We start from the raw sequence: 144,179 nt of genomic DNA, 5'->3' as shown, positions 1-144,179 counted from the left end.
CACAGGGCCTGCCCTTCCCTTCCTGTGTTTGTCAACCACCAAACACAATCCCCTCGCACTTGTATCCTCCTTGCAAGGGAAGCAATGCTTGGCCACAATTACTATTGTGACACTCCAGATACCCCAGAGCTATTAGCACCATGTTGCCCTTACAGCCAACGAGAGAAGAGCAAAATTCAGAAAGTCGGTGACAGATCAGTTATTCTTTCCTACTTAATGTGTTTAAGGCCTACCACTGAACAACAGGCAGTTTCAATTTCCTCAGGTTTTGAAAACTGGTGTCCCCATAATCAATGTGAATTTCTTTAAAAATACAATAATCTAGCATGTATTCTCCCATTACAAAACTATTGGAGACAGAAAAAAGAGAAGTGAGGAGAGAATCAGAGACAATATAAATGAATTCCCTAGTATCCAAAATCATTTCCTAGGTTTGTGTTTTTATTTAAATCACTTCTATACCCCAGGGAGAGGATGGCATTTTCTCATCCAAATAACACTGTCACCAAATAAATAAAGTCATCAAATTACCATTTTGCTGGCAGCATCCTCCCCATTTGACCCAATGCCACTTGGTACTATAACCCTAACCTCAAACTCCAGCTATAAATCATCTGTATTTGTGCCTTCCTGAAAGCCAGTGATAGGCGCACACCCATGTGCATTAGCACGAAAGGGAAAGGAGTTTTAAAAGGGGCTATTCTATAAGCTGAAGCAAGTTCTAGAGTTTATTTTGCATTTAAGTTACTTCCCCCCTTTTATAGTCCCTGGATATTGAATGAATTCTGTTTTCCAAAGTTGTGGATCTTTTATTCTGGACAACTGACACTAAATAGTAGGAGTCTACAAACAAAACAAAACAAAACATTCCCTCACTGCACACTGCTGAGCCCTAAGCTTCTTTTATGCAACTTTAAAGAGGCCACATCAACAAGGTCTGATAACCTTGTCACTCTCTAATCTAGACCCTTATCACCTTACACATGTATGAGTGGATTTCTTCCTTCCTCCAAAACAGCCTTCAGAGTGCCTGGAGATTAATTTATCTTAAACCCCTGCTTCGCTCAAAAACCTTGATAGCTCATAAAGCGCCAGATCCTTAAATTGGCCTTTAAGCCACCTCTCCACCCTCCCGGTAGGTAGTAACTGGCTATCTCTGGTTTGTTTTCCACTACCAGCCTACACTAGGCAAGACAGCTCTTCAGGAAGACAGCTCCCCCACTGTCCTCTGAAAACACATGAATTATCTTCATTTTACTGAACACCTGTGAGGTGCCAGGCACCATGTTTTGCATTTACAAACATTACAAACATCTCATTTAATTCCTTCAGTTTAATGAGGAATGATTTTACCTGCATCTCATTAAACTTCAGAAACTGAAACTAAAGAAATTAAGGTACTTAAGGTCCAACCAAGATCTCACAGCAGAGACAGGATCCTCACGATTATTTACCTGGCCTAAAAACTGGTTTACTTTCCACTCGGCGCACGCCTCCCCCTGCTGCACTGTGCGTTCTGATCACTCCGTGTCCGTGCCGTCTGGGAACGCCTTCTTCACTCCACTAAACATACCTGAATCCCACCCAGCCTGCAGATCCCAGAGAGAAATTCCCACCTCCGTCCTGAGCTCTTTCACCGTCACCCTAGTCCTGGGCAGACTGCTGAACTTCCCACTATCTGCAGCACTCACTTGGCACACTTATTCTCTGCCTTGAACTGTGACATCAGTTTTCATTTATTCAGTCCCTCCCAACCGCACTGTAAGAGGGGAATTTGCCTTATATTTCTTTATATTCCTTTTTCACTCTCCAGGGCCTAATAATACAGCTTTCATTTGCTGAGCACAGACCTCATGCACAACAATCCTAAAAAGCAGATACTGTTATTATTGTCATTTTGCGGATAAAGAAACTAGGGCTCAGAGAGATTAAGAAACTTGCCCAAGCCGCTCAGCAAGTAAGTAGCAGATCTGATATTCAAACAGACTGTCTGAATCAGATGTCCTCTTTCTAAGGCCAATACATTGTACCAGCCGAAATACACTGTGCCTCACACAGTGTGAATTTATGAAGTGTCACTGTATGGAGGACACTCAACAAACCTCTAGAAAATACCTTCTAACCATGACTTCAAACAAGGGCACTGTTTTTCCTCTTTAGTAGGGTGAAAGTAAGATTATGAAACTTAACAGAAGAAAGGATGAGTGTATAACATCCCAAACCACCCATTCCATTTGCCCCTCCTCTCTAGGAGCCATGCCCGCTATTGGAGGGAGCCAATGACATCACTGTCTGTGTCTGTATCAGTGTTTCTGAGAGAGGCAAACTGCCCTGCCCCAAGCTGTCTCTGTACCTTTTAAATACACAGTGGAAAGCAAGAGAAAGTGAAAGCTACATGTTAATTTTTTCACGGGTCTGCTAGGGCGGGAGGTATTCTTGTCTCTGCAGCAAAAGTGGGTTGCTGCTGTGGGAGGAGTAACAATTGCAAAAAAATGTTTACAGCTGACCAATTAAACCAATATGTGGAACTCCATCTAGCTTCCTGCTCTCTTCTAAGACATGTAGGTGGCAATGGGATTAATCAAATCTCTAAGATAAGAACTTCTGAGAGGACAAGAATCAAGGCCAGGAAGTCTGGCTACTTTCCCCCACATGGAGATTATGCCTTCAGTACAGTGCTGAAGATCTGGACTTGACAGTATTAAGCAAGCTAACAAGTTTATTTCCAACAGGTCTTTAGAAAAGATTTTTAAAAAATCTCTTGCAATGGCAACAGGGTACTTCCTATGAACCTATAAATAACTCTATTATTGACTTCTAGTATCCAAGTGGACACTAGTCTATTCTCCTAAATTCCCAGAGATTAGTGTCCATCTTCATTCATATTTTGGTTTAAATATCTGGGCAGCTCAAGGGCTGCAACCCTTACCTTCACCTACAAAGCCCATGTCGTGGCTCATAAAAACTTGCACATGCACACTTAATAGACCGAATTCTTCCATTTACTTCATCTCAGACAAGGCTCCAAACTACCCCTTGATGTATTACTATTATATACGTTTTGCCTACAAGGAAACTAAAATTTGCTTCAAGTAACACAATTGGTGCATGATAAACATAGTCCCCACCTCTGGTCCAGGACATTTTCCCAATTCTCAGGGCAATTTCCTGCCTCTTCTAGACTCTGGGTCCACATGTGAATTCTGTAAATCTAGAACCAGGAACCTCTCTATCTGAAAGAGATGGGCCTCAAGATACACCGATCAGACTTCCATTATAACCACCCGGGCATACTAAGGGTCCTCCACCCCAGTTCTGAAGCTATTAACACTACATACAAAATTTAATATTTAGACTCATAATTAAGAGACATTTGGATGGCTCTTAAGTCTATGGAAGATGAGCAGATGTGATGATTAGCCTACACATTTCAAAAGAAAGGCTAATATGACTGTTACTTGTTTTTCCACAATTGTCATTATTGAGGGTCTGCTGAGTACTTGATACTCCCCTGTACTCGTAACATAAAATTTAGGACCTGTTCTGTTTACCTAATAGACAAAGTCTTTTCCCCAGAAAAGAGCTGAAACTGGATCTGTCCACCTTGTTCACTGACGTTTTAGTTGGGTATATAACTCTAGTATGCAGGGCCCAGCAGGTCCCCTTCCCTGATTTCTGAGCAATAACCAAACTCATCAAAGCAGACAAAACTCAAAGTTCCAGGTCTTACAAATGGCTGAAATAAGGACATTCTTTTTGTCTCAGCTCAAACTTGGCTAATCTCCATACCAAATCTAACTCTGGGGTGAAAGAGAGGAACATATTTGATGATTTGGGGAAGTTGCCCCATTTCTTTGCCTGCTGGCCGACCTTCCTTCTGTATGTGCATCAGCATTTGCAACACTCAGTTTAAGCAGGAAGGCTCTTTCAGCTCTGTGCTACGGCCTTGACCTCTCCTGATCAGAACAGTCTGGATCCCAGCTAGTCACTAATGATCCCGTGGTCCTCCATAATGACCCCGTGGTCCTCCATACAGTACTAAAGGTGTCAGACCTCAACTCCAAGAACAATTCCTACTCAGCTAATTACATTCTTTCTGCTTTTCTTGGTTCTCCACATAGTCTCAGCTGGAGTTGAATTTGAATTATTTCCTCAGATTTTAAGTTATTTGCTGGTGGTTTCTGGAAAGCACTTCTAAACTCTTCCAGTAAATGAATCAACTAATTATGAATTCAAAAGCCCCATGACCTACCTCTTTCTATCTCCCACTATCTCTTTTCCTTGAGTGTCTTTCTACCCGCTCTCCCATTTTCTGGTCTTGAATATTATAAGAGTTTAAATTCACCAAGTAAGGAGTTTCATGATTCTGCATTTTGCACAGCACACAGAATATTGTTAGCTTATAGCAGTACACAGTGGTTCTACTACATACCAACTGTAGGGTCTCTATTCACAAACAACTACTAAAAATGACAAATGTTTCCATCCACAAGTTAGATTTCACCTACAGCTGTAGGATCACTGAGTTTTTTTTTTTATAAAAATACAGGCTGTTTGATTCCTTAAGTGGTTACGATTCCTTTGTATTTCAAAGAATGTGGAGCACCAAATCTATAGAACCACACAGGGCAATCCTAATGCTAGCCCATGACATCTGGACTTTTTCTACCTAATCCCAGATTCTAGAACTTAAGAGCTTTTGTAATCATAGCAGCAAAACTGAACTTTCACAGAATCCAGATCAACCAAATTCTTGATAATAGACTTTCCTAAAGTAATACATCCTAATGCTGCATACCAATGTACTATAGATGTATATGATTGTTAAATTAATAATTCATTGATAATCAAAGAGACTCTGTGAACTCCAAATGCACACTTTTCTTAGAACGATCTCTCGGCAGCTACTTTTATTCCAATGGTGTTGCCATTTTTCAAACTATGTTTGTGCAATGACATCAAAACTAATTCAAAAGCTACTCAAGAAAGCCATCAAACAATCATTCCAGTTGTTTTGACCTCAAATTATATTACCTGACTTGATCACCCATCTTACTCTTCAGGGCACAGGTCTTTCAAGGAAGATGACTTACCACTTCCAAGACTTTAACAAGATGTGCTATGGGTTCTGAAAACAGTGTCCAAATGCAGAACTTCAAAACAGGTTTGAGCAATGGCAGCAATGGAAGTATCATTGTAACAAGGGACACAGTTCCAAGATGACTTACTGGATAAGGACACACTAAAATGTAAGTTCTGATAGAGAGGACTGTATTAGTTTATAGTCATACCTTGGGTATTTAGTTTCAGCCCTACAGCACAATATTATAAAATCATTCTTTAAAAAAATTTTTTTTGGTTCATTTTGGGGGGGCAGAGGTAATTAGGTTTTTATTTATTTATTTATTTTAATGGAGGAACTGAGGGTTGAACCCAGGACCTCGTGTATGCTATGCACATGCTCTACCACTGAGCCATACCCCCCAAAATCATTCTTAACATCTTCTATTATTGCACTTCACAAAATTTTACATTCTTTAGGTGCATCTTACAGATGTCACACAAAAATGTCTTGACATTCAAGCATCTAGGCATTGTTCAGAATGATTTCAAGTATTATCCAAGAAAAAATTAAAACTAAAATACAATTGAGATATATATATTGGATATGTTTTTCTATTTTTATCAAGCCAATGAAAGTGAATTGTAAACAGGTGACTTGTGACTACTTGGGGGTGTGTGTGTTTGCTTGACTTAACTGTAGGCAATTCTTACTTACTTGTAGGTTGGGGGAGAAAACGGTATGCAGTTTTGATTTTAACTAGAAATATAGTGCTTCACTCACATAAAACCACCCAGTACAGCACACCATATAAGAAGTAAGACCTTTTAAGGAAAACCTTATATTCTAAAGTTATTAAAAGAACATCATTCAATCATAAACCCATTCAATCATGCAAGTCCTTTAAACTTTGTTTTGGAAGTCTAAAGGAAAAAAAATCATGGTACTGTGAATAAGTCACAGGCTGGAGAAAACTTTCTGATTTCTCATTTTTCTTCCCTTAACTTTCTCCTTGAGAGTAGTCAATACAATTTTCCATTTGTATAAATGAAAGGGCCACAGGTTTTAACTTTCATAACTCCTTGCAACAGAAGAAGATGTAATATTTTCCATATTTTAGTTAATTTCAACAATTATGTGTTAAATGCCTACAGGGATCTTGTTCAATGGCAAAGTGAAGTGGAGGACCTATAACAGATAATGAATAGTTACTGAATGAATGGAGGAAAAGAAAAACATCTTGAGTGACCAATGCAGAGTCCATTGTAAAACTAACTCCCACAGGATTTGGTCCCTGTAAACACAGCTCCTGACTATGACATAATATCAAGCCTAAAGCATCTGCTTAGATTTGGATCACCTTAGATTTCACAATTCATTCATTAGGATCCTAGCTATACATTCGAATCTAACCACTTGTTTCATGTGACTCCTGACATAATCAAAGCCTGTAATACCCGGGAGTAAGTATTAATCTTTAAGACTGGATTTTCACAGAAATTTTACCTGACTTCCATACCTGAGATAAATGGGCCATTTCACACACCTAGCACTTGCGCTAGAAGCCTAAGGTCTCTCAGTTAAGTCAGCAGACGGTTATCTTTCACAACAGAGGTATAAACATAACCACTGTCCTCACTTTTCCACTTGTTCCAGTTTTAGAAAATGTTTAGCCTCCTAAGCTCTATCCCTGGTTTATAAGGACTATTTATTTGGTAGGACACATAACGTCTCTTCCTTGGTTTATGTGATAGAACAGGACCAAGACAAAACCCTCCTCCTTCCTACGGGGACTTCTGCGAGTACATTGATAAATACCTACAAAATGATAAATGCTACTACCTCTTTCAGCATTTTGAAAGATGTCAACCAAACACAAAATATTTTTGGTGTGTGAATTAAAATGCCTCTTACTGATGGTCTCAGGTGTTTCCTTGTAAGATAGCGTGTCAAGAACTGGCTTATGTATTATCCGTCCTCCAGACTGACATCGCACTTCATAATAGCTTGGTATGATGACTGCTGTCAAAGTCGCCTGCCGGGAAGCACCCGTGCCCCAGACTGACATAATTTATGAGCGTGACAGAAGACCGCAGACCCGGGAGCGCCGCGCGGAGCCCGCTCGAGCACACGGCACAGGGGGCCCCGGCGCGTCCGCCCGCCCGCCCGCCCTCCGGCTCGGGGCAGCGAAAGTCGCCCGAGGTCTCGCGGGCGGGGGACGGAAGGCCGGCCCGGCAAGAGCCCGCGACGGGAAATAACGTTTTTTCGAAGCCGAATCCCAGCCAGGGAGAGGTCTCGCTTCTCCGCGACCGCGACACGACGGCACACGCTTTGCGGGAAGTGAAATGGAAGCGAGGCGGGCGGGGGCGGCGCCCCGACGGGGCGCGGCCGGGCCGGGCCGCTCGGCGGGGCGCCCGCGCCCCCGCAAGGCCCTCGCGCCGCCGCCCGCGCCGCCTCCCACGGCGCGCCCCCGGCTTCACCCGGCGGTGCCGCCCGGCCGCCGTCTCCCCGCCCTCCCCCGGGCCGGCGGCGGCGCAGCTCCCGCGAGGCTGCGGCGTGGGGGCCGGAGCTGCCCGAGCCGCACGCAGAGCCCTCGAGGGGCCGCGGCCCCTCCCGCCTCGCTGCCGCCGCTCGCGGGGCTCAGAGCGCCGCGGCCCGCGTTACCGCGCCCGCCCCCGCGGGGAAGCCACGCCGAGAGGAAGGCGCCAGCGCAGGTGAGACCCCGCGCACGCGAGCACCCCGGCCGCAAGCTGGCCCGCCGCCCGACGGAACGCTCACCTCAGACGAGCAGGCGCCGCCGCCTGCGGGAGGAGGGGGCGCGCGGGGCGTACGCACCCTGGGCTGGGCCGCGCCGCGCCGCCCCGCGCCGCCCCGCGCCGCGCAGGGACTTGGCGGGGAAGAGCGCGCGAGCTCGCGCCGGAGAGCGGAGCCCCAACGGCTGGCGCCCGCGCCGCCACCTCAGAAGGGAGGCCTCTACCGTCCGGCCGTGGACCTGCAGCCGCCGCGCGCGCGCCGCCGCCGGCCCCGCCCCGGCCCCGCCCCGGCCCCGCCCCGGCCCGCCGGCCCCGCCCCGGCCCGCCGGCCCCGCCCCGGCCCGCCGGCCCCGCCCCGGCCCGCCGGCCCCGCCCCGGCCCGCCGGCCCCGCCCCGGCCCGCCGGCCCCGCCCCGGCCCGCCGGCCCCGCCCGTCCCTTTGACCTCCTTTCCCCGCCCGCTCCCTCCCCTCCCTCCTCTGGCCGCCGCGGGCAGTCAGCTCTCTGCTTAGACGAACGCGATGCGACGTGGAAACCCTTCCACCAAAGTGAGCTGTGATATCTTTTTGATGGCTATAATTTATTCCAAATCGTCCCTGGACTGAAACGATCAATTAGCAGCCCGAAACGCACTGTGAAGTAAATTGTCACACTCTCTATTACAGGATGGTTATCATATATTTATAAGGTGTGCTTTCTGCAATCAGCACCAACAAGGTGTTGAGCGATCAGTCATAAACGCACGTCTTCAAAAAGAGCGGGAGAGAAGCTCCAGCATTGTGTGGCGGGGAGGGGGGGAACAAACATCCTTCTGACAGTCTCTACTCTCCCCACCTCGGCACGGTGATGCTCCCTCCTGGCATCTGGGGAGAGCGCGGCGGGCGCCGACTCGCGGCCGTTCGGCCCGTCGTGTGACCCGGGAGCAGCACCCCTGTGAGCCCCCACGGGAGAGATTTCCTCACTGAGTGAGTGCAGATCAGGCACAAGGATCACTCGCTCTGTCTTCCTCTGTCTTCACGCCCATCCCGGAGAATAATGTCTTACTCTTTGCGCCTAAGCTTCTAGCAGAATGTTTGCATTCTATACTCGTCTCGTCTCTTCCTCAAGACTCAGGGTGTTGCCCTCCTCCCCCTGCTATTCAGACGTTATATGCTCTAGAGATTACGCCAGGATGATACAAAGTTTACCCACGGAGACAACTCTGCATTCTGAATTGCAGTCTGCCCGAATGCGTCCATCATTTGTAGGTGAGACAGCACAAAGTTCTGAGGTCATGGGAAATTCTCATTCAGTCTGGGAGGCTCCTGACTGGGCCAAGCCACGGAGACATGGGGATCTTCCTTACGGTCACGCTCCGTGGCTATAGAGGAGCATACATCCACAACTTCCCAGTTTCCCCTAACAAACTATCATCACACTGTCATCCACCAACCACCTATCAGTCATTTTTAAGAAGGGTTCTGGTTTGTATCTAGTTAATAGTCCTTTAGTCTGAGCCCAGCCTACTGATTGTTGTCAGAAAATTTTATCAGCCAGAAGTATGCCTCTGTATATAAAGTGACATTTGTGGAGAGGGAGTCACGGGGCGGGGGAGGAGATGCAGAGTTTATACTGCATTCTTCTTAAGTTAACTGGCCCCACGGTTTCTGCACTGGTGTCGGGGGGTGGGGGGCTTGTCTGCAGTGCCAGCCTCTGAAGGCCAGAGAGAAAGGAAACCTGGTCAGGCATTCCAGTTGTAGAGGCAGCTGTTGCCACTGGGGCTCTCCCGGCATAAATGGGGCACTGTGTTCTTCTCTTAGAAAGAAAAGGGGCTGGGGACCCCTGCATCATTTGAGTACTGGCATAGCAAGGAACCAGACCTAGAACCTTCACCTTGTACCTTCCAAAGTCATTGATTTAGTCTGCATTTAATAGCCAAATTTATTAAGCACTTACTTCCTGCCAGTAGTTATATGCATTATCTTATTTAATCCTATCAACAAATTTACAGGGAAGGTTCTTCATTTCACCAATAAGAAAACTGAGATTTGGCAAGATTAAGTAATTTATCTAAGGTCATACTTCTAGTAAGTGATGATCTCAAAACCAGGTCAGTCTCCAAAGCCCATGTTCTTCACCCCAATAATGTAATTTAAGATTTTGATTTAAGACTTTCCACTAAAAAGATTTTAATGGAGCTGATGCTACAATGAGAGTGGGGAATTCTGGGAGAAGAAGGAAGGAACAGCTCTTTGCCAAGAAAAGACACTGTAGGTACTTAGACCGTAGCCTGGGTACATTGCCCTTTCTGTTCTGCCTTTTCTACATTCCATGATTTCTTTTTCAGAGTCATCACCTGCCATCTGGTGTCTAGTCAAACAGACTTTACCCAGGGTCAGTGATGACTGCTAAGTTTGGGGTGGGGGTAGTGGGGAGGATGGCAGGCCTCGGAGAAAGCAGAGGTCCCTGGGGAGAAGCCTTAAGTGGGAGCCTTAGGAGTCGGCCAGAGGACCTTGTCCCAGACCCCTGCTCTGAGAATGAAATGTTGCTTCCTAATGGATGTTAAATTACCAACGTGGCTAAACTCTCCCTTAATAGACTTGTAAAGATCTGCTTGCTACCTTTTTCCCCCTTCATGTAGAATTTGTAATCAAGAGCCCAATTTTGTCATTTGGAAATACTAATTATCTAATCACGCCATGCTGCATAACGTACTTGTCTGCCCAATTAGCTAGGACAATTATTAAAATTCAGAGGCCTAATTATGTCTCAATTTAATGCTGGCAAACTTGCATACAGAGCAGTAATTAAAATCCTCTCTTTCGCTGTGCCTTTAGGGCAGGGCACGATGAGGCCCTGTCAGGGGGTGTGCTGAGCTAAACCAGTGAAGCGTACTGTGCAACATGACCCTGCATTGTTAAGTGTGTCAACATATTAACCTGAATTCCCTTCAGCCCCCACATAATCACATTTGGTGGAGGAATAAAGGAGCTAAAACGTGAAGCATTTTATTAAAAAAACATAAATTCTTTTTAATTAATGCTATGAGAGTTCTGATGAATTTCATGCTTCCAAGTGCTGGAAGACATAGACTGCTTCATCTAATTACTAGCAAATTTGCTCTTGTTAAAACTACTTTTTTAAAAAACTCATTTAAAGAAAATTATTTTTTTGGTAGTGTAATAAAAAAAAAAAAACCCTAGCTAGTTGGCTTCCAGTAATACAGCTGATTATCAGTTTTGTTTGATGATGGCACACACGTGAATGTTGGCTTCCAAAAGAATCAAGCCCAAGACTGGAGGCGTTTTTCACTAGGCTAGAATTTAATGCTTGAAAGATGTTAATAAAAATGAAACATTAAAAATCATAATATTGAAACAAATTCAAAATATTTATCTTGTAAGCTCATAAGTTTGATGTCTGAAACAAAACCAGCATGAGGAGACCAGCGCACTGCACAAACTGACGTTCCTTTGGAAGTCCCCCAGCACGCGGGAACCCAGTGTGTCTCCTCTGCTGGCATCTCAGCCCTCTTCTCTACAAACTGAGGAGAGTCGCAAAACCCATTAAGACTTCAGAGCTGTCCTCTGAATCTGGGCTTTCTCTCATGATGAAATACATGACAGATTATTCATGTACTCATTGAAAGAAGGAAAGCGTTTGATCTAGAGCAAAACTGAATTATTCTGGAGAAGGAAGGATTTCTTTCAGTTGCTTCTAAACCTTCTGCATGGATAGCTTCCAGACAGCAGGACACACACCACACACACACACACACACACACAAAGTCACTTAGAGCTTACTCTCAATTGATCTCATTTTGAAATCTCATGGCAACCTCACGACATAGCAGGTAAGGCAAGCATGTCTCCATTTTATTGAGGCAGGGCAGTTAAGATGCTTGTCCAGGCTGCTTCCTAACTATGGGCAGGTCAGGACTAGAGCTCAGTCCGCCCTGCTGACCGCTGCATCGGCGCGGCTGTGGGTGAGACACCAATGAGAGAGACGCTTGGTCTAGTAAAGTATCTCGAGTCGTGATCAAAGTATAGATAATGTTATAAACAACGAGGCACCACGGGAATAGTCCATATACCAACACCAGAGGAGCTTCTGTCCTTCAGTCAATACTTATTTGCAACATGTTTAGTCATTATTTGTTCATATTTTTTTGGTGACTTTGGCCATTTACTTCCTCTTTAAATTTTTATATTCTCCAAGATCTATGTAGTTACATCTGAATCAGTGGTAGTAAAAGTAGAGTTCCTTGCTCCTACTCTGGCTCTGGGTACAATGGGGGATAGAAGATGGTGTTTAAGGACAATTCTGGCTGGTCCTTGACTTCTTACTAACAAAGGCAGTGACTACAGACAGTCTCTACCAGAGACGACTGGCTGGGGCCAGGACAGGCCCTTGGGCACTTGTGCTATAAAACCAGAGGGGGCAGCCCCCCCAGGCCTCCCACGCCTTGAAAATGGCCTTGCTCTGAGTCTCTTTGGATGGCAAACTGAAGTGCAAATCTGTGTTCTGACTTGTTCCCGTGGCTGTCAGCATGTTTTCCTCTTGTCAGCAGCAATTGACTGGTCGGGCTCACCCCTGTACAGCAATTGTAACAGCTCATTGACAGACTAGTGACCCAGCTGGACTTGATAATGGAAAACTATTGATTTTTGTGGGCTCCACGAATCTAAAATGAACGACCGATGTAATGTCATCAATCGTCTCGGACTCTGATAACCCAGGGGAAGAAGTTTCAGGGATTGGTTGTATTTCCTGATAGTGGAGTTTCAAAATCTCACTGAGTGTATGTAAGGAGAAGCCCATTTCTTGGGTGTTTTCCTTAAATGACCCCAGTTAGTCCACCAGGGCTCATGTGAAGGTGGGAGTTAGCGCTGCCAGGTAGCCTCTGGGATCCAATACGCCACTCAGAAAAGATACTTGAGGAGACGCACTTTGGGAAGGAAGTGTTTTTAACGTGTATTTATTCCAAAACAAGCTCACAGAAAAGGAACAAGTTGAGATTAAACCAAAATATATTGGCTCTCTAAGAGTCTTGATGTATGAAATTGTGACAGAACCATTAGATCGTTTCGCTTCCCTGTGTTGATTTGCCTTGTAGTAGAAAGAAAAGCTTGAAAATAATGTAGCGGTACCTTGGGTGTGTGTAGGGGGAATCACTATTTAGTTTTGTTTTTCCCTCTTCCCCTTAGCTGGTTGTCTAAAACTCTCAAATACTATTTCGCGTATTCTTCAGAAACAAGAGGCATTCCTTCTCGAGCCCAATTAGCGACAAGTTGGAGCTAATTTTGCCCACTAGCCAAGTCCAGAGAATGCTGTAAAGGACTCTGCTGAGATATGGAGAGAGTGTCTGCTAATGGCCTCTGCTGAAGGGAACTTGGTCTTAAAAAAAGAAAAAAAGAGGGAAGGCTATTGATCTTGGCTGCCAACCTGATACATTTAGTTCACAGTCCACTTGTAGTGAGAACATAATCATCTCATGATCCTGGTCAAATTCAGATGCTCTTAGAAGAGAGTTCTAAGGGTCAGACGAAGCAGAGCGCGCAGACGTACGGGGCTGCTCCCCCAGCCCTTTGCGGAAAGAGGGCCAGAGAAGAGCGTCTGCGAGGAGCTGGGGAGGACGGACCCCAGCGGTGACGAGTCCAGGTGCGGCTGGGCTCCCATGCACGGGACAGGCAGGCTTCATACTCTCCTGTAACGGTCCCTCTGTGGCCTCTGATTAGCTCTCCCCTGACAGCACTGCATCTCTGGTTTCCTAGCGCGATCAAAACCCACCTGGCTAACTGTGCCGCTGCCCGTTAGTAAAGACACACAAGGCTGACGCTTGAAAGAAATTCAGCTAGAACTAAAACAATAGCAAAAAAACAAAACAAAACTACTAGCATTTGGACTTCAGTACGTATGAAACACTTGGTGCAGAAAACACAAGACTGGCCTGATTCTGTGACACGCCGGGTGGCCCAGCCCAGGCAGCAGCAGCTGGAGGTCAGCCGCTAGGCCTTCCACGTTTCGGGGTTCTCTCCCCACAGGGGCCGCCACGAGGCCTCACGTGTCACAGACACCATGAACAGTCACCGAAGGAAGAAGCACAAAAGCTACTTTTAAGAGCAGCAGGATGAGGGAAACATTTTCCCGTCTGTAATAGATCTGGGAGAAAATCACTGAAATCAGTGGTTTCTGCGTGCCTGTCTGTAGCCCTGTGCCAGTCCGTGACGAAGTTTCAGCTGCCCGTGATAAATATATGAGCAAAAGTAAGTTAATGTGATTTTATAAAGCAAAATTCAATCTTTTAGAAATTCCAAGATTCTATACTTTTGGGGCGTTAAATGTCATTTCTTTCTATAAATAATGATGACAGTCGGTGAAAGACTCTTTTAGTCAATATCCTCCCTTGACAAGGCAAGATAAAAAGTGGGCAAAATCATGCGTTGGTCCCAATATCTTAAAAGTTACTCCTCTGTACAATCCAAAAAAAAAAAAAGAGGGAATCTAAACAACATTTGTGAGTCTTATTACTTACGGTCATATGACTGTCAATAAATAGGAACATTCGTGCTTAAGACACACAGCACTAGTCGTCATAAGCGTGACCGCACTGGACTAAAATCTAGTCATTTGGAGCTTCTTTTAGGTTTTTCCTCTATGCTCTATCTTTACAAACCAGTTACGGATTTTTAAACCCATATCTTTGATTTGATTGAAATGCTGAGAGATGTGATCTTAGTCATCATGATTATAACTTCAAGATAATCTTTTCTGACAACATGCTTTTTACCTCCAGCTCTGTGCACCGTTGTTCTGTTGCCAGCAGCAGTACCACTGTAATGATGCTGTTTGGAGGAAAAAAGTTAGCTTCTTTGGTTTTTAAATTTGATTTATAAAGTACAAATTTAAATTCACACTATGTGTTCTGCTGTGCTTTATTTTATAACTTGTTCTATGGATTTAAATGTATTAAACATCTTCCCTCCAATAACCAACCATAAAATTACAGTATTTCCTAGTAGAGGATTAATAACTCTGGACTCAATATCACCTCTGTTTTAAGCTCTTCTCTTATATCTTTCAGAATGCTTTAGGCTGCAAATTAAAGTTATTTTACAAAACTGAAGGGCAAAAACCAAAAAAAATTCATGGTTCCTTCATTTGTGACACCATGGATGGACCCTGAGGGCATTGTGATAAATGGCATAAGTCAGACAGAGAAAGACAAACGCTGTATGATAATTTCACTTATAAATGGAATCTAAAAAACTGAACTCATAGAAACAGAGAACAGATTGGTGTTTGCCAAAGATGGAGGGGAGGGAGTGGGAGAAATAGGTGCAGGTGGTCAAAAAGATTAAAACTTCCAGTTAGAAGATAAGTAAGTTCAGGGGATGCAATGTGCAACTCGGTGGCCATGGCTAGCAATATTGTATTATATATTTGAAAAGTGTTATGAGAATAAATCCTAAAAGTTCTTACCAGAAGGAAAAAAATGTAACTACGTGAGGTAAGGTATGTTGACCTTTCAGTTTCACAACATGCAGTTCTGCTCCTTGTGTTGGCTTATTCAGTGGGCATCTGTTTGAACTGAGCTGGAAGGGCCAAGAAGGTCTCACCCAAAATAGGAAGAAAAAGGGACATAGGAACTTAGAATAACTATTTTGATGACATTCCCTCTTAGAAGCCAGCCAGATGACTGAAAAATTGTGCTGAACACTGGAATTTGACACAACATTGTAAAATGATTATAAATCAATAAAAAATGTTAAAAAAAAAAAAAAGAAGCCAGCCAGCATGTAAGAAGTTCAAATACCCTGAGGTCACCAAACTATGGGGAAGCCTGAGGTAGCCACTTGGAGAAATACTGAGGCACCAGTCAAGTGAGTGAGACCTTCTCGGCCCTTCCAGCTCAGTTCAAATAGATGCCCACTGAATAAGCCAACACAAGGAGTGGAACTGCACAGCCCAGCCCCGCCCAAACAACCTTGGGAGATAAAATGGTCATTATGTTAAGCATCTAAGATTTGGAGTAGTTTGCCTCACAGCAATCGATAACTAGAACATACTACAATATAGTGTCTAGAACAGAGATGTCATTCAAACATAAAGACTCTGATAGGTTGAAATTAAAAGATGGAAAAAGATACATGATAAAAACAGTAAGCATATGAAACCGGAATTACTGCACTAATATGGAACCAAAATAGATTCAAGACAGGGAATGTTGCCAGAAGTAGCAAGTCATATTTCATTATGATAAAAGGGTCAATTCATCAGAAAGGCATTACAATTTTAAGTGTATATGTTTCTGAACCAGAGTTTCAAAATACATTAAACAAAAACTGACAGAACTAAAGAGGGAAATAGATAATCCAGAATGATAATTAAAGTTTTTAATGCCCACCAACAACTAGACCCTCCCCCCCAAATCATTAAGACTACAGAAGAGCCGAACAACACAGTCAACTGCTGTGACACCACTGACATTTATGGAACATTATAGCCGACTGCAGACTGCGTATTATTTTCGAGGGCACAGAAAGTGTTATCCAGGATGGACCATATGCTAGCCCATAATATATGTCTCAATAAAGTTTGAATAAACTGAAATCATACAAAATATGTTTTCTGACCACAAAAGAATGAAATTAGAAGTCAATAACGGTAAGATATTCAAAAAAGCCCCAGATATTTGGAAAGTATACTAAGGAAATACCACGAAAACCTTTAAGTCTTTGTTTTTGACAACATGAATGAAATAGACACATTTCTTAAGAAAAACTTACCAAAACTGATGTGTAAGAAGATAGAAAATCTGAATAATCCCATATCTATCCAAGAAATTGAATTCGTGATTAAAATAATAAAACTCCAGTCTCTGCTGGTGTCACCGGTGAGTTTCATCACATCTTAAAAGTAGCATTGATATCAGTCATAAAACAGAAGAGAAACCATTTCAAACTCCTTTTATGAGACCAGCATAATTCTGATACCAAACCTTAAAACATCACTAGAAAGAAGGAAAATTGCAAATTAGATATCCCCTAGAAACACAGATATAAAACTCATTGACAAAAGACTAATAGATCCAGCAATATGTACGAAGGATGCATGTCATAATCAAGTGAAGTTTATCCCAGGAATTCGAGGTTAGTCTGTCACTTGAAAATCAACGTAATTTAGTACATTAATAAAATAAATAAGAAAAACCATTTGAACACCTCGATAAACAGAAAAAGCATTTGATGAAATTCAACACCCATTCATAATAAAAATTTTCAGCAAACTAAACTATGGCAACTGTGATATTGTGATATACTAAGAACTACATATTTTGGTTTTGTCCATGATTCCTGGCACAGAACACTTGTAGTTTCCCAAGTGATAAGAGCTATAAGGCCATTTTTTGTTACACTATTTATTTTTGTTCCCAGTTTCTGAAATAGCTCCAGAGCATAAAGGTGAAATGAGTATATTTTGCTATTCACAACAAGTCCTTTTCAACCACATCTGAGTTTATGTTAATGAGGTGATTTTGGAAGGTCCTTAGCTCACCACAGGGTGGAGACTGATTGCCAGGGGAACCAACTGTGTAATTAGAGGGTTGGAAATTTCCCCTGTTTCCCATACCTCTCCCCTAAACCCCTCCAGGGAAGGAAAAGAGATTGGAGAGTCAATTAATCGTCAACGACCAATGATTTAGTCAACCATGCCATGTAAGGACAACTCCATAAAAATTCTGAAGTACAGGTGGCGACAGTTTTGGGGGGGTGGGGGTTCAGAGCACTTCATGACGTTCTCTGGGTTGGTGAGCACTTGGAGGCGCTGGGAGGAAGTGTGCAGGCAGGGCATGGAAGCTCTGCACTCCTCTCCCCATCACGTTCCCTGTGTGTCTCTACATCTGGCTGCTTCTGAGCTGTATTCTTTTGTGATAAACTGGTAGTCTAGTAAGTCAAGTATTTTTTCTGAAGCTCTGATTTATGGCTGGTCGATCAGATGATAACCTGGACTTGCAATTGGCATCTGACGTCAGGGCAGCCTTGTGGAACTGAGTCCTTTGCCAGTGGGAACTGATTCTGTCTCCACGTAGATAGTGTGAGAATTGAGTTAAATTATAGGACACCCTGCTGGTGCCTGGAGAATCAGAAAATTGTTTAGTGTGAAGAAAAACCTTCAGAGATTTGGTGACTAGCAGTGTCAGAAGTGAAGTGCTGAGAGTAGAGTATTCTGTGAGGAGACAGAAGACAAGTTTCTCCTGCACAGCATCTATGAAAAAGTAAACACCTAGTATCATGCATAATGGCAATATGTTGAATAACTTCTTCCTAAGGTTGGGAATAAGGCAATTATAATAATATAATTTTATATTTAATAATAATAATATAAATAATAAGTTTTACTACATAGCACTGGAGTTCCTAGCTAGGACAATAAAGTGAGGAAGAAAAGAGCATAAAGAATTGAAAGGAAGGAATATAATATCTTTATCATCTACTTATAGATGAATTTAATTAGTTAATAAGTTAATTTAACAAGTAGGATGGTTAAATTACGTGTGTTAACTTGACTGCACCATAGTGCTTAGATAGACTCTTGGTCAAACATTATTCTGGATGTTTCTGCAAGGGTGTTTGGGGGTAAGATTAACACTTCAATCAGTAGACTTTGAGATTAACCTCCATGATGTGGGTGGGCCTAATCCAGTCAGTTGAAGACCTAAATAGAACAAACGACTGACCTCCGCAGAGCAAGAAGGAATTCTGCCAGTAGACGGCCTTCAGGCTTGAGCTACAGCTTTGCCTCTTCCTGGGTCTGTGGCCTGCAGGCCCACCTTGCAGATTTTGGACTTGGCAGCCTCCATGACCGTGCGGGCCTGTTTCTTAAAATAAATGTCTCTCTCTGTGGACACCCTGTTGATTCTAGTACCAGTGGTTTATTTTTGCTTTTGTTGCCTTTGTTTTTGGTGTCAAGTCCAAAAAATCTCCAGTACTGGTATCAAGGAGCTCACTGCCTATGTTTTCTTCTAGTTTTATGGTTTCAGGTCTTACATTCAAATCTTCAATCCATTTTGTGTTAATTTTTGTGTATGGGGTAAGATAGTGTTCCAGTTTCATTCCTTTGCATGCGGCGTCCAGTTTTCCCAGCACCATTTATTGAAGAGATTGTCCTCTCCCCATTACACTTTCGGCTCCTTTGTTGTAAATTAGTTGGCCATGTATGCGTGGATTTATTTCTGAACTCTCTATTCTGTTCCATTGATCTGTATGTCTGTTTTTATGCCAGTACCACACTGTTTTAATTACTAGGTTTATAATATAGTTTGAAATCAGGAAATGTGATGCCTCCAACTTTGTTCTTCTTTCTCAAGATTTCTTTGGCTATTCAGGGTCTTGTATGGTTCTAGACAAATTTTAGAATTGTTCCGTCTCTGTGATTTGCCCATTTTTTTAATCATGTTGGCTTTTTGTTTTGTTTTGTTTTGTTTGCATAGCTTTTTACAATTTTATTTATATATATTTATATAAATATATATATTTAAATATTATACAAGTAAATACATGAATATATCTTCATTATAAAAATTCAAACAATATGAAGAAGGTTCATAAGTCAAAACAAACATATTTCATTCATGTCCCCTGCCCCCAGCATGCCCATTTCCCTCCTCTCCTTGCTCTGTAAGTTTGGTTAAGAGCATGGCCACTGGCGTTGTCAAGAAGCATTTTTGCCTATGTTTTCATCTAATAGTTTTACAGTTTCAGGGCTTACATTTAAGTATTTAATCCATTTTGAGTTGATTTTTGTATATGGTGTGTGATGCCCTGTTTCATTCTCCTGCGTGTGGATACTCCGTTTTCCCAGCACCATTCATTGAGGACATTATCATTTCCCCACTGTGTATACTTGGCACTCTTGTTGAAGGTTAATTGACCGTAAATGTGTGCATTTATTTCTGGGCTCTCCAGTCTCTCCTTTTGGTCTATGTGCCTGTTTTTATGCCTGTATCAAACTGTTTTGGTTACTGTAGTTTTGTAATATATTTTGTAATCAAGGAGTGTGATCCCTCCACCTTTGTTCTTCTTGCTTTCTTGCATCTGTTGGATGATGATGTTGTTTTTCTCTTTTATTCTGCTAATGTGTTTTATCACATTTATTGATTTTCGTAAGTGGAAACGTCCTTGTATCCCAAGGATAAATCCTTCCCTTGACCATGGTGTATAAGCCTTTTAAAGTGATGTTGAATTCAGTTTGCTAGTATTTTGTTGAGGATTTTTGCATCTATATTAATCAGGAATATTGGCCTATAATTTTCTTTTCTCGTGGTGTTTTAATCTGGCTTTTGTATCATGGTGATGCTGGCGTCAAAAGATGAGTTTGGATCTGTTTCCTCTGCTACTGTTTTTTGGAAGAGTTTAAGAAGGATTGGTATTAATTCTTCTTTGCATGTTTGGTAGAATTCACCTATGAAGCCATCCGGTCCTGGGGTTTTCTTTGATTACTGATTCAATCTTCATATTTATCATTTGTCAGTTCAGGTTTTCAGTTTTTTCTTGATTCAGTCTTGATAGGTTTATGTTTCTAGGAATTTATCTATTTCTCTTAGGTTACTCAAGTTATTGGCATATAATGGTTCACAATAATCTTTTTATTTTTGAAACATCAGTAGAATGTCTGACTTTCATTTCTGATTTTATTTGTTTGAGTCTTCACTCTTTCTTTCTTAGTCTAGCTAAGGGTTTGTCAGTTTAGTCTTTTCAAAAAGGCAATGCTTAGTTTTGTTGATTCTTTCCTATTGTTTTTCTATTCTCTATTTGATTTATTTCTGCTACAATACTTATTTTCTTTCTCCTGCTAACTTTGAGATGATCATGTGTTTTCTCCTCTTCTTATTCTATTAATATGGTACACTACATAGAATCAATTTTCCATGTGTGGGATAAATTCCACTTGATTGTGGCATATAATCCTTCTATATGATGCTGAATTAGGTTAGAAAGTATTTCGTTGAGGATTTTTGCATCTAGATTCATGAGAGATTATTGATGATGTGTTTGTTTGGCCTTGCTGTCAGGGTAATACAGGCCTCCTAGAATGAGTTATGAAGTGTCTGCTCCTTCTCTATTTTTTGAAAGAGTTTGAAGATTGATGCTAATTCTTCTTTAAACATTTGGAAGAATTCACCAGAGAAGCCATCCAGTCCTGGGCTTTTCTTTGTTGGAAGTTTCTGGATTACAGGCTCAATCTCTTTACTTGCTAGAGGTCTATTCAGGATTTCTATTTCTTCTAGAGTAAGTTGTGGTGGTTTGTGTGTTTCTAGGAATTTATCCATTTCATATAGCTATCTAATTTGTTGGTATATAATTGTCCATAGTATGCTCCTATATTTTTATTTCTGTAAGTAGTAACACCCTTTCATTTCTGATTTTAGTAATTTGAGTCTTCTCTTTTTCCCTTGATCTGTCTAGAGTTTTGTCAATTTTGGGGGGGTTTCAAAGAACCAACTTGCAGTTATGCTGATCTTCTCTATTGCATTTCTAGTATCTATTTCATTATTTCTTGCTCTAATCTTCATTAGTTCCTTCCTTATGCCTGCTTTGGGTTTACTTTCCTTTTTCTAGTTACTTGAGAGTAGATTAGGTTACTGATTTCAATTCTTTTTTAAGGTTGGCATGTTCAGCTGTACATTGATTCACCTCTTACTACTTCCTGCTTTTGTTGCATCCCTTAGGTTTTGTTTACTGAGGTTTCATTTCTGTATATCTCAAAAGTATTTTATGGTTTCTCTCATAACATTGTCTCTGACCCATTGCTTATTTAGAAGTATGTTAATTTTCACATATTTGTAAATCTCCCAACTTTCCTCTTTTTACTGATTTCTGTTGAATCTTTGATTCATTCTTCTAGTTTGAATCTGTTGTTAAGCCATTCAAGTAAAATTTTCATTTCAGTTCTTATAATTTTCAACTTCCTAATTTCCATTTTTTTACTTTTTAGTTTCTGCCAGTTGATAGTCTCTTATTTGTGAGACATTCTCAACTTGTCTTTAGCTCTTCAAATGGGGTTTCCCTTAAATGTATTTAAAAGAGCTGACTTGAAGTTTTTGTCAAGAAAGTCCAATGCCTGGGCTTCTTCTGGACACTTTCCATTAATTACTTCTTTCCTGAGCAGGAGTCGTACCTTTTTGTTTCCTAGCATGCCTCAGAATTTGTTTTCTGAAAACTGGATATATTGACTGTTGTAACATGGCACGTGTGGAAATCAGATTTTCTTTCTTCCCTTAGGGTCTGTTGCTGTTATTTGTTTAGTGACATTTCTGAGCTAATTCTGTAAAGCTGTAGTCTTTGTTTTGTGAGGCCACTGCATTTCTGTTTGGTTGGCTTAGTGGTCAGCTAATAATTGCACTCAGATTTCCTTAAATGCCTGGAACCACAAACTACGGATCTTTCCTGTGGGACTTTGTGTGTGTGTGTTGAGGCTTATACTCAGCACTCAGTCAAGCAGTTTGCAACTCTGCCTTAGCCTTCACCTTCTGCTTGTGCAGTCTCCAGGTCAGCCACAGGTGATAGCCTGGGGCCTTCCTGCATCTTCCTGAGCATGCACACGGCCCTATGCATGTGTGGCCTTCTAGATTTCCAGAAATATGTCAAGAACTTTCAAAAACTCTTATGGACATGACATTCCCCAGTCTTTCTTCCCAAGCTTCTTCATTAATATAGTTTGTCCCAATTGTTATCACCATTGGCAGCAGCAACTAAAAGATTTTCCTTTAAATATCTCAACAAACATCACCTGTGTAGCAGATCTAGCACTGGACAAGTTCTGAGTCAAGTTATACAGGTAGAAGCTTCTATTATTCTTCCACAAAGCCACCAGACCATGCAGATAATGACAATTCTTAGTGAATGGAGTCTGCTCTCTGAGGTACCTGGAATGTGGGCTGTTATGTTCAAGGCTACTGCTGAGCTGAGGAGTGGGGGGGGAAAGGTGATGCAGTTTCCACCAGGCTCTTTGAGATGCTTATTCTTAGACTGGGTGATAAATGGTGACAGCCGCCATTTGGAAGAATGCCTAGAATATATTGAGAGGCTACGTGATGGTGTTCAAGGCAACAACCTAACTAAAGTCAAAGCTGGCAGCCAGTATTAACCACCAGACATGAGTGAATTGAGGCTTCAGTGGATTCGCCACTGAGGAGCCCCAGCTAACACCGGGTGAAGGAGGGCTAAGTGTTCCCCCAGTGAGTCCTGCTCAAATTTGAAATTTCAAGGCTAAAAACAATGTTATTGTTTTATTATTTATTTGATAAAAATTTTGTATGTTTAAGGTGTACAACTTGGTGTTTTGAAATACATACATATAGTGAAATGGTTACTACAGTCAAGCTAATTAACATCTGTCTCATATAGTTACCTTTTCTTGCGGTCAGAGCACCTGAAATCTCCTTTGCAAATTTACAGTATTCAGAACAGTAATAACTATAGTCACCATATGGCACATTAGCTCTCCAGACTTACTCATCCTACATTGCTGCGACTTTGTACCCTTTGACCATTTTCCCCACCTCTACTGCTGCACTCTCCTTCCATGAATTAAACTTTTGTAGGTTCCACATATGAGATCATGCAGTATTTGTCTCTCTGTGTCTGACTTACTTCACTTAGTATAATGTTCTCCAGTTTCATCCATGTTTCTGCAAATGGCAACATTTCTATATCATAACATTTCTGTATCACAATTTCTTTACTCATTCACCCATCAACGAACACTTATGTTGTTTCCATATCTTGGCTCTTGTGAATAATGCTGTGATGAACATGGGAGTGCAGGTATCGCTTTATGATACTGATTTTATTTCCTTTTGATATATTGCCCAGAAGACGGATTGCTGAATCATATGGTAGTTCTATTTTTCATTCTTTTTTTAACTCTTTTTTATTTTGTTTTGGGGGGAAGGTAATTAAGTTTACTTATTTATTTTTAGAGGTACTGGGGATTGAACCCAGGACCTTGTGTATGCTAAGCATGCACTCCACCACTTGAGCTATTCCCCTCCTATTTTTAATTCTTAAAGCAACCTCTATGCTGTTTTCCATAATGGCTGCAGCAATTTACATTCTCAACAACGCTGTACAAGGGTTTCCATTTATATCCTTACAAACGCTTTTTTCTTTTTGATAACCACTATTGTATAACAGGTGTGAGATGATAACTCACTGTGGTTTTTATTTGCATTTATCTGATGATTAAGGATGTTGAGCATCTTTTCATGTACCTTTTGTCCATTTGTATGTCTTCTTTAGAGAAACGTCTATTCAGATTCTTTGCCCATTTTTAATCAGGTAGTTTTTGCCATTGAGTGGTAAAATCAATCTTGTTTTAAACCATTAAATTTTGGAGTGATTTGTCAGCAAACGATAGATATTTGGAATAGATTCAGGTACCTAAAAGAGGTGTGCTGCTGTGACAGAAAATGTAAATTACAGGTAGTGGCTTTGGGTGGAAGCTGGAAGGGGAGTGTTAACAAAAGCCATAATGGCTTCAAAGATGCTCCAGTGGAAACCTGATGGCCCTCAAGGATGCTATACTGGAGGTTTGAAGGAAAGTGAAAAAAAAAATGTTATTGGAAACTAGAGAAAAGGGGATGCTTGTTATATAGTAAAAGCTCACCCTCAGTAACATGGAAACTAGGAACTATACATAATGAACTGGATGTCCAAGCTAAGAAGATTACAAGGCAAAGTGTTTAAGTTGCTGCTTTGGGTTCTTTGGACTGCTTCTAGTAAAATGCAAGAGGAAAGGAAAAAGCTAAAGAATGATTCTTAACTGTAGAGTAATAAGGGCTTGTTTGGAAAATAAATGTTTCTCATTTCCAGGTTTTCCAGATAGCAAATATTGCTAAAATTAAGAAATGGCTCCTGACAGAGTTCAAATGCAGAGTGCTGTCAGGAGGAAACATGGTGTAAAAATGCAGCCCAGCACATGACTGTAAGACTTTTGATAAAAACCACAGAAAGATTTTAAGACGATGCTTCAACCAGACAAAAGTCCTTCAAAGGATAGTAAGAGTGTGCCTCAGAAACCCTCTCCATTAAACAGCAGATTTTCTAAGGATCTTATAGTTATTGTTTTGCAAGAGACTTACTAGAAGCTGAAAAGTAGAGAAAGGCGTATTGTGACGAGATTTGTGAATGCTGCTTTTATCTAACGTATTGACTCTCAGTAAGATTCAGAGGAAACCTATAAAGCTTTTAAGAAAATTGTACCAACAGAAACACTGTCAGCTTGAACCAAAAGATAGACATTACAATATGAAAGAAAACATTTGGACTAAGAGCAGGAAGCTGGCTGAGAAATCTGCTCAGCTGCATCACCAATCATTTCTTATGTGCAAGGAAGGATTACTTTTAAGTTCAAGAAAATATGAAAAAAAAAAAAAAAAGCCAAGATGGAAAAGCCAAGAACTGTGGAGAATCATTCCCAGGTAGCAGAACCAAGTTCTCACCAGAGGAACAGCAACACGAGCCCGGCCGGGTCTCAGCACAGCTATGGGGCAGCAACTCCTGCGGGACTCCAGGTTTCACTTTTGAATGGGAGGGTCTGTAGCATTTATTCTGCCCCATCACTGTATGTTGATGGAGGTGGGAGATGACTATTCAGCTCACAGATCTTCATGCTCGGAACTGTACTTAAGGAGCTGGTGCTTATGGTACTGAGGGAACCGTACCTGAGGAGCCTCATCTGCCTCTGTATCTGACTTAGGTGCTGAAATCCTGACCCTGAACCTGACCCTGACATTGTAGTAAGACAGTTGTCTTTGGGGAGGTCCAGAGAATGATGAGTTTTACAAGTAGTATGAATGTAAATAACTTGTGACACACTATGGTGGCTTTAGACATGTTTGCAAATTCTTCTTTCCTCTCCCTTTGCATATGGGCCATCTTTAGTGACTCACTTCTAATGAACAGAGTAAGACAGAATGCTGACCTGTGACTTCAACTTCTGAGGTTAGAAAAGAGGGTAGAGCTCCTGCCTGGTTCTCTCCTTGGGGATGCTTGCTCTTGGACTCCGGCCATATTGTGAGGAACCCCAGGCTACATAAAGAGGCCCTGTGCAAGTATTGCACAATGATCCTAGCTGACAGCTAGCATCAACTGCCAGACAAGTGAGTGAGAAACAACTTACAGATATTTAATGGCTTCTGCCATTAATGAAGACACTGTAGCAAATACAGGGGGTTAACTGGTGGTGGCTCGGGGGAGGGGTAGACCAGAATATTGAACCGAACGTATTAAGAAGGTCCCAACTTCTTTACCTGGAAATGAAGGGTTTACACTCTAGATTTGGGTTAGTTAGTGTGACTGAAGAACTGATTTTTAAATTTTATGTAATTTTAATTAATTTAAACTTCACTTGTCGTATGTGGCTGGTGGCTATCATATTGGACAGTGCAGCATTAGATAATCTTTTTTTTTTTTCTGGGTCCAATACACTATGGTTTTAAAATAGTTTGATTCTGTTACTGTTAACATGTTTTAGGATGTTAGATTTCCTTCGTTCACTTTATTAGTCTTGAAGCTCTACTAAGGAGGAAGAGTTGGCAGAATCTGTATTCAGATTAGTGGAACGCCAAGAGAAGTAGTTACCTTTATTTGAGTACCTACGATGTTCTCTGCACTTTTCTGTATATTACATTCAATCTTCACAATGACCTTCTAAAGGAGGGGTTATCATTGCCATTTTGCAGATGATGAAACTGAAGGAGTTAACTTGGAAGTTAAGAAATGAGGCAGTAATAAGAAACAGTACCAGGCATCAAACCCAGGTGTGTATGATGCCAAGACACCGATCTTTTCCTTCCACCATGCACTAAACTTCAGCAAAACCTGGATTTGAAACTTGCCTCTTTAGCATACAGTTATGACACTGGAGAAGTCATTAAACCTCTATGAATATGCCTCTAATTTTTACTCTGTACAAATCAGGAAAATGATTCCATGTCATAGGAGCAGAGGTGGTTCTGTATGAAAGGCGTCATACGCTGTCAGGTGCCTTGTAGATACATTACCTTCACCCAAACTGCTCTAAGGAATTGGTGTGTTTTCACAGCATGTCCTCATACTTTTGGAAAATGTGATTTTTTGCTTCTACCCCACAAAACATGCCACCAAGATACTATTTTGCCTATCATCAGATTATCCTTAAATTTAACACAGAAAATCGCATGTGTTTATTCAATATTCCTTTCAAATGCTAAGCCTATTTTCCTCCTGTACTTACAACCAAAAGGTATTCGTCTTTATTTTCTATGGCCTTTTAAGATCCGTTCGCAAACCCAGACACCACGGGTGCGAACTGGCAGGACTAACAGTGATAGCCCGGCTCAGAGTCCACACCCACCTCGTGCCCAGGGACGGGCCAGGCCAAGGCTGGGACAGCCAGGCTCAACACTTGGTTGCTCGCAGACACCCATGGACTCTCCGGCTGCCAGGCGGTGGAGGACCTGTGGATGGCGCCACAGGCCGAGGGTACCTTGTGGGCGGGCTTCTCCACGGCTGAGGAAGTTTTCCACTGTCAGTGCAGAAAGACTGATACTCACCAGCAGGTGACCATTCTTGATCTTTTCCACAGCTGGCTTCCTCCAGGTTTTTTTTTTTAAACACATTTATTGTGATATGGCTCCTGTACAATAAGCTGCATATATTTCAGGTGTACACTTTGATGAATTTTGAAAGATTCTTAAAAATGAAAACACTGCCTGGTGTTATATTCCTTTGGGGCTAACAGAAAATGCCTGCATGCCTGCTTGACTAGACCTGCTTTCTCTAAAAAAAAAGAAAACTATGCAAATGTGCAGTTTTCTCAACTCTCCCTGTGCATATGGAGAATATGTTGGATTAAGTGTATCTGAGGTTAAGGAATCGACTGTAGTGTTTTCTGAAGAAATTTACTTTGGAATACTGTTTTTCTAGCACCCTACTATTAGTAAGCCATAGGATACTTTAGTGTGCTTTTTATATATTTTATAAATTTACCGTTTCTAATAGTGTCTAGTTTTATTAAGTTGAATATGCTCACTTTTGTCAAAGATGGTAGAGTATCAGCAATTTCCCGTGGCTGCGTCTGATCACACTGAGTGGCGAGCGGTGTCCTCTCCTTAGGTAAATGCGCTCGGTCGGTATTTGGTTGAAATACTCAATTTACTTATGTGTCTCTACTTACCTTCTGATGCTTTCTTCCCGGGCCACTCCAACTTAGTATTTAACTTTTATTAAGATCTCCCTGCCTCTTCTCCTTCCTCACCCCATATAATTTAATAATCATTTCAATCTGGTTTCTGGTAGTTCCAGGAATGTCATCAAACCACAGCGCTACAACCTTAAAGGGGCTGCATCCACCACTACAAGTAAGTAGTGGTTTCTCCTTTTCCTTCCTGACCATGGAGCTTAGATGTTTAAGAAACTCCCTTAAAAATTAGGACCACTTAAACCAGCATCCATCCTCCAGAGGATGTAAATGCGCTTTCATTCTCTGCACAGTGCCACCTGGTGGTTCTACACACAGACCATGCCTCTTGCTCTGGCTTCCATTTATAACACACCAGAGAATTACAGAGCTGTCTCCACATTTGGCTCTCCCAGTGTCTGGAGTCGCCTATCTGCACCTACACACCCTGATGGTGGCCCAGGCCTGACCATGCATCCTAGAATTTGGGGGAAAGTATTTGCCTTGGAAAAATTCCAGGGAAGATTTTTTGGGCTGTTAGACTATGACATTGAGTAGATTTTTGTGTGTATCTGATTCCCTTAAAGAGCTTTTCATCCTAACAACACTCTCTAACGATCTAGAGACAGATGTCCTAGAGGAACTCCTAAACTGTCACTATATCCCTTGCCACCGAGGAGAGCCACTGCTTCATTGTGTATCAAATTCAAAGTTTGCTGGTGACACTGTAATCTGAATCAGGGAGCTCCATGTTCAGCCCCAACAGTGAAGCAGTAAGATTTCCTCAAGAACTTACTCCATCCACATGTGGAGCCCACACCTCTAGCTGTCAGAGGCACCTCAGCTGCCTTCTAGTACCGCAGTGGACTGAACTGGAGGTCTGACTGTAAGATCTACAGAAAGCCTTACTGTGAAGCTTCAGAGTAACATCGTTCATGACTCACTTTCTACCACTGATTTTTTTAAATACCAGCAGGGAAGCAAAATGTAACATTAAGATAGATGATCAGGAGGCACTGTGTTTTCCCTTTGGTCCATCTGCCTTGGGCACAGGCTGTGACGTCGAGCTAGCGCGCCTTAGTGTGTTGACTACAATCTGCTTTCCCCGTATCTTCCCTTTTCTACACTGTAACCTGGTCAGTGACACGTTATCTCAGCCACGGCAGAACCAGCCAATGAATCTAATTCATTAGCCAATAGCAATGCAGAATAGCTGTGCTGACTCACAGCAGTTAAGATGACTGGGTCACACTGTCATTAACTGTTACTGTTTGGGAGAAACTCAGTGAAGAAATAAATCTCGAGTATGACCTCAGATGTGTGACACATAAACTCACTGACTTCTTAGACGTATCCATCAACTGGGACTGAGTCATCATATACATTAAACAACTGGCCAACGAGGTAGAACAACCAACCAACCAAACCAAATGGCAAAAACATTTTATTAGGACCATGGTGATGACCTGTCGAGCTTAAATTCTCTCCCAGTGATAAAATGAGATAAACTAAGAAGTTGATATAGTCTAAATGTATGTGGGCACTTCTAACCTCGGCCCAGCTTAAGTCAGGTAATAATGGATTAATCTTAATTCATCTTGACAGACTCCGTAATGCCTCAGCACGGAAAGCACCGATCACCTTACTTACTGAATAAGTACATACGAATCGTCGGTAGAGGTCCTGAGACTGGACAGTGACATTCTGTATCGCCAGTGTTATTCAGTATTGTGTAAGTGGGAAGTGCATACAAGCGCAAAGTTCACCGTAGACGGCAATGTGTTACCATGAACATTATCGTTGATTCAGAATGGGTATTAACCGTATCCTGATGGGGATGACTGCGTCCTAAGAATCCACCCGCTTTTCCCGCTAAGGTTCAGGGGAGCTTCCTGGCAACCTGCCAAATGGTTTTATCTTTTAAATAGAGAGAGCAGCAATTCATAAGGAAATGCGAAAGCAACTAGATTTTCCAGGTCTTACCCAAGGTATGTTTTATGGGCAGGAACCCAAACCATTTTGGCATTTTTGGCACTGGAGAAGTTCATGCCTTTTGTTTTACAAAAAATCTTTTACAGAGAGACTGAAGATATGAGCTATATGTGTCCTGGGGTTACAAAGATATGCACGGGTCTGAGAATAAAGACAGGAGGCGGGCCGTGAGCTAGTACCTTAATACCTTACAGTTCCACTGTTTCCAAAAATTAACCAACGGAGACATTCCCAAACTGTTGTGAAATGTTCCTTTAGAGCCAGGCTTTTATCGAGTGGTAAGTAGTGTTTCTCAGTGCATTATCAGTCTTTTTTACACCAAAAATACTAAAATCCAAAATAAAACATGCCTCCAAACTATTTTTTTAACAAGATACTGATTTATATTTATTTTTTCAAACTATTTTCCTATTCTGAGGTTGTGCTTACTGCTCCTAAAAATCAACTGACCATCATCTTCCGCAACAAGAACACAGGAAGGACGAGGTAGTACTACCACAGAGAGCAGGACCATGGAGAAAGCTTCCATTTTTAAATAATAAAGTCTTTGGGATTTAAAAACCACAGCTCTTGGAGGAGAAGCCGCATGGTAGGTCTGCTTTTAGAGCATCTGTCAAAAGCTGGGAGGGAGAAGCTCTACTTGCGAATGACAGTGGTGACTGTCATTAGGTGACAGTCAGACTGATGCTCCTGAACTTCAGCGCCTTAGGTCCACCTGACATAGGACCGTGGGTGTGACGAAGCAATGAGAGGTGGCTGTGCACCTCTCCCCCTAACTCTGCCTGTGGTGATGTCATTCTGGTAGCTGGCAATTGGCCATGGTGGGGCATTTACATCCCGGAAGGTGGCAAATGCTACGAGGCAGGTACCTGTGGCCCCTCGCCGCTCCTGGCAGCGCACACACTCCGTATGTGGAAAACCGGGTGTTACACGTTTACCGGCGCGCTACTGCACGGGAGCAAACCTCCTGACCATGGTATTCTTACGCTGGGTACGCGAGTCTACGGGTACGAGAGGCTGCGGCTTTGGGCGAGATGTCTGCAGGAAGGCTGCGAATGCTGGTGCGACATGCCGCAAGTGCCCTCCCGCGCCCCCACCAGCGGGGCAGCTCGGTCTCAGGCCAGGATTCTCGTCCCCGGGACCCAGGCCCTCAGCGCCACTCGCCCGGCACGGCTCCACTGCCCTGCGTTCTCCGTCTGAGACCGCCTGCATCTTCTGGAAGTCAGAGGCTGTGCATGAAAAGCACTGACAGTTTGATAAAAAAAGATTCCATCAATGCCAAGTGTTTGAAAATTTTCTCCAGAAGAAGGCTGTTCCAGAAACTGTAGATCACAGACGCCAATGAGAACCAGACTCAATTCAAAACTGTTAAAGCTAAAGGCGATGACTCCCCTGCCACCCAGAAGCAGCTAGAACGTCCCCGGAGAGGTCAGCCGGCTAAGCGCGGTCACTCGGCCGCCGCCCCGCCGCCCCCGCGGGCCTGCGCCTCCGACGCCGCCCGCGTGGCCCCCCGGCTCGGACGCCCGCCGCCGGCCACGGGGGCGTTTCTCCCACAGAGCAGGAGCCCCTCGGGAGCCCACGCCAGGGAACTCTGTTCTCGCTCACCCTTTGCCTGAACCCTTCGCCCCGAGGCTCACGGCCACCTCCGGCCGCCGGGCCTCGGCAGGAGGAGAAGGGCGGCCGCCGTCTCCCCGCAAGGCCCCCGCGCGACCCGGCGGCTCGGCGCCCAGCACCGGACCGTCTGCGTGGGCTTCCTTCTTAAAGGGGTCCGAAATGCTGTTAACGCATCAGCTCACTCAGAGGAGCAGCAGGCGCTTTCAGACGAGCTTACGAAGGCCGCCCGCCCCGCCCCCGGCGGCCCCCGGGGCAGCAGGCCCACGGGCGAGGCGCCCCCGCGTGGGCACGCGCGGCTCCTGCGCGCCCTTCACCGCCTCACCGCCTCTGATGGCGGCTGAACGAAAACTCAGGGCCGTTTCTGAAACATGGGACGTACTATCAGTGTGACTCTGACGAAGTCCAGCTTAAGCAGGCCTTCCCCAGGGTTTCATATTATTTCTTATTAGTCACATGCTCTTGTTCCACCGCCATTTCTAACAGCTTATAGGAACTCGGCATTCACATGAATATTTCTTCTTTCTCGTATCATTCTGAACTTTTTGCTTCTCATTTACAAGGAGGCTCTTTTCCTTCCTCTCTGAATTTGCCGTGTCTCGAGAACGCTGTTTCTACTTCCTTTTGCTTCTATTTGCAGCTCAGTTCCTAGATGAGGTTTTTCTCATATTATCCCAACAAAGGGTTATAGTTTCATACAACTTTGTGAAGAAAAATGATTGTTTTCAGTTTCACTTGTTTCAGTTTTGGCTCCAAAACACTCTTGCTCTAGCGTTTACCTTTATCAGGAAGGTCTGCGGACTCGGGGCGCTTTCTAAGTAACAGAAGAGATTACAATACGGTAGCCTTCCCTCCCAACAGCCAGCAAAATACTTAGCGGTCTGAGGAATGCCAAAGATGTACTGAAAGGAAAAATGCTTCTTGTTTAGGTAGATCATACTGTTCCTCCTGAAACGTGAAGTATTTCCAAAGTAAGACGGAGTAAGAGAAGCCCAGTTAGCTACCTCAGAAACTGGGAAAACTGGAAGTAATAGCCTTTATCCTGGAACATCTGAAATCATGGTTGAAAACTTAGACTAAAGAGTCAGAATCTCAGAGCGGTTTCTCTCGAGTAGCGCCCACTTGGCACTCGTCCCAGGAGCCTGGGACACAGCGCAGAGCCCGAATGTTTGCAACTCTCGGCTCAGGCTCTTGTGTTTGGAGGATCAGATTATCTAGCCACAAACAGTTTGGTTCTTTTTCACTTGGTATTTTACCACACAGAGAATGAATTTTAAAAACACAATTGGCTTCTCAATTTAAGCTGAAATTTACAATTTTTTCTTTTGGAAACTGTGGCTTTGACAAAGGAAACAAAATCAGTAAATGTCCACAGGCCTACCCGGAACACCTGTTTTCATAATTTCCACAACATAGTTTACAGAAGACGAAATTAGGGTCATACTCAGCCTCTGTTATGAGAAGAGGATGCGCTCATGTTTAGGCAAATCTGGTGCATCCCACTGGGTTATGTGTCAGTCGGTGAGACGTGCTCCCCGAGTCGGGGGCCAGATGGCGGGTGCAGACGTCCTCTGCTAGAATTCGTCTCTATAGAGGGTGATGTCGCACTGGACTTGGTGACCAGGCTGACACTGAATGCAACTCAGTCACGGTACTTAAATCACATTAAGACTCTCTTTTATTTATGGCCCTCCCTGTGATTCTGTCTGGCTTTCTGTCTAATTGCTAGCCTACATGTGGCGACATGATGTGTTCTCAGTTCTGCTTTTATCTTTGCCAAAATAAACTCTGCAACCCTTTCTGAGGTACAGACGTTTCAGCAAAAAAAATTTGTTATGTAAACCAATTATAATTCAGCATAAACTTAATTAAAAGAACACCTTCCTCCCCATGCTACGTTTCACATTCTCGGCGCCGCTCAGGCCCTGTTAACGGTGCCAGAGCGGGCGCTCCGACAGCGCAGGACTCGAGAGGCAGGACAAGGCACCACAGAGCCCACTCTAGGGACGGGAAACTAAACAGCATGAATTCAGGGTCCCTTGTTTGGCTGAAGCAGGGAACAACCCAGGCCGAAAAACCAAGTTAAAATATTTGCTTTTAATATTTTTTTTTTTCACTACTCCCAACCTCCTGCCCCTAACAGCCACTCAGACTTCAAATATGCCTTTATCACTGTCATTGTCACCATCATCTCACCATCAACTGACCACTGTGGGAAAAATCATCCAATTTCTTTTTTTTAAAGGACAGAAAAAGGTCCTCTATCTGCATATTGTTCTTTCTTATGGTCGGGGGAAATTGTATTTATTCAGTAACAGGAAAAGTCAACTGAGGTTTTGTCATTTGGGTGTTCCCGACAGTGTTACAGTGTCAGAGAACTCCGTGGAAACCAGGGGCGACGCAGAGGACACAGCTACTCTCACAGAAGTCCTCTTCCTTCTTGCATCAGTTTTAACCTTTTGTTTGTTTGTTTGTTTGTTTAACTGGAACACCTCCCCCTCCCTCAGCTCTAGTCCATAAAAAAGCCAAGGCCGTGCTTTCGTGGTTGCTGTTTTCTGGGCGGCTCTCAGAGCACAGCCACTGGATTGAGTCTGAAACTGCTCCACACGCTCTCCTTCCTCACCCACTCCAGTCCTCGTTTTACTCTCTGAGCTTCCCTTGCAGCCTTGTGCAGCCTTGTCAAACCTCATTTTCTCTGCGGAATCTACTCAACACGTAGTCCCTCTGGAGTACTTCTTGGCCTAAGTATGACTGTGTCCTCATCCACAGCGCTGGCATCACCTTGAAGGACCCACTGCAGGGATGAGTATTCACATTCAACCCACGTACAAAGCCCTTTCCTGCCGCAGAAGTGGCAACATCCAACAAAGACACACCTGGATTCGTCACAAAGCTGGGCCAGCATCCTTTATTTGCTGAGAGTTACTGGACCAAAGCCTCAGACTGCTGTCTGGTCCCAAAGCTTACCCGACCCCAAAGCGTACCGGATTTGAAACCCCTATGTCAAATCTCTACCAAGTTACGTATTTTCTTTAGAACTAAAGTGATAAATGTTTCAGATATTATTAAACAAAGGACCACGGAGTTCGCTTATCAAGTTTAGGTCAGTCTGACAAAATGATTCAGCTTTATGTTTTCTAAGACACAAAACTTCCACAGTGAAAAGTAATCACTTGGGGAACGGCTGGGTTCTCCTCCCAAAGGACGACTCCACAACCTGCTTCACTCAGGAGAGGGAAGGCCAGTCGCAAGGACGCCTTCCTCTTGCCCGTGAGCGCGGAGGAAGGGCGCGTGGCCTGGCCCTGCCCGGCGGCGAGCGGGCCGAGTCAGCTGCAGTGGCTCTGATGTGTCCTTGCTCCTACAGCTTTAAAACCGGACTGATCTGGACGATTTACTATTTAAAATGCTCTAAATCAGTAGTCTTACAAAATACTCATACTGAAGTCTTTCCTCCCCAAAGATGACGGAAGTGACAGACAAAGGATTACAGGCAGTCTCCTGGGTAAGAAGCTCGGCGGGGGGCAGTTCAGGCGAAGGGCAGGGCCTCCAGCCGAGGGTCTGCGGAGCAGGGAGGCAGGGAGGAGCGCCTGAGGGCAGCGACGAGGCCAAGGAGGGCGCACCCGTCTCCCCGGAAGAGGCCGGCGAAACACGCAGGTCGCTGAGGCCACCGGCAGGTCGCAAAGCGGGCCCCGGCTGCCCGGGTCGCTTCTAACCGCACAGGCTTCGTTCTGCTTGTGCTTTTAATTCAACGACCACCCAGAAAACGGGTCATGAGAATAAAACAGCCCTTACTGCTGCGCCAGTACTTGCATTTAGAGCCCCCCGACTGTACGAGTGACCGCGCGGGGAGCCGCTCGGCGCCCGCGAGTCGGGGGAACGGCCGCGGCGGAAAGCGGACGTTTGGGTCACACTCGAGAGAACAGCAGTTTCTTCCACCACCCCAGTGACCGGCCTGAAGACCTTTTCGTATTGGCCTTCAGGGTGAGAAGAGGTCTCATGAAGCTCTGCCCCATGATCTATCTGTGTGCCTCTAAATGGGCTTGGAATTTACTATATAAAATAAAAGCAGAGGTCCTGAAAAACCGTGTTCACATAGTATTTTCACCTTTGGTAAATAATGTTTCGGTTCTGAAATGGCACCAACAGACATTTCAAATAAATTAGCAGCCTGGTCACTTACCGAAGAGAAATTAGTAACGATAAATGTCACCTTCTAATAACCAAATAAAAAATTAAAAAGCAGAATACAAACTATAAATCACAGGATAAAAATTTTACTCATTTTAACCATGTTTTAAACTAACTTCTAAAAAAATCAAATACTTCCACCCCTTACCTACTTCCCTTACCTACTGCGGCGTCATGAAATACACATCCCGGGACAGCAGCGGGCGGAAAGCACTGTTTTGCTGCTCTGGACAGACTGGCTTATAAGTCATATGCAGAAAAAGAGGGAAAGAATGGAGGCAGCTAAAAACACTTTTTAAGAAGTCCTAGGTCTTATAATTTTGTGATTTCATAACAGTTTAGGGAGCAACGTAGCAGTCCAATGTGCGTGCGCTGTTCTGTGTAACCCTCTCTTGTAGACTGCATTATACTGAAAAGTGTTCCAGTGACTAAGAAACTACCGGGGGAGGGATCTAGGGGAACAGGAAGGCCATACACGCACAGCAATGTACGGATTTACTTCTGAAGTTTGGAACAAACGTGTATTGCAGGATCCTCTAATTCCTGAAAACTGACATAATGAAAAAACTTAAAAGTCTATAGTAATGGTGTTGGGAAAGAGGTATATTTTGATTATGCATGATACTTCACAAAAACACAGGGTGAATGGAGCCCGACTGAAGGAGGAAATCTTAACCCAAACCATACATGGGAAGACAGAAAAGGTGGGGAGAACTCCAGATGTTGGGCTGCTTTTAGTTCAGCCATGGCAGAGGCAGGGGATTTCTCCACAACACCAAAAAAAGGGGAATGAAGCCTAGGCCTCTAGCGGACAGTGCGGGCTGCACTCGTCCCCTGCAGTCACCGCAGTCAGGCTGCACGCACAGAACACTTACAGAAAGGCGAACAGGAAATCTGAAACATGAGACGAGCAAACAAGCAACAATCACCAAGTATTTGAGGGAAACCAACACCATGAAAGGGCATCAAGCTGAACAAACAGAACTAATCCCCGAGAAAATAATGAATAGGGCAGGAAGGAGTCTTAAAAACATATACAGTTAATATCCTGAGAAAGCCAAGAGGAAATCACATCCATGAGATAAACAGGCCCCACCAAGAAGAATTAAAGATCTTAGAAGTAAGAAGTACTTGAGTATAAAAACAAACACACCAAAACACCAAACCCCTACACAACTCAACGGACAGGCTGATGAGCAGAGTGAACTGGCTTTAGAGTCGATCAGTGTGTGGGAAGACGGGGCCAAGGAATTCTCCCAGGGCACAGTGCAGAAGGCAAGGGGGTGGAAAACGTAAAAGAAACAGTTAGACATGAAGATCCAGGACTTGTAACATCCACCCTAAAAGGCTGAATCATCATAAAAACTATGATATGTCAACACTTCTGCCCCCAAACCCAGAGATTATGCACCGTTTTCAAACATATGAGACACTATCAACAAGTAACTATAAATCTCAGACCATGTGGAAAATTCCAGAAATTCCCCAAAGGTATCAAAGTTGAAATGTAAGGGAATAAACAAACAAGAATGATGACAGCTCTATGTATCTACATCCGCAGGACTGATACACAAAGAAAAACACGCAGCCTTACACATTCTTATTAAAAAACCAGAAAGACTGAAAATAAGCCTGAAGTTGTGGAAAGCAGAACTGATGAATAAAGTATCAAGAAGCAAGTTCCTGAAAAGACTAACAAAAAGAGAGAAAACCTTCAGGAAGTTTAATTAAGGAACAAAGATAAACTAGAAGTAAACATCAGTTACGTGAATAAACAATGACAGACACGGAAATTAAATAACCTGTAAGAAAATATCCTATGTACAAATCCCACATTTTTAGAAAATTTAGAAGAAATGAATGCTCCTTTAGGAAAGCATGACTAAAACTGGCTGAAAGCGGGAAAAACGAACAAGTACCATACAACCTTCAGGAAAGCACATTCTCCATGTTACGAAACCCCTTCCAGAGGACAGGCAGATGCAAACGTCTCAGCTCACTGTATGAGGCTAGCACAACCTGGATACCAAGTCCAGGCAGACAGAGCAGAAGAAAACTGAAGGCCAGGATCACTAACAGATACACAGGAAAACAGATGTTATGATTGGCTACTTCGGTATTTCAAGAGAACTGACTGGAAAATACTAGACATGTATAAGAGAGTTCAGCCATGTGAGGAGGTATGAATGAGACTTCCACAGAGAGAACCAAGTTTCTCTTGATACCAGCAATATTCAATAAGAAAACTGCTATTCACAATAGCAACAAAAACAAATATACAGAAGTAAAATTTTAAATGTCCAATTCTTTATAAAGAAATGTTAAGACTTCCTGTGAGACATAAAAGATGCAGATAAATGGAAAAACATACCATGTTCTTAAAAAGGAAGACTCATATTTTCCCATTTCTGCAAATTACTTTCTAAATTCAGTGCAGTTCTAAGTAAAATCTCAGGGTTCATGTGGAATTTGACAAACAAATTCTAAAATACATTTGGAAGAGAAAAATGCTTAAGAATAGCCAAACTTTATTCTTAAGAAGAAAAAAAGGGAAATGTTGTCCATAAAGAACTTAAATTTCCTTTAAAATAGCAGCTTATTCACTTAACCTTCCAGTGAATACTGACTTGATGCATACTATATACCAGAACGCTCCTAGGAAAACAGGAGTGAATAAAACATACAGAATCCCTGCTCTCAGAAATTTAACAGTTCTGATTCTGATAATGGGAGACTAAACAATCTGGATAAATTCTCACTGGGGTGAACTAAAAAAAACTGGATTAATAAAAACAAAGACATCGTATAAGCATCAAAGAAGTAACGAGATAGTAAAGAATTACCAAGTTAAACTCTGTAAGAGGGCCACCCAATGATGAAACCTTTTATCTTTGTCCTGAGGATACGTTCCATCTGGAAGAAATAGTCATGAAACTAAGTCACACGCGCGATGGCCTCCGTGGGCTGGGAGAACAGAACTACATTCACAGGGTGAAAGGTGGACCAGAGGTATATGGCCTTCCCATGACACAGGTCTTATAACCTGACTTTGGGTCACCTGGGTAGGCCAGGAAAATGCGAGCTCTGAACTTGGATTAAGGTGTTCTAGTCTGGAGCGCCCCTAGGCACCTGACGGAAGTGAATGAAAATCGTACAGGGGGAGATACTATTATGCTAGGCCTCAACAGAGTTCTGTAATAGTTTCCAAATGTAATGTTCAGCATATTGTTAAACATACAGGCACACAAGAAAACAAGACACCATGGACAAGAAACAGAAAAAGCAACTATCAATAAACTCAGATCCACAATTATTTTAGATCCTGGAGTTATCAGAGGCAGAATATAGAAGTAACTATGCAGACCACATTCAAAGAAATAAAAGCCAAGCAGGGCCCCAGAAACAATAAGCAGCGTACCTGAAAAGAACCAACAGAAATTCTAGATGTGAAAAATTATCACAACCAGAACTAAGACCTCAGTGGGTAAGATTTAATATTAACCGAGAAAAATCAGGAAACTGTAAGGTAGGTCAAAGGAAATCCAGAATGTAACACCAAGAGACAGAGAAACTGAGAACAGAGAAGAGAAGGTAACAAACCTAGAGGACGCCGTGAGAAGAGTTTAACGTACATACCATTGGAATCCCAAAGGAACAGGGAGGGAGAAAGTGATGCAGAAAAAATAGAAAGGAGCTGACAGACAGGACTCGGAAACTTCCAGAAGCCCAGCAGAGGCCCCAAACTTGGCAATAATAAAAAAGACATTCCCATCAAGACATTTCATACAAAACTTTAGAAAGCCAGAGATAAAGGTAAGTATCTTGAAAGCAGCCGGAAAATACAGGACAGCTGCATTTATGAGCAGTTGAACTTGCAAGAAGGAGCCAGAAGATGGTGGAGAGTAACTTCAATATGCAGGGGAAAGTAACTGCCAACCTAGACAGAATTCCATACCCAGTGAAACTATCCTTCACGAATTAAGTGAATACAGGCATCACCAGACAAACAAGTACACTGGAGGAATTCAAAAGGATGAATTTAATTACATTAAGAACTGTTTAACAGTCACTATAACGCAAGTGGAAATGTAAAAGTGACAATTTAGAAGGTATCTTACAACATATAAGCTAGGAATCAGCGGAATTCCTAACAGTTGATGTGAAACAAGACAGATACTCCAATAGAAAAAAATGGGCAATCCGTCAAGGTATTTCTCAAAAGAGGAAATCTATGTGGCCAACAAACAAACGTAAGAAAGGATAATTAATCTCACAGTTATCAGGAAAATGTAGATTAGATTCACAATGAAATTCCATTAACACTCACCTAATGGCAAAAATTTAAAAGTCTGACAGTAGCATTAGTGAAGACACGAAAGAACGAGAACTCCTGCAAAGGCGATGCGGGAGCAGCAACCCGTGCAGCCAGGCGTGGGAGCAGCAACGGGCAGCCATCTCGGAAGGCAGCCTGGCCTCGTCTAAGAAGCATATACACTATGGCCAAAACATTCTACTCCTTGGAGTAGAGAAATTTTCGGATGTTTGAATGGAGACAGACAAGAATGTTCATAGCTTCACAGCTCTCGAAAGCCAAAAACAAAACCAAATAAAAACAACCCAAATATTTATCAACAATTATGGTGAATAATTAGACAGTGTCATAGAGAGAGATGATGATACACAACAACAATGAAACTATAGCTACAGCAAAAACCAGGTGAAATTCAAAGATGACACTAACCAAAAGCAACAAGTCACAAAAAAATACATGTGGTATAAAATCCATTTCTATAAAACACAAAAACAGGCAAAACTAAATTAAATGCATTCATAGGAGATCAAATTATTAAAAAAAACAGCAAAGGATTATTAGAAAAGTCAAAATAATGGTAATGAGAGGGAGCAAACGCAGCTGGGGTGGAGAACACGGGAGGCTCGTAGGGGTGGCAGTGTTCCACATTTTGTTCTCATAGTAATAAAAATGTTTCTTTAAGTGGTGACATGCCTGTGCACTTTATCTCAAAAGCTAATCTGGCAACAGGCAGTTTGTGCAGACTTGAAAAATTGGCAGTATTTATAATATTTAAGAAAATCTGGCCTTTTAGACTAACAGTTCAGCTTTCCAAATTCAGTATAAAATGTACAGTTGAGTAACCAATTTTGACTTGTGATCTTTGAGTAAAAATATGACTAAGTTACATGAAGTATTGAAATATTCAAGAGATTTCAAAGGTTCTACATATTTATTAAGAGTTTAATTTATTGTAGGAGATATTTATGTACCTCAGGTCTTAAGTCATGGTACTGAGGTTCTGAAAACAGAAACAACATAATGACTTTATAAAGTTTAAAGTACTTTCAAAGTTTTAAGTTGTAAATGGGAATAAGCATTATCTAAAAGCTCCTTACTTAAAGTATCTGCTGAAATCTGCCAAACTCATCAATAGAAAAACAAAATTCTAGAGGCTGACCTTAGTAGCTTAAGAAAGAGCTAGCTCTTTGGGTTTGTATCTTTAAGAAATCGAACACTAGTTTTTAAAAACAAACAATCATCTCTTTCTACCAGCTTGTTCAGAAGGTGCAGAACAGTTCGCAGCATCTCTTTCTGCTCCACATAAAAGCCAACAAAAAGACCCCAGAAGATTTTGGGGGGTAAGTTTTAATTAGAATTTGTCTAGAATTATAATAAAAAATATAAACCACTTGAGAGTTGATATGGCAACACATAATACTTTGAAAGTAGTTATTCTTTATGTTTCTTCTGGTGGGGGAGGTCACAGCCCAATCTGAGAATCTGGCAAGTGCTGTGGAACTCACAGATTAACGTATACTGACACACACACACACTTGTGGAATAAAAATAAAGTAGCCAAAGAGCTCTTGAAAAGACTACCGAGTGTAGTAAGAACACTTACACTTGCTATTACACCACCAGCCAATTACAAAATCAGAGCTGAGGTCTGACACATCATAAAAATACATATGAATATGTTTTACTAGATGATGTGTCAAGTTCTCATTATTGAAATAAATTTGACAGCTACCTTCTATACCAGGTGAATGCTGAATATCGTCCATGATTTGAAACATCACTAATGCTGACTAGTTTTCATCACATAGAGGTCTTAAATCCAGAGTGATATAATAAAAAATAAATATTTGGCCTTTGTCCCTGGTTCCTGGTACACATCTCCTAAAACCTTCAAAGCCTCCAGAGTGATGAGAGTACCTTCTGTATACTGAGATGACTGGCGGCTGGGGAGCCATGGAGAGCTCCAGAACAGGAGTGCGTCACCAGACAATCCAGGGCATGGCCAGAGGGTTGGTGCTTTCAGTCCCTCCCTCCACCCCTCCAGCGGAGAAAGGAGCAGGAGGCTGAGTTAATCACCAACGGCCAATTGTTGAGTCAGTCATGCTTACATAACAAGCTCCCATAACAACACCCTAAGGGATGAGCTTCTGGGCTGGTGAACGTATCAAGGTACTGGGAGGATGGTGCACCCAGAAAGAGCATGGAGACCCCAGCCACCCTCTTCCCGGCATACCTTGCCCTGTGCTCCTCTCGCATTTGGTTGTAACTGAGTAACATTCTTTATAATAAACTGGTAAAGTCAAGTATTTTTCTGAGTTCTGTGAGCTATTCTAGCAAATTATGAAACCAAGATGGGGTTGTGGGACCCCTCGTTTATCACCAGCTCGTCACAAGTACGGGCGACCTGATCCTTGTGACTGGCGTCTGAAGTGTGGGCAGTCTTGTGGGGCTGAGTCCTTCAACCCATGGAGCCTGATGCTAATTCCAGGTAGCTGATGTCTGGATTGAACTGAACTGCTGGACATCCAGCTGGTCTGGACAATCAGAGAACCAGCTGCTGGTGATGGAAAGTGCTCAAGATCCAGTGTGTCAAGGTTAGTCTATACGATGGGCAGCACTTAAGTTGAAAATAAATGGGAAAATGGGATATATTATCATACATTACACTCATTACTATATTGAAACAGTAAGATAATAGGAAGAAATGTAACAAGCTGTTAAAAGTAAATGTCTTTGAGTGATGATACAAGTGATTCCCCCATTCTTCACTTTCTCATTTTCTAAATATTTCTAAAATAAGCATATATTACACTTCGTTTTCCAACGCATTACAGCTATTTTTTATTTAGATAAACATTTCAATACTATAATTTCTTAGTGAAGAAAAAAAATCAAAGCTCATATTTTGGATCAGTATTTTTTTTTTCAATCACCTTTCTTTATTTTGGGGGGGGGTCGGATTAGGTTTTTATTTGTTAAATTATTTTAATGCAAGTACTGGTGATGGAACCCAGGACCTCATGCATGCTAAGCACATGCTCTACCACTGAACTCTACCTCCCCATGCTGGACCAGTATGTTTTAACTGTACAGTCCCTGAGAGGTTATATGTATGTCCTTTTAAAAAGTTTGTCTAATTAAGTTAGTACTGGAAAACTATCACTTTCCTAACCCATAATTAAGTATGTGAAATCCAAAACAGAGATATTAGCTATGCCATGGTTCTACTAAGTTCTAAAGAAGCACAGTGGAAAATACTACTTTTGGAGAAGTTAACTTTTTTGTCTTGATACTATTAAATAAATCAATACTTTTAACAAGATTTTAAAAAAAGAAAAAGCAACAATACTGAATTAGCCTATGTTTTGACATGAAAATCTAATCATATAAAAATATCTTATAATTTTCTTCCAGTGGAAGCCAAAAGAAAATATATCATGAACTTTCTAGTTGCTAAATAAAAGACAAACTTCGCTCCCCGGAAGAATTTAAAAAATTTTGCAACTCAAATATCTTTATTATGAAAAATGTTCTCTGTTCAATTTACTTTTCAGGAATTCCTCTAGCCTACTGTCTCTAACTTGAATTACTGCACTTTGATGATTTCATTCTTTTTATATCTAGAAAGAGAAATACTGTTTCTAAGGTAAGAAGTGTCACCTCGGCGTGTGTGTGAGGCCTGTGCTCGAACGCCCCGCCCGCTTGCGCTCCCACGACGTGGCAGCCGGCTTACTGAAGGCAAAGAGTGAAGGAAGTGCACAGAGCATCTGAGATCGCTGGTCCTCCCGCCAGAAATGCTGTATTTAGTTATTTTAATTTCTGGACTCAGCCTGCTATGCAGTAGTATGACTTCCAATTTAAAACAAATACTCTATTTGTGTAGAGACTGTATCAACAAAACTTGCTCAGTAAGAGACTACTAGTATACACACACTTGGTACATTTTCAGTCAAAAAGTAAAGAAACTGGATGTTTTAGTTAGACTTCTCCTTACAGAGAAATACACAGTTCTGTTCGGCCTTTGGAAAAATGAAACTAACTCGCAAGTGCCTCTCCCTCGCCTAGTACCCCAGGGATCAGGATATTCTTGGTCCAATTTCCTAATTTCACGAACAAGGTGTGTGAATAAAGTAACCTGCTAAGTGTAAACAACACAAATCAAATGAAACACAACCTCAGGTGGACTGTTTCCACCAGTGATAAAAATAAAAAATGCTCCACACTACAGACATTGTCATTTTCTTTAAGTCCTTTTTTATTTAGAGATTTTTCTGGCAAGGAGATAGACCATCGGAAAGCAATTTCACTGGCAGTGAGGTATGTATATGCTCTACCAAAATACTCCTTATTTTAACTGCTTTAACTTTATTTACATACGAAGAAAAGTATCAATGCATATCCTTGTTTCAACTATAGTATTAGCCATACTACATGAAATAAAATAAAATGGTGCTTGCATACAAAAACTGTTATTTGTAAAGGAATCTGATTTCAGATTAAAATAACTCATTTGTTTCTGGAAAGTTTAAAAGAAGAATCACAATTTATCATGACCAAGACATCTGCACCATATTTTCCATTCCTCACAGCACATTTATTTCAGTAATTCCATTATGTCGTTCTTAGCATGAGCATAGTGTTACACGATTTTCGTACATATAATCACATCCAAAACAAGTTCTAAAATTTAAATTGTAAACATTCTCATCATATGTAGAAATATTTCAATTGGTGGATTAAATTCTGCTAACTGATCAAATTTGGAAGAGAATATAAATGAGGAAGCCTATGCTAAACTGTGTAGTGAGCACTGTTTATTAATTACATTTCTACAATGTTAAATAAAGGAAGCGGCAAACCTGTCCTGTAAGCATGTCAGATTTCAGGTAAAACATTAAAAAGAAACAAATCTGTTAACAAAAGGATGTCTTGCAATAAAGAACATTAGGTTTTTTAAATCTATTATGATACAAAAATGTAAAGGGTAAACAGCATCTTTGCTGACAAAGTAGGAGGTAGCATGGATGCACCACTTTATCGTCTGAGAAATGCAACTGGAGCAAAGAGTATTTCCTTACCACAAATAATTTCCAGGACTATGTACATATTTCTTTTAGAAATACTTGTTTAAACAAATCTCCCTCCACTTTTTAGTATAAAAAAAACCATTCCATGTGATTTTAAAAAAACACTTACACATCTAGATAGAATAGTACTCTGCCCTATCTGAGTGAACAGTCTCAAACTATGAAGTACATGATATTTAATGCCCTAAGTTGAGTAAATTTAGTTAGCGGTTCCTGGTATTATACAAAACACTAAATATATACAAACAAAATATAATATCTTATTTTTCACTGCAAGTCTTGTGGGGAATAAACAGAACCTTGATTCTGGTAACACTGCAGAAAACATAATTTTCCAATAAATTTGTCCTTAAGTATCCATGTGCAACAGTTTATCAATGACCGCTTACACGTACTGATCTTGCGTTGAGTGAATAGTTAACTGACGAAACTTAGTAAACCTTAAAAACGTATCTTCCACCCTATATAAAATATATAGACTACTTACTGTTTGAAGTACTCAGTTTGCTCCGATGTCACTGTGATTCACTTTTCCCCGTTTTCCTGCTTTAGTATTTATAAACGGATAATTTAACGTGGCTTTAAAAAAAAAGACAAAGAATTTCAAATTTACATCCAATTCAAATTTGCTATTTAAAAGGTTTCCTTGTTCTATGAAGCTGCTTCTGCCATTAGAAGAGAAAATGAAGTTTCTGTAATGGAGGCAGGCTTTTTGAGTAGTGACGTGACCTCCACCATGCCAGCTCCAGTCCGTGGAAGATTAGCGTTTACAATGTGTCGTTGTAAGTGCTTAATCCAGTCTTCCTGAACAGACAATGGTCCACGAAAGACTAGGCCACAAAACCTATAGAAGAAGTTGATAACAGTTCTCTTAACATGACCAATTCCCTTTATTTTAAACTCAACTCACATAAAATCCATAAGCCTAAGGAGTCAACTTTGTATTGGAGACAGTACTTGGCGAGTTTCTAAATACCTATAAAATCAAAATCATTTAATACAATATCAAAACTGCCAATTCATAATACCTCCAGTAACATCTGCAGAGATGGGAACATTATTATTAGGTTAAAATTAATTAAAAGGTCTTAATACCTATGCATCTTAATATACATAAAACAACTTTAATTCCAAAATGCACTATTCTTTTTGTTAAGACCCCTCTCCTGCTCAGAACTCCTTCCCGCGCATGAGGGTGAGCGCAGGAGGAGGTGCGAGGGGGTCTGCACAGCTCTGCTCAGAACTATCAGTGGGGAGAAAACATGTTCCCGATACGCAGGAACTCAAGACGGTTAAAAAAAAACACCAAATTAAACCAAACAAAGCATATAAATAAAACAACAAAAAAGACATTTTTATAAATCACAGTATCATAGAGGCACCTAGCTAATATAAAAATTTGACTTATTAGTTGCTGACGTACAGCATATTATGAACCATGTACGATTTTAAGCCCTTCTCCAAGAATTTGTTTATAACTTGATTGCTGAGAGTGCACCTTCTGCCACAAGTTAAAAATCCCAAATAGAACAGCTAGTATGTCTCAAAGCAAAATACGAAGAAACTGAGCAGATTTAGCAATATCGGCACGTACCTGCATCGGAGAATGTAAACCTCGTCAGCACCATGAGGTAATGACAGCATTTTCTTCTTGCTTCCGGATCTTGACCTTGATTTCTTCTGCTTACAATCTAAGGCTGAAAAAGGGGAGAAAAAGACTTAATATTTCCTTTACATATTCTTACGTATATTTAAGATACACATACACATGTATATTTCTAGAGAGGTTCACACCATCCACATCAAGTTAGAAAAAGTCTGCATCCATTTGCAGTCTCTGAAGCATGCACTAACTCGCAGCTGGTCCTCTAAGAGCAGTAACATTGTCAGCATATGCTCTTCTTCTACTGCTTTTTCATATACTGCTACACGGTACCAAACTAGAGCTGAGAAAGCGTAACTGAGTAACTTGAAATTACTAAATTGGTCAATTACTACAGCAACGGTAATCTTTTCTCTTATGATCATATATACAATATTTTAACAAATGGTTAAATCTTCCTTATTTCCAGGAAAACTATAACCTTAATGTAAGATCATTAAGTTTGCATTTGATTACTACTCCATTAATCAGATCTTACATGCTTTGAAAATTCAGTAAAGGAACATCAACAAAGTAATAAAAAGTTCAATAAAGAATCAACTTTATAGCAATTCACTCTGAACTCTGTAACAATAAATAGTTCTTAAAATTATGTGGCCCTACACTTGAAAGAGCAAAGAAAGCTCAACTTTCATTTTTTAACTCAACCTGTAGTGCATATACAAGTTTATGTTCTATTTTACTAGAAAACAAGTATAAATCCAGATTATCTCAGACAGGTTTATAAATGGACCAGAATTTAAATGCTAACTATTCTTTACTTTTTTCATTTTACATTTTCCCCTATAGTTTATTTTAAAAACATGATTAAAAGGGGGAAAAATATTTTTATGTTTGATCAAAATTGTAATGCTAACTGTTCTTCAAATTTTTCTGTTACTTGACTTTTCCCTTCAATCACTTATTACAAAAAATCTGATTTAATAAAGAAAAAAAATTTATAGGTAGGAATAGACAGGACATAACATTTTGTCCTTTGAATACAACTACACCATTCCTTTGGACAAAGGGATGACAGTACTCCAGGGTGCTGCTGGTCAATTAGCAGGAAGAGATGGTAAGAATTTCTCTCTAGAGTTCCAAGGGGGAGGGAAACAAATGTAACAGAAGAGTTATCCAAATGGCTTTTCTTCTGTTAACCTGTCACAGAAATCCCCTGGGAAAATTCTAGGTAAGAGAGAGTAGGAACTGACTATTCAATGATTGTGTGAAATGAGTTGTTCAAAGTCCAGATTCCAAAAGAATAGATGCTACTATTAAAAAACCAGTAAACATAGTTCCTTACAATAGTCAAGTGGCAAAGCTAACAGAAATGTCATATAGAAAATTAAAAACCACGAGAAGCCTAAATCTCATTCAAGCCACTGTTTTTTGCTTCCTGTTACGTGTCTCTTCAAAACTAAAATCTCGGTCTCAAAGTCTTTCTCAAGCTTATCCTCAGAAGAAGAATCTAGTAAGTTAAGAACAACAGGAAGTCAAGTATTAAAGAATGGCTATTTCAAAGCTAAACAATCAAAATCTGGAATAGAAAAATCTTACAAAGTTCTCACTAGTTATTTCACTTAAGAGCCTGGCACATAGTAGGAACTTAACAAATCCTTCTGGAGTGAAAAATAAAGAAAAACCCAGCAATGTAACCTTTGACATTTACACAGGATGTGAGTGGAAATTCATTCCACCACCACGTACGACACACTACAGCTCCTGCAGAACACTTCCGCATTATTTGTTTAGATGAGTATGTTGCTAGCAGTCACACTTAAATTCTCCACTTGCCAGTCTAACTTACGTGTAGGAACTAGGCTCTTACAACCAGTAGGAAGAATGAGGTACATGTACTCTGTAATGAGCACCTTCGTTTTCCTGGTTGCTCTGGTGAGCACTTTGAATTTGAGTGAATTTTAAAGCAACTCACACAGTAGAGTAAAGAACTCTGGGAACTCAAAGGCCTAAGTGCTACTAGACGTCCGTTTCTTCTCTTTCCCTGTCTGTAAACCACACACAGTCCCTGGCTCTGTTACTGGAGCTGAGCAACCATTTGATATATCATGAGACTACAGGTAGAATCTTACTTTGATAAGCTTGCTTGTTGTCAAAATTGCCACACTATATTCAAATTCCTTTTAAAACGTAAATAAATTACTGTAGGATGCAAATAAAATACATTACAACAATCCTTTAAAAATTTGTTCAGAATGCTAATGTTAGGTATGCAAAGCCAACTGAGGGAGAAGGGCAGAGGGTGATGGGCAAGTAAGCAAAAGAATGTTTTATGAGTTACAAAGCGTTTATTTAGTTACATCTGGATGCTGTGATACTTTAAAAATGGAGCTGGAAATGTTTACTTGGTGTAGAATGTTTTTGACCTTAACAGAGGGAAAAAAGAATTTTTCTGACTTTTGATAGTATACAAACCAGAAACTCAGGTTTAGGCTGTTATGCGGATGGATGATCGGGTCTAAATTTTAAATGAGAATGCCGTAGTTCTTGTAGTAATTGGTCTTTGAAGGTATTAGGACATTGGAAAGTAGGACAACTCTGTCAGCAGGTGACTGAGAATCTGCAGGACCCAGAGTTCCAAGTAAGTTTAGAGAACCACATGTACGGTTCTCCTCGGAAACCTGTCCATTAAGTAAAGACACTAAAACTCAGGGGCCTCTGGTAATCACACCTAAACACCTCGGTGTCTTAGTATCTCCATTATCACTTTAAAATTTCTTATCCCCTGAAATGTCACTTGTTACTTGAGAAAGTAAAATATGAATGCAGGAATAGTTTTTCTAACATCAACATCCAACCACCACCCCCACAATACTGCCCAAACATTTTAGAAAAATCTATAAAAAAAAAAAGAACGTTTAACATATTATTAATATGCACACAAAGGGGATATCTATATGGTAATCTACATGAAAAAGATGATTTACACAAAATGTTCTACTAAATGAAAAAGATGTACAAATATGTCTACTGTACAGATGTTCTCATTTAACAGACTATATCTAAAAGGAAAAGCAGTTTTGTTGTGGACTGTACCAGAAATCATCAGAGTATTAAAAACAACATCACTAACAGTCAGTTTTAGTATAATGGAACTCATCAGTATTTGTGATAAATAGCCCAAGGTTAGTTGTTTATATGAATAATCTGCCAAATAGATAACCTTATACAAAGCCTTTATTTATAATAGGATTTTATTTGCACTTATTTATATATTACTGTCAGAAAACAAAACACACACCCACCTTTTTTCCCTTCCAAAGTATTTTCAATCTAACATTGTTTCTATATTTGAAATTTATTAAAAAAATACTAGATTAGTTTAAGAAATTCTTAATTTTCTTCTTGAGTATAACTGCTTCTTTGGAAAGGAATAAGCTCAGTTACTCCTACCTTCCTAAGGTTCCTACTTAGGGTGGCAGAGTATGTTTAAAGTGATCAATTTTAACCAGAAGACTGTTAAAAACACACACACACACACACACAAAACTCCGTCGTATCTGATTTACAAAGGGTCCAAACTGCTCCTGATAGCAGGTTCTTATTCATAAGAAGAACAAACTGAATTGAGCTGTAAGGTCATATAAATTTTTTTTTGAATATACCTTTAGTAAAACAGATGTTTTGATCAAGTAGGAATGAGAGAGACACACAATAGACCTATGAGCCTTCAGAAAGAACACCACACTGCCAGGCTGCAGAACGCAGCAAGAACAAGGGCAGTGAAGACAGCAATGCCGTTATGTGACTGAAGAAGTAAACTGGGTCAGAGAAAAGCAAATCAACACGTAACACAACAGACTCAAATTCAAGTCTGTTTTCTGAGACATTATTAAGTCTTCCACACAGAAGAGAAATAATTTACTTTGGGCTCTGACATTATTAAATAACTCCTTTTGCCACATCTACTTTTCTGCCCACTATATACAACATTTGTTCCAATGAATTTCATTTTCTTTTGAATTCACTACACACGTGACCTCAAAGAATGAAGATTTATTTCTGAAAAACATCTGAAGCCTCTGTGGTTAAAAGAAGGGGGACTAGCATCACAACTGAAAACAGTCACCACCGAAATACTGTCATTTGCAACCATCCTTCCCTGCCCACTTAGCCCAAAGCCCCGTCTCCTCTGCTCTGCTCCTAGCTGTTGGCACCTCTAGGCATACTGGCCAGGCTGTGTACATCCGCGGTAAGAGGCGCGGTACAGCCCTGCTAGAGGCAAGAACACCCCTCCTGCATCCAGCCGGCCGGCACGAGGCAGGTGGCAACAGTAGCTGTCGGCTCATTCAGGAAAGAAGCAGGAATAAAAACGCCACCAACAGGCGAGTCCCCGTTCCCACCAGCCTTCACAAGACGGCGACGAGGGCTATTGCATAACGGCAGTGGCGCGGTGGGGAGAGGGCGCCTGTGTGCCAAGGGGCACACGAGTGTGAGATGGACAGACACAATTCTAGATGTCTACCATTAATCCTCCAAGGTTCGTAAGCCCCAAGCATACAAAAGACTGTGCAAATAGCATTTTCTTTTCCTTAACTCCAACTAAGAGGGTGAAGAGAAACATGTTAGCTTGTATAAACCAGCGATGTGGGGTAGGGGAAACCATTGTTGAGAAGCTAAATTCTTTTTCCTTCAGTGTACACTTTTCTCTTTGCAAAAAGTGCCTACAAGGCCAACCTCAGGGTGTGTGACCTGCGTGGCTGCACAGCGTCCCACACTTGGTTTGATGTGCTGCTGCCGCAGTCTTGAAGTTCTTAATTTTTGAATACAAGGCACTATGTTCTCATTTTGCACTGGACCCTGTAAATTATGCAGCCAGTTCTGGTCCTGAGTAACAACTACCCTAAACGAGAAAGGCTGCCCTCAGTTCCCCCTCTTGACCTCTTAGCCCATTTTTAAAAAAGCTATTAAGAGAAAATTTGTTAAATCCCTCTCTCTACAGCCCATTAAAAATGGAAAGGAGGTCCTGACTCCCAGCACCAACTCTCCGCACTGCATAACCAAGCCAGTCACCACTCCCCAGCTGCACAGATAGAGCAGCTTAAGTAGTTTATTGTTACGAAAGCAATGTTACCCTTCCAACAGGAACTGAACACACGCACGATCAGCAACCTAGAAGTATGTTTTCACCATCATTTTCCCTTGATACTTTCACTCTAAAATTGGATTTTTTAGTGCCCTATGTTACTTTCATCCGTTTTTAGAGTTTCCATTCTCAATAACTAAAGATAAAACTAACCCAGAACCACAGAGCAATCATGGCAAAGTTAATTAGATATTGTATGATTTAACATTTTACCTGGAAGAGGACGAAATACAAAACATCTGAAAAGCAGATTTCTTTTGCTTTAAGGATGAAGTTTATGGCTTAACAATGTTAGTCTTGAGGAGACGGGCAGCTTGGTTCACGAAAGAGTTAAAGCAAAGGCAGCTTTTTATCTAAATCTGGGCCTACTCCGGAGGCCTCTGCTTTTTCAAAGCTCAGGGGATGATTAGGAAAAGAATACTCTGAGCAAGTATTTTTAATGTGAAGGGAAAGCGAAACATAAACATGAAACTTTACTGCACATCTTTATAAACAGAGAAGCTGAAGCGACTAGCTTTTCTAGCTTGCCAGAAGCTAAAAGCTCCCGGCGCCCCACTACCAGCCATTGCTATTCAGGTAAGAACTACCGGGACAGCAAGTGCTCCACTGTCTGTGTAACAGGCAAGAGAAACATTTACAAGTTCTCGAGGCAGGCTGGACTTGTGGGCTGCTTTACTTAGCAAGCACAGGAGGCACTTACTATCAACCACTTTTGTAAGACAAAGTCTTCAAATTGGAACAAACATTACAGTACAGAATGGCAAATCTGCTCTAAACAACTTTTGTTTAGAATCACCTGAGTACAATCACATTCCCTGCCCTCTAAAAGTGTATTCCAAATTATCATTTCACATTTCGTGGGATTAACTAAATGATTGTTCCTGTACAAAATTTTAAGAAAACAACTTTAGAATTTGTTCAGTTATCTGTAACATAATCATGTTCAATTTAAATCAGACAGGGCTCACAATAATTATAAATGTCACAAACCCATGATCCCAGTAGATCTGATTCAGCTTTTTACAATTTTGAAGTGCTTTGTATATTCCAAACAAAATCCGAGCTATAATCAAACACATTGTTTCTGGTTTAGCTAACTTCCAGCTAAGGCCACAATTAAACATGTATGTTAAACATGGGATAACAAGAATTAACCTTATTCCGCTAGACACAATAAAGAGACAATTAAGTCCTACTTTTCCACTTCTTACCTAAGTGAGGAGGGTGCTGGAAACAACAAGCCATTCTCTTGCCCCGACCTCCACAAGAGAAAAATCTGTGTACTATTTTAGTATTTCCATAAACTCACTTAAAGCAGATTACCTACAGTTTAGGCCTGGCCAGTAACAGACCTTGTTATCACAAAATTTACTAAATCTTAATCCAGATTATAGACAGCATTCAAGAGATTCATGTTAGAAAAGAAATCATAGCAAATGCAACACTACGGTTGAGAATATAAAGATATTAGACAAGTTAAAAAAAATCCAAATATATAAAAATCCAGGTTAAGTTAATTGTTAAAAAAAAGCAAAACAAGCAGAACGCAAAATTAGTAAGTAACAGAACTAACAGGAATGCTAGGAGACTAGTTAACATGTTCATGAAAAACAAGATATTGGTCAAAAAAGATCAACCAAAGAGAATTCCTAACTTTCATAACCAGTCGCCAGCAAAAGCAGGCGCTATGTCATGGAAGCACTTTACCCTACAACAGCATGAAACTTTGCGGCTCTGCGCTCCTAACAGCGTGCTGCCTGCCTGAGGGGCGCGGTCGCCTGCTGCGAGTGGTGCCCCGCCGGGCGATCACGTGCCGCTAGACGGGTGACATCCAGAGGAGGGACGGGCCTGCTCTTCTCTCACCGGACACCATGGCAGCAGAGTCATGAACTGTGCTGGTACAACCATCCTCCCAGTAACAAGGTTAAAACCTTGAGCCACCTCCACCTCTTTCTCTTGTTCTACCTCCAATTAACCTGCCAAGTTCTGCTCACGTTACTCCCAGTGTTACGTGCACGTATGTTATCCCTACTTTGCATTCCTGTTGTCACTGTCCTGCTTCCGGACTCCTAACATGACTATGATTTCTGCACCTCTCCACCAAATCCTTTAACTTCAATTTAAAAGGCAGTTTTAAAAGCTTTACTCAAATTCTTAAAAATTTCACTGTCTCCTCACTACAAATTAATTCTAGCATCATGGGTCAGCACTCCAGCATTCTACGTCCACTGCCTAACTCTAGCCCCTTACCTCCAGTCTCCTAGTACTTTAGTAGCAGTGTTTTTATCACTGAAGTGCAGTCAGTTTACAATGCTGTGTCAATTGCTGGTGCACAGCATAACAGTTCAGTCATACATATAATATATATATTCCTTTTCATATTCTTTTTCATTGTAGGTAACTTACTAGAGAATATTGAATATAGTTCCCTGTGCTATACAGTATAAACTTGTTTATCTATTTTATATATAGTAGTTAGTCTCTCCAAATCTTGAACTCCCCATTTATCCCTTCCCCCACCCCTTCCCCCACTGGTAACCATACGTTTGCTTTCTGTTTGTGAGTCTGTTTCTTCCATCAACAGATGACTGGATAAAGAAGTTGTAGTATATTTATACAATGGAATACTACTCGGCTAAAAAAAATAATACCATTTGCAGCAACATGGATGGACCTAGAGACTGTCATACTAAGTAAGCCAGAAAGAGAAAGAAAAATATGACTTGATATCACTTATATGTGGAATCTAAAAAAAAGACAAATGAACTTATTTACAAAACAGAAACAGACTGTCTCCTAGTACTGTCAATAAACTTCCCACATAGTCCCAAGGTGCTCCCTCCTACAGGTGTGCTCCTTCCCCACCCTGATCCCCATTTCCATTTCAATTAACTATCTTTCAAGGTCCAAATCAGATGCTACTTCCAAAAGCCTTGCTGGGTTCTGGTCTGGCTGAAGGTACCTTTCTCTTCCTCTAAACTCGCACAGTTCTTCACATACACTTACAACTCAGCACTTAAAATTGGTTCTGTATTACAGTTATGCATCTGTGTGCTTTTACAATATTGTAAGATCCAATTTATCTCCATAGTACTTAGCATAATGCATAAACCACCTATAAGCTGAAAAAAATGCTTGTTAAGTTAGTGAATAAATCAGCCAATCAGTATTGTGGGCAAACAGCCCAGTTTTTGCTGGCATGATTAAACAATTAGCATCCATGAGGGTGACTCTAAATACTCAAATGATTAGATTCTATTCAATCTACTGTTTCACAAGGCAAAAATAAGAATAACATTTAGAAACACTACCATCAAAATGTTTAGGATAAAAATCAACTTTGACACTAGTTTTCCATTACCTAGAAAATTTACTCAACTTGAACAATTCATTACCATCCAGATAAATACAGATACATACTCTTAATGAAGAACAGCACCATATGAACAACAACAAAAATAACAGCACCACAGAGACTGAGAAACTACAGAAGCCCATCTTGCAGTGTATCAGGAATAGCTGTTTAAAATACAAGTCTGAACATGTCATTTCTTTATCCTTAAAAAATTCTTCAGTGACTTCTTAAACTTCTTAGCAAGCATCTGAAACATCAACTCCGCTTTTCTGACATTATCATCTCCCCAGACAACTGTAACTGGTTCTCCCAACCCTTCGTAAACTCCAGATTCTGTTCCTTTTGTGCCACACCATGTTGGTCTGCAGCTGAAATGTCCCACTTCATCCCTTCCTGCACTTTCAGGGCCAGCGGCAAGCTCGCAAGCTTCCTGTGACAGCACACCTGTGCTTACCCACCTGGTCACCACGACTAGGCCCGCGCAGCTGCATGCGGGCTTTCGCGGCCTCTGGGATAGCACAGCCTGGCACAGCTGTTAGTAACTAAACCTTGACTGCGTGGAAATCCCCTTGGACTACTGCTTTATTTTTCTCTCTCATTTTAAACATAATGACAAGAAACATATCAGCATGATCCTTTTTCTCTTTCTTTCGAGGCTCTACTTGACAATGAGACAGACAGCAAAGGCAGCGGGGAAAAAGAAACCCAACTTAATTCCCAGCTCCCCTCAAACTGGGGCCTGGGCTAAGCCAACAGCTTGAACCCCCAGCACATACAGTCCATACACCACTTATTTGCATACTGTCCCGCAGAGTTCGCTAATTCTGACAATTTTACATGTGTTGTGAGCAACGCTTTCCTAAGGTCTCCGACATCGGGGCATGGTTCACACCTCTCACATATCCCACGTACAGCCTCGCCTGGAGAAACTGTCCAGGTATTTGGTTTAATTAGAAGCTAGTTTGTTCCTCTAGAGTTTAATTATAGTAGAAAATCAAAATTTTCTTGTACTCTTTTAGGCTGAATGAATCACTAGAAAAGCATGTAGTTTCTTGAAGATGCAATACAGTAATATTTAAAAAGACACCACAGAAGATACTCATGAAAAGACAAGTAATTTAATACATCTTGAAAAGCTTTCTCAGTCCTGTTTTTCCCTTTCCCTCAGCAGACAGCGTTCCTTCCGCATTTTCTACAATGACAGAATGACTTCCCTAGCGGCTCACACCCAGTCCGCCCCTGGCGCTCCTCAGCACTTACTGCCGCAGGCCTCTGTGGCCAGTGCCGCCGCCACCGGCAGGACCGGAAGCAGGCAAAGAGCCTATTAAGCAACGTGCCATCTACCGTTCCGCTGAAAAGGAACCGGTATGAGAAATAAAACAAATGATTTTGCTAAAAAAAAAAAAAAAAAAGAATGTGGATATATTGCATTAGTGGTATTGACTAAAAGATCTAGCACCAATTTTTAGTTATTTTTTTCTCATTGGAAAAGTCACTCTTCAATTATAATGGTGGATCTGTTGTAGAATGCTTTACTTCCAAACTGTCAGCACGAAAGTGTTCTGAAGACACTGAGACGAAGCAACGCCCAATGTGTTTCCATACGTAAAAACATTTTTCCTGCATCGATTTTAAGTAGCTAGAAAGTCCCAATTTAGTTTAAATATCCAAGGTGAGCATTTGATTAAAATATATGGTCTACAGATAAACATCTGAAAACAGTGAGTAAAGAAAGTTCACTTGCTGCCACAGAAGAGTTATAATTTCTAAAATATTACTACTGTTGATTCTACTCACTACCAGTTTCTAAAAGAAAGAGTCACTTAAGAGGAGTGTTTCCAGTTTGTGGACAGTGACCTCTTAGTGGGTAGTAAATCAATTTACTGGATCATGACCAGTATCAATTTTTAATGAAAAAGAGTAAAATAGAAAATATTAGAATGCATCGCACTTAATTCAGGTGGGTGAACGAGTGAACAAGTGTGTATATGTATGAATATGAATTTGTACATAAGGTCAAGACGTAAAACGAAGTTCCAATAAACATGCTGAACACCACCGTTATTTTTTCTTCTTTTTAGGAGGTTACAGATTGCTATGCTATCATAGAACAGCATTGTGCAAACACACACTCATCTTACTGATATATTTCCTTTCACAACATTCTCCCTACTTGGACTTCAATTATTTCCCTTTCTTTACCTATTAAAAATTCACTGTTACTTTGACCTCAAGATATTTTCGGGGGAGCGTGGGGGCATAGCTCAGTGGTAGAGCGAATGCTTAGCACACACAAGGTCTTGAGGTTCAATCTCCAGTATCTTCACTAACAAAAACAAAAACAAAAGCAATTTTTTTTGTTCCTGATTGCAGCTAAGTTGATAGAATATACTTTGCCTTAAATAACTTTAAATATTTAAAAAATTGTAATAACCAGGGTGATCCTATCATTTATTGTGCAATCCAGGACACTTGTGAGAGGGAAAGAGGCACTGTCACTTTGATGCTCTTCATCCTGCCGGTATAAAAAGGATGCCGTTTAATTCAAACGTTACTAGACACAAAAAGTCGATAGTTAAAATAAAAAATCCAAAAGCATTTAAAATGAATTATATGAAATTTCTGATTTTTAATGAAAATTAATAATGTTCTAATTAAACTGTATAAATAATCAACCAAGGGAAAAATACCTGTATGAGGTATTTTAGATATTAATCTAAAAAGAACAAAACCGGAAAAAGAAGTCCACCAGCAGTGTAGTCTATGCTGACTGGGACAAATTCCTGATTAAGAAGTATGTCTTGAATTTACAACGTAGGATATAAAGTAAGCCCTTTGAACTAGTCTCTTTAGACAAAGATCCTTCAAAAAAGCACAGCAGCTTCATAATTGCTTGTCCACAACTGAAGGCACAAAAAATTATTAAACAATTTATCTGAACCTGCCCAATGGATGATAAACCGGACAACTCTGGGCAAAATTTAAATATATGAAGTTTACTCTTTTTCGACAATTTAACTTTGTTCCGAGTCTAGTTACTTCTTCCACGTCTTTAATTCCAAAGCTTTCCTACTATCTTCATTATTTCCTTTTACTTAAATTAGGACTTATATTTGTTACCATAAAAATTAGCTTTATGTTACACAGTTTGGCATTTTAAGTATCTTCTCTTAAAAAAAAAAAAGGATTTCTTAGGGCTCCTGAGTCCCAGTTCTGTGTTCTTCCCCCTTCGCTTCTACTTGACATTCCCTCTTTCTTAGTTTTCCGCCAGAGGAAGGGCCCACACGTGACCTTCAAGGGGCGTGTAAACCCTGCACACACAAGCACTCCTCCCTGCGCACGGCAAGTGCATGCTTCCCGGGTGGGCCCGAGCTTCCGCACAAGCCTCTGAAGGGTCAAAAACGCCCGCAAAGCCCTCCGTCTGCCCACGACGTCGGACGCAGCCGAGCCACCAGTAAGTGCACATTTGGGAAGCGGAGGGGCATCCTTTTCACTCTCTCTCCCTCAAAAAGCCACCAGCTCGCAGAGAAGAGACCAGGAGCTGGTGGCATCGAAGGCGGCCTGGGAGTTTATTCCATCATAGGTAACCAAGCAGGCCTCTGTCATTTCCTCCAGGGGCACCTAAGGTTTTTCCTCCCGAGTAGGCCACATAATTAAATGTTCGTATGAACCGAGTTGGCCTGAACTAGGAGGACAGACACCAGACGCCGCTGTGGAGACTTCAGTTCTGCCTGCTCTCCCTTTGCATTGCTTCAGTTTTGTGCTATACTTGGATTAAGGGAAATTAAAAAAATTTTTTTTGTATTTCATCAAAATAGCACCTACATATTCTTGAACGATAATGCCTTTTACTCGTATGAATTGATGAATCCGTTATAATGACCCAGTGGACCCTCCAGGACAACAGGTTGGGACCACTGCTTTATACCAGTTTATACTAAACTGACAGGGATGAAGAGAGTGGGCATGAGGACTTTATAAATACAGTACGGAATTCCACTTGGAAAACAAAAAACATTTATAAAGCCGATTTTAAAAACCCTTCTTACTCGCATGAATAAGCAGCAAAGATACCTTCTGTGTAGCTCTACTCGTCAAGAAGAGCTTAAAACTCAGGGAAAAGTTTCAGAATATCCACGGGAGCATGAGTTTTTGTTTCTTAAAAGCGGTTAGGGGCTGCAGAAAACACCGCCCCAGACCCTTCAGTGCTTCATTTCCCTTCACTCTGTCCTAGGGCAGAGAGAAGGGCAGAGAAAACACATTGCGTATTTTCTGACACCTTTGGCACTTTGGTTAAGTGTTTAACAATATTTTAAACATACTATCCCTTTCTTTTGATGCCCATAAAAATGTATCCCTTCTCGTGCTGTATTTTTCTCAAATGATGGAACTTTTTAGATGACAAAGTGTCCATGAGAACGCGCCCTGGGTCACCGGAAGGTCACTGCCAGGTATCCATAAGCCATCAGTCCTATGTTCTGAAGGACTTTCCGACGAGGTGAAGGCATTTTTACTGGACTACAGCACCTGCCTTGTTGGATGTTTACTTTACGTGCCTGAACAGTAGGAATGGAACGTTTTCTAAACTCCTCTGAAACTGAGCCCAGGCCTAAGCACTTCCTGGGTCCCTGCCCCCTCTAGTCAGACTTCCCCAGAACACTCCCCACCGTGAACCCACCTTCACCTTCAGATTTCCAGCTGCCTTCATTTTGTATGTGGTAGACAATACAGATTAAAAGGAAAGCCCTATGGGTAAGACAGCCTTGATCTGAACTTCAATTCTGCTATTATTAACTGCTTTAGTCTGGAAACCTTGCTTAAGTTCTCTAAGCTCTAGTCTCTTGTAAAACGGAGAGAATTCTAGTACCAACAACTCAACTGGTGGTGTGAAAATTAAATGTTACACTTGTAAGCTGAAAAGCACAGTGCCTGACACACAGAAGTACTCGATACAAGTTGGTGGCTATGGTAACAATAATGAGGATGTCCTGTTTCTACAGGCTCTTTTTTTTTTCATGGCCTCCCTGCCTCTGATGTCTGCAATCACCCCCTAAGACTGATGACAGCAGGAGTAACATCCTAAAGACTAAAATGTCACAGTAGAAGGACTAGTCCAGCAAAGTAAAACTCACTCTATTTCCTGCTTTTTAATAAAAATGGTCAGCAGTCACCCCTGGTCATTTATATATTAAGTTAAAGGATAAAGCGAAGAAGCAGAAGAAAGAAAGGCACCAGTGTGAAGACAAGTGTTCCTCTGGTGGCAAGAACATACGGGATGTGAGCTGCAGGAAGACACGAGGAGGAGCAAAACCGCTGGTGAACAGCAACTGGAAGAAAGCAGAAGGCAGCCACGAAAGAGCAAGAGAAACGAAGACTCGAAGGAGAATTTTAGGCAAAAGGATTAATGTAGATTTACTTAGAAAAGAGAACATTTTAAGATGTGAGAGGAATGGGATTTGCTAAAGCAGGGCAGCTTGAAAGGCTACAAATGAAAAGAGCGAGGCATTCTGGAGGCTGTAAGAAGCAGTATCACGTATGAGTGAGCGAATACAACTCCCGCAAGCTAGCAGCACGAAGAGGCATATCTGCCAGGCTGGGCTGACCAACCAAAACCAACACAGAGATGTGCATGCTAACACTTACGTGCACGGCTGCATTCATTCATCTTAAATGTAGTTCAGGGGCATTGAAAGAAAAATCTATTCAGTTGTCATCATGAGCCACTTTTAAGGTCCGCCCCCTCAAAGAGTTGATCCATAGACTAATGAAGACATTAGTTTGCTTGGTTTTCTATATAATTTCCTTTTCTAATAAAGCATTTTCCCAAGCTAGAACTACCATCTTTTTCACTGAAGAGAGGTGTCTTACTAGAATCTACTAACAAAAATAAATTTAAAAATCAAGAACAGTATAATTTAAAAATCAGCTGGAATAATGTAGACTCAAAAGCTCCACATCTCTATTGGGTTACCTTTTCCCCCAAATCAAGTCAATAAGAGCCAAATGAAAAAGAGTAACTTGCTTAAAATTATAACCAACAGTTTACAAGTTGCTGAAATTTAATGTGTTTTCCAACTCAACTGCTGCTTACAAAAGAAAGCCATAAATATCATCTGAACTAGCACCAGTCTGGTGTGAAAAAAAAGTATATTGTATCAAACAGACTTGCTGTGTTATCTGTTCAAACATACCTGTACCAGTCAAAAGTCCAGCACTCTTCTTTCGTGCATAAGCGCGTAAGTGGTTGGACAGGCTAACAGCACTTGTAAACGTCGTATTGCAATGCACACATGTTCTAAGCGTCACAGGCACACCTATCGTTCAAAAGAAAACTATAATCCAGTTCTCACTTCAGAAAGGGAAATTTTCTTAGCTAAAAGCGTGAAGAAAAGCACCACAATAAAGATGGTTTAAAAAACGTTCATTGAATTAGCTTAAGATAAGGAGGGGGTATTAAGTTAACTATTAGTCGTTTGGAGTTAGTGTTTAGAGCCAACCCATGCTCTTTGGAAAGGGAGAAGCAGAATGTCTTGAACCTCTGAGCTCCTCTGGATTTAACACCTATTGTCACTTTCTTGCAGATTTCTGTGTTACGCAGATTATTTCCTAAACCTAAAATACAATCCTGTGATTTGAATAGCACAGTTCCGTTGAGAAGTTTCAAAGTTTACAACATTACCAATAAAAAAAATTAAAAAGTCTAGTTGACAAAGTGGTAATGAAAGTGTTTTACCCACAAAACCGTAAAAGGCTCAATACTAAATTAGGCTTTCTGATGAAGGCTGGGAGAAAAGGTGGTAAAACACACCACTGAACAGCTGTTAGACACAACATTTTATTCAGGGCATTTTATGTTCATTACTCTGAGTGTGCAATCAATAATGAAAGTTAATGATTTGAAGTTTTTTGCTAAAATCTTTGTGCTAAACAAATGATCAACAAGCTGACATCTTAGTCATCACGGTAAAGAAAACAAGTTGAAACAATAAACTCCTAACTTCTCAGAAAACCCTCACGCCCCCAACACATTTCAGCTGGTTTCTTCGGCATTACTGTGGTAGCCGCAAATATGCTTTCCCTCTCCGAAGGGTACTTCGGCCAGCACAGCTAACATACCTTCCTTGTATTTCCCTCTGAAAAATGCTAAAAAGTTACCTTTGAAAGACTTTCTTTGTAAAAGAGAAAGAGCCCTATTAACCAGGAGCCGATACAAGAGAAACTGTTTTTCAGACGACTGACAGTACAAGGTCATCTTCCCTCAAATCAGAACTGCGTTACAAGTACGTGGGGTATCCCAATGTCCACCCGGAGCAAGCAAAGCAACTCGCTATTGATCCACCGACCAGTGCCTTTTGCCTCAGACACACTCAACCCAGGGCTGAAATTATGAGCCCATCTAAATTCATCTTCAACATTCTTAACTTCCAAGGGAAACCTACAAAGACACAACATTTTTCTAGTCCAAAATTATAAAACCAGACTTAGGAACACCAAACAAAGCTTGGCAACTTTACCTGCCACATCATTTGCCAATACATACAAAATATTTCTTTGAAAAGAAAAACCACTGGTGCACAACCACTAAGCTAAACCATCTGTTCTGTCCCATTAGAACACCACAGTAAAATCTCAAAGCCTAAACCAATGTTCTGTACTCACAACAGTTCTCCAAAACCAAACTGTACCACGATACAATGAGAAACTGGACTGGGAGAAGTTTCTTTGGGTTAATCACAACACACAATAGATACCAATCCATTCAGTTTAAAGAGTGTTTTGTTTCACCTAAGCAGTAGGAAAACCAACAACTAAAATCTTGCAAACAGCATCACTTTGGAGCATGGCAAAAAATATGGCATCCTTGTCAGTAACACTGCTTCTGAACAATGCAACCTCCCATCCAAAGAACCAGCCCCCAGCCACAGCACATTTTATCTTTACAGGTCAGCTTTATTTATTTTTTTTTCCCCAGTTTGTTTTTGCTTTAGTTCTCACCTTACATTGAGACCAAGAGACGAGGCACAGAGAACTCTGTGCTGAGGAACATCAGTTGATGATTTATACAGAAATAACACTATAACCAACCTCTGCTCTGCAAAAAAAGCAGCTTAAATGAAAAAGGTTCTGAGAAAGTATTTTCTACACATATCCCACTACAGGAAGCGTGATTAAATTGTGTGTAAATTACATCCAATGGTCACAAACGTCCTCTTACCTGAGTGCATAGCGAAGTCCATTTTCTGTGGTTGGTACATCAGTGGACTGTCTTCATTTAATGGAAGAACACATTTCTGAACAAATCTCTTTCTTGCAGTTTGATTATGGATCTTTTGAGGAGAAACAGAAGAATTCCGCTCTTCTCCCATCCTTTTATTTTTAAGCAGTTCTATCAGTGTAAGAGACTGACTCTTTCTTCCACTGGGCAGTTCTGGTTTCGTTTCATCGTATTCATTTAAGAAACTCAGCCCTTCTTCCTCTGATGCAGACACTGATAAAGCTTCAGTCTTTAGGCCATTACGGTATGTTTCAAGAGGTATAACACTTTGAGACAGAAAGTCATCACTTGATGCGAATTTTTGAGCTACAAATGGTCTAGGAATAATACGACGACTGTTCAGTGCCTTTAAGATCTTCTCGTATTTTTCTTCGTTTTGCATCATCTCATTTAGAACACAGATGGGAGACTTGTGAGCGTCCCATTTGGTCTTTCCCAGTCTTTTTAGGTGGCCTCTAACATGATTTGATAATCCGATTTTAGTATCAAACCAACCACCACAGAGCTGACAAGTGTGTTCAGAGGTGGCTTCGGACTTCTCTATAGCTAAAAAAAAGTTTTTAAGAGTATTATCAGAATTTCTTATAAACTGGTCACCTTAAAACAAATCAACTCTAAAATATAAAATTATGTGATTCTAACAAAGACCAAATGTGAGCAAAACCTTCAAGTCCTTTGAATTCAAACACAGACATATTAGCCCAAATGATCCACATGAAAACTTACCTTTTCTAACTCGCTTAACGGGTGTTCCTGTCCCAGTCCTTTTGAAATGCTGCATTTTGTCACTTGTGGCTATTTGTTCAGGTGAAACAACATGACGGGCTTCGTAGCTCAGCCCTGCTCTGTGGAGATGTCCCCGGACATGATTTGACAGCCCAACACCTGTTTCAAATGTTGCTGGGCAGTAAGGACACGATTTCTTCTCAAGAGACAGATCAGTCCAATGAAAAACAGAACTGTGTTTTGACAATGAAGTTTCTGCATTTTCCAAATGCTGAGGATCATGTATCTCATGCAGAAAGCTATTAGTTCCAGCATCTTCGTAATATTCAAAATAAAAGCCATCGTTCTGATCATAACTAAGGGCAGTACTTTCTCCAGGCTCTTGGCCTTCCACCTTGCTTTTAAACAGTGGGAACAGGTTCACATGCTCCTGATTAATGTCACTGTAGGAGTCATCCTCCACAGTCTGTGTAGCGTAGTCACCCAGCTCAACATTGTCCCAGGAACTTTCGTCTTCTGTTTCGTAGCTATCTTTCTTTTCAGCAGAATTGAGTTTCTGCAAAACAACAACGGTCATTTTATGCAAGAAATCTGGATAGCTGTCCAAGTCTTCTCCTCCAACAGAACTTTCCTTCTTGGATTCCTTAACTGCTCTCCTCACAGCTACACGCCTGTGGTCTTTGAAGCTTTCTGGCCTTTTGGTGTCAGAGTTGTGAGGGTCTGAAATAAAACTATTGTTGTGAGAATTACTTGATGATGAAAACAGATGCAGAGAATTCAACGAAGTAGCTTCTTTTTTGAAATGTAGAGGATATGATTCACCTGATTTTTTGATCATCCTGTAGTTCTCATATTTATGTCTGTATAAATAGTTGCTGTTTGCCTTGGCATTAGATTTGTCTTTTGCTGCTGGATGGAAATACTTGGGTTTTTGGTCAGCGCTGCTTTTAGCTGTAACAGCCTCGGGGGGAGAGTTTCTCTGAGCGCCCACACCGACCCCTGGCTGAGCGATGCTCTTTCGAGCCTTCTGTATCCTGTGTGGCCGCTTATGGAGTTTTGAAAAATTACTGGATTGTGAGGATGATCCAAATGTTCGCTTCACATCTTGTTTTAAAGCAGAGTTCTTTGGAAATGTTGCTGACTGTTGTTTAGCTAATGGTTTAGGACTGTCGATATCTACAGGTTCTTCGAGGATGTCACTTTTTCTTTTATCAAGTCCCAGAGGGCTGCCAAATGAGTCAACACATGATGACGAATGCAAGTACTCTGTGTGTTTTTTTAAAATACTTCTGGCTGAAGCAGTGAAAGGACACATCTTACATATGTAAGTAGCTGACTTTTTGGATGATCCAGTAACAGGGTCTTTCATGAAAGTCTTTTTTTGCGTTTTTCTCTGCGCCACGTCAGAACTGACGATAGGGCATTTTACCACTGCCCCGTGGGCAATTCCTCGATGGCATTCCAACTCATTTTCTGTCACGGCCATGAAGTTGCACTCCTCACAGCAGTAGTACCTTTTGTCTTTTTCATGAGTCTTAGCATGCTGCACAAACGTTTTAGGGCAGTTGGTACCAAACACACACTGAGGGCACTGAAGCCGTGCACTTCTCCCTTCATCCTGAAGTTCTTTCAACTCACGAATTTCCTCCATTAATTTCTGTCTTCTTTCTTGGTGAATAATCATATGCTTTAGTAGTGAGTTACGATCCCGAAACGTCCGTCCACACTCTCTACAAGCGTATGGCCTTGGGACGTTAAGATGGCGAAAGTGACTGTTGCCATCTAAGTGATACATCATATGCCTGTGGAGGTGCTTCTTCTCCCTAAAATTCACATTGCACTTTGTACAGGGGTAGAACGACGGCTCTTCAGTGCTGAAGGTAGCAGGTGACTCGGAATCACTTTCTTCACATTTCTTTTTCAAGGTATTTGCAAGGAAAGTGCTGGTGTGAACAGGGGAACTGTCTTCTCCACACTTCTCTGGGTTATAAATTAGATGCTGAAAGGCATCCACAGATTCCAAGTCTTCCTCAGTTGATTCAGGCTTCACTTTTGATAATGCGTATTTCTGTGAGTCAACTGCTTGCACTTCTTCATTCTGTTCCATAAAGTCTACTTCTAGCATTTTTGATTTATTGGGCACACAATTGGAGTCACTAAAGCAATCCTCAGTGTAACGAGTTATCTTGCTTACATCCATTTTTCGTTTTCTCTTTTTTTCTAGACCTACTTTAGAGTGAGCTGGAGCTTTGTCTACTGTATCTTCATTAGTCATAAGAAACTGAATGAACTCTTTTTGGGGATCCCAGTTGGCATCATTTCCTGACCTAAATTCATCTGTACCTGAGCAAGTTCCTGTTAATGTACTGACACAGTCATCTTTTACCAACACATCATCACTATCCTCGCCCACCTCCACTTGGTTTATTAAAGTGCTGCCTGACTTTATACTACTCCCTACTGAATTCTGAATGTCACAACCAACTGAAGCAGAGGTAGGTAGTTTTTTAATGGAATGGGCTGGATTCTTAGCATGTGCTACATCTGATAACAAAAATAAAACTTGGTGTTGATTTGCTTTCTGTGGTGTGGACAGCTGAAGATCTGCTGCCACCTTCAAAGCTGAACAAGATTCCGTTGTTGGCTGATCCACAGGCTGTCCAGTGGTTAATGAAACACTGCCTTTATTCATACTGGAAGTCTTAGACAAGGAGGAGTGTGAAACTGGTCCATTAACAGCAGCTCCTTTAGGCAAGAGAAAGTCTTCACTAGAGACAGTGGGAGCACCAGCGTGTACAAACAGGGCAGACTGGCCTCCACTTAAGGCTTTTTCAGATTTGTCCTCTGACAGTTCTTCAGGCAGAGTGAATGTATTGTTTTTCTGAAATGGTATTTGACAATCTTTTGGTTTACGAACTCCACTCTCTTTGTCTGAGATAAAACTGTTGTCATTTAGGAGTTCTTCTTTAGCACCAGAAATATCGGTGTTTATCTTCAAATCATCCATATTGTTGGCAAGCCCATTTAACACATTTAGTCTAGAAAATGGAAAAAAAAATTTAGTTTTGCATGAATGAGAAAATATTATTAGAAAGAATGGAGAGTTGAAAGTATATATTTTTATTAGCTTAATTCTACTCTTTATATTAAGATCCTAATAATTTTTCAAGAATGAAAAACACTTTAGAAAGTCAAAAGACTTCAAAAGTGTTGCAGAGGTTAATTTTTCCTTTTGCTAGGCAACAGCAATCCAACACTACACATATACAAAATGTCTAGGGAAAAGCAGCATGAACACAAACACACAGGCACGTAATATAAATGAGTATGCTACAGACTGAAAAAAACTTTTAAAATCTCATACACAGATTGCTGATAAAAAATTATCTCACTTAAGTAGATTTATTAGGGACATTCTATACTGGAGAATAATGTAAGCTGTTAAATAGTGTAGAAAGTAAAAGTTCTATCATGTATAGTAAGTTCCTTCTCAGAGGAAGGTAACAGAACACTGCCGGGAAAGCCGCTTACTTGAATGTACACGCGTGCTAGCAACATCAGTGGGCGATGTATGAAACAGTATTTCTTATTTAAAATAAGACTGCTTTGCTCTTAGTGTTTCATTCTCCTAAAATTTCTACTAATTTAAAAAATGTTTTATTCACTGGGTTTTATTCATTCCTTATGCAAATTATCCTTCATTCTAAATTAGTAAAGTTAAAATTAATGAAATTTTGTTTCTTCAAACTTTCATAACCCAAGTCCCCCAGTTCCAGGCATTCCCTGAAGGCAGTTACCTCATTTATGATCTGACAGTCTACTGCAATGATCTAAAAATTTTTACTCCGAAACATCAAAAATATGTTAAGTTTTTACTTTACCTCATATAAAATATACATTATATTTTTCTAGGCATATTTGATAACATATTTAAGCATTATGAGAAGACAGCAGAATATTTTAAAAGGAAATTTCTGAAAATTTGAAAGACATACACACCATGGTTATAATTACTGCCTCTAATATGAAGAGTTTCTTTGTACCCTGTTCTTACTTTGCTCTTAAAAATGGCCGCATTATATAGGAATTACCTATCTTCTTGGAAGAATGTAAGCTCTTTGAGGGCAGGGACACAGCCACCTTCTTATCTCTAGAACCTAGTACAATGCTTGGCATAGATACTCAGCAATTTTTGTCGAATAAAGGACTAACACGGTGAATGAATAAAAGCACAATTACAAAATTAAAAGTTCCTAAAGTATAAGAAGAAAAACAATTTTCTTTCTATGAAATGTGGACAGTCCATTCAAGTAATGCAAATTCCATCACAGTTCTGACTTCTGGACTCAGCAATTGTACCAAGGCCTTCAAAGTACCCAACAACCCTTAAGTACAATTTAAAGAACCGCTATTCGGCAACCCCAGGTATTTAATTATCTGAAGTACTGGCATAAAGTTCCTTATTTCTTTTTCTTGCACCTAGTATTAAGTACAGTTTATTCTCCAAATATTTACTGACTGCTTACTGTGTGCCAGGCACTGTCTAGTAGCAGGAATTCAGACTAGGTTCCTGTCCTCAGATAAAGAATAAAGTCTTCCATTTTTCTTTTACAGTATTTTTAATTTGTACAATGTGTAATCCTAACGTAGGAGAGCAGGAACTTACAATTGCTATCTACAAATTAAAACATTTTCAATAAAGTTCATTATTTCCAATATCTTTTATGGGACCAATTACATGCTTTGTAAAATGTTAAATCTAGTTCAAGAATAAAAGAATTGTTTCTAATTGCTTTCTTCTTATTTCATAACTTACAGCAGCACCTACAAATATGACCATATTCTCTCCTTAAGATGTGTTCTTTAATACAATAAATACTACAAATATCTTTCTTTGGTATTATTGTTTATATCAATAATCATTTTTTCTGCCCCTCGTAAGTCTTAGAGTTCTGCTGTGAGACTGGCAAATTTCCACAGTAATAAAAATAGACTTCAAATAAGATCATATTCAATGATATCACTCCAAAATGGTGCTAATGCAGCACCCAGCAGGGGTCTCTGCATCACATACACACCAGTTAAAAACAGGCAGCACATAAACATGAGCTAGGAAAGCGTGTGCAAATGTCAGTGAGAAGAAAAGCAAAGCTCGGTGCTATACCATTACCCATTCTTGGCATTTCCATTAAGTTAGCTAGAAAAAGTAAAATGCCCAGATAGGAACAATCTCACAAATCTGAAATGGATGATAGAATTTTTTTTAAAACTAGCCTGAAAGACATTTACTTCCTATTCCTCTTTTTCACAATCACTGAGGTAGACAAATACATGCTCAGTCGATCTGAAAGCCTATATTAGCTTTTCTCAACAGGAAGCAGCGTTGCTAACGAAGTGGTAAATTCAGTGTTAATGAGTGGCTTCACTGTTACCACCTCAGAGGTAAAACCTTCCATGTTCCATGTTCCACCCATCTGTTCTGGTGTTAGAGGTTCAGAGATGGAACAGACGCTTTCCATTTAAAGCAACTTCATTGGTACTCCCTGAACAGCAGGGTGACAAACTATGGGAACATCACGTCAGCTTGGAGATTGCATCCTTATTACCAGAATGGCTTTATAAGAGCCTACCGTGAGTTGAAATTTTGAAGATATTAAAGTATTTTGCCCCAAAACATAAGAAAGAATATATGTGTATAACAGATATTTTTATATACAAAACACATGTACTAAGAAGAAAAATGAAAGATCAAATCAAATACTGTTAAAATATAAAATCAGGTCTTTAACAATTGAAGTTCTTTACACCTACATAATGAAAAATGCCTTACTTGCTTCCAATTTGATTATCTCTAATCACAAATAGAGAAGTTACTTTTTTTTCAGAAAAAATTTCTTATTAGCACATTAATATTAAAAATCTACTGTATCAGTTAAAAAAATATGCTATAAGAACTTGAACCAGTAAGCTGGTATTTTAGCAAGAAAGGAAAAATTTTCTGGTTTAATTTTCAGAAGGTATTTTAAATGAAAAATGTTCAAGATACATTTTTTCTTAACAGTATTCAAGACTCACCGCTCCTGCACTGGGATACAACATAGAACAATGGATCACCAAAATCCGTTGCACTGAATAATGGATCCAGAATTTTGACACCAAAAATTATCTCCTTCTGTTCACAGATGCCTGTGTGGCATCCAGGCATGAAAACATTTGACCTATAAGCTAATTTCACACTGTCTCAGATAGTTTTTTCAACTGTCTTTATATAGAAAAACACATGTAACAGAGTCATTAATACCAGTTTATGTTAATATAACAAAGTAGGGGACATATTTGAAAGTAGACAGTATTTATTAAGTTTAAAAAAATAAAATAAACAAACTAATGTTATATTGTTTGGCCTCTCTAAATTTCAATGAAATTGCTGCATCAGTTAGGATCTTTTCACTAAATATTTAAACACTATTACTATGTCCTCCTCCATGAATCATATAACCATAAAATTTTTCCTTTAACTGATTTTTTAGATGTCCTTTAAAAACATTCACACACTTCGCAAAAAGCTGCAAATGGAGTTTTAAATCTACATAAAACATATTTCAGTTTCCAGAAGATCATAATGAGCTCCACAGCTATGACTGCCTGCAGTTATACCCCGTGAGCACTAAAAAAAGTGCAGAGGTCAGATCTGTCTTCAAGATGGCAGATCATCACGTATGTGCCTCAAGCTAGACTTATTGTCTCAGAAATCTCAAACATCAGTATTTTTGCAAACTATCAGCACTTGCTATAACACCCTCACTACACTACATCTTGAGGTTACTACAGAAGAAATGAGGTGATAATTGCATATTAACATAATTATTCTGTAATCCCTCTGAGCAAGCTTCCTGGGTCACTAAGTAATTCAGATTAGATACAACCTTCCTGTCATCAAATCTATGCTGTCCACTTTCGGTTCATGAATAATTCTTTTTTTCATAGAAAATTAGCTTAATTTCATTCTTTTATGTACATTATTAATTGTATTTATTGCAAGTAGGTTAATATTTTGTGGGTACTTATTACATAATGCCAACCTTTGTCTTGTAGTATAATTTCACACAAAAATATAGTACAATTTGCCCTCATTATGCATTAGTTCATTAATAACTATATTACATAGCTATAAATAAATTATAATGTTGCCCACTAGCAGAGTTATAGTTAGGATCTGTGAGATTTTCACAAACCCCATGTTCATTTAAATTATCCTTGAGAACACATGACAACTTCAGTTAGTCATATATGAGGTTGGGTCAAGAAGAGAAAAATCACTCACAATTGTCATTCTAATTGCAACACAAATCTTAATTAACTGAAATACTACATCTAAAATTACTTCGGTATTTAAGTCTATATATACACTGTACACAACACACGTACCTAAGTTCCCCCTAGCGCATGATGCAAGTGAGGACAGAGCACACCACGTATAACCAAGTCATCCAGGCAGCGCCCTAACGCCGACACAGCGCACTGAGAGAAAACACTAAACGAAATGCTGAACGTTCGTAAGGGTATCCAGCACATCACAAAATGAAATGAAGGGAAAACCTGTTATGTTTAGCCTAACAATTAGCCAATAGAATGAATAATCTTCAAATGTCTAATCAATGTGTCTGAATCATACAGATGTGGATTTCACCTCAAGGTTAAGAAAAACTAGAAACAGGAACCATTCAGCATCGCACAAGGTTGTCTTACACAAGAGTGAGCTGAGTGGCTCGGCAGGCTGGACTGCTGGTCAGGGACACTGCGGGAGGGAATGTCGCACTGGAGATGAGATAAGATGATTTCTAGGGTCCTTTCTCATATGTACTATATAATACGCTTAAAGTTTGGTTAGTGTATTACTAACATTTGACATTATTTGAAATATTGAGCTAAAAACAGAAGTTAAATTTATACTATTGAACTTTAAAAATATTCTCTAAATTCAAAACTACCGGAAATAATCCTTTAGTTAACTTGTAATATGTTGATAAGCCGATTCTTGAACAATGAAATACAGCACTAAATGACTTACCACACTGAGGCCTTAGAGCGGTTTGCAACACAAAAACTCTATGTACAAAGAGGTCTTTTTCCTACTGGCAACACCAAAGATAAAACTGTCACTGAGCTTGAAATCTAGAAAATACATACATAATGAGTAGAAAAAAAAAACAAACATTGGGCACGTAATACTTTCTAGCCGGCAGCATGTGGCACTGCCATGACACACTAATGATCCAGGTATGATTTTAGTACCTGTGTCCAAATTACACTGAACTTGTTGAATAGCTGTGTTCCCGATGCCATGTATCATCCTCATTACTTAACAGACGTTACAGACAGTTAGGTACTAGATCATAAATACCTAATAATACAAAGTGATTCCTATTGCAAAGTATGTTAAGTACTAAACAGAGTTTGACACATCTCAAGAAGCTGCTATAGGTAAACCCAAGCAGCAGGTAAGGCAAAGAGGAAAAAAGAAGGTGGCCTACAAAGGCATAACTTTAACAACCTGGCAAAATTATTTAATAATGAGAAGCAACAATAGCAGAAAAGCAAATGGACATTCACTAATCAAAGGTCAATTTCCTAGTGAAGAATTTTCCAACTGGAAGAGGCAAAGCAATGAACTGCAGATGCACCAAAGGAGAGCCCTACGTCATATGCAACATGGAGTGACTGCTGTGTTGTGCTTTCACACAGTCAGAACAAGACAAATGATCATCTCAGTTTTGATAGGGTAAATGACAAACATGCACACGGTTCCAAAAAGAACAATTCACGTCTTCTTAAAAAATTTAAATGCGTGATAAATTCCTTCAGATGACTTACAAACCAATCAAATTTCTGACCACATTAGTATAAATTAACACAAGTCCAAAATGTGTCAATTCCACACTGCAGAGGCAGTGTGTCAACTGTGCCCTCTACCAACAGAGTTTTAAACTGCCACAAATTCTTACTTTACTTTGGGTCTTTTGGGGTTCTTCAGTCTATGACTTTGCTCTTTGTTCTTAAGATATTTCATTAACCCACCATGTTTAATAAGTGCAAAATAAGCATGTTAGAAGTCCTAGGAAGACGAAACATGTAATTATATTAGAAGTGAAAACAGAGATAATAAAAAAATACCCAAAGTGGTAAGACAAATATTATATATGCATATGGAATGAACTGCTTCAGAGAGAAATAATTCTTAAGGGCAAAGAGAATTTCATCATTAAAAAATTACTGTGCCTATGCACTTGACAACAATCAGCAAGAGATAAGGAAATGTGAGGAAGAAAACCTTGAAGTACAGAATTAGCACCATCAATGTCAGATGTTGACTTGCCTACTGGTTACTCAGGAGAAGCTGGGAATTCATTCAACAACTCAAAAAGTAAGAGTGTTCTAGGTGCTGCTGATGAAACTTCTGCCCCAACCATGAATGATTCCACAGGATCAAGCTCCATTACAGTAACCACATCAAAATTAGGGGCAGGACTGCAAATGCAAACAAGTGTGGCTTTGAAAGAACTCCTTACAACAGTCAAAGAGATAATCTGTGCCTTGATATATTGCCTGGAACTTAAGAAATGTTACGCTAGTTTCCTTGTAATACTCAAACAATTTTGCCAACTCTTTCAAATTCAAAGCTTCACACAGTCAATCGTATGTATTAAAAAAAACTTTTGTAGATTTTAATGGTTAAAGTAAAACTCTTATTATAAAAGTTCCATTAATTCATCTGCTAATCACATATTAACCATATTTAGGAAACACAAAATTGCTTATAGTCTAATGGGAAGTAAACATGAACGTTATTTCCCAGGATTACAATTTAATTTTACTGAAGGAGGGGTTCAGATCATAAAAAAAAAAAGTTCTTCTATAACAGGTATTTAAACTCTCATATATATTATACACATTTGAACTGTGGTAAGTAAATTCAAAATTTATGTACATTTAGATCGGAAAGTGACACTTTCACTGAGAACTAGAAAAATGAAACAGAACTAGAAGTTTTACTTTCTATAAAGTAGTATTTTTATTAAACATGAACTCTCTTACTGACATTAACAATTACAAAATTGAAATATATTTTGAAGAATATATTTGAAGAATGTATGAAGAAATTTGCTTTCCTTAAAACAAAGTATGCACCTCTCTCATATCACTGTCTTAAAAAAAAAAACATATTTTTTCGATGGCAAATTATAAACCAGCCACTGCTTTTCTTCTGATTTTACATTTGACCTGCTAATAAATTTTACGCATTACATGTTCAATTCTGAAGTTTTAATTATAAAACCATTTATAACTGTGAATTTAATTTACAAATTTCATCAAAATGTTATAGAAAACACTACATTATATTCAGAAAATGCAAGTACTTATTTAATAATTAAATGTAGAGCTCTTTTCAAACAATTACGATTTAAAAGAATTTCCTTCAGGTTTACTCAATATGAAGAGACTGATGGTAGGGGCAAGAGCAGCAATTCTGAACCACGAGAGACAGAATGCATGACTTCCAACCTAACCGGCCAATAAAACCAAAATGTTATCAATAGTACACCCCCGTTCTATGAACGGTGACTAACGCATATTTAAACCTGAGTGTTGCTGGTAGCTTTAAAACAAATTGTACCGCAGTCTGAGGAAGGCCACACAGGATGCGCACGTACAAAGCCTGCTGTCAGTGAGCAATGCATCACGTCCCCAGTGAACAGCGTGGGCTACACACTCCAGCTCAGAGGGAGCGGAATGTCCTACAGAAGACCGCGGCAAGAAAGGCCTCGCAGGAAAGAGAGGGCTTTAGCTAAATTTTATAGTGCAGTGTCAGAAACTCCCTCTCAGAAGCAGACATGCCTGGGTTTGAGAACCAGCTCCACAGCTTCCAGCTTAGTGCAGTTACTCCACTTCCCTTCAAGTTGTTTCATCAACAAAGTAAGAGTGAAAACTACTTATAAGATTGTGAGGATTAAGACAATGTACATAAAACATGGGGCAAAGGGACTGATGTTCAGCAAGTGCTCACTCAGCGTTTTCCCCATGACCCTTGCCTCATTTATCTGATGACGACACTGGATTTGTGCACTGCTCTTAGTGGTGAAGGAGACCCGCACAAGCAGAAATGTATTCTGGAAGGAGCGTCTGGGACCTGACACCACCCCCAGGGTATAATAAACAAGGTGAGTGAGCAGACGCTAAAGAGCCCCGGGGAGACGCGTTTCTTAAGAGGTGCTGGGACCAGAACCGTACCACTCCTATGGGGACAAGGCAGGGCTTCAGGGAAGCCACATTCAATAACCCGGTGTTCCAAGGAAAACAACGTGGCCACTCAGGATCTAAGAGTTTCTGATTCCTTAGCTCTATCGAGGACATGAATTTATCTTTCCTCTCTTACACGATGCCAATGAGATGAAAACAGACGGACTAGAAGAGAGGGACATGCCAAGGGAAATAAAACCATGACCCAGAACAGCCAGAGACAAGGGAGATGACAATCTCAAATAAAACAAAAACTAAAAACAGGCTTCATGCAAAAGAATGGGAATCAGAACAGCATCAGACTTCCCGTCGAGACGTCAGTGGAGCAGTAACTTCAAAGCTCGGGGTTCAAATTACGTTGCCTACGCAGTCCCGTGCGGAGACAAACGACACAGCACTCAGGCTGAGGGTGCAGTGCGCGACGGTACCACTGCCCTCCCCCTTCAGGAAACCCTCCCACCCAAAGGCTGAGTGTGGGAAGGGACCTGAAAATGGCTAAACACAGCCTGCTGAGCGGGCCTTTACAGCAACGAGGCTGAGAGTACCCGCTAGTATTCACTGTGACTGAAACACACACTCAACGTCTGCTTAAATTACAAGGTTAATCACTACAAGAGTACAAGGAGTAAACGTACTTCATATCCGCAGATCCTGGAAGCTGTTGTGTTTCAAATAAAGCACAATATGCTTTGAGCAGGAGGCTAACAACTCTGAAATGAAAAATTACTAAAAAAGTAACCAAGCAAAAGCAATTCTCAATAGACGAGCTGAAGAGCAGAGCAAACATAGCTGGTGAACTGAAGTAATCCTCCAGTAGGAAGATCCTTTCACTAGGGAGTGGGACGAGCACAAAAAAGTAAGAGAGGAAGTAAGAGACGTTACGTCTAGACTCACACATTTTAACAAGTATAATTAGAGAAGAGGAAACCAGGGGAGCAAGGAAGGGGACACAACAGAAAAAGATTTCAGAGCTCAAGAAACATGGAAATTGTCAGACTAATAGGGCTCCAAGGCTGCGCAGCAGGATGAAGAAAAGACATGGCTCTTGAGGACTTTTCAGAACTCTAAGAATGAAAGGAAGAAGTCTACTTAATTCTAGAAAACAAAACAAAGAAGCCTATCTGCAAAGGAACAAGAACACACAGTTCATCATCAGTAGTGCCACCAAACTAAGGTTTTAAAAAGTCAAATTTATGGGGAAAAACTTACATAAGCAGAATGCACTTGCTGCAATCTCCTCCACCCTTCCCACTCTCTCCCTCTTCAGTGAGCAACGCAATAGTCTGCTGTAACCTTCTACTCCTTTTTCTTATCTTCCTTGTCCTCTTTCATTCACGCTTCATATCCAAACCCAAACCATCAGGAAATCCTACTGCCATCATCTTCAGATGGCATCTAGAAGGCACTTGCCTCTCACTCCTGCCATACCCAGGCCCACTACTGTCTCTCCCTGTATTATTTCAACAGCTTCCTCATCTGGTCTCCGTGTATCTACTCTTGCCCACGTACCATATATTCTCAGCACTGCAACCAGAGTTATCATTTTAAAACCTAAGAGGGAGAAATTTTCTCAAAACCTTTCGATGGCTCCCTGTCTTTCCCTCAAAGAAAAAAACATCCTTATGATACCCTATAAAAGGTCCTACAAAGGTCCTTCTCAGTAACTCTTTGAACTCATTTCTTTCTCCTCTCCTCAACTCAGTCACCCAGTTCCAGCTATTCCTTGAACACATTCTTTCCACATGAAGCCCTAGCACTGACTATCCCTGAGCTGGAATGCTCTCTCTCCCAGGAACTCTCATGGCAAACCCCCCATCTAATCTGCTTTTGCTCAACTACTTTCTTTCGAGTAATGCCTACCCGGATGACGCTGGTTAAAATTACATCCAAAACTCACTCACCTTCTCCCCATTGCTGACATTCTCAAACACACACCAGTTTACCCTTTTTTTCTCCATAACATTTATCAAGATGGTTCAATTTAAGAAAAGCAATCAATGTAATACATCATATCAATAGGACAAAGGGAAAAACTACACAGTAGTCTCAACAGATGCAGAAACTTGACAAGATCCAGCACTGTTTCACGATTTAAAGCACTCAGGAAGCCAGGATTAGAAGGAGTTTCCTTAACATGATACAAGGCATCCATGAAGCGCCCACGGCTAACATCACACTCACCAATAGTAAAAGACAAAATTTCCCCCCAATCCAAGGCTGCCTGCTTTTACCACTGCTATTTAGCATTGTACGGAAAGTTCCAAGCACAGCAATTATGCAAGTAAAATAAACAGAAGGCATCCAGCTGGAAAGAAAAAAGTAAAACTACTTATTTGCAGACGGCACAATTCTATATGCAGGCACACCCCGGAGATACCGTGGGTTCAGTTTCAGACAACTGCAAAAAAATACTGCAATAGAGAGAGACAAGGCAAAATGTTTGGTTTCCCAGTGAGTATAAAAGCTATGATTACACCGTGCAGTTGGCCCTTGAGCAACAGGGGTTTGAACTGCACAGGTCCACACAGTGCACCCCATAGTGCTGCACAATCCGAAGCTGCTGAATCTGTGGATGAGGAACCTCAAATACAGAGGGCTGACTCTAAGTTATACTTGGATTTTCGACTGTGCAGAAAGTCGGCACCCCAACAACCCCCTGGTTTTTCAAGAGTCAACTGTAGCATACAACAGTTATTTCTAAAAAAAAGTACATTGTTTAGCATATTGTATGTATTGTATGTCTAAAAAATGTACATACCTTAATTAAAATACTTTATTGCTAAAAGAACACTAATCATCATAGGAGCCTTCAGCAAGTTGTAATCTTCTTGCTGGTGGAGGGTCTTGCCTGGATGGGATGGCTGATGACTGATCAGAGTGGTAGTTGCTGAAGTCTGGGATGGCTGTGGCAATTTCTTAAAATAAGACAACCAATAAAATTTGCCACACAGGTTGACTCCTCCTTTCACGAACAATTTCTCTATAGCATACAATGCTTTTTGATAGCATTTAACCCACAATAGAACTTCTTTTGAAACTAGAGTCAACCCTCTCAAACCCTGCTGCTGATTTATCAACTAAGTTTATGTAATATTCTAAATCTTTTGTTGTCATTTCAAGAATCTTCACAGCATCTTCACCAGGAGTAGATTCCATCTCAAAACATTTTGCTCATCCATAAGAAGCAACTCCTTTAAGCTTTATATTTATAACAAACTGAATAATGAAAAAGTTTGAAATATTCTAGGAATTACCAAAATGTAACACAGAGACATCAAGGGAGCAAATGTCATTGGAAAACTGATGCCAAAAGACTTGCTCCACACAGGGTTGTCACCAACCTTCAATCTGAAAAAACATGCAGTGCCTGTAAGCACAATAAATCGAGGTATTTCTGTACAGAAAAGCCCACAGACTCCACACAAAGAGCTTACTAGAGCTAATATAACAAATAAATTCAGCAAATTCGCAGGTATAAGATCAACATACGTCGATCAGTTGTGTTACTCCATGCCAGCATTTACAAAAGCATTCAAAATACCCAGGAATAAATGCAGCCAAGCAAGTGAAAGATCTGTGCAGTGAACAGTTACAAAGCGTTGCTGAAGGACATTAAAGCCTAAATAAATGGACAGACAGCCCACGCTCACGGATTAGAAGGCAAAATACTGCGGAGACAGCAGTACTTCCCAAAGTGATCCACAGACTCGGTGCGATCCCCGTCAAAATTCTAATAGCCTTTTTAAATAGAAATAGATAAGCTGATCCTCAAAATCACATGCAACCACAAGGGGCCTAGAGGACAAAAACAACACTGAAAACGAAATAAAGCAGGGGGACTCACAACGATTTAAAACCTTACTACAAAGCTACAGTAATCAGTGTGGTGCTGGAATGAGGGCAGACGTACAGGGCAATGGAATAGATCTGAGAAGCCAGAAGTAAACCCAGACATTCATGGCCAACTGATTTAAAACAACAGTGCAAAGACCATTCAAGGAGGGGAAGAACCGTCTTTCCAACAAACGGTGTTAGGGAGACAGGACAATCGTGTGTAAAAGAATGAAGACAAAACCGCGGCTCAGATCAAGCACAGAAATTAAATCAAAGTGGATCAACAGAGTAAGTGTCAGAACTAAAACCATCACGCTCCTAGGATGAGGCTTAGGGATGAATCCTTATGATTTGGACTTGGCAATGGACTCTTAAATTTGATACCAAGAGCATGACGAACAAGTGAAAAAATAGATAATTTGAACTTTATCAAAATAAAAAACTTGAAAAAACAAAGTAAAACACTTTAGGCAAAAAACATTATCAAGATATATCTGATAAGGATTTAATATCAAGAATATATTAACTGAACAAAAAAACAGAAAGTCCTATTTTTTAAAAAGGGGGAAGGACTGAACAGACCTTTCCCAAATGAAGAAATACAAATGGCTGACAAGGCCATGAAAACACGTCCGCCATCTTGGTCGTTAAGAAAATGCAAATGGGAACCACAGTAAGATGCCACTTCACACCTGTTAGAATAGCTTTATTTAAAAAAAAACCTGGAAAATACCAAGTGTTGATGAGAACGCAGAGACACAGACACCCTTGTACATTGCCAGTGAAAACGTCAAAGGTGCACCCACTGTGGACAACAGTTTGGCGTTCTTAAAAAGGCAACACAGAATTACCACACGACTCAGCTATTCCACTCCTGGGCATATATCCAGGTGAAATGAAAACTTGCATACACACGGAGACTTGTACGTGTCTGTGACATCATCATTCGTAACAGCCCCCCCAAAAGGGTATGTGCTGCGTGTACCTGCCACCGACACGGACGAACCTTGAAAACACGCTACGTGAAAGAAGCCAGACACACAGAGGTCACGTACTGTACGACCCCTTTCATATGGAATGGTGAGAACAGGCAACTTATAAAGAGAGAAGGTCAAGGGTACCAGGTAATAGTGGAAAGGGGGAATAGGAAATGATTACTTAACAGATACAGGGTGTTGAAACATCTTTGAGATGAGAGAGTTAGTTGGTGGTTGTGTAACATCGTGAGTATACTAAATACTACTGAGTTGTACACTTAAAATGAACTGGATATTACATAAATTTCACCTCAATTTTAAAAAGATGGCAGTCATAAATGGGCCCATGTTCTGACAACATCTAATTCAGAGCAAACTTCCATTTTTTAGATCCTCTCCAAAATTACCCAACCAAGGTCCCATAACAGGTTCTAACACCCTCTTAAAAAAGGTATTCCCTAGAGTGTGAAAAATCCTTCACTGCCACAAGTTAAAAACGTGTTCAGCTATAGGTGTTCTTGCTGGTTGTCTTGGCTGGAAGATATCGACACGACTAGCAACTAACTTCTCAGCAGAAACAAGAGAAGCCAGAACACAAAGGGGTCACAGCCTAGTTAAAAGAGAGGTTCCTGTGTGTGTTATATTTCAATTTTTAAAAAGACATGGAGCATTATCTTTTACATGCTGCATATGCAAACTAGAGAAGAGTAATTACAAAAATACTTTCCAACCCAGAATTCTCTAGAGAAGAGTAATTACAAAAATACTTTCCAACCCAGAATTCTCACCAGTGAAACACTAACATCCAAAAGTAAGGGTGAAATACAGAACACGACCAGACAACACAAACAGAGAGAATTTCTCAGCACAAATCTACACCGAAAGATACACTAAAGGGTGTTCTTCAAAAAAAGGAAATGTTTGCAGATAGAAAAGAGAAGATGCAGGAAGAGATAGAAAGTGAGAAAAATGCAACAGGTAAATCTAAAATACTGACGTAAAGCAATGATGATGTCTCATGGGGATTAAAACACCTATGCAATTAAAAATAGTTGAGTATCATGGCAAATAAACTGAGCAAGGAGTAAGGGACGGGTGACTAATGGAATTAAGGTGTTTTAGGTTCCTTGCATTTTCTGGAAAGATATTAAACACCTTAATCAGACTCTTACAGGTCAAGGATGTGCGTCACAGTCTCCAGGGTAGCAGTTCCCGAAACTGTGATCTACGGATCCCTGAGGGGCCCTGAGATCCTATCAAGGAATTCTCAAAATCAAAACTGTTCTCATAACAAGACCTTATTTGCCTTTCTCGCGCTCATTCTCTCACAGGTGTACGATGGTGTTTTCCAGAGTCTGTACGATTTGCGATGTCCCAACAGACTAAAGCAAGAAGCAGCTATGAGAATCCAGCTGTCTCCCATTAAGCTCGACATGAAAGAGATCTGCAAAAATGTGATACTACTGTTCTTGCTGAATTTTGCTTTGGAAAGTACATTTTCCACAAAATTGTGTATTTATCTTAACACTCAGTGGGATATTCTTGTTTCCCCAAACAAAAAATTATCTGGCCCCAAATCTCAATTGCGCCAAGGCTTAAAATACTGATATAACCACATAAGAAAAGTTCTTTTCCAGACTCTAGATTGATCTTGAGAACACAGAGCTTGAGACTCACTGACCTAAATAAATGAAAGGATATGATATTCATAGATTGGAAGATTTAATAATATAAAGATGTCAACTTTTTCTCAATTCAATTTTTGTAAAACTGACAATGTGATAGTAAAAATTTAAATGGAGCTGAAAAGAGTTCAGAAGAACAATGTAGGAAAACTTGCCTCATTAAACATAAAGGCTTGTTACAGTGCCACATAAATGAAAACAGCATGGTTCGGGTGCAAGGGCAGACAAAGCAGGCCAACAGGAAAATAAAGCCCAGAAACAGACATGCACATGTGGCCATCGACTTACGGCAAAGGTGACACTGCAGAGCACCAGGGAAGCCATCTCTCAGCTAACGGTGCTGCATGAAGTGCACCTCCCTGAGAAAAAAAGAAAGGCGGTCTCTGCAGGTCACATAGTATCCAGAGTAAGGTCTAGGTAGCAGGTGAATCTAAACAGACCACGAACAACACACAAAACAAGGCAAGTCAGTCCAGGTAGAAAGCTGGAAGGCAGAGCCCGCCGGACAGGGCCTGAGCCTCAGGACGGGCGGCCCTGCAGACTGCAAGGGAGCCAGCTGCTCGGCGAACAGCAGGGCGCTTAGCATCCTGCGCACTGGAGAATGTTCGGCAGCACCCCCAGCCGACCCGGTACGTGCCAAGAGCGCTGTACCCGCCTGGCTGTGAGACCCAGCGGTGTCTCCAAGCGCTGCCCGTGTCCCACCCGGGGGGCAGAAGGTGCGGGGCGAGGGCGGGGGCGCTGCCTCGCGCTGAGAACCGCTGCTCTAGAAGAAGACTTAATATCTGCACGTCCCTGGAGCAGAGAGGCTTCTTAGACAGAACACACGAAGCACTGACTATGAAGGACAACAATGATAAATCGAACTACATTGCAACTAAGACCTTCCTTTCAACAAAACGCAACATTAAGAGGGTGAAAATCAAGACAAAGCCAGTTTGTTTTTCTAGCAAATGTAACTAATAAAAGTCTTGTACCTAGAATACATAAAAATTCCTAAAAACAAAAGGAAAAGAACAGAAACTCCAATAGGAAGAAAAGGGCTCATATCCATAAAATGTATAACTCCTATAAATCGGTAATACAGAAAGATCAGTAGTAATAATAAAAAAGAGGACATCCAAACAGCCAGTAAGTTTATGAAAAAAGCACCCAATCCCATTTGGAATCAAGGAAATGCATCCTCCAGAAGGGCTACAAGTAAAAAGGCTATTAATACCAAGTGCTGGTGACAACACAGACCTACAGGAACCCTCGTATTCTGCTGATGGGACAGGAAAACAGTTCTTGCACGATCTACTAAATTTGAACATATATACACCAATGACCCAGCTATTCTACTTCTGGTGTATACCCCACATGAATGTTGCACGCGTAACCCAAGAAATAGTTACAAGAATGTTTATGACAGCATTACTGAATCCAAGTGTCCAACAGTAAAAAGACAGAGAAGAAATAACACAAGCAAGCTGCAGCCGTACCTGATAACACACACGAATCTCCCAGACACGATGCTAAGTAAAATAAAAGACAAAATACTACTACTACATAATTTTTATTTATATAAAAGTCTGAAAACAGGTTTTTTTTTTTAAAAAAGAAAAGCTATATTCTTTGAAGCCAGGTAGTGGTCACTCTCAGAAACAGGAAAGGGAGAGGCTGGGAAAGGAACCACAGGGGTTTCCAGCTGCGGGCAGTACTCCATTTCTTGATCTACGGTGGTCACGCAGTATTTAGTCTGAGATGACTCACTAAGCCATAGACTTTGTACAGGTTCCTGTGTGTGTTGTATTTCAATTTTTAAAAAGACATGGAGCATTATCTTTTACATGCTGCATATGCAAACAAGAGAAGAGTAATTACAAAAATACTTTCGCTATTATGGTATTATACATCAATTACTTAGGAGTAAAAATCATGTCTGGGGACATCGTTACTTTCCACATCTTACACTTCAGGATCCTTTACCTAATAAAGTAAAACAAATACTGTACATTTAAAAGGGACTGCCAGAGTTTTTAGGATGTTGCAGGAAGACATAAATATATTTAAAATGTCTGTTTTCCCTTATGTTTCATTTATTTTGACCACTCAGGAAAAAAAATCCCATTTCGTAGCTTTATAAAGACAAAAAAATACAGCTTAGAAAATATTAATATTAAAGGAAAGTTAAAGATGTTTGTTTCTAACATTAAAAATATATTTTCCTGACATCTAGACACACAGAGGTTTAAGGCTTAACGTAAATAATGCTGGAACTAAAGGAGGCTTCCATCGAAAATTATACCCTTCCCTCCTCACCAAACTAAGGCTTTGTTTGTGTTTTTATATTCCATATGACATTTTAATAAAATGCAATTTTACAACACCAATTATTATTTTACTTACAAAATAATCAAACATTTATAATATTAAGCTGCTTAATATCAAAGAGATCCCCTCTGATTTTAAACATTCATGTGGAACAGCATTCAGTTAACAGCAATCTGATTTCATTTTTAAGCCAAGTAGTGCCACCAAGTGGCAGCAAATTCTTTTTTCCAAACTACCGTTCTGAAACAATAGAAAAGGTTATGCTGGAATATAATACTGGAATGGAAAAATCAATCTTACAATAAAGTTTAGTAAATAAGATTGTAGAAATATCTTGGTATAAAGGTTTAAAAACGAAACAAAGTAGGTCAATCTTTTTTTAAAAAAGTATGTATTACTACGATAGTCTCACAGTTTCAAAGTTAAATTTTTCATAGAAATAAGGAACTATGAATATAGTGCTACAGCCTTCTTATTGCTTATTGTTTAATTCCGTTTTTTCTTTAGAGACTTAAGTTGCTACAGGAATGAATGAAACACACACCGAGAAAGACCTGAAGCTTTTGTAACAATCTGCTGCTCCTGCTCAGTGCGGGGAGAGTGAGGGGAGCAGGAAAGAGAAAAGGAGAACCTCCTCCTTTCAGACAAGGCCTGCGCTAGTCTGCCAGGAGCCCCGCAATGACGTTCTCCAGGCTGGGGGACTTGAACAGAACTTCCCTCACAGGTCTCACAGGTCCGGAGGCTGGAACGCCCCTCTGAGGGCGGCGAGGAGGGGGTCCGCCCCAGGCCCCTCTCTGCTTGGTACACACCGCCCTACGCTGTTCCTAACTGCCTTCTCTCTCCACCTGTCTCTGCGTCCACGCTCCCCCTCTGATAAGGACGCCGGCCACAACTGCATTAGGACTCACCCCAGTACTCTACCTTTAACTGGATTACTTCAGTAAAAACCTCATCTCCAAACAGGGTCCACTTTTAGGTACTGGGGAGAGGACTTCAACAGCTAATCTGGGGTTGGTATAATGGATAGGAGATTCAAGCAGGACCACTACCCTTCTTATTTCTATACTTCAGATAAGACTATTTTCTTATTTAAAATGAAGACAAAAATAGCTCGTAAAAGTTGTTAAATTATAGAATACTTGTGATACTTTGATTTATAGTAAGAAACATGCATTTGGTCTTTCCGTTTCTGGCACAGAGCTCCTAAAAACTTTGGAATTCCCTAAGTGACGAGAGCTATAAAGGCATCTTTTGTTATGATAATAGAGACTTCTGGAAAGCACCTAAGGATGGGGACTGGTTGCTGGAGGAGTCAACCTTGTGATTAGAGGACTGGAACTTTCAGTCCTACCCACAATCTACCCCACCTCTTAGGGAAGGGAGAGGAGCTGAAGGCTGGATCAATCATCAATGTTCAATGAGTTAATCAATCATGCTTATGCAACGAGCCTTCATAAAAACCCAAAAGGATGAGGTCTGGAGAGCTTCTGAGCTGGAGAACATGTGCAAGTCCTGGGAGAGGGGCCCAACTGAAGAGGGCGTAGAAGCTCTGTGCCGGCTTCCCACACACCTTGCCCTGTGCATCTCTTCCATCTGGCTATTCCTGACTTATAACCGTTTATAATAAGCTGGTAATCTAGTGAATAAATAGGCTTCCTGAAGTTCTGTGAGCCACTCAAGCAAATAGATTGATCCTAAGGGGTAGGGGTGGGGGTCATGGGGAGCTCTGATTTAGAGCCAGGTGGCCAGAGGCACAGATAAAAATTTAGACTTGCAATTGGTGGCTGAAGTCCAAGGACGGGCTCTGGAAAACCTCCAATCCGTAGCCCACGTGTTAGAAGCACAGATGACAACCTGGGCTCGCAACTGGCATCTGAAGTGTGCGTGTGTATCGGGAAGAGCAGTCTTGCGGGGCTGACCCCTTACTGTGGGGTCTGACGTTACCTCTGGGTAGACAGTGTCAGGACTGAGGGGAACTGTAGGGCCACCAATCGATATTCGGATACATGCCTGGTTGGGGGGGGAACCCTCCTCTTCACACACTGGAACTGGGTTCTGAACTCAAGTGATACTATCTTAATTTCATGAACGATTACCAGCAAAATGACTAAATTCAGTATGAAGCTATGTATATAAAATATCAAGGTGGTGAGTGCTGTACAGTTCACGTCCAACCCAATGATAATGCACTCAGTCCTAAAGCTCACCTCCTTAACCTCTCGCTCTTCTCACTGCACCTCAGCTACACCGGCCTCCTCGCCAGCCCTGGACCAGGTCCCACATACTTTGTATTAACAGTCTCTGCCTGGAGTTCTTCCTCCAAATATATGTGCAGATCGGTTCTTCCAGTTCTAGTTAATCCCTGCTCAGTTCTTCTTAGACCATCCTGCATAAACCAGCACTCTTAATCACTCTTTACCCTCCTTTCTGGTTTTATTTTTCTTCACAGTACCTACTGCTACCTGAAAGACTGCATAGCTATTTCCTCTCTCTCAGGACATAATCCCAAGTCTTTACCATTGCTGGGCCCTGCCTACCTTTCCTTTCTGATCGTACACTTCCTCCTAGTGGCTCCCAGGGACTCAGCCACACTGGCCCTCTCAAATTCCTCAACATATTCCTTCTTCCCACAGGACCTCTGCAGATGCAGTTTCTTTGGTCTAGAATCCTCTGCTCTCTTCTCCCTAGCCCTCTATCACATAAATTTAGTTCACTTTAGCTCATAATCTTTCTTCAGGTCAAAGCTCAAACGTCACTTACTCTGGGAAGCTTTCTCGAACACTCTGTGTCAACTTCTTTTGTCAAATGCTTTGGAAGAACTGTTGTTTTCAGAGCACTAATGTCTTTCAAATATCCAGCTGATATGATAATTGATTAACGTATCTCTCCCAGTGAACTGAAGTTCCAAGAGAACGGGCACCATGTCTTCTGTTGTACACGCGGTGTTTTTGAGCCACTAGAAGGTGCTTGAATATATAAGAAGGGACACAGACAAAGCAGGCTAACTACAAGTGAACAAGAAAGCATGCAATCAGTCAATTTTGGAAATTAAACAAAGCAAACGTTCTTTTTATTACCTTCAGCTGTTTTATCCAGACACACCGCATGTTTCTGGGTAGACTCTCCCTAGCTACCATTCTGTGCACAATGAATTCTATATAAAATAAGTCAGATAGAAAAAGACAAATACTGTACGGTCTCACTTATATGCGGAATCTAAACAATGCAAAGCAAAACAAAACAAAATCCAAACTCATAGAAAAAGAGATCAGATTTGCGGTTGCCAGAGGCAGGGGGTGGAACGAAGGGGGAACTGAGGGAAGGTGGTCCACGTATAAACTTCCTGCTGTAAGGTAAGTAAGTACCAAGGACGTAATGTACAGCATGATCACAGTTAACGCTACTGTGTAATATATATGAAAAGTTGTTAAGTAAACCTCATCATAAGGAAAACACTTTTTTCTCTTTCTTTGCTTTTTCTTTTTCCTTCCTATAGTGTATCTATAGGAGATGACAGATGCTAAGAAAGCTTACTGCAGTAATCACTTTAAGCGCATTTTACAACCACTATGTTGTACACCTAAACTTATACAGTGATGTATGTCAGTTATACTTCAATAAAACTGGAAAATAAAATAAAAATGATAGAAAAAAATCAACATGTAAAAATTAGTCGCAACAATGACCACCCCCCCAAATTAAGACAACCCACTTAAAATGGCATCAAAAAGAGCACAATGTTTAGGAATAAGTTCAACCAAGGAAGCTAAAGATTTACATGATGAAAACTACAAATATTGCCAAAAGAAAGCAAAGGCAACAGAAAACAAGTGGAAAGACGCTCGGCATTCATGGGTTGGGAGACGTTATTACTAAAATGCCAATACCACTCAAAGCAGTTTTAATACAGTCCCTATCAGAATCCCAACGGGGTTTTCTGCAGACACAGAAAAATTCGCCCTGAAGTTCACATGCAGTCTCAAGGGATCCCAAAGAGCCAACAACAATCTTGATAAAGAAGAACAGAGCTGCAGGTCTCACACTTTCTGATTTCAAAACTTACTACAAAGCCACGTTAATCAAAACAGTTTGGTATTGGCATACAGACAGACATACAAATTAATGGAACACAAGAGAGCCTACTCTTCACATACAGGGTCAAATAATTTTCGACAAGGATGCCAAGACCACTCAATAGTGAACGGACAGCAGCCTTTTTAGCAAACAGTGCTAGGAAGGCTGGATAAACACATACAGAAGACTGAAGCCAGACGTTCACCTGACACCACGCCATGGTCTGAGTGCTGATGCTCTCCCTCCAAAATTCGTAAGTGGAAATCCTGATGCTCAAAGTGACAGCATCAGGAGGTGGGGCTTTGGGAGTGTGATTACATCACAAGGGCAGAGCCCTCAGGAATGAACTGAACAACCTTCCAGAAGACGTTCTAGAGCGCTCCCCTGCCCCTTCTGCCATGTGAGAGCACAACGAAAGGTCTATGACCCGTAAGAGGGCAACTGTGCTGGCACCCTGGTCTTGGACTCCCAGCCTCAGAATTATGAGAAATAAATTTATCTTGTTTATAAACTACCCAATCTGTGGTATCTTGTTAGACCAGCACAAATGGACTAAGACACACTGTATGCAAAAACTGACTTAAAACAGATAAAAGTCCTAAATGTGAACGAAAACTATAGAACTCTCAGGAAAAAACATAGGCGCAAAGCCTCAAGATACCAGATTTGGCAATGACTCCTTGGATGTGACACCTAAAGCACAGGCAAAAAAAATAGATGGACAGATAGGTAGATAGATAGGTAGGTAGGTAGATAGAAAGACAGATAGATAGATAGACAGACAGACAGGTAGGTAGGTAGACAGATAGAAAAATGGGACTACATCAAATTTGAAAACTGTGACTCAAAGGACACAATTAGAATCAAAAGACAACCCATGGAAAGACAGAGTATATGTTAGCAAAACCAATATAAATAACAGATTCTTCATCCGAAATTAGAAAGAACTGATACAATATTTTTCAGGTGCTAAAGGAAAAGAACTATTAATCACAAATCCTATATCCAGTGACACAGCCTGCAGGAAAGAAGAGGAAACAAAAATATTCTCAAAGAAAACCTAAACTAAAAAAATTGTCATTAGCAGACCTACCCTTAAAGAGTGTCTAAAAGACGTTCTTCAAACAAAATAAATAATAAAAGAAAAAAATCTTGGAGTATAAGGGAAGAAAAAACAATAAAAAGAACAGAAATGTGGATACATAAGACAGACTGTGCTTCTCACTATAAATTTTATAAATTATCTTGGGTGATTAAAACAAAAATCATATCATCTGATACTCCAGACGGGTCAGGAAGGGAAGGGGAAGGTAAACGGAAGTGAGGTTTCTAGACTTCACTCCAGCTGGTAAAGTGTTGACGTCAGTGGACAGTTAATAAGTCACATGCCTATATTTACAGACAGAAGAACCACTATGAAAATTAGAGATATGGTCAAAAAAACACTATAAGTAAATCACACTGGAATCCTTAAAAAACTGTTCAAGTAACCCATAAGAAGGCAAGAAAAGAGAAGGAGGAACAACAACCAGAGGAAACATAAAAAATTACCTTAAATGTAAATAATGTATCAGTCAAAAGAAAGGAAATGACAGAATGGGTAAAAAAATACAACTCTTATATGCAGCTCACAAGAAACTCACTTCAAATTCAATGACATAAATAGGGTGAAAACAAAAGAATGGAAGAAGATACGCCCTGCAACCATTAATTTAAAAAAGAAGCAAGTGTGGTTACATTAATATTTGGTAAAACAGAAATGAGAACAAAGAAAATTACTAGCGATCAAGAGGGACATTAAATACTGGTAAAAGGACCAACCCATCAGGAAGACAGAACGATGCCACGTGCGTATATGCCCAACAGGACCTCAAAGCACTCTGAACACAAACTGGTACAGCAGAAGAAGAAATAGACAAATCTACAATTGTTGCTGGAGACTTTAACAGACGCCTCTCAGCAACTGATAAAACGACTAGAAAGAACATCAGCAAGAATTTAAAAATCCACACACAACCGACCAATAAGATCTTACTGATACACTTAAAACACTCCATCTAGCAACACAGGAATACGGATCTTTTCAAGTGTCCATGAAACACTTGTGAAAATAGACAACACCTTCAGCAAAAAACAAATCTGAACAAATGTAAAAGAACAGTAAACATATATAATGTGTTCTCCAACCATAGCAGAATCAAACCAGACATCAGCAACAGAAAAATAACAGGAAAATCTCTATCAATTGAAAAGTAAACAACATACTTCTAAGTAATCCATGGCTCAAAAATACTCAGAGAAAATGAAAAACTCAATTAAAATAAAAATACAACTTATCAAAACATGAGAGATACAGCTAAAGCAACGCAGACAAGGAAATTTAAATCTATAGCATGAAATGTTACATTCAAAAAGAGAAATGTTTCATATCAATAATAGAAAAAGAATAACAAAACAAACCCAAAGCAAGCAAAAAGGAGCAAGTAATAAATACAAGCAGAAATAAATGAAACTGAAAACAGAAAAACCACTGAAACAAAAGCCAGTTACAATGAAAAGAATCAAACAAACTCCCAGCAAGACTGACACAGATTAAAAAAGATAAAACTTACCAATTTAACAATGAAACAGGGGATATCACCACAGACCCTATAAACAGCGCAAGGAGTGCTTTAAGTGTATCAATGTAACACCAGCTTCAGACTGAAATTTGTTCCCTCCTCTTCTATTTTCTGGAAAAGATTACATGGAATTGATGTCAATTTTTAAGAAGTCATTTAAAATGGTTTTCTAATTTGGAATTCTCCAGTGAAACCATGCTGGCCTTTTGGGGGAGTTTTACAATTCTAAATGGTCACTGAGCTATTAAACGTTAATTTCACATTAAGTGAGTTGTGGTTGGCTGTGCTTTCCAAGATATCAAGCAATTTCATCAAATTGTTAAATTTGTATGTGTGAAGTTGTCCTCATGATGTTTGTATGGTCTGTGGTAAGATCTCCTGTCATTCTCTTTGGCCTACTGATGTGACAGATTATACTGTTCTTTTTTTCTTTCAATTGTTCAATTAACTTCACATATCTGAAATAAATCCCAGTTGTGATGTATAACTTTTTATACACTTCATTCAATTTGCTAATATTTTTGTTGAGAATTTTTATATCTACTTTCATCAGAAATATGAGTCAATATATAGTTCTGTTTTTTGGAGATGCTATCTCTGGTTTGGTATCACTGTAATACTACACCTGAAAAGCTTGTGGGGCATCTAGAAATCCATGCCAGTGCCCAGGGCAGGATGTATGTTCAGAAAAGACCTGAAAAAACCCTAAGATTCCACCTCTGGCTAATCTCTGAGCCTAGTGCAAGTAAGAAGTGAAGGCTAAGGCAGAGTTGTAAAACATCTGGCTAAGAATTGGAGGAGTGCCTGAAAATAAAGTCAATTTGCAATGCCTGAAAAGGTTTTTTTCCTTAAATTTTTTCTTGATTTTCTTTTTTCCCTTATATTTTGGATACAGGCATTTTAAGGAAATTTCTAACAAACCAGTAGGTGACCACAAACTAAAGGAACAGAGACTTCAGAGACACATGACAAAATACAATTTTAAAAGTTTAGAAAAACCACAACTACAGGTCAAGTAACTACAAGCAACCCTGAGGAGAGGAAAGAACCTGATTTCTAGAGCTACCACACTGTAATATTTAAAAGATCCAGTTTTCAAAATAAATTACAAGGCATGCAAAACACAAGGTACGTCTTATCCATAGGAAAAAAAAAATCAATAGAAATTGTCTCTGAACAAGAACAGACATGGGACTTACTAGACAAAGCCTTTAAATTGACAGTTATAAATGTGCTCAGAGAGATAAAAGAAACCACAGTGAGAGAAGTAGAAGAACCAGGAGAACAGGTCTCTATATAAAGACTATCAATGAAGAGATAGAAATAAATCAAACAAAGGTTTATTAAAAGGAACCAAACAGAAATTCTGGGGCTGAACAATAATTAAATTGAAAAATTCACTAGTGGGCTTCAAAAATATATTTCAGCAAGCAGAAGAAACAATCAGTGAATGTGAAAGTAGGTCAACTGAAATTATACAGTCTGAGAAGTAGAATAAAGAATAAAGAGAAAAGCACAGGGGTTAAGAGACCTGTGGACCAATACACTGAGGATTAGAGACCAAGAAGTAGAACAGAAAAAGAGAAAAAAAATTTCAAAAATTAATGGCCATAAACATCCAAAATCTGAAAAGGCATGAATCTAATCAATCAAAACTCAATAAACTCCAAGAAGGATAAATGCAAAGAGATCTAGACTAGTCACATTAATATAAAATTGTCAAAACCCAAAGACAAAGAATGAATAACAAAAGTAGCAATAGAGAAGTAAAGAGTTGTATACAAGTCCTTATTAAAATTAAAAGGCAATTTCTCATCAGAAACCATGGAGACATGAAAGCACTGACATGGTAATTATAATGTGGTAAAAGAAAACACCTGTCAACCAAGAATTCTATACCCAGCAAAATTATACTTCAAAAATGAAAGAGGAATTAAGACAGTCCCAGATAAACAAAAGCTAGAAAGTTCATCACTAGGAGACTTGCCCTACAAATGTTAAAGGGAGTTCTTCAAATTGCAATGGAAGGATACCATATGGTAACTCAAAACCATAAAAAGAAAGAATAAAGAAAGGCAACTACATAGGTAAATATAAAAGCTGATATAGTATAAAGATATAACTTGGGAAAGTAACAACAAAACAGAGGACCAATGGATCTGTATGGGAACAGTTCTTATACTACTGAAACAAAGTTTGTATTAATTCGAACTAGATTATTATAAATTTATGATTTAATTATAATTGCCAATGCAAATACAAGAATTTAACAGAAAAATACACATAAAAGGAAATTAGAGGGAAGTCAAAATGATGCATAACAAAACAATGTGACTGCTGAGGGCTTAATTTCCAAAATATACAGACAGCTCATACAACTCAATAATAAAAAAACAAAACAACCCAGTCAAAAAAATGGGCAGAAGACTTAAAAGGACATTTCTCCAAAGAAGACATACATATGGCTGATAGGCACATGAAGGCATATGAAAAGATGCTCAGCATTGTTAATTATTACAGAAATGCAAATCAAAACTACAATGAGGTATCATCTCATATATCCCTCATGAAAACTGATGCAAAAATTCTCAACAAAACACTAGCAAACTGACTTCAATTGCACATTAGAAGGATTATTACACCATGACTAAGTAGGATTTATTCCTGTAACACAAGGATGGAACATTTTCAACATACGAAAATCAAGCAATGTAATACACTACATTAACAGAATGGACAAAAACATTATCACCTCAACTGATAAAGAAAAACATCAGACAAAATGTAATACCACGCAGGAGGAAATAATAAAGTTCATTTATGAACAGCAAACAGCAAATACCGTACTAAATGGTGAAAGACAAAGCTTCCTCTCTAAGATCAGGAACAAGACAAAGCCGTCCACTTTTGCTACTCCTATTCCACAAAGGACTGGAAGTCTCAGCAAGAGGAATTAAGCAAGGCGAAGAAATAAAAGACATTCACAAACAACAAATGCTGGAGAGGGTGTGGAGAAAAGGGAGCCCTCCTACTCCATCGGTGGGAATGTAGTTTGGTGCAGCCATTATGGAAAACAGTACAGAGATTCCTCAAAAGACTTAAAAACAGACTTACACGATCCAGCAATCCCACTTCTGGGCATATATCCAGAGGGAACCTTAATTCAAAAAGATACATGCACCCCAATGTTCATAGCAGCACTTTTTACAATAGCCAAGGCATGGAAACAAACTAAATGTCCATCAACAGATGACTGGATAAAAAGGTACAATGGAATACTACTCAGCTATAAAAAAAAGAATAAAATAATGCCATTTGCAGCAACATGGATGGACCTGGAGACTGTCATTCTAAGTGAATTACATCAGAGAAAGTAAAATACCATATGATATCACTTACATGTGGAATCTAAACAAACAAACAACTAACTTATTTACAAAACAGAAACAGACTCACAGACATAGAAAACAAACTTATGGCTATCAGGGGCAGGGGAGGAGGTGGGAAGGGATAAATTGAGAGTTCAAGATTTGCAGGTACTAACTAAATACAAAGTAGATAAACAACAAGTTCATACTGTACAGCACAGGGAACTATATTCAATACCTTGTAGTAACTTGTGGTGAGAAAGAATATGAGAATGAATACATGTATGTTCATGCATAACTGAAACATTATGCTGTACACCAGAAACTATACAACACTGTAAACTGACTATACTTCAATAAAAAAAAATCTTTGGGAAAAAAAAATTCAAATTGGAAAGGAAAAAAATTATCTCTGTTCACAGACAACATGACCTTATGTAGAAAACCTGAAAGTTAAACTAATAACCTAGAAGATATGGACAAATTCCTAGAAGCACATAAACTACTGAAAATGACTCAAGGAGAAATCTGAAAAGACCTGTAAGTAAAGAGATTGAGTCAGTAATCAAAAATCTCCCAGAAAGGAAAAGCCCCAGGTCAGACGGTTTACTAGTGAGCTCCCCACCGGCATTTAAAGTGGGGTTACTGATGACTCTTTCTCAAATTCTACCTAAAACATGAGGGAACATTTCCCAACATACTCTATAAGGCCAACATTACACTGACGTCAATGCATCACGAGGAAAGAGAACTAGAGACCAGTATTTCCTGGTAATAGAGACGCAAAGATCCTAAACAAAATAAAGCAAACAAATCCATAACCTACGACAGTGATTATGTATCATGACCACCTGGGATTTGCCTCAGGAATTCAATGGTAGCTCAATATAAGAAAATTTAAAAATTAACCAGTGTAACACCCCACATTAACAGAATGAAGAACACAAACCAATTGAGCATCTATCAATAAATACAGAAAAAGCATCCGACAAAAATTCTACACCCTTTCATTACAAAAACATTCAATAAAGTATGAATAGAAGGGAAGTTCCTCAGCCTGATAACAGATACCTATGAAAACTCCACAGCCAACGTCATACTTGATAGCGAAAGACCGAAAGCTTTCCCACTAAGATCAGGAACAAGAGAAGGATGTTTGTTATCCCCACTTCTAGTCAACATTGTGTAACAGACTGAAGTTAGAGCACAAAATGCAAGCAAAAGAAATAGAAGGCATTCAGATTAGAAAAAAAGGAGGAAGCCATCTCTACTTGCAGCTGACATGATCTTATTTAAAGAAAACCCTAAAAAATCCATACTCAAAAAAATCTATTAGAGCTAATAAACAAGACCAGCACAACTGCAGCAGCACACAGTATGAATACAGAAAAATTAGCTGCAATGAAAAACCTGAAAATGAAATTTAAAAAATAATTCTAAGCTCAGAACTCTGATGGGTCCTTCAGACTTCGTCAAGGACAAATACATATCTTGAAATTCCTTTCCATAAATAGTAAGTCTTAGTGATTTGAGCAAGTGAATTCAATTTATTCCAATTGTTATAAGCAGTAAATTTATATTGTAATACCTAATTCATAACTAAGTTTTGAAGTGAAGCTATGAAATCTCTAGTTTTGTTTGTTCATATGTCTGTGCACTTTATAGATATGAGATGTCTTACTGTTAAAAAATAACAAAATTAAATGTATAAAAGAGCTCTATTTAATTGACTTAGAAGTACATACTTACAAATTAAATATTCCTAAAATAAAAAAATTCCATTTACAATAGCTTCAAAAAGGATAAAATAGTTAAGAAAAATTTGAATAAAGAAGCAAATTAATACTAAAAAAACTAAAAAAAGTTTCCTTTAGGAAATTAAAGAAGAGAAAAATAAATGAAAAGATACCCTGTATCCTATACAATTACAAAGTTTAATTTTAATTAAATCTGATGATAGGCGTGCTTTTGATTAATGACTTTTACAAAGATTAAAATATCAAGCTATAGAATTCTGTTTTACATAAAAGGATATGGAAATCTCATTCTTTATCATCTTTCCCTACTATAAATTAGAAATTCAAAATACCTTAAATATACTCACAGGGAGTTGCTACAGCCAAGTACCTTTAAAGTGAGAATTTTGTGTTCAGGAATTACCTTTAAAAAATGGGGATGGGGAGTGGGGGGTGGGAAGGGATAGACTGGGATTTCAAAATTGTAGAACAGATAAACAAGATTATACTTTATGGCACAGGGAAATATATACAAGATCTTAAAGTAGCTCACAGAGAAAGGAATGTGACAATGAATATATATATGTTCATGTATAATTGAAAAATTGTGCGCTACACTGGAATTTGACACAACATTGTGAAATGATTATAAATTAATAAAAAAAGTTTAAAAATTAAAAAAATAAAAAATAAAAATCATCTTTGTAGATACAAGAAAAAAAATGGGGATGGAGATTATTTGCCTGTCTTTAAATTTTCCTGTTTGCTTCTGATCAGGCATGAGGTAATTCTGGCCCCAAAGTAAGCGCTATAAATAAGTTGTCACATTTCTGTAGAAAACCACCTTGCTTTGTCCATGTTCTTGAGCCAAGTAATTTTCCCGTTATCGCTACAAAGTTTCATAATTAAGGATTCAGAGTGCTAGTCGCTATGCATAGCCCGAAGACTTTTCCTTTCTTTGAATCCCTGTCATGGTCTGGAGACTCCACATTGTTAAGATGGCAGTGCCACCCCCTAAAAGCCCCCTACAGAGTCAGTGCAATCCCTGTCGCCGTCCCAGCGGTGTGTTTGTCAGAACAGAAATGCTGATCCTCAAGCCCACATGACAGGGCGAGGGATCCCAAACAGGCACACAATCGTCTTGCGGAAGAAAAGCAAAGCTGGAGGACACAGCCTCCCAAACCAAACTCACTCCACAGCTACAACAGACGAGACACCAACGGAGCAGAACCGAAAGCACCCGCCTGACTTTCAACAGGGCTCACCAACTGGGAAAAGAACTGTCTCTTCAACAAGTGATGCTGGAGTAACCGGATGCCCACATCCAACGGAATAAAGTTGGATTCCTACCTCACATCATCTACACAAATTAATTCAAAATAGATCAAAGGCCTCAATGTATGAGCTGAAATGATAAAATCGTAGAAGGAAACACAGAAACAGGTCTTCGTGACCTCGGATTTCACAGTGATTCCTAGATATGACAAAAGCAACAAAAGAAAACATAATAAATTGAACTTCATCAAAATCGACACTTTTATGCATCAAAGGACATTAAGAAAATGAAAAGACAATCTATAGAATGGGAGAAAATACTTGCAAACTATTTCTCTGACAAGGGTCTTGTCTCTAGAACACATATAAAGAACTCCTACAGCTCAACAACAAAAAGATGAACAATACAATTTTTAAAATGGGTAAAGGACTTGAATAGGTATTTCTCCAAAGACAATTTATAAATGGCCAAGAAGCACGTGAAAAGATGATCAGCATCATTAGTCATTAAAGAAATGCAAATGAAAAGCATAATAAGATACCACTTCATACCCACTAGGATGTCTATAATCCAAAAAATTAAAGTAGTGAGTGTCAGCAAAGATACAGAGTAATAGGAATCTTTGTGCGCTCCTGGTGGGAATATAAAATGGTGCAGTCATCACAGAAAACAGTCTGGTGATTCCTCAAAAAGTTAAAATTATTGCATGACCCATTAATCCCACTCCCAGAGGTACGTAACGAAGAATTAAAAACAGAGTCAAAGGTCCACAAACGTGTCCAGCAGCACGAAGTACAGTGGCCTGAAGGTGTAAGCAACCCACACGTCCCACCACAGACGAACAGACAAGGACACCAGCGCAGTCACGCAGCAGAGCATCACTCAGGTGCGAACAGAAACGAGGTACTCATGTGCCCCGAAGTGCATGCACTCAAAACATTATGTAAAAGAAGCAAGACACAAAAGGCTACGTATTGTATGATCTTATTTATTCTATTTATCTGAATAAACAGAATAGGTAAAATCATAGAGATAGAGAGCAGACTCATGGTTGCCAGGGGCTGGAAGGAGGGAGGAATCAATAGTGACTTCTCAGCAGGTACAGTGTCTCCTCCTTGGGAGTGATGAAGTGGTCTGGAACTAGTTAGAGGTCATGGTTGCACAATATTGCAAATCTACTGAAAGGCCACTGAATTGTATACTTTAAAATTAATTTATTTTAGGTGAATTTTACCTCAAAGAAAAAAAGCAATTGCATTTTTATATACTAACAATGAACATACAGAATCTGAAATTAAAATCACAATACCACTTATAATCAATCCAAACAAAGTAAAATACTTAGATATAAACTTAACAAAACACATAAAATATCTGTATGTGAAACTACAAATGCTGATGAAAGCGATCAAAGACCTAAACAAATGGCAGGCTGGAGATTCAATACAGTAAAGATTCCCTTCTTCCCAATCAGTCTGCAGGTTTAACCCAAATTCCACCAAATTTCAGGAGAGAATCTGACAGACACACATAAGCTTATTTTAAACTTTGTAAGAAAGACATAGATAGGCCTTAGAACAGCTAAAACAATCTTGAAGAATAAAGTGGGATGAATCATTCTACCCTAAATTAAGGCCTACTATACAGAACAAAGGAACAGAACTGAGAATCCAGAAATAGAGCCACACAAATATGCCCAACTGATTTTCGAAAAGATCTAAAAGCAATTTAACAGAGGAAAGACAGTCTGTACAATAAAATGATGCTGGAGCAACTAGATACTCAGAGGCAAAAAAAGAACCTATGATTAAGTCTTAGTAATTTATGAAAAATTAATTTAGAATGGATCACTACGAATTCAAATGCAAAATGCAAAACAACAAAACTTTTAAAAAACAAAACAAAAAACACCTTTGGGATCTAGGGTAAAGAGTTCTTAGACTTCACACCAAAAGTGCAATTCAAAAAGGAAAAATTGACAGACCTCTTAAAATTTAAAACTTTTGCTCTGCAAAAGACCATGTTAAGAAGATAAAAACACCAGCTACAGACTGGGATACAGTATTTACAAACCCCGCATCTGACAAAGAACTAGTAGGCGAAAATATATAACTCTCAAAATTCAATAGTTAAAAAACAAAAAATCCAGTTAGAAAATGGGCAACATGAATGGAAATTTTGCCCAAGAGGATATAAAAATGCAAATGAGCTCAGGAAAAGAGGTGGAGCACCATTAGCTATCAGGAAAACGCAAATTAAAAGCACACTGAGGCACCACTACACACCTTTAAAACAGGCTAGTGGAAACAAAAGTGACACCACCAAATGTCGGCAAGGACGTGGGGAAACTAGATCACTCATACATTGCTGGAAAACAATTTGGCTGTTTTTGATAAAACTAAACATGCAACCAGCATGCAATCTAGCAACTGCACTCCTGGGCATTTATTCTAGAGAAACGAAAACTGATGTTTACATACAAACCTGTACACAAATGTCCATCTAAGCCTTATTTATAGTAGCCTCAAACTGGAATTAACTCAGATGTCCTTCAACAGGTGAATAAATGTGCTACACTGAAATCGTGGAATATAACCTAGCAGTGAAAAGGGATGAACTGGTCGATATACACAGTAACTTGCAGGAATCTTGAGGGAATCGTGCTGATTGAAAAAAGTGAATATCAAAAATTACATCCTGTATGATTCCATTTATACATTGTTGAAATTATGTCATTCTTGAAATGACAAAATTATAAAAATGGCAAACAGGGATTACAAGGGACTAGGGATTGGGGGAGGGAAGCAAGCTGGTTATGAAAAGCCATCCCTCTAAGGATTCTCGTGAGGGAACTGCTCCGTAACTTGACTGTATCAGTATCAGTACCTTGGGTATGACATAGTACTGCAGTTTTTGAAAGATGTTACCATTAGGTAAAGGTACAAGGGATCTCTGTGTTACTCCTTATAACTCCATGTGAAACTATAATTGTATCAAAATTACAAGTTAATTTTAAAAGTCTATTCTCTTCAAAAATGCCAAGATCATTAAAGAAAAATAGAAGATGACAGTAAGGACATTAATGAAACAACTGGTAAAGTTTTAACATGAGCGATGTATGAGTTGGACAGACAGTAACACTGTATCAACGCTGTATTTCCTGACTTTGATAAGTGTATGGTTTTATAAGACAAAGTCCCTATTTTTAGGAAACAGACACTGAAATATTTACAGAGAAATGGACATGATGCCTGCAAATTAGTCTCGTGACAATAAACAGGTACGTACAAAGATACAGCAAATGTGGTAAACCGTTACCTGGTGAATCTGGGTCTGAGTGCAGGAGTCCTTCATACTATCTAGGAACTTCTTTAAGTGTGAAAGTGCATCAGTATTATTGTTTTCTAATTACCAACGGAAGCAGGGTGGGAACCAACACTGCATTATTGCTCCAAAATAACCTGAGGGTGGAGGAGAAGCGGGTGAGTCTAAATGAGGCAACACCTAATATCTGATCATAGCTTTCTGTGTGTGGTTTCTCCTCTTCACAGCAAAACTGTTCCACAGCTCTTACGAGGCAGCGTGACAGCCTTTAAGAGCACAGACTCCAAAACGAGGCTACCTGATTCAATTCCCAGCCTTTCCAGCCCTTCCAGCCCTTCCACAAGTAAGTCAATTGAACTCATTGTTCCTCCGTTTCCTTTTCTGAAGACTGAGGATTGAGTTAGTACTTTATAAAGAATTTGTAACAGTGCCTGGCATATGGTAAGCATACGCAAATGTTAAATAAAAGAAATCTGGCCTAATCATGGTTCTGCTTTTAGCCAATCAGACAAAAAATATCTGCTTGCTTATCAAGTGCAGAGACAGTAAACACCATGCACACTTTTGTTTAAGAAATAAACATAAGGTTGTCATAGTTTCAGTCAGCCAAAACACGTGAGAGCCTGTCAGCCGCAGAGGGTGCCGCAGGAGATGTCGTCTAGTATCTCACTTATCATTTGTCATGCTTGCAAGTCGCTGAATCAATAGGTGGTTCAGCTAGGAACCACCTCAGATACACAGAGAAAGTGACCGTTTATGGACTACGTCACCTCAAGACAGAGGCAAGAGTTAAGCTGAACCTTCTCGGATGAGTCAAATTTCAAGCGCATAGATGAACTGAGGATTAGAGTGGTGATACGAGTTAACTCTGGAAGGGTCAGAACTTTCTAAGAACAGTGATAATCAATTAAGCGACAATAAAATGCTTATTTAAAAAATAGTAGGTGATAAAACTATTAAACTTGATGGGATCGTGGGTTTGAAAGCTCATGGATGTAAGATCTAAGAATTAAAATTTATCCTTAAGGAACTGTTAAACGGTGTTTTTTCCTGAACAAATAATATAGTTAGGGGAACTTCTTAAAAACTGAGTCAAATGATCTTACACAAATGAAGTGAGCAAAGACACATTCACAGATGAATACAATAGAGAGGGTAAGCAAAGCAGCAACAGGAACTAAAAGAAAAGATAAATACACGCTATACTGACAAAGTAAAAGCAAAAAGACCTAGTAACTGACCACATCCGTAAGCGATGTAAATATTCAGACGGATTCTGGTCTCAACGATAAGAGAATGGGGCACTGGCAAGAACAAGTTTTGATATAAAGGTAACCAATTCAGTTTAAACACGGTGATGTTAGAAGACACAAATGAAAATGTCCAAACTGATTACGTTTTTAGTAGAAGACATGTTTCAATGTCATTAAAAATATTTCTGATCAGAAAGCGAAACATGTTTGTCGGAAGTGAAGTATACAGAAGGAAGGCAGTATAAATATGAATGGTTACAGGGTAAATTAAGGAGGGAAAATATTATATTACTCAAATAAAAGTACAATCTTTTAAGTTGGAAGAACTAACTTGTCTGCCACTCCTGTCATTTGGCTAAAAATAAAATTTGATTAGATATTAAACATTATATATAAATACGATTACTCAACAAATGTTTATTGAGTACCTCTGTGCCAAGAACCGCTCCAGATGGTGAGTATACAAAGGTGAACAAAGTAGGCAAGGTCCTTTTTCATGTATACCTTCTATCCTAATGATTTTCTGAATCACAATTAACCTAAAGACTTCATGACCATTTTAACCTATACTCAGGGAGGAAAATATCTACATTATAAAATATTATCAGAGTTCACATATAGCTAGCATGTATTAGACACTATTACTGGAAACCCAAGATTTAAACACATTGAAATCTTAGCTATTAACACATCTTTAGCTATTCAAGTATCTGTGGTAAGACTGGTGCCATCAACTATGATTAATTGTTCATTAATAGTATTAAATCTTGCTTAACTAGGAATAAGCAGAGACCAGAATCTCTAATAAAAAACAGTAGCCCAAAAATCTATATGAAGCAAGTACTTTTTCAATAATCTTTAATATATAAAGATACTTTGTAATATCCTATAGAGAGATACCACAACAAAAAATTAACCTGTAAAATATTATGAAGAGTTAATGCTGAGGACTCTCTGTTCTCTTTAAGCTACAGGTCTCTTACAGGTATCCAAGCGCCACCTGACATTTCCACTCAGATGTCTGGAGCCACTTCAAGCTCAGTACAGCTAAACTCGAGCTCTTGCTCTCTATAAACCTGCTTCTTCCCTACAGCTTCTATCTGTGAGCACCGTACCACTGCCCAGACCAGAAACACAGATATTTCATCCTCAGCGCTCTCCTTACTCTCCTACCACCAGTCCCATTACAATTAGCCACAAAGCTGATCTATTTTGTTGTCTAAATCTCTCTCAAGTCCAACTACATCTTTTCCACTACCATTACTCTAAAGTCAGACCAGCAATCTTCCCCTGCTAACTGGTCTTCTTGAATCCAGCCTAGCTTCTCCACCAATCTGTTTTCCCCATTTTAATTCTCCACATTTCTAAAACCCAGATGTGATCACATCACTTCCTCACACTGAAACTCCTTCAATGGTGTCTCATCACTCTGTTAATCCAAATTCTTTAAAGTGATTTATACCCTCAATAAAATAGCTCAAGCCTACTGTTTCTTATCTCTTGACACTAGCCACCCCTCTCACCCCCACCCCACGTAAACTCTACACTCAAGGCACACCACATTTCTTCCCGTTCCACCAGTCTTCCCTTTCTCTTACCCCTCATCCTCTCCACATGCCATTTCCTCTGCTAACAACCGTCTTTCCCCAACTTTTTATGTAGACAAGTCACCAACAGTTTCTCCAAGTTTTAGTTTAAGTGTCACTTCCTCTGGGAGGCCTTTTCATATTTCCATTCAGTCATTCAATAAACCTTTATTAAATGCCTGCTATGAGTAAAGTACTGTCCTAAGTGCTTATATACTAATAAATAAAACAGACATGGTCCTTGTAACCCAGAACAGACTATCACAACATTAATCACATTTGATTATAATTACATATTTAGTCATCTTTCCTCCTCAGACTATTACCTGGTATCAAGTATGAGCTCCAACCAATTTAACTACAAACACCAGTTACAAAACAATGACTAGATCAACAAAACACGAAACAAATGTTTACTGAACACCATCATGTGGCAGGTAGGCCCACAGTCCTCAGCCTAGCTAGAAGACCCTGAAAGATTTCAAATGTCTGCTGTAACACTCATCTCAAAAGAACAGCAGATCAGCGGTCAGAAGGCCGAGGTTCTAATTCTGCCTCTGCAATCACCTCCCTGACCTCAAGCCATTTTTTTTTATTACGACCTCATACCCTTAACATGCAATATTATGATTTAAATTAATCATCAGTCTAAAGCCATTCACAGTATAATTTGTCTCTATTTGGGATCAAAACCAGGCTTGGTAGAAAAGTTTGAAAAAGTCGTACAAGGAAGAAGTTCAAGCAGTGAATTTCAGGCCGTAGTAAACTGTAACCGGGAGCACAGCTAAGAAGGTGCCAGCACCTCTGACAACACGGACATCCAACCAAATGAGACTGTTTTACAAACAATCTCTGGAAATTAAAGTAAGGTCTTTACATCCTCTCTGTCCACTCCTTCCCAGGGTCATCCTACAATCAGAATTCTCTTCTTTCCTTCAGAGCACGACTCAAATGTCACCCTCCTTCTGTGAAGCCTTTCTCATTATCTTCTTTCAAAATTCCTTTCTCAGTCCCACTATACATATCAGATAGTATTCTGCTCATGACTTATAATTAATTATATAGCACTGAGATTCTAACTGCCAATGCATACTCAACATACAGCATAGTGCCTAGAACATTAGGTTTAAATAAAGGCTTACTGAATTGCCTTGTTTTATTTAGCACCTTTATTTATTTATAGTTTAGACCTACTACAGAGGGCTAAACTATAGCAATTTGCAAAATTGTTTGGTTTGATGGGGCAGTTTTATGATTCACTGTTTACATATTTGAATGACATTTGCCTCTTAGCCTTTAACTGCTAAGTTGAAAACCACTTCAGATTTGGGTAGAAACTTTTACAGTAATTACAAGCTTTGATGAAACTTTCTTCGGAAAAATAGATTGACAGGTCAGCTTCAAGGACGACCAATGCAGCCTACTTAACCCTTTAAATACGTGAAACAACACAGTGACAACAAGGACAAGTTTCAAAAGATGTAGACTGAGAGATACAAACACATCCAGGAGTAAAGGCACCACATTGGCAAATGTGCAAAAAATAAATCATAAGCCTAAAAGAAGGTGATATCTTAATCCTTAAAAATAACTGAGAAAGTCATCATAAAAATGTTAAGGATTTTCTCAACTCTTTCTCTGGCCTTAAATTTAGTAGTTTCTAGAATTAAAGAATTTGAAAAAAGGAGTTCATTGACTTTAAAGCTGGAAATGAGGTGAAAATTACAGCCTATCATACATGCTAAGGGCAGTAAAAATAACAAACAAGGAAAGTTTTCAAATGCTTGAGTTGCAAGAGAACAGATTTTGGCAGCATGCTATTAATCTAGACTTAAGTAACCTAATACTTAGTAATGGCTTTTATTTTCTTTTCACAGACGATGCTAAATTAGTTTGCAGCAACTATAAAGAAATTCATCATAAGAAAATATTTACCCTAAATAAACAGCTTTATGAAGGGAGCAAAGAGGACAAGCATTCTGATTATTCAATATTAAGTAACTGAATACAGTACATAAAACATGAAGGTATGTTAATTAATGAATTTAACAAAAAGGAAAAAACTTTCACAAATTATTTGTTCTCAATGGAATTAAGTTATGATAAAAGTGACATTTCAAGTCTTTGAGAAACTCACAAAGAAACGCACAAATAAATACCACTTTTCACTGATTAGACTGGCAAAGGTTAAAATACTGGTTAATACAGGGTGTGGGAAAATAGATATTCTCAAAAACTGCTAAAAAGAATATTAAGTAGTATTATCTCATTTGCAATATACGTCAGAAATTACAGTGCCCGTCTCCATTGACCCAGCAATCCACTGCTACAAATTATCCTAAAGACGCTCTCACACAATCATAACGATATAGTTAAGCATATTTACTGCAGCATTGCTCATATAAGCAAAAAAAGTGAGGTTTATCCTAGTGTCTATCAATAAGAAAAGTTATATTACAGTAGTGCAAATACCAAGAAATGTCCAAGCTACATTGGTAAACAGAGAACAATGCAGATACTTTGGTAACTTACGGGGAGTACAGTGGTGAGCAAGAGAAGGGAGTTTTACTTCTTATTTTAAATATTTCCGTACCATTTGCTCACACATATAAGCATGTGTGACTTTCACATAAAAAATAAAAGTCTGAAAACACTGAATGTACTCAGCAATAGATTTGGAAAAGGTTGAATGTACATGGTGCAATCTCGTCTAGAGTGAGACACAGACAATTTTATTAATTAAAGTTTTCTTTTTTACAGTACAGCAAAGGACAGCACAGCCATAGTGCTACTAAAGAAACAGAAGCACAGAAAGGTTAATTTGGAAATTAAGGAAATTAAGTTAATATAAGACATTCATAAATAACTTCAAACCCTTGGATTCAGGAATTCTGCAAAATGAAAAAGCTCAGTAGCAGCTGGCTGGTCAAATACTGAGTTCAAACTGAAGAGGAAGAGTCTGAAACTGACGAATAACCATCAGCCTCTGAGAAGAGAAAATTGGTCTGAAAGTTCTCAGAGACACATAAGTCAAGCAACCTCAAGGTTAAATTTCTCTGAATATTCAAATTTTATGAACAAAAAAACTCAATACACTTCACATCCAGGACGAAGTAAAAGAAACAATCGAGGTCCTACACTCAATAAGAACCTGTGTCCAAGAAAATCTTTGCAGGGAGATGGAGGGAACAGCATGAGATGGGGTCAATGCCCAACTCTGTGTTCAACCTTTATGGTAGAAGTGGCAGAGAGGAAAAGTAATAAATTGATCCCAGTGGGGAAGAACCTCTCCTTGCTCTGGACTTGCTAGAAGGCAGTAAAGCTTCCGGCATAAAAATCCCCCAGGTGACTACGGCAGCCAACTCAACTAGCCGAATGTCAAACCAGGAAGAAGAAAACTAGTGCAAAATGCTTTACCATTTTTTTTAGTTTCATTTCTTAAGAAAATATATTATTTATATAAATTACATATCTATAACGATAAAACAAAATCTTTAAAAATACTTCTCAGCAAACAGCAAGCTTCCCAAGCTATAGGAATCGAGAATGTTACCACAATTTCAGACTATGATTCAATTTCTTCCTCCACTTCATCAATTTTTACCCTTAGGAAAATGAGAAAAAGTTTTCTTCACCTCTTAAGAGATCTAACCAATCTTCGTAACATTCTACTTTGTATTAGACTAACACATTTTTTTAAATTTTTAAATTAAGAAATAACTGGTACAGACTCACAAAGAGAATACTATTAGTAGCGAACACTCCAATTTCCGTAACATGGATTAATGCCTTCATTTAGAAAGAGTAATCGAAATCAACACTGACACTCGATCTTCCTTAAGGTACGGACCGAGAACATTGCTTTACTAGCCACTGTATTCCAACTGGAATGAAATTTGAGTCGGAGGATAATTCACTTCTCTTTCTAAAATGCCTATACTGCTACCACTGGACAGCCTTCCCTGGCTCTTTCCTACTGTCCAACAGCAACTAAAGTGCCAATACCTTCATCCCTTCCAGCCAGTATTCTGAACCCCTATTTGTCAGAGAGAGAGCTTTGTTGGTTGTTCTGTGTTTAACAACCACTAAGCACACACAGTCTTCTGGCCCTGCACCACTAAGATAAGGAAGACACGGATGTTATCCACCTTCAAGGAGCTCACAGTCTAAGGGAAAAGATAGACTACTGCAGTATGGCCAGGTCTTGCTCAAAGGACAAAATGATACTTGAGAAGGACTATTTCAGGAGATAAGCTGACAACCAGGAGAGAGGACACTGGCAGCTGGGGAGGCAAGGGGCTGAGGAAGAGTGACAAAATACGCACAGAACTAAAACTAAGAATATGAACATCATACCTAGTTTACTGAGCTAATTCTAGGTATTCTGGAATAGCTGCAGTGAGATCATCGGATGCCAGGTTATGAGTTTATGCCTTACTGTGCAGGTGGTAAGAGACAATGAAGGAGACGACTAGAGGAAGGAAAGCAGTGCAGAAAGTTGGCAAGTGAGATCAGAGACTTGGAGAATATGATAAATAAAATCATAGAGAAAACATAAAAAGTCTATATTATGTTCATATAATGGAATATTACTCAGCAATAAAAAATAATGAACTACTGATAATAAAAACATGGAGGAAACTGAAAAGCAGTATGTTGAATGAAAAAAAGCCAGATACAAAAGAGTATATATTATATTACATAATTCTGTGTACATAAAGTTCAAGAACAGGCAAAACTAATCTATGCTTACAGAATTCAGAAAGATGCTTACCTTAGGGGAAAGTCTATTGGATTAGGAACGAAAAAGCAAGAGGAACCTTCTAGACAGTAACAGTGTTCTACATCTTGAATTACATGGTGGTTATACATGTGAATATATATGTAAAAACTCATTCAGCTTTATAAATTTTACTATACATAAGTTTTCACTTAATAAAAATGTAAATTATACCTTAGCCAAAAAAAGAAAAAAGTATATATCATTGTGGCAGAGTAAGATCAGAGTAAGTTAAACCAGTTTCTTCCCATGAGCAATATTTAACTTACAGGAAATCAGAATAAACATTCTAATAGACATTGTATATTCAACTAGCAAGCAAAATCACTAGAAGACTTTAGTACAAAAAGTCTGGATTCTTCACCTCTTCAGAAATACACATAGGTAAGTGTTCCTTGTAATAAATGCTGTGAAAGTAAACTTTCTAAAGAAAAAGAAATACCTCACTATTAACCAAAAAAATAAAAATGTTACAGACAGCAGCACCTACCTCGTGGGAGACACTATAAAGTAGCGAGGCAGGAGAAGCACCTAACACAATCCGCGTTCTCCAAACTACCGCTGTGATCATCACCACATAACAGCAATAAAAGGAAAACTTTGCTTTAAACGATGCCTAAACCACTTACTGAGAATACACTATTTAATTGCACATCACACAACTACAGCACTTCTCATCCTGGGCGCTTTTTTTAAAAACACTGAGCTCAGCAAGTTTTTGACAGTTGAAACATCTACGTTACAGAAAGACTCAAATTAACTACAATTTAATCAAACTATTCTTCTTAATCTACTTATATCCTGAAGCCATGTTCACTTACCAATAGACAGTAAATTTATCTTTTTATATTTCAACAGTTTATATTATTAAAAAGCATCCTTTCACATAACAGACCAAAAGTACATGATCATAATTCAATTTTCTAAAGGTCAGTAGTTTAAAAACATTAAAATGAATCAGAATGCTAAATTGGAGAAGTAATTCAGTAGAGATACAAAAAAAATTAAAACAATCATTTACAATCCTGAACATTATATTAACTTAAAGAAGTCACAATTTGGCAAATTTAAACATTTGTGGAAATGCTTTGTTAATGAAAATAATAAAGTAAAATTCACAAAAGCAAAGGCTACCAGGTACTACAATCCACTAGGAAGGGAGCACTGAATCAACCTAGCAAACCTCTCACTGAACTGGCTTCCGAGTGGCTAAACCAAATACCAACTTGATTTTCTAACGTGTTTAACAGCTGCTAGAAACTGCATACTTAAGTTAATTGCAACGTGTAAGAAGGAAAACCAAGAATTTAGTTCCACACTTGGATAGCTGTATTTTTACTTTCACCAAATCAATTGGACCAAGGGGATCAAAAAGTCAGTTCTTTGTATTTCAACGCATGTTAATGATTGATTTTGGACTTGAAGGCACACATTTCAAACATAATTTTTTGTATTATTCCTACTTTGATATGTAATATTTAACAAAGTCATCTTCTACTTACCTAGATTTTGTCTTATTAACATCTCGCTGCAAGAACAATCTCATTCGAAATTAAATCAAACCTGAAAGAATACATGTAAAAACAATCATTTAGTTTTTTGCATCAGGTATGAATAAATACATTTATGATATACTATTCTTTTAAGTTAAAAACTGTAAATTAAATTATTTTCTTGATGTAATATCTATTTTAAAAAGCATTCAACTAAAATATGGTAATTTCAACCTTTAGGAAATTATTAAGTTCCATTTTTTGAGGAACAATAATCTATTCAAGTAAGAATAAACTTTCTAGTTCTCTTAACTATCATTAGTTTTAATAGTATGGCAATAGCAATAATTAAAATCAGTATTTGTTAATAAAACATACACTTCTATCTAGATCAGTGTTTATCTAGTAGTATTACATACATATCAAAAAATACACCAAAAAGCTGAAGAAAAAAAACAGCATGAGATGGCATAAAAGTTTATAACAGTAGCTAAAGCAATGGCCAACATGGATTAAGTTCCTACTAAACATCTGGGAAGATTATTCTAGAGAACAGTGAATATTGATACTCTCCTGCTTCCTCAATTCAATCTTCAGCCTAGTGTAATGTGACCTCTACCCCAAAACTTCACTGAAGATTTGCTGGTCAAAAATCAAGCTACCACTAATTTTATCACATTCCACAAATTCTGAAACTCAATATATCCTACCCTAAATTCTACACATCACCTTCTGCCTCTTCCTGAAACCAGCCTATTACTCTTCCGAATTTTTATTCTCAAAAAATGGCAACATCATACCTATTACAATTTTCACCTACATTACTATAACTGGTCTATTTCCAGACTTGCTATCACTTCAAATTCATCCTTCCCAAAACCATGTAAGTAACCACTCTGCAGTGGCTACCCTGAAGACATCACCTCTATCGTTCAAGTCTTTCAGCAGCACTCCGTCATCTCAGCCTCGTCTGCCCACCCCCAGTCCTCACCCTCACGCTCACACCGTGTTTCTGCTCTGCTAAACCCCTCAGCTCCCTCAGCCGCCACGCCTTTTCACAGGGTTAGCTGTATCTACTCTCTCTCGCTCCATAATTCGGCTAACACCTCTCTACTAGTTTTTCAATATTTAGCTCAGTCACCCTGGCAGATCCTTCTGTAATTTCTTCAGCTATGTACAGCAACTAGTGACAGCTCTTCACCAGTTGTTAACTTGGGTGCCTTCCGAGCTACAGTGTAGAAACACTGAGGAGAAGAATTCACTTCTCTCGCTTCAGCACTGTTACAGGAGAGCACACGGTAAAGGCCTAACAACGTAGGTGGAAGGGAAGATTAGAAATTTTGCGTTGTATCCCCAAATGCACACGTGGATATAGAAGAGAAGCAAGGAGAAGTCAGGCTAATGAGCTTGATTCACATTTTAAAGGACTAGAGAAAAACATTCGTGTCACTTCTGGATCACATTACTTTATAAAATGGCTCCACCTAAGTAAAAATACAACTGGCAAACATCGGCCCAGTGCAACCTTTTACTGAGTAAATGAATTAATTCCACTGATTATCAGTACCAAGACTTTGCTACTAAATGTCTGTAACCCTACAGAAAACAAAGTTTGTGGATGATAAATCCTAGACTAACTTAAGTTTTAGCATCAAGCAGAAAAACACTGGAAAGGTGGTGTGGTTTTAGCATTAGCAATGCCAGTAATCTAGAATGTGGTTCTCCAGCCTCATGTGCCTCAGTCACCCAGGGGGCTCGCTACGCGCAGAAGGCTAGGCCCTGACCCTCAGAGCTCCGAGTCGGCAGGTCTAGGGCTGCAGCTTGATAACCTGCACTTCTGGTAAGTTCTTAAGGTGCTGCTGCTACTCCTGGAACCACTCACCGAGAGCCACAGACGTGGGTTTTCTGCACAATGTCTAGGAGGCATGAGAATATTCTGCCGCCACCTTCTCCCACCCAGAACTGGATACTGAGCCCTATTACAGACTGAACTATAAATCACAGTGAGAACATGGAAGTCTGCCGTGAGCTGCTCGGGTGAGAGGCTGAAGACGGCCCTGCCAGAATCCACACCCGAATCCCTCGAACCTGTGAACTTTACATGGGGTGGGGGGGGAGTGTCTCTGCAGAGGGGATTAAGGTAAAGATTTTGAGATGGAGAGACTGTCCTAGACTATCTGGCGGGGGCCTAAATATAATCACATGTACTCTTATAAAGGAGAAAGGAGAAATCCTTATACAGGAGACATGGAGAATTCTGACCACATGCAGAGGAGGTGAATACAGAGCAGGAAGAGATTTGAAGACACTGGCCTTGAAAACTGCAGCCACACCAGGAATATGAGCAGCAGCCAGAACCAGGACAAGGCAAGGAACAGGTTCTCCTCTGGAGCCTCTGAAGACAGAGCAGCACTGCTGACACCTTGATTTCTGCCTCGTGATACTGATTTCAGGCTTCTGGCTTCCAAAACTGAGAGAGAATGAAAGTTTCTGTTGTTTTAAGCAACCTAGTTTTGTAGTAATTCGTTACAGCAGCCTAGGAAACTAACATACTGATAATGGCAGGTTCTCTAGGAGATAAATTAGAAGCACTACATAAAAGATGTTAAGGACAGAGCTGTGTCCCCATACAGTTCATATGCTGACGCCCTGACTCCCAGTGTAACTCTGTTTGCAGATGGGGCCTATAAGGAGGCGAGTTAAGATTAAACGGGGTCACAGGTGTGGGGTCCTAATCCAGTGTGACTGGTGTCCTTGTAAGAAGAGAAACAGACACCAGGGATGCAGGCACAGAGGGAAGGTCACGTGAGGACACAGTAAGAAGATCGCCATCTGCAAGGAGAGAGGCCTCAGGGGAAGTAAACCTCACTTCCAAATCTTAGATTTCTAGCCTCCAGAGCTATATAGATTTCTACTGTTTAAGACACCTAAGTCGGTGCATTTTTTATTACAGCAGCTCTAGCAGACTATACGAAAGGATATACATGTTTGCACAACAACGTCGACATACTTCATGCAGCTGAACATCTTAAACCGGTTTAAAGTGTTAAATTTCATTATATGCATAGCTTATCACAATAAATAAAAGCATATACAAATATTACACACATAAAACTAACTTTGACTTCACCTATTTCATTTTTTATCTTGCTCTGCTCATAATTATATTTCAAAGTCTGGAAAAAAATCTCACTTTTAGTTGTATCTATTCCCCAAAGAGACAAACCAGGCCATTTTAAACACGCTGTTTTAAAGGGGGATTTTATAAGAAAATCTCATAGAAAGTTTTTCAATTCATACCTAAGAAGTATAATATAATTAGAATATTGTTTAGGTGAGACTGGGAGGGGGACACAGAAAAGACAAAAACCCTTGAAGTAACTGATACAGCTGGTTTTACCACAAAAGGTACATTATAAGAGAAAACTGCAAACTAAAATGTCAAATATACCCTCCCCAACACTCATAATCCCAGTCTAATCATGAGAAAAACATCAGACAAACTTCAACAGAGAAAGATCCTGCAATGCCACCTAACCAGTACTCTTCAACACCATCAAGGTCATCAAAACACAGACTTGAGGGGCCTACGGAGGGATGACAACTAAGTGTACAGCAGTGTCCTTGATGGGGTCCTGGGAGAGAACAAGAACATTTGGTAAAAACTAAGGAAATCTGAATAAACTAGCATCTTCAGTTAACAGCACTGTGACAGTACTGGTTCGCTAATCGTGCCACCTGTACCAGACTGATGTTAAGATGTGAATAGCAGAGAACACAGAGTGTGCATGGGGGAGAGAGAGGAGTGTGGAACTCTTTGTGCTATTCTGCTCAAATTTTCTATAAATCTAAAAATTTCTAAAAAGTACTATATACTATTTCCATTTTTCAAATATTTTAAGTATATTGAAGAGACCTGAACATATTTTAGAAAATGAAACTGACTAATTAGAAAAGGCTTCAGAATTAAACCCCAAAGTGCAGATAACACATCAAAAATACATACAAAGTAGGCCACATAACAAGTCTTAATAAATTTAAGGCTGAAATTACACAAATTATTCTCTGATCACAATGGACTGAAACTAGAAATCAACAGCAAAAGTAAAACAGAAAAACTCACAAATATAAGGAAATTAAACAACTCACTCAAACAACAAATGGGTCAAAGAAGAAATCACAAGGGAATTTAGAAAATACTAGGAGACAAATAAATATGAAAACACAACATACCAAAACTAATGGGATACAGTGACAGCAGTACTAAGAAGGAAGTTTACATGCTTATATTAAAAAAGAAGACCTTAACAACTGAAGTTTATACCTGAAGGAACCAGCAAAATAAGAACCAAGCCAAAAGTTAGCACAAGGAAGGAAATAATAAAGAATAAAGCAGAGATGAAATAAAGAACAGAAAAAATAATAGGAAAAAATCAATAAAACCAAGTGTTGGTTTTTTGAAAAGATCAATAAAATTGACAAATCCTTAGCTAGACTAAGAAAATACAAGAAACCGCCAATAAAATTACAAATGAAAGAAGGGACATTATAATGAAGGCCAAAAGATTGCAAGAGATCACTATGAACAACTACCTGCCAACAAACTGGATAACCTAGAAGAAAAGGATAAACTCCTAGAAACACACAACCTGTGACTGAATCATGAAGCACTAAAACAATCTGAGCAAACGTGTAACTAGGTAAGGACACTGAAACAGTGATCAAAACCCTCTCAACAAAGAAAAGAACCAGATGGCTTCACTGGATAATCCTGCTAAATATTTAAAGAATCCTCTTCAAACTCTTCTAAAAAACTGAAGATAAAGAACACGGGCAAATTCATTTTATGAGCTCAGCATTCCCCTGAAACCAAAGTCAAAGACACAACAAGAAAACTACAGACAAATTTCCCTAATGAGTATTAGCAAAAATCTTCAACAAAATACTAGCAAACTGAAGTCATTAGCACATCAAAAGAATTATACTCACCATGACCAAGTTGGATTTATTCCTGGAATGCAAGGATGGTTTGACAAATAAAAATCAATTAATGTAATACATCATATTAGCATATGAAAGAACAGAAACTACATGATCACTCAATTGATGGAGAAAAAGCATTTCACAAAATTCAACACCATTTCATGATAGAAACATTCAATAAACTAGAAATAGAAGGAAATCACTTCAACAAAATAAAAACAATATGAGAAAAGTTCATAGTTAATACCACACTCAGTAGTGAAAGACTGAAAGCGTTTCCTCTAATAGCAAAAAGATAAGGATGCTCACACTTGCTACTTCTACTCAACACAGTACTGGAAGTACGAGCCAGTGCAATTAGACAGGAAGAAGAAATAAAAGGCACACAAATTGGAAAAGAAGAAGTAATATTACCTGTTTGCTGATAACATGATCTTATAAGTAGAAAATCCCAAAGATTCCTAAAAAATTGTTAAAACTAATAAATGGTTTCAGCTAAACTGCAGGATATGAAGCCAACACACCAAAAGTCAGTTGTTTCTACATACTAATAATGAACAACATGGAAAACAAAATTATGAAAACAATCCCATTTACAATAGTATCAAAAAGAATAAAAACTTAGGAATAAACCAAGGTGGCAAAAGATTTCTACATGGAAAACTAGAAATCAAAGAAATTAAAGAAGGAAAAATAAATAAAAAGACATCCCATGTGCACAAACTGGAAGACCTGATATTGTTAAAATGTCCATACCACTCAAAGCAATTTACAGATTCAATGCAATGCCTATTAAAATTCCAGTGGTATTTTTTGCAGAAGTTGGAAAAAACCATCCTCAAATTCATATGGAATCTCAAGGGATGTTGAATAGCCAAAACAATCTTGACAAAAGAAAAAGATGCCTCACACTTCCTCATGTCAAAACATATTATAAAGCAACAATAAGAAAGTCAGTTTAGTACCAACATAAAGCCAGACACATAAACCAGTGGGGCAGAAGAGAGAGCCAGAAATAAACCTACGCACATGTGGTCAAATGATTTCCGACAAGGGTGCCAAGACTACACAATGGGTAAAGGACAGTCTCTTCAGCAAGTGCTAGGAAAACTGGATCAAAACATACAAAAGAATTTTAGTTGGATCTTTACCTAACATCACATTACAAAATTAACTCAAAATAAATAGGAAATCTAAACATGAGAGCTACAACTACGTAAAACCCTGAGAAGAAATCAGGCAAAAAGCTTCATGACATTAAGTTTGGCATTGATTTCTTGGATGTGACACCAAACATAGAGACAATAAAAGCAAAAATAGACAAACAGGACTACCTTAAATTTAAAAACTCCTCTGCATCAATCAATAGAGTGAAAAGGTAATCTACAAAATGGGAGAAAATTTTTTCAAATCATGTATCTGATAATTATCCAATATATATATATATATATATGTAACATTTACAACTCAACAACAAAAAACAAAAATAAATAACCCAATTTAGAAATGGACAAAAGATGTGAATAGACGAAGTATCCAAAAAAGATATACCAATGTCCAACAAGTATATGAAAAGATGCTCAACATCGCTAATCATAAGAAAAACTCAAATCAAAATCACAAGGAATATCATTTCACACCCCAACAGAATGGTCACTATCAAAAGGACAGAAAGTAACAAGTGCTGGAAAGGATACAATCAACTAGAACTCTTGTGCAGCATAGGTGAGAATATAAAATGGTGCAATTATGAAAATAGTATGGCAGTTCCTCAAGAAATTAAAAATAAAATTACCATATGATCCAGTAATCTCAGTTGTGTATATGTCCAAAATAATTCAAAGTAGGATCTCAAAGAGATATTTATAGACCCATGTTCCTTGCAGTATTATTCATAATAGCCAAAAGCAACCTGAATGTTCATCAACAGGTAACTGGATAAAGGAAATGTGGTATACACACAAAATGGAGAATTTTGTAGCTTTTAAAAAAGAAGGAAGTCCTGTTACATGCTACATCATGGCTGAACTTGAGGACATTATGCTAAGTGAAATAAGCCAATTACAAAATGACAAATATTGTATGATTCTACTCATATAAAGTTATCTAACAATCAACAGAAAAAGAGAGTAGAAAGGTGACTGCCAGGGGTTAAGGATCGGGGCGGGGCGGAGCTGAAATTAGTGTTTAATAGCACAGAGTTTCAGTTTTGCAAAGTAAAAAGTTCTAGAGACCTGTTGCACAATGCAAATACCCTTAACACTACTGAACTGTACAGCTGAAGATGGTTACGACTGTGTATTTAATGTTAGGTATTTACAACTTTAAAAAATAAGGAAATATCAAGAAAAAATACATACAAGGGCCAAAATGGAACAACAAGAATTGAATTTGCCCTCCACCTGAAAAGCCTAAGAAACCAGAAAATACGTATGAAGTGATAATTTTCAGATATGAGGCAGTCACTGATGGTGAACCCTAAAAGACAACCAAATAAGGTGAGCTTTCCAACAATCCCAACTTGCCACCTAAACAAAGTACAGCCCCCCACCTGGGGAAGAGGTACCCAAGTAGAGTCTGATGATCTCCCTGAAGTGAGGAGACTGAGCTGTAAGTCCAACGAAGCCATGACAGCTGCAGACCGCAGGGCAGAACCCTGGAGAGAAGACGACTGCACAGAGCCAGAGCACCTGTAAGCACCCAGCAGCGCCAGGATCAGAGAAAGACTGTGCGGAAACTGCCCAAGACCAGGGAAAGAGCCACCCCAGAAGACAGGAGGGATTCTTGCCCTCGTCTCACACAAAGCCAGAAGTAATGCCTGTTCCCTTCAGAAAGAGCGTAAAACCTCTTAATTCAGGCAGCACTGGCTACAGCACTGGCTAGACTAACTACTGTTTGAAAGACAGACCCCAAAGGAGAATGAAGCTCAGGAGGGAAGAATTACAAACTGGTACAAGGAAACTACTGGGAGTAATAAATATATTCATGATCTTGTTCGTGGTGACAGCTTCCTGAGTGTATACGTATCTCAAAACCCATCATAGTGTACACTTTAATATGTGTATTTCACTACATGTCAATCACATCCCAATGGATCTATTTTTAAAACCTCAATTACAACAAAACAACCCAATTGTAAAATGGGCAGAAGATTTTAAGCAGCACTTCACCAAAGATACACGAACGACAAGTAAGTAAATGAAAACAGTATCATTTGTCATTAGGGAAGTGCAAATTAAAACCACCGTGAGTTATCCCACACAACTACAAGAACGGCTACAATTAGTAAGACTGGCCATACCGAGTGTTGGTGAACATGTAACTGAAACTCTCATACACCCATAGAGGAAGATAAAATGGTACAATCACTTTGTAAAAACAGTGTCAGCATTTCTTAAAATGTCAAACATACACCTACTACATGATCCCGTCATTCCACTCCTAGGTATTTACCCAAAGAAATGAAAGCATAAGATCACACAAAGGCTGACATACAAATGATCATCTTTATGTGCAATAACCAAAAGCCGAGGGGAAAAAAATGTCTAACAACATATGAATCCTTAAATAGTATCTCTACAGTGCAATAAGCACAAATGAGCTAATGATACATGCAACACAGGTGAATCTGAAAACACTCATGCTGAGTGAAAAAAAAATGCAGACAGAAAAATTTCACACTGCATGGTTTCATCTACATAAAATTCTAGAAAGTTCAAATGATTCTATAAATGACAGAAAGCAGATCAGTTATTGCCTGGGCATCAGGGGAGGAGTAATACATAGAAAAGGACTGCAAAGGGGCACAAGGAAACTTTTGAGGGTAAAGGATATGTTTATTATCTTGTAATGATTTCATGGGGGTATACAGATATCAAGTCTGCTAAAATTGCACACTTTAAACATGTGTGATTTATTATATGTCAATTGTACTTCAATAAATCTGTTTTTAAAAATCACAATATGCAAAGAATAATAAGCAGAGAAAAAATAGTTAAATCTCAAGTTAAGAATGTTAGTATGATAATAAAAGACACATCAAAAAAATTGTCATTTACACTCAAAAGAGTAAAGGTACAAATTAATCATCTATCAACACCTGCGGCTGGTACTACAACTGGCACTACAATACACCTACGACTGGTAACCAAATGCATAAACAATGCTTCTAAACGTCTCATCAGACACATCCCATGAAACAAGTGTAACAAGTCATCTGGACTACTGGATGGATCAGTGTATTTAATCTGCGGCTTACACTTGTCACAATTTCTATATTTAGATAATTCCTACTGAAACATAATGGGGCTCAACCTTGAACAAAGTAACATCAAAAATTAACTGTACAGCACGAATCAAAAAGTCCATCTGCAATAACACTAATTCTGCATCACCTCATTACTCTCACACACTTAGCAGTGAGGCTCTGCAGTTTCTCCTCTCAGGAGGCAGAGTCTTTCCCCAGCCTTTAACTCTGGGCTTGACCTTATAAGGAAGGTCAATAGAACACAGCAGATGTCAACAGTCTGCCGGTTCCGAGCTCATCTTCAAGAGATCATATATGGTTCTGCTCTCAGGGACTCCTGCCACTACCATGAGAGCAAGCCCACTCTAATCTGCTGGAGGACAAAAGGACTGCCCAGATGTCCCACTCCAGGCCGCCCGGCAGAACTCAGCCACGAGCAGCAGAGCCACCTTCCTGACCTGCTGCTGAATGCAGGCTTACGAATGAGCCCAGCCAGAACCAGAAATACTGCCTGACTCACAGACACGTTCTAGCATAAATGTTTTACACTAAGTTTAGAGTAATTTATTACACAGCAATAACTAACTGATACAGCACCTCTATCTTAAAGATACCACAGTATTCTCATCCCTAGAAGGAGTTATTTTAGATTAACAGTTGATCTAGGTCTCAACTTTTGAAGACAAGGGGAAAAAAGACATAAAAGTCTCCTTTATTAACAGTGACTCTGGCAAACATGTGTCACAGTTTGTCAATCTCAGAGATATAAAGTCTCAGCAAAATCATTTAGCAAGTAATGTTACCAGTCAACTACAATTTCTCATGAAATTTCGTTGCTAGATAGCTTTGCTAGGTTCAACAATACAATGAAGTCTTTCAGGATTTGCCATATTTTTATGAAAACTGTTTTAGAGCAATCTGCTACCTTGCCTAACATTCTTTTTTCTATTTATGTTAATGGCATTTTCCTTTAATGAAACACTTTTACTGAACAATTAAAGTGGCACCAATCCCAGGCCCCTGGACCAAGGGATGAACAAGTGACACCCAGGCTCCCGGCCATCACAACTTGATTGCGGATGGGCACGGAGCCTAGACTGGGAGACCTGGGATCCTCAGGATGTTTGCAAGGACTATGGGTAGAAGTACGCTCGTCAGTGGAAATGACAGGTATGAAAATGACACAGATCACAGCAGCCAGTGACCACCTCGGCCACCTCTCGGAGATAATGTATTTCGGAGTGAAGCCACCACAGAAGAAAATCACAGCCAAGAGACAGAGGTATTATCCTAATGTATCCACTGATTCAAACTTGTCTAAGATAACTGCAGTAAGAGCAGAACAGGTAATACTTACCAACCCACTCACTGAAGCCTACTGAAACTGCAAAATATTAAAAACCACCTATTTGAAGGCATCAAAAAGCTAACACAAAAGCAAAGACCGACTGGGCCAACATCTAAGACATGATGGAGACCTACAGATATAATCCCAGCACCTGAGGATGCTTCTGACTTGGGGATGTTGGCCAATCCAGATGAGGCAGCTGAGAAACTGATAATTATTTCTGACATCACTGTAGAGCCAGGCGGATCAAGCAGAGAATGCAAGATTTAGAACCGTGAGAACCATACTAAATGCTGACCACTATTTCAGTTGATATCTTTAAAGTATTCATCTCTAGGGAACTTTTATTAGTTCTGTCAAAAAAAAAAAAAAAGTACTTGAATAAACTGCAGCCCTACCTGAAGAAAAAATTTCAATCACTAAAATTTAATTAAGGTAATTCCAGACTGCTGAAGACCCCAGGTGTGGCAGAAGCAAACGAAAATTAGCTCTAGAGAAAGACAGTATCACCACAGGGCTCAGAATTTAGGCATGCAGAAGCAGCTGGAGAGTTTACATGAAGATAGCACAGCAGTGAGAGAACCTAAAAAGGAATGTAACAAAAGTTCTGAATATACACTTGTTTGTTTGTGTTTGTTTTTGTTTTTTTGGGGGGGGGTAATTAGGTTTATTATTCTTTTTTACTTACTTACCTTAATGGAGGTACCGGGGATTGAACCCAGGACCTCATGCATGCACACGTGCACTCTACCACTGAGCTATACCCTCCCCTCCAAAAATTCAGAGTATACACTTTACCCAAACCACCAGATGACTGATAAACTATGTATGCACAGAGAACAAATGAAAGAGTTGAGGGGAAAAAGTTGACAGAGGCCAGAGAGAAAGCTACACTCGAACAACAGAGCTTTCCTGGGAGTCTGATGCTTTTTCAAGAGAGTACATTAAACTGTGCAGTTTGGGCAATCAGAAGCTGAAGTCCTACAGGGTTGAAGTGTCAGAGGATAGAATCCAAGCCTAGCAGAAGAAAACAGCTCGAAATTAGTAGGATTTCTAGAGGTAAGAAAACCACAAGGGAAGCTTCAAAATCTAACTATAAACTTAACCCAAGAATTCTCAGGATAACATTAACAGATCCAGTCACTAAAAGGTGTTCATAGTGACCAGTTTTCAAGCAAAAACCACATAATATGCAAAGAAACAGGAAACTGTGATCCACACTCAGGGAAAAAAGGGATGTTGACATATTAATTCTGGGTACCTTGAATGTAGGAGTTAGCATATAAAGAATTCAAAGCAGCTATTTTAAGTATGTTACAAGAATTAAAAGAAAATATATTCGAAGAGTTGACAGAAACTATAAAAAAGAACAAGCTGATAAATAAAATAACTAAAATAAAAATTCACCGAAAGGAGGTGATTAGAGATGACAGAAGAAAGGACTGATAAGCTTGAAGTTATTAGGGCAATAAAACTGGCCAATCCAAAGAACAAAAAGCAAATGACTAAAGAAAACTAGAGAGTCTGAGAGAGCACTAGGACAGTATCAGGCAGTAGAAAACAGATGTAACCCAGCTCACACTAATGTCCAGGATGTGAGAGGAGAGAAGAGTGAAAGAAGGTACAAAATAGTCTTTGTCGAAGAAATAATGGACGAAAACGTCTCAAATTTGGTAGAAAACACTAGCTTACAGACCCAAGAATCTCAAGAAATCCAAGCAGGATCAGCATGAAGAACCACTTCTATATACATATCATAGCCAAGCTATTAAAGGCCAGAGAAAAACTTTAAGGGTAGCCAGGGAAAAATGACTGTTATATATGAGAAATGACAATACAAGTATGGCTGAATTACCAACAGAAAAAAATGGATACTGGAACATCTTCTATATCCAGTGATACGATTCTTCAAAAACAAAAAATATATATATTCAGTAAAACAAAAATTAGACTTGTGGCCATCAGACAAAACCAACAGAGTTTTAAAAAAAATGGGGGAAGGGGAAAAGTAATAAAAATAGTTAATCCAAAAGATGGCAAGAAAAGTGAGAAAAAGAATACACAGTCAGAATAAATAGAAAGCACACAAGATCAATAGCCAGTAATATTATAAAACCTAAATGCATTTTATGTTATAAAAGACTAAGAGTGTTAGACGGGACTGAAAGTGAAAACTATGATACGGGGTATACACAAAACAGTTGTCCTAAAACATAAAGGCACAAAAACTTTAAATAAAAGGCTGGGGGAGAATATAAACCACACAAACTCTAGCTGCAAGACGGCTTGTGTAGCTACTTACTAACAATAAAGGCAGACTTCAAAGCAAAAAGCGTTACCAAAAATAACAAGAAACAACAATCATGAAAGGTTCAACTCATCAGAAACACGGAACAACACGTAAATGAAAAATGGACAGCACACAAGAAGGACAAATCCACAACAACAGAAGATTCTAACGTATCTCTCTAATTGAACCAGCATGCAGAAATTAAGCTGGTGGGGATGTAAAAGTTTTGAAAAACATGATTAACAAAACCGACTTAACAGACACATATAAATACTGCACACAAAAAGCTACAAAATACATTCTTTTTTCAGATACACACAAAATACTGACAAAACCTGGTCAATAAACATATTAAAAGGTACTCAATCAAATCTAGAATCAGGGAAATAGAATATAAAACCACTGTGAAATACCACTACATGCCCTCTAGTATGACTAAAATTAAAGATTAACAATACAAAGTGCTGGTGAAGATGAAGTGCAAAAGGAACTCTGTTGATGAATACAAACAGTTACCAACACTTTGGGAGAGACACTTTTGAAAACCTTCTAAAATTGAACATAAACACTCTAAAATCAAGCTATTAAACTGCTAGGTAGTTACTAAGTATAAATGCGTGCATGTGTGCACTAGGAGACATGTACAAGTAAATGCACAGCATTATTTGTAAAAGCCTGAAGATGAAAACTCAAATTTCCATCAAAATTAGAATGAATAAACTGTGGGATATTCATATACCGCACAGCAACAAAAATGAATGAACTACAGTTATATGTAATAATAGAAATAGATCTCAGAAAGAATGCTGGAACAGCCAGGATCCATTCATAAAAATTTCATTAACAGAAAAAATATCAAACATGTGTTTTTAATAGTAAAAACATAAAGCAAAAAAGAGACTACCAGAAAAGGTAGGATGGTAGTCTCCTAACCAAGGAGAGATTTGACGGGGAAGAAGTAGAGTGGAGGATCTAGCAATGTTTTCATTTTGAACACAAAGGTGGTTAACAGGTATCACTTTTGAGTACTTAAGTTGTACATTTTTTCCATTCACCATTCTGAGTATTTTTTCCACACTAAAAATGTTTCAAAACTAAAAAATATAAACTTTCCCCCAAGTAAGGCACCAGCATTATCCTATAGTATTCTGCTGTTTCTATTTTTATTAAAGTTATATAAGTACATATTTTAAAAATCAATAGCACTACTGAAGTCTCCCCCTCCCCACCATTTCTAAACAATAGTTATTTCATTTTTCATTTTGGATCTGATTACTTCTATTATAAGAAAATGACTTATCCTCTTATATCCCTCTGTAACCTTCCAAAATTATACTAGAGCCCCACATGAGGATTGCTAATTGACTTTTTGACAAAATGTAAAACTAATTCAATGGAGAAAAAAGTCTCTTCAACACATGGTGCTGGAGCAACTAGATTTACGCAGAGGGAAAAAAAACACTGACTTAAATCTCACACTACACCAATGTTAATTCAAAGTGGATTATAGTTTTACATGTAAAATGTAATACTAGTAACCTTGCAGAAGACAGAAAGAAAAATCAGGATCTAAAGATAAAGCGTTCTTAGAAATAACAAAAGTATGACCCTTAAAAGGAAAAATTTGATAAACTGGACTTAATCAAAATGAAAATCTGTTACTCTGTAAAAGCTCCAGTGAAGAGAATTAAAAAGCAAGTGACGGACTTGGAGAAAACATGTGCCAACTACATACCTGACAAAAGACTCATATACAAAATATTAAAGAACTTTGAAAACTCAACAGTAAAACATCAGCAAAAATATCAAAATAAGGACATTTGAAAATCATCTCCATAAAAGCAACAAGAACACTGACAAAAGCAAAGTCAACATGTTTCAAACTCTAGATATTAACCAAATGCTTGCAGGAATCTGGAGAGTTTATCCAGGAAAGATGGCTGAATCCTGATGAGACCAGCAAACTTTGTGGCATTTATTTATTTTGCCCGATTCCCATCCCCCAACCCTAACTCCATAGTAGATTTGAAAGCCAACAGTCCACAAGTCTGGTGAAAACCAGCAGGCTGGCAGTTACAGGAGGCGGGCAGAAGAGGGTGACACCTCCTTCACTACACAGAGGATTGTCAATATTTGACATAGCTGGTGGTTTCCTGGAAGACTTCACTCCCAAAGCTATCTTAAATTTGACCTAAGAGCAAGAAAAAGCCTCTTCCCCAAGGCCCTTTTTCAAGAAACAATTGGAAGTAATTGTATCCTGTTACAACTGACTGAGGCCGTGGAAAACAGTTGAGACAAACACGCTAACCAAAAAGCTTAAAAAGAAAACCTGAGGCTTAGAAAAGCTCCAATATATTCCTGAGACTCTAAATAGTCAAATGCATGCCTAGAGAAGGGCACATGCCCTGGGTTGTGCACATGCCGGGAAAGGCCTGAGAAGGCCCTTAAGCTCTCACTTCTGGCTAAACTGGAATCTCTGCACAACAGGGAACGAAGCGAAAGGCAAAGTTACAAATTTCCTGGCTGAGTGCTGAAGGTGTGCTCCAACACACACACACACACACACACAGCCTCTCAACAAAGACTTGGAGACTTAATGGTTGCAGGTATTTAAGAAATCACTGTGCAATTATTGGCTGGCCACTAAGCTAACTGAGTAGAGAGACTTCAGTGGCCACACATGACAAAGAATACATATTTTACAGGATTAGTTCTGAAAAACCAATAAACAAAAAACAACAAACAGTAACAACAAGAGGTTCTGGGGAGGTGAGAATATCTAGTCATCAGAGCGGCTACATTATTTAAAATGTAGTTTTCAACAAAAAAAGACAAGACATTAAAAAATGAAAGTATGGCTCAAAAACAAAAAAAAAGAGGCAGTCAAAAGAAACTGCCTCTGAGGAAACTCAGACATTAGACTTAGTAAACAAAGTTATAAATCAGTTATACTAAATATGTTCTAAGAACTAAAGGAAATCCACATCCAAAGAACTAAAGGGCAGTATGAGATGCATGTCACACAAGCATAAAATATCAGTAAGAAGACAGAAATCATGAAAAAGAACAAAAAGAAATTCTGGAGTTGAAAAGTACAATAATGAAAATGAAAAATTCACTACAAGGTTTCAGCAGCAGTGTGAGCAGACAGAAGAAAGAATCAGTGAATCTGAAGATATGTCAGTTAAGATTAATGTACTCTAAGAAGCAGAAAGAAAAAAAAGTAAAAAATAAAAAAAGTCTAATATAGCTGAGGGATATCATTAAGAATACCAACACACAATGGGAGTCCCAGAAGAAAGGAGAAAAAGGGACAAAAAGAATATCTGAATAAATAATGAATCATAACTACCCCATATTTGATGAAAAACATTAAACACCCAAGAGCTCAAGGAATCACAAATAGGACAAACTCAAAGAGACCCACACCTAGATACAATATAATCAATCTGTCCAAAAACAAGAGAATCCTGAAAGAAGCCAAGAGATAAGCAACGCATCATACAGAGATCCTCAATAAAAATTAACAGCTGATTTCACACCAGAAACCACAAAGGCCAGAAAACAATGGGAAGACATATTGGAAGTACCGAAAAATTAAGATTGTCAACCAAGAATTCAGCAACTACTTTTCAAAAATGAAAGAGAAATTAAGACATTTAACAGAGAAACAAAAATGGAGAGAACTGGTTGCAAGCACATCTGCTATTCAAGAAATACTAAAGGGTGTCCCTCAAGCTGAAATGAAAGGATGGTCGACAGTAATGCAAATGTACCTGACGAAATAAAAAGCACGGTAAGGGTAACTTGGTAAGTATACATAAAAGACAGTGTAATTTTAAAATCTGTGACTTTTTTCTCCTATCAGATTTAAAAGACAGAAAGACATAATTTGCATGAATATAATAACACAAATGAAGAGGAAGGATTAGAGGTATATAGGAGCAAAAAAAAAAATTTTTTTTTTTTTGAAATTAAGTTGATATTAACCTGAAACAAATTGAAACAAAGTTACTAATTGTAATGCCCACAGCACTCACTGGAAAATGAAATATACATATATATAGTGAAAAAAAGGAATTTAAATGGTAGTAGAAAATAAGCTGTTTAGCACAAAGGGAAGCAATAATCAAAGAATAAAGGAACAACAGAATAAATATTAAGACATACAGGAAACAAACAGCAAAATCAAATACATAAATTCTACCTTATCAGCAATTACATTAAGTGCAAATTAATGGGGCATTTCAATCAAAATCAGAGATTTGCCAAAATGGGTAAAAAACCACAATCCAACTATATGCTGCTTAAAAGAGACATACTTTAAATTCAGACACTTTTTAGATGCAAAAAAATTTAAAGGAAAAGGATAGACAAAGATATACAGTGCTAACAATAACTAAAAGACAGCTGGACTGGCTATATCCTTATAAGACATTAAGGAACAAAAAATCATTCCTAGAGAATAAGGAGGCTGTTTTATAATAATAAAAGTCTCAATCCACCAAAAATAATGTATAAATTATGAACACAGACACCCCTAACGAAGCCTCAAGGCAGATGAAGCACACACTTACAAACTGAAAGGAGAAACAAACAAAAAGAGTTGGAGGCTTCTATGCCTTTTTCAATAACGGATAGAGCCAGACAGAAGACGCACAAGGAAATAAAAGATCTGAACACTATAAACTAACCTGACCTAACAGACATCCACAGAACACTCAACAAGAGCAGAATATACTTTCTCCTCCAGCGCACATGGAACATTCTCCAGTATAGACCATATGTTAGGCCATAAAACAAGGCTCAATAAATTTTAAAGGAATCAAATCATATAAAGTATGTTCTCCAACCATGAAACTAGAAATTAGTAACAAAAGAAAAATTTGGAAAATTAACAAATATGTGGAAATAAAGTAAAAACTCCTAAATATTCAATACCTCAAAGAAGAAATCACAAAGGGAATTTTAAAGTATGTTGAGAACAAAAACACAACACACTAAAACTGATGGGATGAAGTGAAAGAAGAGTTTAAAGGGAAAATTATAACCATGTATGCCTACATTAAAAGAGCTATCAAATCAATAACCTAACCATCAATCTTAAGAAACCAGAAAAAGAGCAAATTAAACCCAAAGCAGAAAGAAGGAAAGAAATAATAAAGATTACAGCAGAAGTGAAACAATTTTAAAAAAAAGAAAGAAAGGAAGAAAAATCAATGAAACTAAAAATGATTCTTTGAAAATATCAACAAAATTGACAAACCTTCAGCTAGGAGCTGTCTGAATAAAGAAAAGAAAGAAATTACATGCATCCCTTGTTTCATTGAGCATCACAGATACTGTGTTTTTTTAACAAATTGAAGGTCTGTAGCAACTCTGCACCAAGCAAGTCAATCAGCACCATTTTTCCAGCAGCATTTGCTCACTTTGTGTTTCTGTGCCACATGCTGGTAATTATTGCAATATTTCAAACTTCTTCATTATCATTGTACTTGCTATGGTGACCTGTCATCAGTCATCTTTGATGTTACTACTGTAATCGTTTTGGGGCACCACCAAAAACCACGCCCACGTAGGACGGTGAACTTAATAAACATTGTGTGTTCTGAGTCCACTGACTGTTCCCCCAACTCCCTCCCTCTCGTCAGGTCTTCCCACTCCCTGAAATGCAACAACGTGCAAATTAGGCCAGTTAATAATCCTACCATAGCCTCAAAGTGTTGAAGTGAAAGGAGAAGTCACAACTGATGAGGCAAATTTCACTGCTGTCTTAAGAAAATGCCACTGCCACTCCAACCTTCAGCAACCAACCACCCTAATAAACTAGCGGCCGTCAAATTCAAGGCAAGATCCTCTACCAGCAAAAAGATTACAACCTGCTGAAGGTTCAGATGATAGTTTGCACTGGGAAACCAAAAAATTCATTTGATTCACTTTATTGTGGTTGTCAGGAACCAAACCTGCAGTATCTCAAGGTATTTCTGTATTATAATCATGAATGAAAAAGGTATCATGACTACTGGCTTTATAATTTAAAAAAAAGAGGATTATAAGTGTACATTAAAAACAATTGTACAGCAACAAATTAAATAATCTAGCTGAAAAAGACAAATTCTTAGGGGAAAAAACTATCCAGAACTGATTCGAGAAGACACAGGAAATCTCGAATAGACCTGTGACAAGAGATTGAGGAAGTAATGAAAAAACTTCCCACAAGGAAGGCCAGGACCAGATGGCCTCTCTGGCGGAATCTACCTTTCAACCAGGCATTTAAAGAATTTACGCCAACCCTTCTCAAACACAGGAAAAGAAAACTACAGGTAAGTATCCCTTATGAACAAAGTCACAAAAATCCTTTCCGTATCGTGTGTTTCAAAAGACATACCATCCAGATTCCTTTGTTCCTCCTGCTGCGCAGCCACCTTCCTTACATCCCCTTGTACTAAATTCTCTCTTGTACTAAATCGAATTTCCTGGTTCCCTCCTCTTCTTGATTTATCCAATCATTCTGACAGAGTTCATGGCCTCCAGCAACTTCCTGAGATACAGCGCATTTGAAGTAAATATTCTAACAACCTCATGTTTCACATTTTTAGCCTACATTTAACAGTTTGGGAAAACACAGAACTAGCAGCTTGGAAAACTTTTCCTTCAGGATTCTGAGGCATTGATTCATTATCGATTATTTGCCAGTGTTATTGTTCCTAACCTCTTTTACGTGCTCCAGACCCAAAAGCTTTTAGGATCTTCCATTTATTTCTGACGTCTGAAATTCCATCATGATGTACTTTGACGTGGTTCTTTTTTTTTTCCGCAGCCACTAAGCTGTGCATGCTGAGTCCTCTCCATGTGGAAATTCAAGTTTTTTATTCAATTATTCTTAAATAATTTCCTCCCTTTTTTTTTCCCATTCTGTAATTCTGATTTTTCACATGTCAAATTTGCCAAGTGATTCTTTTCTTTTCTCCTGCTTGACATTCTTTTGTCCTGCTTTGTGGAAGATTTTTCTCCATTTTATCTCGTAACCTTCTACTAGAAATTTAATATCCTAAATTTCTAACTCTTCTATTAAGTATTTCATATTCTAAATGTCTAAGAGCTCATGTTTGTTTTCTGAGGACTGCTTTTTATGGTATCCTTTCTTGTTTCAAAGATAAAATTATCCCCTTACTTGCAAAGATATCAATAACTTACAAAAGAAGTTTTCTTCTTGAAGCGTTTCTATTTCCATCTTCTCTTTCTCATTGTGGTTATCCTGAAATGTTTCGTGATCCTTAATCTCTTACTTTAAAATGAAACACTTCGAAGTTGCCCAGAAATTGTGTGTTCATGGGTAGTTACCAGTGTGAGATGGTCAGTCTGATGACCTCTCTGGTGGCTGCCCATCTGTTATTGTCTGCTGGTCTTTGTCCATGATCATCAGTCCGTTACAGCAGGAGGAACCTTCCAATCTCACTCTAGGGGTAGAAGCCTGAGACCCAGTATTCTTAGAACTCGGAGGAGGAGGAGACACTAGGGGTGATTCCCAACATGCAAATTTCTACTCCATTCTGTTCTTGAGTATGACACCCTTAGCCTGAGCCTGCCTACTGTTCAAGTACAGAACAGTCTCCCCCTGAATGCCAGACAAGAAACTTGGACAAAGGTTACAAAACCCCTTCTTGGACCATGAGTGCTTGTCTACTCTTAGACAATTCTTTCAGGACACCTGCAGCCACTAATTCCTGAAGCGCCCCAGCGTTCTACAGCAGAATTCTAGACCAACTCTAGTCTTTCCACACCAGAAGTGGAACGCTGAGTTTTCTCAGATCTACAAAGTCAGTTACCACTTGTTGCTTTCCAGCTTCCAAAGTTTTACTTCTGTGATCAATTTTCCAGTTTTCTTTGTCCTTGACACTTTATGCTTAAATATAGGAACATATAATTCTAACAGGGGTTTGATGGCAAACAAAGTAAGTGGTTATTTAATCCACCATATTTAAAAGGATATTCACCTTATCAGTTTTGAAGTGTCACATCTTCACTGTTGTTCATTTTTAAACTGTATGAAATTTAGGCTCAAGTTCCAATAGGACACAGAGTTTCAACTGTCCAAGTGGTTACAATCATTTTAGCTTTAACATCTAGTTTTCCTATACTGTAGTCAAAAAGTATTGACTTACACAATTTCTCTTATTTAAAATTTCAAATTCTCCTTGAAGCCCAAGACATAATTTTTTTTTTTAAATTTCACAGGAATTTGGAAAAAATGTGTATTTCTTTACTGGGAACAAAATTTGACATACACCTATTAAAGCATTTTGCTATTCAAATCTTTATAGTCTTAATTTTTGTTTGTTTGATCTATTAAATTCTGAGAGATAAAGCCTCCTGAAAATACTGATGTTACCAATTTCTCTAAAGAAACTTGACTTCACATGTTTCAATGTTATCTGAGTTTATCATACAAAACTTCAAGCCTAATATTGTTCAATGTTCCAAACTTTTTATTAATTAAAACTTTCTCTTTTTTTCATTCAAAGGTTTTGGCCTAGAAAGGTTTTATCCTTTGCTTGATATGAATTGAACTTGCAAGTTTTAATATTATTTTTGCCACTCCTTATTTTCAACACTGTGTCATCTTTACTTAGCAAAAACTCGTATAAAATCTCGTAACGATAATTTTAAATTCAATTTGTAAAGGGGAGGAGAGTAGGAAAGAAACCAGTTTCAATTAAATTAAGAAAAAGCCGTTAGAAGGTTTCTGGGTAATCAAACTTGACAGGAAAGTTAGTGATTAAGGCTTGGAAAATAAGGTGAACCAGGAGATGACCAGGCAAGTAGTATCACACTGAAGGACATCTACTCAGGATGCCATCTGCATCTCTGTTAATGGCAGTGCAACCACTAAGACACTCACTGCCATAGCGTAAGGCTTCTGGTTCCACCACAGCCACGGAAGGGTGTATCTGTCTCCTCCACCTCCTTCCTCTCTGAGCCGTTTCAGTAGGACCGATACATATGGAAGTCAGTTTGGTTTCCTAGTTTCCATCCGCTTTAAACTGCTACCTTTCGTTTATGTAGTGATTTTTCATTGCTTTTCAGAATGCACAGACCCACAGCAGCAAACACAGGTGAGGATGGGTCTATTTCCAGTAAGTCTGTGCCACAAAAAATAGGGAACTATTTAGGAAAGAGATTCTGGGCAGGGCTTCGGGCAAACTTCCTATCCCCCAAACCGCTGGCTTAACCATTAATCAGCGAACAGAAGATAGCTCTGCCATTACCCCTTCTCACCCATATTCTCTATCCAGAGACCCCAGATTTCAGGGATGCTGATGAATCTCCTTCCCTGTGACAGTAGAGGACAATCTGTTTTCTCTTGCTCTGGCTGATATGCCTCAACAGGTAACTTGGATATAGTCTAATGCACCTATTTCACCATGGTGCCAGAACCTCACTAACTTCTTTACTAACTGAAGTTAAGCCCATGCTAGCTGTGAGAATGGTTAAAATGTAAACTCGTTATAGTAAGACTAACACACCATCTTAAAACTCCAGACCCTATTAACTCCTAAACTCTGTTCTAATTACTAATTCTAAAGAAGGCAGGAAAATATATTTTAAATTACATCCCTTTTATAATTTTTCATATTTTTCTAATTCTAAGCATTGTACTCATTGTAAGAAAACAGTATACACTCAAGAACTCTTTAAAAACTCCAGTGAAGACAAGCATGCTATATGTTGAGTATCAACCACGACTGCTGCCTGGAGAGGACTGTATTTTAGGGATCCCCCAATAAAAGCCGTGTGCTCCAAACACTTCCTAAATTTTAAAACAAGTATCTAGTTTTTATTGGTAGACCAGATTATTAATCTTTATTATCTTCTTTCCCACCAACTCCTATACCAATTAGAATGTCTCTTAGGCCATGACCTAAAGGTACTATTATAACTCAAAATTCAGTAATACAAGCCCTTCTTAGTATCCATCTCAGATTTTTTTTTTAGTTGAAAGTACTAGTAATTCAGAAAATACCACTAACGCATAACTTTCCTGGATTTTACTAAGTTTTCAAACCAATTTTTTTACATGTATCGGAGATGTAACCTCAATTAGTATTAACAACTTATTTGGTAAACTGTCTTCAAGTTTATTTTCAATACTGAAAGATAATAAAATTGTTCCATTCTTATTTTAACCTTACACTACAAACTTAGGAGCAACATATTTTACCTGCTTTAGTCTAAAACTACCCGTTCTTATTCTCAGTATAGCCCCCTCCGCCCCATTTACCAAGATGATGACCTCTGCCTGGCCTCCCTCACTTCAGTCTCTTCTCCAGTCACGTTGTACCTGGCTGCTGATCGTTCTCATTTTCCCTCATGTACTTCTTCTGTTCAACGGCCTTCAGTAGAACTCCTTTATTTCTAATTTCTAATCCAAACTTCTTTAGATTCCTCCAGCTCAGGCCACCACCTTATAAACTTTATTTTTCATCCCATTCATTTAAAACAGACTCTGCTTTGAAAGAGGAAAACGCCTGCAGGCCGCAGCTCCCATCTCTGTGCTTTTAACTCAACTTCCCCCTAGCTGATGCTCCCTTCTACCGCTTCTTCAAAATCTACATGAAAAGTTATTTTTGCCAGAAAGCTTTTCCAGTCTTAATACACACTATTCATATGATTTTGTGTCAGATCAGTAATTCAAATATTTCATCATTAAGCCACTCTTTAAGTTGTGTCTTAGATAATGACCTCTTCAGAGCAGGAACCATATCATTCACTCTGTATATCTGCATTCTTACCCCCTCATGTGGTACTAAATGAATTTTGTATAATAATTAACCCAATTAAAACAAGCAAAGGTTGGGAGAAATACAACCACACTTACAAGGTTTTTTCTGAATACAAAAAAATTAAATCTCCCCAAATCAAATTCAAATATTCTTTTTTTTCAAAACAACATAAAAAAAAAATATCCTTAAATACTTTTTTCCTACACATAGAAGTCAGGTCTTAAAGTTATAATTAATAACATTCCAATTGTTTTGTTTGTGTAATTTTCTAAATCTAGCCCCAAAAAACTACTATGTAGTCTTAATATTTTATAGATAATAAACATAGTTTTTCAATGTCTAACCAATTTTGCATTGGCCTTCTATACTACACAAATACAAAACCTACATAATAAAAGTTCACAGATGAGGTTTTATTTCTTCAAGACAACAATTAAAATTCTTGGAGCAAGAGGATATTAAGCAAACAATACAAATTCCAAAAAACAAGACTTTATATAATTTTTTCATTCATAAGCTCAAAAACATTCATAATCAAACGTTAATGAGAATGTATTTTCATGTCTACTTACGCACAATTTACAAAACATATTCTTCCTCACAACTAAGTATATTAGAATGTGAAGATACATATTTTCGTTATATACTTTTCACAACTTTTATTATAATACATATTTCAGAAATGATATCTTTCTCCCAAAAGCACCAATCGTTATACTAGAATAAGGCTTCTAGTACTCAGTATTTATGAAAAACAACGCTGTAACCATTAATCCCATTTGGAAAAATATAATTCCAGGACTACATGCAAAAATCACGATCAATAGTTCCATTGCAGAGATGTTTACAAAGTGTCCTTCGTGGATTTCAACCATTTAAACTTTTGTGCAACTGTCCTTAAGGTAGAATTCTCATTCTTTACACATAAATAAATGTCAGTATCTTTCTGGTTGAGAGTGGATACATATCTGTAAACAAAAGTACACAAATTTATGCCTGCCCCTACAATCACAATCAGAAACACTCAAATACCTTATTAAGGAACCTGAAATGCCTGAAAGCTAACTTACACAATGCCTAGAAGCTACTGTTAAAGAGGTTCCAAAAGGCCGCTATATAAGGAGGCAATTCAAGATTTCCTCAGCCTACTTCTTGGCTATACGCCTGGAGGACACTGCAATGAAAGCAAGACAGACAACTATGTTACCTATGGAAGCAATTCAAATCTCTACATTCTAAACAAGTTTTCTAGGCCTAGAACTAACCTCTAAAAGGTTACTATCAATGGAAGCAAGAAACATCCCTCTGATGTCGGTATATATCACACTGCAGAAAAACAGAAGGGCCCTAGCACCCACTATGTATCATCTGATTTACCGCCATACTCACCCGACAATGCCGAACAAGGACAGACAAGAAAAAGATGCAGGAGTCAACTCCCGCTACCCTTAGAAAGGACAAGTGTGCCATAGCAAGTTCAAAAATAAGTAAAACATTCATAATGACAGAGGCTAGAATAGTGGCTACTTCTGTGAAGGGGAATTAATAGGAAGGGGCACAAGACACATTTTTCAGTACAGAAAATGTTAAGCATCTTGATCTGGATAGAAGTTATCTGCATGTATTTATTTGGAGAATTTCACTGAGTTGTGTGCACTTCACTGTATGCAAAATATATATAAATAAAACATTTAGAAATAAGTCACCAATAATGGTAAAATCTAAAACTCAATTTTCACCCTTTTTCATCATTCTCCACTTCTCATCACAGAACTTCAATATTCCCTAAATGCAACTCTTTCCCCTTGGAAGACCCACAAAGCTGTTAGTATTCTAACAGCATTTTTCATACTGTCTCATATTAGTTCACCTGAAGATTAACTCAGTATTCAAGTGCTCGTGTGCAAGGCATGGACGAGGCACCCTCCAACATCTACCCAACACACACACACCCCACACCCCCACACTGGATTCAGGGCACTCTACTACCCGGTTTCTAGTGTCTCCCATCTTAATTCCCACCCTTCTTTATGACAATGTTCTTCCCCAGCTTATCTTTCCTCAACTATCCTGTAAGACTCTGTACAGTTTCTGCTTGATCCTTGCTCCATACTTACGGCCTATATCTGCACTGTAAAATGTGATAACCATATGTGACTGCTGAGCACTAGCCTGGCTAGTCCAAACTGAGATATGCTTTAAGTACATTAACACACACTGGATTTTGATGATTTGGTGTGAAAATAAAAAGAAAGAATGTAAAGCACTGCAATCATGTGTACATGCTGAAATGGTAATATTTTTGATATATTGGGTTAAACAAAATGCATTGATAATATTAATTTTAACTTATTTTCTTTTTATTTTTTAATGTGGCTACAGAAAAATTCAAATCACATTGTGGCTTATATTTCTACTGGGCAGTGCTAATCTATACAATCTATTTATAAATGCCCCACAAATTAGCTTTTAATATATGTTATCCACCCAATGAGAGGGTAAGAATTCAATGCTAAGCTTTTCTTCTTTTATAAATTAAAGATTAGTGCATTATTAATTACTAACAGTAACTAAACAGGATTTAAGTAACTATTTAATGTCACTTTTTAAAGATTTTTAACAAGGAAGCTTAAGACATTTCAAAATGTAAAAATATTTTAAGTTGTTTTCATACGGCTATAAACTGAAAATGTCACCTCCATTTTACATGTATCCATTTTGAGTTAAATGTCTCACCAGAAAGGACAGACAGCATTATTAAAGCTGCAGAACTTCTAATCCCAGAGAGTATTAGTTCTAATTAAACTAGATTATTTTTCATCTTAGTCACTCAGTAAAGAAAAAAAGCAGCTTCCATTCTGACCAATATCACTGTGCCAATGTCCCGTAGCCAAGACAAAGAACCTTTATATGGTGGTATGAATAAACAATGTGGGCAATAAGACACCACTTGAAATAAGGGTAAACTGAAAAATGCTTTTACAATGCTAAGTTTTATAAGTAGGAGATAAAACTTACAAACTTCATAATAGGATAAAATGATAGACATAGAAAAGATAGGAAGGCAGAACAGAAAGGTCTCCTCTGTAGAATCGAGATACGCCTCAGTCCACACTTGGCTCTTCTACTGTTTACTACCCATGTGACCCAAGTCTTAGTTTCCCTGCATATAAAATGGGAATATATACATCACAGCATTAGTGTGAGGAACACACAGTAGATGCTTAATTAATGTCAGTCTCACTCCCTTTCCTTTATTACTAATGATTATATAATGGTGACAAGGTTATGGGTGACAACCCTGCCTTCATTTTCCATTGAAAATATTTCTTAAACAAATATTAAACTTCTAATGTTTCATACTCACACCCCTCCTCATGTGAACTTACAAGTGCTTTCACTAGCTGCCTTTAACAATTTTTTTTTTAAGTTTAAAATTTGTGTCTGTGGTGGGGGAGGTAGGTGGTACCAAAAAGACTCAAGTGGTAAAGGTTAAGACTATACATCACAGACACATATAAAACAAAGAAAGTGTGGAAAGGAAAGCAGCGAAAGGAAATGCTGCTTGAGGAAATCCCCGTGACTCGGACTAAGCAATGGAAAGACAACATTCTCCTCCTCAATCTAGCTTCTGCTGAAGCCACGCCTCCCTCTCATCCGGGCCTCTGTGTACATTACACACGAATACACAGAGCCACTCACCCTCTTCTTTCCGCTAATGGTCACCACCATCCTCTGGGCCAAAAACTTACATGGAAGTGAAGAAATTGAGGATATTGTAACAAAGCAAACCAACACACCGGTAAGGAAATAACTTCACTAAAACGCACTCATTTCCAAGTGCATTTATTTATTCATCAGCTGACAGTCATAAAAGGAAATGTGCTCCTGAAACATTGACCTGGTCATAGCTTTTGCTGCTAGAACTAGAGATGGCACACTTTGGTGCCTGTCTCTGACTTCCTCTGCAGATACAGGCCTAAACACGGAACATTACAAAAAGTACACAACTTCAGATCACTCACAGGTGAAAATTTCAAGTTACTGGAGAAAACACAACTGAACAATGGTGATAAGAACTTTATTATTATTCTAACAGCTGACATTTATTCAGCATTCATTGCGTATCAGAACGCTAAGGACTTTACTAGCTGAATTAAGTAATGTAAACCTTAAACCTCTATGAAGATGGTATGACTGTTAGACCTCCTTGCCTAGTGCTTACACAGCTAGATTTTAGCCCCACCAGTTTTACATCAAGGCTTACACTGTTTAAACCTTATTCTCCCATCCTGCCTCCATATATACATATTAAAAATTACACGTTCAAGTATGACTTTGTGTGTATGTATATATACACACGTGTTTGTGTGTGTATATAAACGCATCTACATGTGTATTTGTGTGTGTATAATATCAGTAACTCAATAGTAAGCAACAGGCAATTAATTCCAACTCTTACAAGTTTTTTATCCATCTTCACAAACCATTCAACAATTAACAGGAATCACCTCCCTTCTCAGTAACTGGTGTTTTTAAAGTTCTAGTCATGTCTAACATCTTCCTCAAGAAACTGATGAAAAAGATACGTATTATGCTTTCAAGTAAAAAGATAAATACCATGGAAGAAAGGATTAAAATATTCATCTTTTATAAAAATTAGATAAATTACTGATATAATACAGGTACATACGGTTTATAAATTATACTTTAATCCCAACACTTTATTCGGTGTTTTTTTATTTTAAATTATCATTCTGGCTCACAACATATTAGTTTCCAGACTTTGTACAAAGTCTTTTAAAAGCTGTATTTTCCCACAGATACAGAGAACAAACAGGGTGGTTGGGGGGGGGGGGAGGAGTATGGGCAAAATAGCTGAGAGGAATTAAGAGGTACAAACTTCCAGTTTTAAAAATAAGTAAACCATGGGAATTTAATATAATATACAGCATAAGAAATACGCCAATAATATTATAACAACTTTGTAATGGGGTCAGATGGTTACTAGGCTTATCATGGTGATCATTCCATAATGTATTTAAATGTTGATCACTAGTTGTACACGTGAAACTAACATAATATTGTACATCAACTATATTTCAACTAAAAAACAAAATAAATAAAGCTGTATTTTCAACTTCAATGAATGAGATACATACTAAAAATCTTAAGACCTAAAATCTTGTGTTTATCACTTGAACCAAAGTCACCTGTACCACAGTTCAGACTAACAGAATTAAATTTCAAGAACAAATCACTCATCTATACTTTTCACATAGTTACTTACAAAATCACAGTTCCAAGAATCTCAAATGAAATGGGAAGGCCACATCTCGCAGACAGAAGAGGCAGGGCAAAGATTAGGAGAGGGAGAACCCAAGAGAAATCTCTTAGAAACACTAATCTTCATAGTCTCACTTTCCCTCACCCGAGAGAAGTACGCACTGCTGCTGCCACTGCCCTAGCGTGCTCCTCCTCCTCTTCCTCCTGAAATCCTCGGCTCTTCTCCTCCTGGAAAGTTATCCCACAGAACTTCTTGTTTTTCCTGCTAACACCTCTCAATTGTCAAAGATCTTGTATCTTGAACTGAAAGGAACAAAAACGTCCTAACTCCTCCTAATCTCATGAGTCCCCAGTAAACTCAAAGAGGACAGGAATTTCACAGTTTAACTTTGGCAGATCTAAGAAATAATTAAACAGTACAGCAACTGAGGCTCTAGATATGAGAAAACATCCTTTTCATGGAGACTCCCTCTCCCCGAAGAAAGAACACAAATTGAATTTGGTGTCCTACCTTCTAGGTCTCAGCTGACCTTTATGTTTGTTCTTGAGAGGAGGAAGACGAGAAATACTGCAGCCAACCAGCAGGGTGAGCTAGCACTAGAATCGGCTTGATTAGAAGCAGTTCTCTTACAATTCAGTGGGGTGGATGGTTTGCACTTTTAAAAGCAGCTATCCCCTCCTAATAAGCCAGAGTTAGAAGACACTACTTCTAGAACTCCTTCAGTCAGCGTTACAGAAGTCTGTTCAGTATTTACAGACTCTCCATCTACAAAGCAGACATCCTCTCTACCAGAGGGGTTAACGATATCAAATAAATGAAAAAAAAAAAATCCGAGCTCATGTGACTATCCAGAATATTATAATATCCATCCTTCATTCTCATGCTTTATTTTATAGGACTATCAATGTAAAAAGATTTAAAAACACTTTTTAAAAAAGAATTGCTAAAACTAATATTCTATAAAACTAGGGCTAGATAAGTCAGCACTGCAATTTCTGCATTCAGTGCAAGCTACAGCTGCCTTAAGATCTGCCTGAAAAGCAGCCATGAGAAGAGCATTCCCACAAGAGTAAGATGCCCTGTTTTCCTTTAGAATCACATTCTGAGAAGAGTCTAAGTAAGTAACCGTAAACACTAACAACATATTTGGGATGAAAAATGAACTTGCCTTCTCTGACAACCAGTTTCCACACATTTTTTAAATTGCAGGTAATCCCACCACTTCAAGTGACTGTCCTGGAGTCTTTCTTTTCCCCTCCTGTTACCCAATATAGTCTCAATTCAGCCAAAACAAAACTTGCCCTCTTTTATAACTTGAGTGACAAATTAAAGCTGCAAAAAGTTTAAGGTTTGCAGGTGACAGACTCATTTTATAATTACAAATAATCTGGGAATAATCCTTATTATCATAAGACTAAAGTATAATTAAATCCACTCACCTACATAGTGTTGAGAATTATGAAATATATCAACTTTCCAAGAAAAATCAATTTAGATGCACTTTAAATGACCCACAAAAGCTGTAAAACCTCCAATTTACCTGTCTTTGTAAAATGTGGTATCAAAAGAAGTTAAAGATAACTGTGCGATCCCGTTGATCTTCCTACCTGTTGAATTCCCTAACTGATCTTACATGTCTACTGCTCGGCAGTAGTATTAGATAGTCTGATCAAGCTGTTTTTAACAAGGGGCAGTGGCACATCCATCTACCCAACTAAAACACTGTTACAAAACGAAAGGCATTAGCACCACTGTTTTGAGCATCTATTTCATTTCTTATTTAATAACTGGTAGTAATGGCAATTACTTCAAACTTTCCAAGAAGTTTATCAAGCTACCTTTTTTTTTTAATGTATGGATCAAGATTGCTTTTTGAAAACCTCAAAATTCAAAAGCAACATTGCTTTGAAATTATCTCAAATGTCTACATTTTGTATTTGAGTTTGTTTCACTGGAAGTCACTCTAAAAACTAAGTCACCATGTTAAGTTAAATAAGTTTTTAATTATTGTCACAGAATTTATTACTATCTAATTAACAAGTATTCTCAAACACATCCCCTTGTTTTGTTTTATAACCATTATTAGTTGCATACGGTCACCTCCTTATCCGAGCAATGTGACTAATGAAAGGACCAATGAGGTACAAGATGAGACACAATTCTCCATTATGCAATTAACAATCATCTCTGGTCCTCAATATATTGTAAAATAAAGGGTGAAAACAGTTCTCTAAGATTCCTTCTATGCTAAAACTGTATGATTCAATAATCATTTTGCTGACATTAATATATTTCCTATTCATTAACACAAGATTGTCCTCTCTTAGAAGGAGAAAAGCTAAGAAGGGGGGACATACAAATTTGGGGGAAAAAACAAGGAAAATGAAAGTTTTAAGTAATGTTGAAAAGTTCAAATTTCAATTTGAACAAAGATCTAAAATTAGTTATCTAATGTGTTTAAACATCCCTTCAAATAAGCAATGTAATTTGTTAATGTAGCCTGCCCAAAATAAAACATTAGTTGTTTCCAAATTTTGTACTTCAAGTATTACAAACACACAAAGTATGATGGAGACATAAGTGCAGTGTAACTTTAAATTATGTTAGAAATTCTAAAACTTATACTACCATGATTTTAAGAGCAGTGCACATATCACTGTACTAAACTAGTCGAGCTTTCATGTTTCACCTATTAAACTGCCTAAATTGTAACTTCTTTATAAAAACTGATCTTTTCTTACCAAACCTATCAATGCAATATTGCTGCCATCGAGTTCCCTGGATACTTACACATGGCACTGAAGGCAAACAGCAGGTTTCCTCTCTTTGAGTAACTTGAGTTGTCTATTTTTTGAAACGCTCTTTTTCTTGTGGGACCAAAGAAGTAACTAAACTACAACAGAGAGGCAATATACTATTAAGGCAAATCTAATCTATCATCCAGATGCAACAAGCCTGGCATTAGTTAGGACCGGCCAGAATGGATGATGGTGTTTGGGTTATTTCTGTTGAAATCATTAACTTGTACACAAAACAGGACCATCATTCGGGCCCTCAATCGTGTTTATCTCCTCGTTGAGCACTTCTCAATGACCACACAAAATTTGAAGTCTAAACACAAAAAGTTTCATCGCAACTAAATTTGTCAATATTACTTCAACAGTTCAAGAAAAGTTTTCCACTAATGTTGCTAAACCATGGATGGATCCCAACACGAGAGTCGTCTGTGGAAGTCTCGTAACAAGAAACCGTTAGCTCCACCACCTAAGTTTCCAATCACTGGGAAGGGTCTGGGACAACTCATCTTCAGGTTCACGGGAGAAGTGGAGCACACCTGCTTTCCTCTGGCAGAGATTAAGCTCCCAGGGACACAAAGGCCAGGGAATCAGACCTGGAGAAGCAAAAAGCTTTAGCTGGACGCCCACCAAGCCCCTGGCAACCCAAGCACTCTGAGCGGTTTACCTCTTGCTGCTACTTCCCAGGCACCTAGCGGCAAAAGGGCTCGCGGCACCGGGGGCGGCGAGGGCTCTGCGGCACCGGCCCCACGTTAGGGGAGGGGTGTGTACGCTTAGCGCCAGAGCCGCGGCTCCCGGCCGAGGCCGAGCGGCCCGGACGGCGGGGCCGCCCGTTACTCCGGGCGTCGCAATGGCGGCCGCCGGGCTCCCCGGGCCGCCCGCTCTCGGCCCCTTCCCCCTCCTGCTCACTGGCTGCTCGGCTTCATGTGACTAAACAAAACCCCCAAGTCTAGCGCCCGGCTCTGCCCCTTTGTGTCCGCTCCCGGACCCTCCGACGCCGCCGAGGAGAAGCCCTCCCCCCGCCTCCGCCGAGTCCCGCCCCGCGGCGGCGGCCGCCGCTCACCTCAGGCTCGGCCGCCCCCCGCGGCCGCCGCGGCCGCCGCCGCCCCGAACCCGGGGCCCGGGCTCCTTGTGCAGCACCAACTCCGCCTCCTCGGCCGCCGCCGCCATCTTAGCCTGTGCGGCAAAACGCGTCCTTTCGGATGGTCGGGACCCAGCCCAGGGCGGAGCTCCCCGCGCCGAGCGCCGGCGGCCGGGGCCCCCCGCGTCCCTCCGCCACCCCCAGCCCCGCCGCCGCCGCCGCCGCCGCCGCCGCCGCCCCGGGGCCCGGAAGCCACGCGGGCCCCGGCGAATCCGACCAAATAAGCCCTGAAACTCACAGTTTGGTGCCGCGTGCGTCAAACCGGGGCGACGCCGGGCGCGCGCGGCGTCCCCGCGTCACACGCCGCTCTGTACGCCGCCCGGCCCGGCGGCCCCCTCCGCTCCCCGCTTCTCGCCGCCGGCCCCGGTTCCCACGGCGCAGGCGCGCGGCTTTCCCGCCTCCGACCGGGCCGCGGGCCGCGGGGGCGGCCGGCGCCGAGCTCCCGGGCGGCCTCGAGCTGCCGGGGCGGCCGGGGGGCCACGCCGACGGGGGCGGCAGGCGCAGCGCTCCACCGTTCCCGGGTGCCACAGACCCCGCAAGGTCACCTCCCCCAGCGCTGACCTAATCACTCTCGAGGCGGTTCCCGCCCCGAAGTAGGCACGCTCCAAATATGGTGGTGCCCAAACTCTGCGGGGCCCGAGCGCTCCGGCAGGCCCAGGCCCGTTAAGGTGGAGCAGGCCCGCGTCGGGCGTCCGCGGCCACGCGCGAGCCCCGGCCCCTTCCCCGTTCCCGCCGCGGAGGGAGACCGCCGGGGGCTCGAGGCTGCCCGCCACCGCTGCAGGGCGGCGGCGGAGGAGGGCGTGTGGGCCTTAAGGGGGCCAGTTGTCGGGAGATGCTTCCTGGGGACACGGCATCCACTGAAGCATCTCCCCGGACAGCACAGCCTACCCTGAAAGGGGCCCTGGGTTTGGTCCAGCTTGACTCTGAGGATGCTGCTCCCTCCGCATTAAGCACCTGAGATACTGGTTAACCCTTCAGAGAATTAGTAGGTCCTGAGAAAGTTCTGGGAAAGTTTTGAAACAAGTATGCAGGCAGAGTTCCATCGACCACGCTTTGGGAAACACTGAGTAGGAGCTATTCTCTTCCCTTTCAAGATGAGCAAACAAGAAGTTGCTAACATGTCTGATATGAACCAGAAATTCCTGAGGAATCTACTAGTCCCACCTTAATAAATTCTTTGGCTGTTCTGAATCTGTTTTCTCATTAAACAAATCTTTTCATTAATAACAGCTATCAAAAACTGTGCTTTCCCAAACCCTCAAGATGTTACTGGCGTTCAGAGGAATACACTATAATTGCAGTTATTTGACAAACATGAGAAACATTCCCTTCCCTATAGGATGGGGACCTCATCATCATTATCAGCAAACATAGATT

At 39.4% G+C, this 144,179-nt stretch overlaps 1 protein-coding gene and 2 long non-coding RNA genes across 20 annotated transcripts in view; 1 reads left to right on the top strand and 2 right to left on the bottom strand.

Annotated features, from left to right (window-relative positions):
• The window catches only part of LOC116281811 (uncharacterized), an 84,978-nt gene extending 76,971 nt beyond the window's left edge, over positions 1-8,007 (bottom strand). The window contains exon 1 of the long non-coding RNA XR_012076046.1: positions 7,841-8,007. This is a non-coding gene — a long non-coding RNA (uncharacterized lncRNA). The remainder of the gene's footprint in view (positions 1-7,840) is intronic.
• A 36,351-nt stretch (positions 8,008-44,358) lies between these two features.
• Positions 44,359-143,262, bottom strand: ZNF644 (zinc finger protein 644). 18 transcript variants are annotated; one of them, XM_072968252.1, is made up of 10 exons: positions 143,041-143,097; positions 109,938-109,998; positions 100,811-100,953; positions 91,104-91,223; positions 87,178-87,383; positions 64,314-67,351; positions 63,528-64,133; positions 61,504-61,626; positions 46,803-46,905; positions 44,359-46,052 (listed from the first exon to the last, which is right to left on the bottom strand). In XM_072968252.1, the coding sequence occupies exons 6-10, from the start codon at positions 67,318-67,320 to the stop codon at positions 45,860-45,862; spliced, it is 4,032 nt and encodes a 1,343-aa protein (XP_072824353.1). In that variant the 5' UTR covers positions 67,321-67,351; positions 87,178-87,383; positions 91,104-91,223; positions 100,811-100,953; positions 109,938-109,998; positions 143,041-143,097; the 3' UTR covers positions 44,359-45,859. The 18 variants fall into 18 exon arrangements, with proteins under 18 accessions (XP_072824353.1, XP_072824352.1, XP_072824350.1 ...); XM_072968251.1 differs by lacking the exon at positions 100,811-100,953 and having other exon boundaries at positions 143,041-143,109; XM_072968249.1 differs by lacking the exons at positions 100,811-100,953; positions 143,041-143,097 and adding an exon at positions 142,725-142,939.
• Positions 69,821-70,706, top strand: LOC140698546 (uncharacterized). Its single transcript, XR_012076366.1, has 2 exons — positions 69,821-69,944; positions 70,375-70,706. It is a non-coding gene; the product is annotated as an uncharacterized lncRNA (long non-coding RNA).
• Positions 143,263-144,179: the final 917 nt, after the last annotated feature.

The sequence above is a fragment of the Vicugna pacos genome, chromosome 9, assembly GCF_048564905.1.
Source record: "Vicugna pacos chromosome 9, VicPac4, whole genome shotgun sequence".
Classification (NCBI taxonomy): domain Eukaryota; kingdom Metazoa; phylum Chordata; class Mammalia; order Artiodactyla; family Camelidae; genus Vicugna; species Vicugna pacos.
Note: the sequence above shows the minus strand (reverse complement) of the source record. Positions and strands in the feature narration are given on the sequence as shown.

Excerpts from the sequence above, each read along its gene's own strand:
- ZNF644 (XM_072968245.1), bottom strand. The coding sequence starts at position 109,981 with ATGAGATTGTTCTTGCAGCGAGATGTTAATAAGACAAAATCTAG. Across the intron at positions 64,134-64,313 it reads CGTTAAGCGAGTTAGAAAAG|CTATAGAGAAGTCCGAAGCC; the intron begins GTAAGTTTTCAT and ends ACTTTTTTTTAG. Across the intron at positions 46,906-61,503 it reads TGGACTTTTGACTGGTACAG|CCTTAGATTGTAAGCAGAAG; the intron begins GTATGTTTGAAC and ends CCCCTTTTTCAG.